The 101,257-nt window shown below is 45.4% G+C and overlaps 2 protein-coding genes and 2 non-coding genes across 10 annotated transcripts; all 4 read left to right on the top strand.

The window, feature by feature from the left end:
- Window positions 1-25,089: 25,089 nt before the first annotated feature.
- LOC120028572 (26S proteasome non-ATPase regulatory subunit 2-like) lies at window positions 25,090-35,269 on the top strand. Its single transcript, XM_038973767.1, has 20 exons — window positions 25,090-25,278; window positions 26,308-26,364; window positions 26,835-26,999; window positions 27,307-27,428; window positions 27,874-28,098; window positions 28,285-28,443; window positions 29,901-30,045; window positions 30,504-30,564; window positions 30,668-30,814; window positions 31,085-31,191; window positions 31,340-31,467; window positions 31,652-31,739; window positions 31,850-32,114; window positions 32,265-32,410; window positions 32,661-32,744; window positions 32,970-33,138; window positions 33,375-33,469; window positions 33,576-33,702; window positions 34,018-34,136; window positions 34,425-35,269. The coding sequence occupies exons 1-20, from the start codon at window positions 25,174-25,176 to the stop codon at window positions 34,605-34,607; spliced, it is 2,697 nt and encodes an 898-aa protein (XP_038829695.1). The 5' UTR covers window positions 25,090-25,173; the 3' UTR covers window positions 34,608-35,269.
- A 500-nt stretch (window positions 35,270-35,769) lies between these two features.
- On the top strand, window positions 35,770-101,046 carry LOC120028819 (eukaryotic translation initiation factor 4 gamma 1-like). 7 transcript variants are annotated; one of them, XM_038974060.1, is made up of 31 exons: window positions 35,770-35,788; window positions 41,869-41,948; window positions 42,060-42,165; window positions 42,291-42,374; window positions 49,479-49,655; window positions 50,322-50,421; window positions 66,129-66,268; window positions 78,569-78,685; window positions 78,877-78,949; window positions 79,210-80,109; window positions 81,782-81,870; window positions 82,116-82,302; window positions 82,826-82,959; window positions 85,879-86,013; window positions 86,133-86,540; window positions 86,746-86,892; window positions 87,038-87,271; window positions 87,390-87,494; window positions 89,423-89,728; window positions 90,092-90,215; window positions 90,298-90,430; window positions 92,159-92,406; window positions 92,483-92,601; window positions 92,832-93,004; window positions 93,181-93,306; window positions 93,402-93,483; window positions 93,648-93,746; window positions 94,637-94,780; window positions 98,800-98,881; window positions 99,204-99,344; window positions 99,612-101,046. In XM_038974060.1, the coding sequence occupies exons 3-31, from the start codon at window positions 42,103-42,105 to the stop codon at window positions 99,794-99,796; spliced, it is 5,055 nt and encodes a 1,684-aa protein (XP_038829988.1). In that variant the 5' UTR covers window positions 35,770-35,788; window positions 41,869-41,948; window positions 42,060-42,102; the 3' UTR covers window positions 99,797-101,046. The 7 variants fall into 7 exon arrangements, with proteins under 7 accessions (XP_038829988.1, XP_038829992.1, XP_038829990.1 ...); XM_038974062.1 differs by lacking the exon at window positions 35,770-35,788 and adding an exon at window positions 35,988-36,109 and having other exon boundaries at window positions 66,129-66,262; XM_038974063.1 differs by lacking the exon at window positions 35,770-35,788 and adding an exon at window positions 35,988-36,109 and having other exon boundaries at window positions 90,298-90,412.
- Window positions 81,494-81,619, top strand: LOC120029246. Its single transcript, XR_005473573.1, has one exon. It is a non-coding gene; the product is annotated as a small nucleolar RNA SNORA17 (small nucleolar RNA).
- LOC120029247 lies at window positions 86,591-86,644 on the top strand. The gene has a single exon (XR_005473574.1). It is a non-coding gene; the product is annotated as a small nucleolar RNA SNORD66 (small nucleolar RNA).
- Window positions 101,047-101,257: the final 211 nt, after the last annotated feature.

Here is a 101,257-nt window from a genome sequence, read left to right as displayed (position 1 = left end):
GTTATAAGTAGCCAACTCAAACTTCACCTCTCCCCCACTCGCTATGGAGACATTGGAAGACAGCTTGTATTGTAAGTCAATTGCCCCCTGTGGCCCCAGTATGGGTCCCACAGATAACTGTTGGCAGGACAAAAGAACCACCCGGTGCCTTTGTTCACCTGTGTGCTGCCCAAACACACACACACACACACACACACACACACACACACACACACACACACACACACACACACACACACACACACACACACACACACAGGAGGGGCCCTGCCCTGGCTCAGTTACACCCCCTCCGCCATAATATAAATACATGATTATTTAAGTGTTAGTGAATGTATGGAGAATTGAGTTACAGGAGATTAAATAAGAGTGAAGGTACATGTAATCAAGAGGCAGTGCGCTCAATAAGGGGAGGGGGGTATGAGGTTATGTAAGCAGGTGAGGGAGGCATCATGTCTTGCTCAAAAGGCTGCTGAAACTAGAAGCAGAGCAGATCCTGCAGACTGCACAGTCATGTATGCTGATAACAGATGCTCAACTGTAGGTTATATCTGCAGGAGATATTGGAGCCCTCGCTGTCCTTCCCTTTACTAGACCCGTACTGTATATTTACAGTAGATATTGGAGCCCTCTCTGTCCTTCCCTTTAATAGACCCCGGAGACATAGCCTTTGCTCCTCTGCCCAGGTGGAGACTTCAGGGGCCTTATTTATAACTTTTGCATAGATTTCACACTGAATTTCAGCATGCACCATTTCAGAAAAGTGCCAACATACAAATGTATAAACTTTGGAAAAACCATGCATACAGTTGAAGTCAGAAGTTTACATACACTTAGGTTGGAGTCATTACAACTCGTTTTTCAACCACTCCACAAATTTCTTGTCAACAAACTATAGTTTTGGCAAGTTGGTTAGGACATCTACTTCGTGCATGACACAAGTAATTTTAACTACTATAATTGTTTACAGACAGATTATTTCACTTATAATTCAGTGTATCACAATTCCAGTGGGTCAGAAGATTACGTACACTAAGTTGACTGTGCCTTTAAACAGCTTGGAAAATTCCAGAAAATTATGTCATGGCTTTAGAAGCTTCTGATAGGCTAATTGACATCATTGGAGTCAATTGGAGGTGTACCTGTGGATGTATTTCAAGGCCTACCTTCAAACTCACTGCTTCTTTGCTTGACGTCATGGGAAAATCAAAAGAAATCAGCCAAGACCTCAGAAAACAAAATTGGAGACCTCCACAAATCTGGTTAGTCCTTGGGAGCAATTTTCAAACACCTGAAGGTGCCACGTTCATCTGTACAAACAATAGTACACAAGTATAAACACCATGGGACCACACAGCCGTCATACCGCTCAGGAAGGAGACGCGCTCTGTCTCCTAGAGATGAACGTACTTTGGTGCGAAAAGTGCAAATCAATCCCAGAACAACAGCAAAGGACCTTGTGAAGATGCTGGAGGAAACAGGTACAAAAATATCTATATCCACAGTAAAACGAGTCCTATGTCGACATAACCTGAAAGGCCACTCAGCAAGGAAGAAGTCACTGCTCCAAAACCGCCATTAAAAAAGCCAGACTACGGTTTTCAACTGCACATGGGGACAAAGATCGTGCTTTTTGGAGAATTGTCCTCTGGTCTGATGAAACAAAAATAGAACTGTTTGGCCATAATGACCATCGTTATGTTTGGAGGAAAAGGGGGAAGCTTGCAAGCTGAAGAACACCATCCCAACGTGAAGCACGGGGGTGGCAGCATCATGTTGTGGGGGTGCTTTGCTGCAGGAGGGACTGGTGCACTTCACAAAATAGATTTTTGGGCGGGTGGGGCACAAGGGGTGGTCGGCGGAGCCGAGGAGTGAACCAGAGCCAGTCTGGGAGAAGAGGGAGAAATTGGAGGAGAGTGAACGGAGAGAGTCGGAGACCGTCAGTGAGTTGATGGAGGAATTGGAGGAGAGAGAAATGAGAGAGTTGTTGTGTTGGTGTATGATGCACGGCATTCACCCTAAGTAGCGTGTTATCTGTTTGATGCCACCTGAGTCAGCTCTCCGTACTCGTCCTGAGGAGCGTGCTAGCAGTCTGGTAAAAACTGTGCCGGCTCCACGCACCAGGCCTCCAGTGCGCCTCCACAGCCCAGTACGTCCTGTGCCCGCTCCCCACACTCGCCGTGCGGGGTGTGTCATTGTTCCGGTACAATTTGTGCCGGCTCTACGCACCAGGTCTCCAGTGCGCCTCCACAGTCCGGTACGTCCTGTGCCTGCTCCTCGCACTCGCCCGGAGGAGGGTGTCACCAGTCCGGTGCAACCTGTGCCGGCCCCACGCATCAAGTCTCCAGTGCGCCTCCCCAGTCCGGTACGTCCTGTGCCTGCTCCCCGCACTTGCCCTGAAGAGCATGTCACCAGTCCAGTGCCACCTGTACTGGCTCCACGCACTCGGCCTCCAGTGCGCATCCCCAGTCCAGAGCTTCCGGCGACGGTCCCCAGTCCAGAGCTTCCGGCGACGGTCCTTAGTCCAGAGCTTCCGTCGACGGTCCCTAGTCCAGAGCTTCCGGCGACGGTCCCTAGTCCAGAGCTTCCGGCGACGGTCCCTAGTCCAGAGCTTCCGGCGACGTTTCACAGTCCGGAACCTCCCGCGACGGTCCACAGTCCGGGACCTCCCGCGACGGTCCACAGTCCGGGACCTCCCGCGACGGTCCACAGTCCGGGACCTCCCGCGACGGTCCACAGTCCGGGACCTCCCGCGACGGTCCACAGTCCGGGACCTCCCGCGACGGTCCACAGTCCGGGACCTCCCGCGACGGTCCACAGTCCGGAACCTCCTGCGACGGTCCACAGTCCGGAACCTCCAGCGAGGGTCCACGGTCCGGAACCTCCTGCGATGGTCCACGGTCTGGAACCTCCAGCGACGGTCAATGGTCCGGAACCTCCAGCTCCATGGCCGGAGCCTTCCCCTGCGCCGATGCCCAGTCCAAGCATGGCGTCCAGTCCAGCTCCAAGGCCAGAGTCTTCTTTTGCGCCGGTGCCCAGTCCAGGCACGGCGTCCAGTCCTGCCCCATGGCAGGAGCCTTCCTCTGCGCCGGTGCCCAGTCCAGGCACGACATCCAGTCCCGCTCCAAGGCCAGAGCCTTCCTCTGCGCCGATGCCCAGTCCAGGCACGGCGGCCAACCCAGCTCCATGGCCGGGGCCCTCCTCTGCGCCAATGCCCAGTCCGGGCACGGCGTTCTACCCGGCTCCATGGCCGGACCCCTGGGCGGGGGCAAAGACCCGCACCGGAGCCGCCACCGCCACTAGTCACCCCCCTACCCTCCCCAGTTGGTTTCAGGTTTTGCGGCCGGAGTCCGCACCTTTGGGGGGGGTACTGTCACGCCCTGACCATAGAGAGCCTTTTTTATTCTCTATTTTGGTTAGGTCGGGGTGTGACTAGGGGGGGTGTTCTATTTCTAGGTTGTTTATGTCTATGTTGGCCTGGTATGGTTCCCAATCAGAGGTAGCTGTTTGTCGTTGTCTCTGATTGGGGATCATATTTAGGCAACCATTTCCCCACTGTGCTTTGTGGGATCTTGTTTTTGTGTTGTTGCTTGTGAGCACTCCAGAACGTCACGTTTCGTTTGTTCTTTATTGTTTTTGTGGGTTTCATTGAGTAAACATGTGGAATCATATCGCGCTGCGCTTTGGTCCGAGTATGCTTGTGACGAGTGCACTGACTATCTGGAAAAAAACTATTCAGAAATATTGGGAAATACACTTTATTTTGAAAGAATGTACTGTGAGATCCAAGTAAAATCAAATCACATTATCTGATTTATCTTACTTTCAGTGTTATTTTATTTTAGTTGTATTTGTCATGTACAAGGGGACAACATTACATTGATATAATCAATAGTCATTCAATTCTTATAGCACAATCACTATTATACAACTGTGGTAATATTGTTGTCATACACTACCGTTCAAAAGTTTGTGGTCAGTTAGAAATATCCTTGTTTTCCATGAAAACATACATAGGAAATAAAGTCAAGATGTTGACAAGGTTATAAATAATGATTTTTAATAAAAATAATAATTGTGTCTTTTAAACTTTGCTTTGGTCAAAGAATCCTCCATTTGCAGCAATTACAGCCTTGCAGACCTTTAGCATTCTAGTTGTCAATTTGTTGAGGTAATCTGAAGAAATTTCACCCCATGCTTCCTGAAGCACAAGTTGGATTGGCTTGATGGGCACTTCTTCTTTTTTATACTTTGTTTTTATTTTTATTTATTGAACACAAAGAAAGTACAAATAAAGGAAAATAAAGGAACAACAAAAAAGATCTGTCAGTTACAGTGCACGTCATACCTTCATCATATTAGTTACATTGACATCTTTGAATTAGACCTTTTTCAAGTACGAAACCCATTTTTCCCAGTATTCCTGACCTCTCTCCTCTTGTGTTCTTAAAGCAAAGGTCAAACCCTCCATGTGGTGTATTTATTTTACAATGCCTATCCATTGTGTCACTGTGGGAGGGTCTTTTTATAGCCATTTCCTAGTGATAGCCTTTTTACTGGCTGTTGATGGGCACTTCTTATGTACCATACGGTCAAGCTGCTCCCACAACAGCTCAATAGGGTTGAGATCCGGTGACTGTGCTGGCCACTCCATTATAGACAGAATACCAGCTGACTGCTTCTTCCCTAAATAGTTCTTGCATAGTTTGGAGCTGTGCTTTGGGTCATTGTCCTGTTGTAGGAGGAAATTGGCTCCAATTAAGCGCCGTCCACAGGGTATGGCATGGCGTTGCAAAATGGAGTGATAGCCTTCCTTCTTCAAGATCCCTTTACCCTGTACAAATCTCCCACTTTACCACTACCAAAGCACCCCCAGACCATCACATTGCCTCCACCATGCTTGACAAATAGCGTCAAGCACTCCTCCAGCATCTTTTTATTTTTTCTGCTTCTCACGAATGTTCTTCTTTGTGATCCGAACACCTCAAACTTAGATTAGTCTGTCCATGACACTTTTTTCCAATCTTCGTCTGTCCAGTGTTAACTTATGTGGCTTACACAATGGTATGTAACTTCTATAATGTCAGTTGAGTTGAATCAACAAATCACAGCACATATCAATAGGTACACTTCCTACTTTTCTCCCCACAATGGCCGCCAGTCCACCCATTATGCCATCATTGACTTGAATGGGGATGCCCGTTCTATTCATTCTATTTCTATGGACATGCAGTCAGGAGCAGAGGAGAAAATGTGCCTCTTAATTATATATACACTACCGTTCAAAAGTTTGGGGTCACTTAGAAATGTCCTTGTTTTTGAAAGAAAAGCAAATTTTTTGTCCATTAAAATAACATTCAATTGATCAGAAAAACTGTGTAGACATTGTTAATGTTGTAAATGACTATTGTAGCTGGAAACGGCTGATTTTTAATGGAATATCTACATAGGCCCATTAACAGCAACCATCACTCCTGTGTTCCAATGGCACGTTGTGTTAGCTAATCCAAGTTTATAATTTTAAAAGGCTAATTGATCATTAGAAAACCCTTTTGCAATTATGTTATGGCTTTAGAAGCTTCTGATAGGCTAATTGACATCATTTGAGTCAATTGGAGGTGTACCTGTGGATGTATTTCAAGGCCTACCTTCAAACTCAGCGCCTCTTTGCTTGACATCATGGGAAAATCAAAAGAAATCATTCAAGACCTCAGAAAAAAAATTGTAGACCCCCACAAGTCTGGTTCATCCTTGGGAGCAATTTCCAAACACCTGAAGGTACCACGTTCATCTGTACAAACAATAGTACGCAAGTATAAACACCATGGGACCACGCAGCCGTCGTAGAACGTCGTAAAAAATATAACTGTTTGGCCATAAAGACTATCGTTATGTTTGGAGGAAAAAGGGGGAGGCTTGCAAGCTGAAGAACACCATCCCAAAGTGAATCACGGAGGTGGGCAGCATCATGTTGTGGGGGTGCTTTGCTGCAGGAGGGACTGGTGTACTTCACAAAATAGATGGCATCATGAGGGAGGATAATTATGTGGATATATTGAAGCAACATCTCAAGACATCAGTCAGGAAGTTAAAGCTTGGTCGCAAATGGTCTTCCAAATGGACAATGACCCCAAGCATACTTCCAAAGTTGTGGCAAAATAGCTTAAGGACAACAAAGTCAAGGTATTGGAGTGGCCATCACAAAGCCCTGACCTCATTCCCATAGAAAATTTGTGGGCAGAACTGAAAAAGTGTGTGTGAGCAAGGAGGCCTACAAATCTGACTCAGTTACACCAGCTCTGTCAGGAGGAATGGGCCAAAATTCACCCAACTTAATGTGGGAAGCTTGTGGAAGGCTACCTGAAACGTTTGACCCAAGTTAAACAATTTAAAGGTAATGCTACCAAATACTAATTGAGTGTATGTAAACTTCTGACCCACTGGGAATGTGATGAAAAAAATAAAAGCTGAAATAAATCATTCTCTCTACTATTATTCTGACATTTCACATTCTTAAAATAAAGTGGTGATCCTAACTGACCTAAGACAGGGAATTGTTTACTAGGATTAAATGTCAGGAATTGTGAAAAACTGAGTTTAAATGTATTTGGCTAAGGTGTATGTAAACTCCCGACTTAAACTGTATACACACACACACAAACTCACATATATATATAGTTATTCTAACAGCTATTTTGGTGACCACGGTCATTTGGCTGGCCAATTATCATCATCCAAAAGCCCTAGTGTGAGGTACTGTTGTTCAAGTCACAGAGGGTTGTTGTTGTTTGTGTTGTCATGAGTCACCACCCACAACAGGCCCGGTACCAGCCTCGAGTTTAGAGGTCACATGTTGACTTTGGAGATGACCCGTGAAAGAGCGACTCAGACGCTGTCTTTCAGAGGTATCTGGTGGTTAGAAAACTGGACAGACGGCGACATGGCCTACATGTGTATATTTCTGTGGGTGCGCTTGTACAGTGTGGTCAGGGTGCTGCCCAGACAAATGCATGGTCTGTGTGTTAGTCTAACATCAGTAACCAGACTAATAAAGCAGTCTCAGCCCACCGTTCACCATATAAAATGACCATACAGTCACTATGACAACCAGGAACAAGCACATAGAGAACATGCAGTAATAAGAGACTGCCCATTAAGCCAAAGACCAATGTGACTAAGGACAGCACACACACATACATTTGATTAAAATCCTTTCACTGCCATGTCTACAAACACACCAAGAAATTCTACAACAGCGATAAAGATAAGAGTGAAAGAAAAATAAAGAGGTAAAATAAAGAGAACGAGAACATGACGTAAAATGGGAATGAAAGTGTAAAAGAATGTAAAAAACTGGGAAAGCAAATAAGAGTCATGAGGTGAGCTAGGAGGGAGATGGAAGGATAAGAGGGAGGGGAAAGGATAAGAGGGAGATGGAAGGATAAGAGGGGGGGAAAGGATAAGAGGGAGGGGGAAGGATAAGAGGGAGAGGGAAGGATAAGAGGGAGGGAGAAGGATAAGAGGGAGGGGGAAGGATAAGAGGGAAGGATAAGAGGGAGGGGGAAGGATAAGAGGGAGGGGGAAGGATAAGAGGGAGAGGGAAAAGGATAAGAGGGAGGGGGAAGGATAAGAGGGAGGGGAAAGGATAAGAGGGAGGGGAAAGGATAAGAGGGAGGGAAAGGATAAGAGGGAGATGGAAGGATAAGAGGGGGGGAAAGGATAAGAGGGAGGGGGAAGGATAAGAGGGAGAGGGAAGGATAAGAGGGGGGGGAAGGATAAGAGGGAGAGGGAAGGATAAGAGGGGGGGGGGTAAGAGGGAGAGGGAAGGATAAGAGGGAGGGGAAAGGATAAGAGGGAGGGAAAGGATAAGAGGGAGATGGAAGGATAAGAGGGGGGGAAAGGATAAGAGGGAGGGGGAAGGATAAGAGGGAGAGGGAAGGATAAGAGGGGGGGGAAGGATAAGAGGGAGAGGGAAGGATAAGAGGGGGGGGGTAAGAGGGAGAGGGAAGGATAAGAGGGAGGGGGAAGGATAAGAGGGAGAGGGAAGGATAAGAGGGAGGGAGAAGGATACGTTTGTATAAACAAACATACAGTGTCAATAACACAATAGAAAATCTGTATACAGTGTGTGCAAATTAAGTAAGGAGGTAAGGCAATAAATAGGCCATAGTGGCGAAGTAATTACAATTTAGCAATTAACACTGGAGTGATATATGTGCAGATGAGGATGTGCAAGTAGAGATACTGGGGTGCAAAAGAGCAGAAAAAACTAAAAACAAATATGGGGATAAGGTAGGTAGTAGGTTGGATGGGCTATTTACAGATGGGCTGTGTACAGCTGCAGCGATCGGTAAGCTGCTCTGACAGCTGATGCTTGAAGTTAGTGAGGGAGATAAGTCTCCAACTTCAGTGATTTTTGCAATTTGTTCCAGTCATTGGCAGCAGAGAACTGGAAGGAAAGGCGGCCAAAGCAGGTGTTGGCTTTGGAGATGACCAGTGAAATATACCTGCTGGAGTGCGTTGTCATGACTGTCCTGATCAAGTCAGGTTACAGGAGACCACAACCCTACAGATTATCTCTCAACCCCAACAGAGGAGGAGAGATCTAGGGGTCTGAAGATGTGGGGGTTTTATGACCCCTCACGCCCCTGGTAAATCTTAGGCCACACAACATTCCTGTGTTCCCTCAATATGGAGAACCACCCTCAGAACATTAAACATGCAATAAAGGGACTTTGGAACAATGGTTTCCGTCAGCCACAATGGTGGTCATGACGATAGATGGAATATGAAAATGTATGTCATTTTTGTTTTGTTATTAAAGGTTAATAGATGACGTTATTACAAAAACATTGTAACATTAAGAGTTTTCCTAGTATATGTTTGATGTTTATACATTGTACGTTGTGTGGAAAATGTCCAAATCAAAGAGAATGTTTTGGTAAAGATGAAATGTGAAGTTAGTTGTCTAAAATTGGATTTGAGTAAAATCTAGACCTTGCCCATAACTTGGTACGCCCAAAGAATTGCCCTAAAGGCGGTTACGCCCACTTCTGACCCGAGGGTATAAAACCTGTGAGTGAAGAATTAACATATCAGACTAAGTGACCCGAGCTGCAGCCAAGGCCAAAAAAGTAAACGAACCCAAAACGCAACACAAGTTTGAAAACAAAGAAATATTTTTCTACCCAAGCTACGGATGAGTAGCTGTGTCTAAGCGGGTGAATTCAAGCCGAACCACCTAGCCTCCACTCCCCATCGAATCGTGGTATCTACACTGCTTCATTCCTACGCTGTGAGCTCTGAGCTACAGAGCTGTCTGTCCTCAGAAGACCCCTTCCAGAGCAAGGGCAAGGGAACAGACCCGTAAGCCAAAAAGGACACTGACATCGTGAGGACAACTAGAGAGTTGTGCCGGAGAAGTGCGTCATTGAGCAGCTTGAACGGTCCACGCGGGGAATCCACGGAGACCTTCCACACGTAATTACATCATTATATTCTGACCCATAAGAGCGGCAGTTTGGGGCAAGGCTAGGGTTAGAATAAGCACAGCTGACAAATTCACCCAAATGTATATTTCTCTTTTTCTCTCTCTTTTAAATACCCATTTTGGGTGACACGCGCCATAGTGTGTTGGCCCGTTATACTAAGTTCTAATCAATAGCCTAGAATGTGTTTTTGTGTATGTGTATCTTTTATCATCATTTTAGCTTTCTAGTAAATAAATCATCAACTAAGATTGGTGTGGTACGAACTCATTGGTGAGACCCGGTTCCGTGCAGATTCCCGGATTATGCGACGTTCAGAACGAGACTGTAGAGGTAACTGATTAATTAGCGGCTGTTGTAAAATCGATATTCTTTGAGTTAATTTGGGAAATAGAAACTCAATAAAAATAATTTGCCCATGGTGCCCCAGGTTAATGAGTTAATAATTGCTTGATTCAGTTAATCACGCAATTAGAAACCTTTAATCATTCGATGAGCAACATTCGTCCCATTAACTAATACAACGTCACGACAGCGTGCTGGGGGGGGGGGGGGGTTGCTATGGTGACCAGTGAGCTAAGATATGGCGGAGCTTTACCTAGCAAAAACTTAGAGATGACCTGGAGCCAATGGGTTTGGCGGCGAATATGTAGCGAGGACCAGCCAACGAGAGCATACAGGTCGCAATGGTGTGTAGTATATGGGGCTTTGGTGACCAAACGGATGGCACTGTGATAGAGTAGAGTGTTGAGTGTTGGAGTAGAGTGTTGGGTAGAGTGTTGGAGGCTATTTTGTGAATGACGTCGCCGAAGTCAAGGATCGGCAGGATAGTCAGTTTTACAAGGGTATGTTTAGCAGCATGAGTGAAGGAGACTTTGTTGCGAAATAGGAAGCCGATTCTAGATTTCATTTTTGATTGGATATGCTTAATATGAGTCTGGAAGGAGAGTTTACAGTCTAGCCAGACACCTAGGTATTTATAGTTGTCCACATATTCTAAGTCAGAACTGTCCAGAATAGTGATCCTAGGCGGGCGGGTGCGGGCAGCGATCGGTTGAAGAGCATGCATTTAGTTTTACTAATGTTTAAGAGCAGTTGGAGGCCATGGAAGGAGTGTTGTATGGCATCGAAGCTCATCTGGAGGTTTGTTAACACAGTGTCCAAAGAAGGGCCAGATGTATCCAGAATGGTGTCGTCTGCGTAGAGGTGGATCAAAGATTCACCCGCAGCAAGAGTGACAAAATTGATATATACAGAGAAAAGAGTCGGCACGAGAATTGAACCCTGTGGCACCCCCATAGAGATTGCCAGAGGTCCGGACAACAGGCCCTCCGATTTGACACACCGAACTCTATCTGAGAAGTAGTTAGTAAACCAGGCGAGGCAGTCATTAGAGAAACCAAGGCTGTTGAGTCTAATAAGAATACGGTGATTGACAGAGTCGAAAGCCTTGGCCAGGTCGATGAAGACGGCTGCACAGTACTGTATTTATCGATGGTGGTTGGGATATCGTTTAGGACCTTGAGCATGGCTGAGGTACACCCCGTGACCAGCTCTGAAACCGGATTGCATAGCGGAGAAGGTACGGTGGGATTCGAGATGGTCGGTGATCTGTTTGTTCACTTGGCTTTCGAAGACTTTAGAAAGGCAGGGCAGGATGGATATAGGTCTGTAACAGTTTGGGTCTAGAGTGTCTCCCCCTTTGATGAGGGGGATGACTACGGCCGCTTTCCAATCTTAAAGGAATCTCAGACGATACGAAAGAGAGGTTGAACAGACTAGTTATAGGGGTTGCTACAATGGCGGCGGATAATTTTAGGAAGAGAGGGTCCAGATTGTCAAGTCCAGCTGATTTGTAGGGATCCAGATTCTGCAGCTCAGGACATCAGCTGTCTGGATTTGGGTGAAGGAGAAGCGGGGAGGGCTAGGGACAGTTGCTGCGGGGGGTGCAGAGCTGTTGGCCAGTGTTGGGGTAGCCAGGTGGAAAGAGTGGCCAGCCGTAGAGAAATGCTTATTGAAATTGTCGATTATCGTGGATTTATCGGTGGTGACATTGTTCCCTAGCCTCAGTGTAGTGGGCAGCTGAGAGGAGGTGCTCTTATTCTCCATGGACTTTACAGTGTCCCAAAACTTTGTGGAATTAGTGCTGCAGAATGCAAATTTCTGATTGAAAAAGCTAGCCTTTGCTTTCCTAACTGACTGTGTATATTGTTTCCTGACTTCCCTGAAAAGTTGCATATCACAGGGACTATTGGAAGCTAGTGCAGTGCACCACATGATGTTTTTGTGCTGGTCAGGGGCAGTCAAGTCTGGAGTGAACCAAGGGCTATATCTGTTCTTAGTTCTGAATTTTTTGAAAGGGGCGTGCTTATTGAAGATGGTGAGGAAGGCACTTTTGAAGAACAACCAGGCATCCTCTACTGACGGGATGAGGTCAATATCCTTCCAGGATACCCGGGCCAGGTTGATTAGAAAGGCCTGCTCGCAGAAGTGTTTTAGGGAGCGTTTGACAGTGATGAGGGGTGGTCGTTTGACCGCGGACCCATAACGGACGCAGGCAATGAGGCAGTGACCACTGAGATCCTGGTTGAAAACAGCAGAGGTGTATTTAGAGGGCAAGTTGGTCAGGATGATATCTATGAGGGTGCCCATGTTTACGGATTTGGGGTTGTACCTGGTAGGGTCCTTGATCATTTGTGTGAGATTGAGGGCATCTAGCTTAGATTGTAGGACGGCCGGGGTGTTAAGCATATCCCAGTTTAGGTCACCTAACAGCACAAGCTCTGAAGATAGATGGGTGGCAATCAACAGTGAGAGACTTATTTCTGGAGAGATGGATTTTTAAAAGTAGTAGCTCAAACTGTTTGGGCATAGACCTGGATAGTAGGACAGAACTCTGCAGGCTATCTCTACAGTAGATTGCAACTCCGCCCCTTTACCAGTTCTATCTTGACGGAAAATGTTGTAATTGGGGATGGAAATTTCTGAATTTTTGGTGGCCTTCCTAAGCCAGGATTCAGACACGGCTAGGACATCAGGGTTTGCGGAGTGTGCTAAAGCAGTGAATAAAGCAAACATAGGGAGGAGGCTTCTGACGTTAACATGCATGAACCCAAGGCTTTTCCGGTTACAGAAGTCAACAAATGAGAGTGCCTGGGGACACACAGGGCCTGGGATAACCTCTACATCGCCAGAGGAACAGAGGATGAGCAGGATAAGGGTAGGAAGGTATATTTAATTTGAAAATGCAAAAAGAGATTGAAATGTATACAGAAAAAAAAGAAAAAAGCTGAATATTTACACGGGACAATAACGGGACAAAAACAAACACGTCTTGCTGCTACGCCATCTTGGATTGAAAGGGAGAGGGAAGGATAAGAGGCAAGGATAAGACGGAAGGATAAGAGGGAGAGGGAAGGATAAGAGGGAAAGATAAGAGAGAGGTGGAGGGATAAGAGGGAGGGGAAGGATAAGAGGGAGGGGAAGGATAAGAGGGAGGGGGAAGGATTAGAGGGAAGAATAAGAGGGAGGGGAGGATAAGAGGGAGGGGGAAGGATAAGAGGGAGGGGGAAGGATAAGAGGGAAGGGGAAGGAAAAGGGGGAGGATAAGAAGGATGGGGACGGATAAGAGGGAAGGGGAAGGATAAGGGGGAGGATAAGAGGGAGGGGGAAGGATAAGAGGGAGAGGGAAGGATAAGAGGGAGAGGGGAGGAAAAGGGGGAGGATAAGAAAGATGGGGAAGGATAAGAGGGAAAGGGAAGGATAAGAGGGAGGGGGAAGGATAAGAGGGAGGGGGAAGGATAGTAAGGAGAGGGAAGGAAAGAAGGATAGGAGGGAGAGGGAAGGAAGGATAGGAGGGAGAGGGAAGGAAGGATAAGAGGGAAGGAAAGAAGGATAGGAGGGAGAGGGAAGAATAAGAGGGAAAGGGAAGGAAAAGGGGGAGGATAAGAAGGATGGGGACGGATAAGAGGGAAGGGGAAGGATAAGAGGGAGGGGGAAGGATAAGAGGGAGGGGGAAGGATAGGAGGGAGAGGGAAGGATAAGAGGGAAGGATAAGAGGGAAAGGGAAGGAAAAGGGGGAGGATAAGAAAGATGGGGAAGGATAAGAGGGAAAGGGAAGGATAAGAGGGAGGGGGACTGAATGAAGATATGGAGAGTTTGTACGCCTGGAGCACCAATGCCTTTCAGAGAGATTCTAAGAGACAGGAGAGGATGCTATGGCATTCCGACGGATTCTAGAGCGTGTCCGACATTCCGATATCTCAAGCTGCCAACGGAGACCTTGAAGGTCTAGAGAGGTGAGCTGAAACCAGACCCCATCTCAGACCAGCACCATCAACACACACTCTTAGGACAGGACAGCTAGGAGAGGAGTGACTGGATAATTTCCTGGCACTTGACCCCAATTTAATAACACAACTGTTTGTCCTCAGCCACACCACACACCTGTTCTGTGGTATTCCTTGTCATTCTCTACTATGTAGTGATTCTTCTTACTGGAACTCTTCTGTAATATACCAGTAGATGAGAATGACTGAGTAAGGGAGTGAATATGCTTGTGTGCTATATTGTGAGAGGTGGAGGGAGGGAGGAGCAGGGAAAAGAGGAGAGGTGTAGTACTTGAAGTCTTTGGTGATATTGTTGGGGTCTGATGCAACCCTGCAGGGTGTCAAAAGCCTTCTTTAGAAGGCACTCTGGGTTCTATAAAGACATGGTAACTGTTCCAACACAGAGCCAGTAAGGCATGTCATAACATATAATGAGTGGATTGTATATATAGAACAGCCTCCCAATGTTATACTTAAACAGTGTGTAGGAGTATTGTTCAAATAACCTGAACCTTATTTAGAATATCATAGTGTTCCGAGTTAAAAGAGTTTTCCAAGTGTCTCAGTCTCGGTACGGACACAGGCCAGCTCCATTAGTGGTTACCCCAATAATAACCTTATTATTTCAACCTTTATGACTTTGTAAAAAATGATCATCTTTACAGTGGAGAAAGTGGGCCTTGTTTAGACAAGCAAGTGAAAGCACTTAAGGGTAAAAAACACTCACTAAACCACAATGACCTGATGCTTGTTGGGAAATAGAAACTTGCGTGGACTGGGAGAAATATGACATCAGTGCAGTATTCCCAACTGAGCTTCTGTGTTTGTGTGTCTTGGTTTATCTTGAAATGTTCCCAGTCTCATCAAAAGAGATCACTGTGTTTTTATAGATGTCCATTTTCCAAGACACTGTTGCCTTGGTGACACCCTTGTAGTCTTCCTCAATAAACCAGTGAGACAATAGAAGAGAGAAAAGAAGAGAAAGCCAAAGACAACTACCTAGAGAGGACCCTTCACTCTTCCCCATCCACCCACATTCCTCTACCTGCCCTCCATGGTATACAACAATGGCCATTATCCTCAACGCTAATACACATAGTGACCAGTGGAGGCTGCTGAGGGGAGGACGGCTCATAATAATGGCTGGAATGGTATCAACCGTAGTTTCCAGCCATCATTATGAGTCGTCCTTCCCTCAGAAGCCTCCACTGATAGTGACAGACACATATTCAGTGCATGACAATTTCCAGTTCATTATTCCATAGCAAGGATCTGCCTGGGGTCTATATTCAGCAAGGTGAAACATTCCGAACACTGAGATCTCCTGAATACTCGCCGGGAGGTAAAGGGCAAGTCCAGGAAACTACGGGCCAATCCAGACTCAACCTTTTGTTATGACTCTCAGCTGTTTATTGAGTGATTTACTTACGTTAATTTTAGACAAATGTTAAAGTGGTTAAGGGACACCCTCCTCCAGGTATCCTGTAATGACCTGATACTCCCCCAGGCAGAGTGACACACTGGTCATGGAGAGAAAGAGCGATGGACAAGCCTGAGTACAGGTCAAATTAGAGCGAGAATATACAGATCACAGAGAGAAAGGAGGATTACTGTGTGTGTGTTATTATTACCTGAGAAGTTGACCGTGGTGTGGAGAGGCTCGCTGCTTGCCACAGCAGAATAAATCAGGTGGGAGTACTTGAGTCAGGACCGGGCTGCCTGCGTGCCTGGGTATGATCCCGCCGAATGCCACCCACTTGCTGTTGGTCAAGCCCCGTTGTTTGGTGATGACAGCGCGGAAGTGAGCCAGGTCAGCCAGAGCTTGTTGACTGCTGAGAAACCATATATTATCTGTGCTCATGTCACTGTAATTAATCAAGTCAGGAGGATGCCAGTCTGAGAGCCTCACTCAGCACCTGGTTGACTATTTATATACTCTGCATACAATGCCACGTCAATCAATCCCACTACTTTCTTTGAACTAGCCAGATACAAATAATAACAGATATCCATCAGTAAAATTATGTTCAGATTGAGAAAGCACAGGACACTTTGGACAGTGGGCTCACCTTTCAATGGAACACTGCTACCTAGCGGTTAATTTGATGTAGAACAGCCACCATAATATAGTGATGGAAGCGCAATATACATTCCTAGGTTAAATCTAAACATACATAAAACCAATCAATAAACTTACGCTGTGGGATAACTGTCGCCGTAGAAACGGTGGTCTATCATAAGACAGTGGGCGCCGAGCTTCTTGGTATAAGGAAGGCAGGTCGACCCAGGGTTCATGGCCATCCGTCCGGCATTGATTGGACCCTCTCCGCCCTCCGCCAATCACCACCGTATCCCCCAGCTCTGTAGTGCGTCTCACTTATGAGGAATTTCTGGCAATGTAATAAACGGTATGTTGTGTTATGCATGAACAAACACACTTGATCACACCTAGACAGTAGACTGAACATCTCACTGGTAACTGATTTCTCCATATACTGCAGTGCAAATAAGAATATAATGAAATGTCAGAACTTACTTGATTCCACACTCGACTGTCTGCACCGTTGAAGTGGTCCAGTTTTTGGGTAATCCATTGCTGCTGAAAGACAAGTTTGCCTTTCCCTCCTGGACATCATTAGAAGATGCAGATCTTTCTCTTTTTTTTCTGTTACCTTTAAAAAAAACGTCACCAAGGACACACAGACATGCAAAAGTTAAAACTATGAGAGCTTCAAAAGCCATGTTGACGGGCTGGGAAAACGAAGAGGAAATACCATAGAAACGTTTAAAGTACTCTTATGGAAACAGAAAGGCACGTGATATTTGTCAAATGGTATAGAATCAGCTTGATCCCCTCTGTCGAAGACGCTTGGACCTTCTTTTTTGATATTTTCAGTGGTATTGTTAACAAACATGCCCCCATAAAGAAAATGATCATTAAAAACAGGTGTCACGATCGTCATAATAAGCGGACCAAGGCGCAGCGTGAGAGACATACATCTTCCTTTTATTAGACGAAGACGTAACACGAAACACTCTTACAAAACTAACAAAACAATAAACGACCGTGAAGCTATAAACGAAAGTGTACACACAAGCTACTAACGTTCAACATAGACAATTACCCACAATACCTAAAGCCTATGGCTGCCTTAAATATGGCTCCCAATCAGAGACAACAATAAACAGCTGTCTCTGATTGAGAACCAAACCAGGCAACCATAGACTTTCCTAAACCTCTCTACTTAACCCAACCCCATACACTATACAAAACCCCCTAAACAATACACACACCCTAAACTAGACAAAACACATAAACATCCCATGTCACACCCTGACCTAACTAAACAAATAAAGAAAATCAATATAACAAAAGGCCAGAGTGTGACAGTACCCCCCCCCCCAAAGGTGCGGACTCCGACCGCAAAACCTGACACGGAAGGGGAGGGTCCGGGTGGGCCTTCCTATGGCGGCGGCTCGGGTGCGGGACGTGGACCCCCCTCCACCATAGTCACTACCCGCTTTGGTGGCGCCTCTGGAACGGCGAGTCCCGGACTGAATACCATCCCAGAGGGCGCCACTGGACGGAGGGGCAGCTCCGGACTGAGGGGCGGATCCTGGCTGGCTGGCTCTGGCGGATCCTGGCTGGCGGGCTCTGGCGGATCCTGGCTGGCTGACGGCTCTGGCTGGCTGACGGCTCTGGCTGGTCATGGCTGGCTGACGGCTCTGGCTGGTCATGGCTGGCTGACGGCTCTGGCTGGTCATGGCTGGCTGACGGCTCTGGCTGGTCATGGCTGGCGGACGGCTCTGGCTGGTCATGGCTGGCGGACGGCTCTGGCTGGTCATGGCTGGCGGACGGCTCTGGCTGGTCATGGCTGGCGGACGGCTCTGGCTGGTCATGGCTGGCGGACGGCTCTGGCTGGTCATGGCTGGCGGACGGCTCTGGCTGGTCATGGCTGGCGGACGGCTCTGGCTGGTCATGGCTGGCGGACGGCTCTGGCTGGTCATGGCTGGCGGACGGCTCTGGCTGGTCATGGCTGGCGGACGGCTCTGGCTGCTCCTGTCTGGCGGACGGCTCTGGCTGGTCATGGCTGGCGGACGGCTCTGGCTGGTCATGGCTGGCGGACGGCTCTGGCTGCTCCTGTCTGGCGGACGGCTCTGGCTGCTCCTGTCTGGCGGACGGCTCTGGCTGCTCCTGTCTGGCGGACGGCTCTGGCTGCTCCTGTCTGGCGGACGGCTCTGGCTGCTCCTGTCTGGCGGACGGCTCTGGCTGCTCCTGTCTGGCGGACGGCTCTGGCTGCTCCTGTCTGGCGGACGGCTCTGGCTGCTCCTGTCTGGCGGAAGGCTCTGGCTGCTCCTGTCTGGCGGAAGGCTCTGGCTGCTCCTGTCTGGCGGAAGGCTCTGGCTGCTCCTGTCTGGCGGAAGGCTCTGGCTGCTCCTGTCTGGCGGAAGGCTCTGGCTGCTCCTGTCTGGCGGAAGGCTCTGGCTGCTCCTGTCTGGCGGAAGGCTCTGGCTGCTCCTGTCTGGCGGAAGGCTCTGGCTGCTCCTGTCTGGCGGACGGCTCTGGCGGCTCCTGTCTGGCGGACGGCTCTGGCGGCTCCTGTCTGGCGGACGGCTCTGGCGGCTCCTGTCTGGCGGACGGCTCTGGCGGCTCCTGTCTGGCGGACGGCTCTGGCGGCTCCTGTCTGGCGGACGGCTCTGGCGGCTCCTGTCTGGCGGACGGCTCTGGCGGCTCATGACAGACGGGCGGCTTTGAAGGCTCGGGACAGACGGGCGGCTTTGAAGGCTCGGGACAGACGGGCAGCTCTGACGGCTCGGGACAGACGGGCAGCTCTGGGCAGACTGGCAGTGCAGGCGGCTCTGGGCAGACGGACAGTGCAGGCGGCGTTGGGCACACGGGCAGTTCAGACGGCGTTGGGCAGACGGGCAGTTCAGACGGCGTTGGGCAGACGGGCAGTTCAGACGGCGTTGGGCAGACGGGCAGTTCAGGCGCCGCTGGGCAGACGGGCAGTTCAGGCGCCGCTGGGCAGACGGCAGACTCTGGCCGGCTGAGGCGCACTGTAGGCCTGGTGCGTGGTGCCGGAACTGGAGGTACCGGGCTAAGGACACGCACCTTCAGGCTAGTGCGGGGAGCAGCAACAGGACGCACAGGACTCTGGAGGCGCACAGGAGGCTTGGTGCGTGGTGTAGGCACTGGTGGTAATGGGCTGGAGACACGCATCTCAAGGCTAGTGCGGGGAGCAGGAACAGTGCGTACAGGGCTCTGGAGACGCACATTAGGCCTAGTGCCGGAACTGGTGGTACCGGGCTGGGGACACGCATCTCAGGATGAGTGCAAGAAGCAGGAACAGGACACACCGGGTTGTGAAGGTGTACTGGAGACCTGGTGTGTATAGCCGGCATCAAATCTTCCGGAACTTTAACACAAGTTTCAGGCTGAGTACGAGGAACTGACACAGGTGGCATCGGACAGCTAACACGCTCCTCAGGAAGAATGCCATGCATACTCTGCCAAACCAATAGCTCTCTCTCTTCACTCTCCTCCAATTTCGTCAACAACTCCTCGAATGTCTCATAATCTCCCCTTCGTTCACTCTCCTCCAATCTGTCCAATAACTCCTCGACAATCTCAGACTCACCCCTCAACTTCGCCGACTGCTCCAAGTGCCCCCCCCCCCAAGAATTTTTTTGGGCTGTCTCTCGGGCTTCCTACCGTGTCGCCGTGCTGCCTCCATCTCTGCCTTGGGGCGGTGATATTCCCCTGGCTGTGCCCAGGGTCCTCTCCCGTCTAGGATTTCCTCCCACGTCCAGGAGTCTTGACATCGCTGCTGCTGCTTTTTACCACGCTGCTTGGTCCTGGTTTGGTGGGTAATTCTGTCACGATCGTCATAATAAGCGGACCAAGGCGCAGCGTGAGAGACATACATCTTCCTTTTATTAGACGAAGACGTAACACTCTTACAAAACTAACAAAACAATAAACGACCGTGAAGCTATAAACGAAAGTGTACACACAAGCTACTAACGTTCAACATAGACAATTACCCACAATACCTAAAGCCTATGGCTGCCTTAAATATGGCTCCCAATCAGAGACAACAATAAACAGCTGTCTCTGATTGAGAACCAAACTAGGCAACCATAGACTTTCCTAAACCTCTCTACTTAACCCAACCCCATACACTATACAAAACCCCCTAAACAATACACACACCCTAAACTAGACAAAACACATAAACATCCCATGTCACACCCTGACCTAACTAAACTAATAAAGAAAATCAATATAACAAAGGCCAGAGGGTGACAACAGGTTCAGCCCCTGGTTCGACCGTGATCTTGCAGAGTTACTCCACCTCAAGAATTGCATTTGGCGAAAGGCTCAGCACACGCATACTCAGGCTGACTGGCTCTCGTTCAGGAAAATGAAAAATAAGTGCACTCAGGCTATCTGGAAGGCCAAAGTTAGTTACTTTAAGGAGCAGTTCTCTCTCTGTGGGTCTAACCCCAAGAAGTTCTGGAAAATGTTTAAAGACCTGGAGAATAAACCCTCCTCACAGCTGCCCATGTCCCTTAAAGTTGATGATGTGGTTGTTACTGACAAGAAGCACATGGCTGAGCTCTTTAATCACCACTTCATTAAGTCAGGATTCCTATTTGAATCAGCCATGCCTCCTTGCCCGTCCAACATTTCCTCATCTCCCACCCCTTCTAATGCGACTATCCCCGATGCTTCTCCCTCTTTTTCCCCTGCCCCGCTACAGAGTTTCTCCCTGCAGGCAGTCACTGAGTCCGAGGTGCTAGAGGAGCTCCTGAAACTTGACCCCCAAAAAACATCTGGATCAGATGGTTTAGACCCTTTCTTCTTTAAGGTTGCTGCCCCTATCATCGCCAAGCCTATCTCTGACCTTTTTAACCTGTCTCTCTTTTCTGGGGAGGTTCCCATTGCTTGGAAGGCAGCCACGGATCGTCCTTTATTTAAAGGAGGCGATCAAGCTGATCCTAACTGTTATAGGCCTATTTCTATTTTTGCCCTGTTTATCAAAAGTGTTGGAAAAACTTGTCAATAATCAACTGATTGGCTTTCTTGATGTCTATAGTATTCCCTCCGGTATGCAATCTGATTTCTGCTCAGGTTATGGATGTGTCACTGCAACCTTAAAGGTCCTCATTGACGTCACCATTGCCCTTGATTTTAAGCAATGTTGTGCTGCTATTTTTATATACTTGGCCAAAGCTTTTGACACGGTAGACCATTCCATTCTTGTGGGCTGGCTAAGGAATATTGGTGTCTCTGAGGGGTCTTTGGCCTGGTTTGCTAACTCAAAGAGTGCAGTGTATAAAGTCAGAAAATCTGCTGTATCAGCCACTGCCTATCACCAATGGAGTACCCTCAATTTACAAATGACATCAAATCAAATTTTATTTGTCACATACACATGGTTGGCAGATGTTAATGCGAGTGTAGCGAAATGCTTGTGCTTCTAGTTCCGATCGGGCAGTAATATCTAACAAGGAATCTAACAATTTCACAACAACTACCTTACACACACACAAGTGTAAAGGAAGGAAGAAGAATATGTACATATACTGGATGAGCGATGGCTGTGCGGCATAGGCAAGATGCAGTAGATGGTATAGAGTACAGTATATACAGTTGAAGTTGGAAGTTTACATACACCTTAGCCAAATACTCGGGTGGGCATCTACCTCGGTGGCGGCTCAGGTGCGGGACGCAGACCCCGCTCCACCTCTGGCTCCACTTTGGTGGCGCCTCTGGTGCGGGGACCCTCGTCGCCGACCCCGGACTGGGGACCCTCGCCGCAAGCCCCGGACTGGGACCCTCGCCGCTGGCCCCGGACTAGGGACCCTTGCTGCAGGCCCCGGACTGGGGACCCTCACTGCAGGCCCCGGACTGGGGACCCTCGCTGCAGGCCCCGGACCATCACTGGAGGCTTCGTGCCATGGATCATCACTGGAGGCTTCGTGCCATGGATCATCACTGGAGGCTTCGTGCCATGGATCATCACTGGAGGCTTCGTGCCCTGGATCATCACTCGAGGCTTCGTGCCATGGATCATCACTGGAGGCTTCGTGCCATGGATCATCACTGGAGGCTTCGTGCCATGGATCATCACTGGAGGCTTCGTGCAATGGATCATCACTGTAATGAGGAGACGTATGGACAGCCTGGTGCGTGGAGCTGCCAGCTGTACCAGGCGGTGATACAGCCCAACAGGATGCTCTCAATTGTGCATCTGTAAAAGTGTTTTCGGGGTAAAGCCAAATTTATTCAGCCTCCTGAGGTTGAAGAGGCGCTGTTGCGCCTTCTTCACCATGCTGTCTGTGTGGGTGGACCATTTCAGTTTGTCTGTGATGTGTACGCCGAGGAACTTCAAACTTTCCACCTTCTCCACTACTGTCCCGTCGATGTGGATAGGGGGGGTGCTCCCTCTGCTCTTTCCTAAAGTCCACGATCATCTCCTTTGTTTTGTTGACGTTGAGTGTGAGGTTATTTTCCTGACACCACACTCCGAGGGCCCTCACCTCCTCCCTGTAGACTGTCTCGTCGTTGTTGGTAATCAAGCCTACCACTGTAGTGTCATTTGCAAACTTGATGATTGACTTGGAGGAGTGCATGGCCACGCAGTCATGGGTGAACAGGGAGTACAGGAAAGGGCTGAGAACGCACCCTTGTGGGGCCCCAGTGTTGAGGATCAGCAGGGTGGAGATGTTGTTTCCTACCCTCACCACCTGGGGGCGGCCCGTCAGAAAGTCAATGACCCAGTTGCACAGGGCGGGGTCGAGACCCAGGGTCTCGAGCTTAATGACGAGTTTGGAGGGTACTATGGTGTTAAATGCTGAGCTGTAATCGATGAACAGCATTCTTACATAGGTATTCCTCTTGTCCAGATGTTTTAGGGCAGTGTGCAGTGTGATTGCGATTGCATAGTCTGTGGACCTATTGGGGCGGTAAGCAAATTGGAGTGGGTCTAGGGTGTCAGGTAGGGTGGAGGTGATATAATCCTTGACTAGTCTCTCAAAGTACTTCATGATGACGGAAGTGAGTGCTACAGGGCGATAGTCGTTTAGCTCAGTTACCTTTGCTTTCTTGGGAACAGGCACAATGGTGGCCCTCTTGAAGCATGTGGGAACAGCAGACTGGGATAGGTATTGATTGAATATGTCCGTAAACACACCAGCCAGCTGGTCTGTGCATGCTCTGAGGACTCCGCTAGGGTTGCCATCTGGGCTGGCAGCCTCGCGAGAGTTAACACGTTTAATTGTTTTACTCATGTTGGCTGCGGTGAAGGAGAGCCCGCAGGTTTTGGCAGCGGGCCGTGTCAGTGGCACTGTATTGTCCTCAAAGCGAGCAAAGAAGTTGCTTAGTTTGTCTGGGAGCAAGAGCTCAGGCAGTAGGAAGTGCTCTCATTCATTTATATGCAGATGATGCAGTCTTATACTCAGCTGGTCCCTCCCCGGATTTTGTGTTAAATGCTCTACAACAAAGCTTTCAAAGCTTTCTTAGTGTCAAACAAGCTTTCTCTACCCTTAACCTTGTTCTGAACACCTCCAAAACAAAGGTCATGTGGTTTGGTAAGAATAATGCCCCTCTCCCCACAGGTGTGATTACTACCTCTGAGGGTTTAGAGCTTGAGGTAGTCACCTCATACAAGTACTTGGGAGTATGTGTAACAGTATAGCTTCTGTCCCTCTCCTCACCTCGGGCTTGAACCAGGGACCCTCTGCACACATCAACCACATTCACTCACAAAGCATCGTTACCCATCGCGCCACAAAAGCCACGGCCCTTGCAGAGCAAGGGGAACAACTACTTCTAGGTCTCAGAGCGAGTGACGTCACCGATTGAAACACTATTAGCGAGCACCACCGCTAACTAGCTAGCCATTTCACATCGGCCACACTCACCCCCCTTTTGACATCCTCCTTTTCCGCAGCAACCAGTGATCCGGGTCACGGCACCAATGTAACAATATAGCTTCCGTCCCTCTCCTCGCCCCAACCTGGGCTCGAACCAGGGACCCTCTGCACACATCAACCACAGTCACTCACGAAGCATCGTTACCCATCGCGCCACAAAAGATGTGGCCCTTGCAGAGCAAGGGGAACAACTACTTCTAGGTCTCAGAGCGAGTGACGTCACCGATTGAAACACTATTAGCGCGCACCACCGCTAACTAGCTAGCCATTTCACATCGGCCACATATGGCTAGACGGTACACTGTCCTTCTCTCAGCACATATCAAAGCTGCAGGCTAAGGTTAAATGTACACTTGGTTTCCTCTATCGTAATCGCTCCTCTTTCACCCCAGCTGCCAAACTAACCTTGATTCAGATGACCATCCTACCCATGCTAGATTACGGAGACATAATTTATAGATCAGCAGGTAAGGGTGCTCTCGAGCGGCTAGATGTTCTTTACCATTCGGCCATCAGGTTTGCCACCAATGCTCCTTATAGGACACACCACTGCACTCTATACTCCTCTTTAAACTGGTAATCTCTGTATACCCGTTGCAAGACCCACTGGTTGATGCTTATTTATAAAAACCCTTTTAGGCCTCACTCCCCCCTATCTGAGATATCTACTGCAGACCTCATCCTCCACATACAACACCCTTTCTGCCAGTCACATTCTGTTAAAGGTCCCCAAAGCACACACGTCCCTGGGTCACTCCTCTTTTCAGTTCACTGCAGCTAGCATGAGCTGCAACAAACACTCAAACTGGACAGTTTTATCTTAATCTCTTTATTCAAAGACTCAATCATGGACACTCTTACTGACAGTTGTGGCTGCGCTGCGTGGTGTATTGTTGTCTCTACCTTCTTGCCCTTTGTGCTGTTGTCTGTGCCCAATAATGTTTGTACCATGTTTTGTGCTGCTACCATGTTGTGTTGCTGCCTTGCCATCTTGCTGTCTTAGGTCTCTCTTTATGTAGTGTTGTCTCTCTTGTCGTGATGTCAGATGTGTGTTTTGTCCTATATTTATCTGTTATTTATTATTATTATTTTTAAATCCCAGCCCCCGTCCCCGCAGGAGATATTTTGCCTTTTGGTAGGCCGTCTTTGTAAATAAGAATGTGTTATTAACTGACTTGCCTAGTTAAATACATTTTAAAAATCACGCGAAAGCTTTTTCTTCTTCGTGTGTGTGTCAACATTGGATAGTCTAAGTGCTGCCATATATCGTTTTGGGGTTAGATTAGGGATCGATGCAATATTATTCCTGCATAGCAGGTGGCAGTAGAACACAACGGTTCTTGAAGAGAGGAAGCAGTGTACCCGGTCTCCGGTTGTTCAGTGTATCCGTAGCCGAATTCCGTAAAAGTGCAACCATGGAGGAGGCAAAAAATAAAGATAAAAAGCAGTCCGAAAAGACAGAGGAAAAGGAGACTAAGCCCACAGGGAAGGACAAGGATAAAAAAGATGAGCAAGAACTGGTGAGTTGGGACACTTCTCAACATCTTGAACAAGGGAAGCAGAGTAGCGTTTTTGCCTGAGTCACTCACTGCATGTTTGAACAGGCCGAAAGCGTTGTCATTCAAAAGAATAACGAACTGTTTGAGTCACCTTTAATGGAAAAGTATGACATGGCTGGCTAAGTACGAGATGCCAACAATTACGATTGTTATGTCCGACTGAAAGCGAGCTATAAAACTACCTAACGTTAGCATACCTAATGTTGACGTTAGCTTGCTAGCCTAGGGTAACAGTAGGAGCTGGCTGTGCTAGCTAACGTTAACTAACAATTACTAATGACAGGCCAGAAAGTAACTACCGAAATGTAAACAACAATTTTGCTAAGTATCTAGCTAGCCAAGTTACAATAATGTAACGTTAACTAGCATATTAATGTTAGTGTTGCAATGTAAACAACCATAATCCAAATAGCTAACGTTTGCTCTCTGTTCGCTAATGTTGTTAGCTAACTAGCAAACAGTTAGCTACCACAGTACATTCACAGATTAATTATACAAATCTTTGTTAGAGACTGTAACGTTAGCTAGCTATCTAGTAGTGACTTTGGAACTGTAGTTACCTGCCTGCGGTTCAGATTGTCTCGTTGAGACAGCGTAGCTAGATTTGACATTGTCAGTGATCTTTGATTGCGAGGTGGCTATAGTTTTTACGTGTTTGTTTGTTTAGTTAGCTAGCTAGCTATTTACATGGAGGGAGTTGTATAACTTATTAGCGAGTACATTAACAATAGCCCATTTTAAACACCATAACAATGGCAAGGTTACATACATAGTTATCATGGCAACCCTACCATCAGTCGACACTGGTATAGGACCGGTGTACGACAAAATGCTCCCAATATCTAGCTGTTAGCAAATTGCACAGCCTTTTATTGCAATAGTAACCCGTTTTTTTTACTGTTTACTGTGCAGGGTTCGGTTATTCAATTGCCCAACATCGCATATTGAATCTGTCATACTGTAATATCAGTTCCTCTTTTCTCTCTCCAGTCTGATGAGGACAAACAGCTGCAAGAAGAGCTGGAGATGATGGTGGAGAGACTTGGTGTGAGTACCACTACCACAAGAACTGCCGAGTACCACAATAACTACTAAACCTAAAGTCTGGTTTGCTTTAGACACTGGGACTATACTGCTCTACCAAGCAAAAAGGCAGTAACTAACTCATTTTCTACCAAATGAGCAATGTCATTTTTGCTACATTAAATACATGCTTAATCATGTGGACAAGTATCCTGCCTCTATTGTGTTTTGGAGAAAATGGGAACATGTTAGCAGTAACTGCATAAAGTTACTGTGAAAGCAAGGTAAATAAAAGCTATTTTTCTGCATTTTTGCTTGGTAGGGCAGTATAGCTTTTTCAATTGTTATGTATTATGCGGTACATAAGGTGTTAGTGGAAAGTCAGTCATTTACATACACTGCATGAACTTTGGTAGCTATGCATATGAAACAACTTTCTTTGTACTTATGCAATGTACACCCCCCTGCCCCCTTTCTCTTTCACCCACCCACAGGAGACAGACACGTCTTTGTACCGGCCTGCTCTAGAGGAGCTGCGCAGGCAGATCCGCTCCTCCACCACCTCCATGACCTCTGTGCCCAAGCCCCTGAAGTTCCTGCGGCCACATTACGGCAAGCTCAAAGAGATCTACGAGGGCATGGTGCCTGGCGAGAACAAGGTGGGAACACCGATGGCTATGTCCTTGCTAAATGGCTAACTGTTCACAGTGGGGAAACGGGATGGCAAGACGGTCTCATCCACTGTATTGCTTCTTTTCCCTGTCTGCTTTTTCTTTATAATCACTGTGCAAAAAATTTGGATGGATTTATTTTACAATGTTACTGGAGATACAGAAAAGAAAAACAAGGATAGATACCTAGTATATTGGACATTGTGGATGGAACTAGGGATTCATGTTCAGAAGGACTAATCATAACTGTAATTATGGATATGTCTAGCTAACTCATGTCTTTTTGTTTTTGCAGAGTTTCTGTGCAGACGTGGTGTCGGTCTTGGCCATGACAATGAGTGGGGAGCGGGAGTGTCTGAAGTACCGTCTGCTGGGCTCCCAGGAGGAGCTGGCGTCCTGGGGACATGAATACGTCAGGTAGGATACGGGATGCCATTTGAAACGGCTAACACATGGGTGAATCCTACCTTCTACTTAGAATTTTCACTTTGTCATGCATTGATACCAATGGAAGACTAAGTAGAAATTTGACTTATAATTTGCCTCATTCATTCCATGCCTGGCAGCAGTAGGCAGTTTCTGTGGTCTGACCTAGGGCTGTGACAATACCAGTATTTCTATTGTTTTTCCATGGCAAAAATTTAAAATACGACGCAGACCGATCTGCTGTGTGTAAAATATTGTGTGCTATAGCTTGGAAAATAAATACATGTGACTCTGGATGACAACATAAGGATGTTTGTTTCCAACATTTGGGCTGTTTTCCTGAAGACGTTCAATCTTTTATTTTCTTTCAGCGATACTTACGAGTATCGTCCCGGCCCTAGTCTTCTACCCTAAACTCTGGTGTGTCTGTGTGTAGGCACCTGGCGGGCGAGGTGGCCAAGGAGTGGCAGGAGGTTGAGGAGAGTGATAAGACGCAGCAGGAGACTCTGCTGAAGCTGGTGAAGGAGATTGTGCCCTACAACATGGCCCACAACGCTGAGCACGAGGCCTGTGACCTGCTGATGGAGGTCGAGAAGCTGGAGATGCTGGAGCTCTACATAGATGATAATGCATATGCCAAGGTCTGCCTCTACCTCACCAGGTGAGTGGACAACACACACCTTACCATGTGAGGCAAACATATATACCTTCACACACATGTTCAAACACATGACCACAGTCTGCCTCAACATACCAGTAGTGTGCCAACAGCAGCCTGAAGAGACAAAAGGATGTTCCCCTCATCAGTAATACCTAAACCCTCTGTCATCCTCTCTCTCTATGCCAGCTGTGTGAGCTACGTCCCTGAGCCAGAGAACTCTGCCCTGTTGAAGTGTTCCCTTAACATCTTCAGGAAGTTTAACCGTTACCCAGAGGCCCTGAGGCTGGCCCTGATGCTCAACGACGTGGAACTGGTGGAGAACATCTTCACCTCCTGCAAAGACATGTACGGACTGACACAACACACTCACTGCACTCACACACTTAATTATCTCACAGCAACACTTTCGCAAGAAGTGCTACCTACAGGTTACTGCCAAAATGAAAGAAACACTTGAGTAAATGAGGGATACAAAGTATACTGAACAAAAATATAAATTCAATACAATTTCATCATTTTTACTGAGTTCATTTAAGGAAGTCAGTCAGTCAATTGAAATAAATAAATTGGGCCCTAATCTATTTCACATGACTGGACAGGGGCGAAGCCATGGGTGGGCCTGGGAGGGCATAGGCCCAGCAAATCAGAATGAGTTCTCCACAAAAGGGCTTTATTACAGACAGAAATACTCCTCAGTTTCATCAGCTGTCGGAGTGGCTGGTCTCAGAAGCTGGTTGTGGAGGTCCTGGGCTGGCGTGGTTATACATGGTCTGCGGTTGTGAGGCCGGTTGGACGTACTGACAAATTCTCTAAAACAACGTTGGAGGTGGCTTATAGTAAAATGGTAAATTCTCTGGCAACAACTCTGGTGAACATTCCTGCAGTTAGCATGCCAATTGAACGTCTCTCAAAATTTGAGACATCTTGTGGCATTGTGTTGTGAGGACTGCACATTTTAATGTCCTTTTAGCACAAGCTGCACCTGTGTAATGATCATGCTGTTTAATCAGCTTCCTGATATGCCACACCTGTCAAGTGAATGGATTATCTTGGCAAAGGAGAAATGCTCACTAACAGGGAAATAAAGACAATTCTGTACAAAAGTTGAGAAATAAGCTTTTTGTGCACATGGAACATTTCTGGGATCTTTTATTTCAGCTCATGAAACATGGGACCAACACTTTACATGTTGCGTTTTATATTTTTGTTCAGTATATATTGAAAGCAGGTGCTTCCACACAGGTGTGGTTCCAAAGTTAATTAAGCAAATAAAACATCTCATCATACTTAGAGTTGCCTATTGTTTTGGCTACCATGGCTAGAAGAGAGCTGTGACTTTGATAGAGGGGTCTCAAAGGAGCATACGGTGTTTAAAGGGGTGTTTGTCTCAGTCACCAGATCTCAACCAATTGAACATTTTATTTGAGATTCTAGAGAAGCGCCTGAGATGGCGTTTTCCACCACCATCAACAAAACCCCAAATTCTGGATTTTGTTGTTGTTGAAGAATGGTGTCGCATCCCTTCTATAGAGTTCCAGACACTTGTTTGTAAAATCTAGGCCAAGGCGTATTGAAGCTGTTCTGGCAGCTCATGGTGGCCCAACTCCCAATTAGAAAACTTTATGTTGGTGTTTCCTTTATTTTAGCAGTTCCCTGTACAACCTATAGTGGTAAACCAGTATTTTCTTTCTAATCGTTATTCACATTTTCTACTGACAGTCATTGGGAATGCATTCAGCAGTGTTTTCCATAGTTAATGATGTGCATGAAGAGTTGATGGTTTAGTGGGTGTTTTCCTGTAGTGTGATCCAGAAGGAGATGGCCTTCATGCTGGGCCGACACGGCATGTTCTTGGAGCTCAACGAGGACGTGGAGGACTACGAGGACCTGACGGAGATCATGTCCAATGTCCAGCTCAACAGCAACTTCCTGGCCCTGGCCCGAGAGGTGAGGAGGGAAGATGGGTCAACTACTAGAGAGAGGGGAGGGGGTTGGAAGAGTGAGTGTTTAGAGCAGGACTGAGGAGTGGGTCACTGTTGAAGTCAGTGGATGGAGTGTGACTGACAGTGGGGGCTGAGTGTATGTTAGAGAAGAGGTTTTTAGAGTAGGGCTAAGGAGAGGGGAATATGACCTGTAGAGGTGAGTCAGAGGACCGTGCTCTATTTGATATTGTTGAGAGGGGGAAATGGAGGAGGCTTGAAGAAGGTACTAAGAGGAGAGTTAAAATGTGGGGTAGGGGTCAGGGTGGGAGAATAATGGTGCATAGAGTGAGAGAACAAATGAGGCTGGAGGAAAATGAATGGCTGGTATAGTGAATAAACCAATTAGTGAAAGACATTTAAGCCTGTTAGTGGCTATGACTCAGCACCAGGCAGCCAGTAACGTACTGTTCCCTTTCTTTACAGTTGGACATCATGGAACCCAAAGTCCCAGATGACATCTACAAAACCCACCTGGAGAACAACAGTGAGTTCAGCACCTTCACTACAGCAGCTCACTAATGTCCTGGTCATGTTCTATCACACTCCTCTATCCTCATCCTCCTTTTCATCACGCCATTGTCTGTCAGGGTTTGGAGGAAGTGGTTCCCAGGTGGACTCTGCTCGTATGAACCTGGCCTCCTCGTTTGTCAATGGCTTCGTCAACGCAGGGTTCGGACAGGACAAGCTGCTCACAGACGACGGCAACAAATGGCTGTACAAGAACAAAGACCATGGTGAGAGAACCCCCCCCCCCCCCCACACACACTCACACACAGCCTCACATCCTCGTCTTCAAATGGGCCTCGTGGTTCACATTTGTGGGGGTTTGACTGAAAATTGGTTCATGTTTGGTGGTTCGACAGTGAGTACCAGTCTCATGAATCTAGGATGCTTAGCAGTAACTTAATGTATCGCCTTCATTGCTAATCCTTCATTTCAAGCATAGTAACAAAAATAATATATTGCTGTTGTGTAAATGTTGCTAATTCTGTGTTTATCTCCAGGTATGCTGAGTGCTGCAGCCTCTCTGGGGATGATCCTGCTGTGGGATGTGGATGGTGGTCTGACACAGATAGACAAGTACCTCTACTCCTCAGAAGACTACATTAAGGTCAGCACACACACTCAGCCTCTTACCAAACACACTGCATTAAAAGCTCCTCACTACAACCTTCACAGCATCCAGAAAAGCCCTAAACATCCTATTCATGTAGATATGTCTCCCCCTCTCTTTCTCTTCTCTCTCTCTCTCCCTGTAGTCGGGCGCCCTCCTGGCTTGTGGCATAGTAAACTCTGGGGTGAGGAACGAGTGTGACCCGGCCCTGGCCCTGCTGTCAGACTACGTCCTCCACAACAGCAACATCATGCGGATAGGAGCCATCTTCGGGTAAGGAGAGAAGGAAATGCGTGTTTAGTCCCAAGTCAACCCCTAGCCCCTACTGCCTGACACCTCTTGTACATTAAAGATTTGTATTGAGGTTTGTTTAGTCCATTAGCACAGTGTAATCTCTGCCTGTGAAAAGTACTTGTTTAGGTGGGGTTTGACCCTGACCTTTCTCCTCTATCCCCAGCCTGGGCCTGGCATATGCTGGCTCGAACCGTGAGGACGTCCTCTCTCTGCTGCTGCCCGTCATGGTAGACTCCAAGTCCAGCATGGAGGTACTGTGTGTGTAGTTCCACAGTTTGTCAGGGTTTAAGTCTATTACACATCCACACTCATTAAACCCAGCTCACTGTCCCATGTTATGTGTCTTGTCACACACTCTCAGGTGGCAGGTGTGACGGCGCTGGCGTGCGGTATGATCGCGGTGGGCTCGTGCAACGGTGACGTCACCTCCACCATCGTCCAGTCCATCATGGAGAAGAGTGAGCTGGAGCTGAAAGACACATATGCCCGCTGGCTGCCCCTGGGCCTGGGCCTCAACCACCTGGGTAAAGGGGAGGCCATTGAGACCACCCTGGCAGCGCTGCAGGTGGTGCCTGAGCCCTTCCGCAGCTTCGCCAACACGCTGGTGGACGTCTGTGCCTATGCAGGTCAGTCTCATAGCTGCAGAGTTATCATTTTGTCTCCAATTCTCTTTGTTTTTTATTTGATTTACATATTTATTTATACAGGTGATCTCATTGAGATTTACAAGTGATGGCTTTCCTATATTTATCTCTCTCGGTTTCTCTCCATGCTAGGTTCTGGTAATGTACTGAAGGTGCAGCAGCTGCTCCACATCTGCAGTGAGCACTATGAAGCCAAAGAGAAGGAGGAGGAAAAAGACAAGAAGGATAAGAAGGACAAAGACAAGAAAGAGAGTGCAGCTGACATGGGCTCCCACCAGGTATGCCAGGCTTTTGTTAATAAAGGGGTGTCAGGTAGCCTAGTGTTTTAAGAGCGCTGGTTTGAATCCCCTAGCCAACTAGGTGAAAAATCTGGTGGCCTTGAGCAAGGCACTTAACCCTAATTGCTCCTGTAAGTCACTCTGGATAAGAGTGCCTGCTAAATGACGACAAATGTAAAATACAATCTAATGAGGGGTTTGAATTAAGATTTGATATTGAACTAATCTGCTCTCTGCTTCCCCCTCCCAGGGTGTGGCTGTCCTGGGTATTGCACTCATTGCTATGGGAGAAGAGATTGGCTCAGAGATGGCACTACGGGCATTTGGACACCTGGTCAGTATAACCTCTGTCCTATTCACTCCATTTGGCTTCAACACATTTTCAGGACATGTTGGGTTGATTTAGCCCCGGTCTCTTTGGCTCAATCCAACCATCCTACATCTAACTGGTGAATGCACCAATTTGTAAGTCGCTCTGGATAAGAGCGTCTGCTAAATGACTTAAATGTAAATGTAACTGTTTTTCTCCATCTCTCCATTGTCTTGCCTTCTCTCCTAGTTGCGGTATGGAGAGCCTACTCTAAGGCGTGCGGTACCTCTGGCCTTGGCCCTGATCTCCGTGTCGAATCCTCGCCTCAACATCCTGGACACACTCAGCAAGTTCTCCCACGATGCTGACCCAGAGGTCTCCCACAACTCCATCTTTGCCATGGGCATGGTGGGCAGCGGTGAGTGGGCCCCAATCAGTGTCTTCGTTATTATATTGAGACATTCAAAGTTATTTCGATTTGCCTCACTAAGTTATTACAATTATTCCTTGTCCTTGAATAAGAAAAATACTGTATAACTGTGAATTCACTGTGCCAGATGACATCAACGTAGGAGACCTTCTCCATTGACTGCGTCTCAAGCTGTGATTGGTTTCCATGACGACTCACGGCTCCATCGCTCTCTCTCTCTGCAGGAACAAACAATGCCCGCCTGGCTGCCATGCTGAGGCAGCTGGCTCAGTACCATGCCAAAGACCCCAACAACCTCTTTATGGTCCGACTTGCACAGGTGGGTAGCAAAAAGAGGTGCCGCTCTGGCACTCTAACCTACGTGTTAGAGGGGGAGAGTATGTGTCTCTGTGTCTCCTAACCCTTGCTCTGTGCCATGTCCACAGGGTCTGACTCACCTGGGTAAAGGGACATTGACACTGTGTCCGTACCACAGTGACAGGCAGCTAATGAGTCAGGTGGCTGTGGCAGGACTACTCACTGTCCTCGTCTCCTTCCTCGATGTCAAGAACAGTAAGCCCTTTTCCTCATTTACTCTTCACCACTCATTTTATTTGCTTCTTCCTCCCCTCTCTTTTTCCACATCTGTTTGTTTAGGATTGGGGTGAAGTCCATTTCTGTTGAGTAATTTTAGGAAGTGACCTGAATTTCAATGTATGGATGGAAAATTCCACTTAAAAAAAACAACAATTAGCAATTGTTCAACTCCTGAATGGCATTGGCCCTTGCCCAGCTAGTTCCACTATCTTCCTTTTATGTCGGGTAGTAAGTCTTCTAAATGCCTTGACCTAGGTCTAAATATTTGGCTGTTTCCTGTGTGTGCTGCAGTAATCCTGGGGAAGTCTCACTACGTTCTCTATGGACTGGTGGCTGCCATGCAGCCCCGTATGCTGGTCACATTCGATGAGGAGCTGAGGCCGCTGCCCGTGTCCGTCAGGGTGGGACAGGTAAGGACTGCTGCTCTTAATAAGATCCTGGAGGATTAACTTCATATTCAAAATACAATGCTAGTTGAGGATGTAGCCTAGATGGTGTGATGAAGGCCAGAACGTCAGCACGATGTGATGCTTTGCAAGTGAAATGTACTGGAGATTTTCATTTTAACAATGGTTGAACATCTCCAATGCGAAGTAACGTCTAGATGTGCAAGTGCTTTTCACTCTCAAGATGAAATGCTATAAGATGATGGCAGAGTGGATTCGACCTCATGGTTCATGTATGTAATTGGTCCATAGGCGGTGGACGTGGTTGGTCAGGCCGGGAAGCCCAAAGCCATCACAGGTTTCCAGACCCATACCACGCCGGTGCTCCTGGCCCATGGAGAGAGGGCAGAGCTGGCCACAGAGGAGTATCTCCCCGTCACCCCCATCCTGGAGGGCTTTGTCATCCTCCGCAAGAACCCCAACTACGATGCCTAGATTACCCCCTACTGTCCTCCCCTGGTACCCACCCTACTCTCCTTAGTGGTCCCTCATTGGTAGTAGGGGTAGCCCTCCCTGGCTCTTTTACACCTCATGTTTTAGTACTTTATTACATGTCTGAAAAGAGCCAGGAAGGCCTACCCCTCTTTCTTTCTCTTGTCAACAGCTTCTTTCCATCCTGTGAAAATTTGGTTGTGTTCTGGGTGGCCAAACTGACTGGAGCAGGGAGTGGAAACTGGGACCTCATTCACTGTTTAAATTAGTTTCCTCTTTGATCTAGGATCAGTTCCACATAAATGTATTACATCATCTCTTTCAGGCTCCACAATATAACTGATCTAGGGTCAGCAATCAGGAAGGAAGTGTTCAGCCTCTCCCGGTTTGTGATATTTTCCCCCACTAATTGGTCTTTTAGACCAATCACATCAGATATTTTTCAGATCTGATTTAGCAAAAAAAATATCAGAATTGGGCTGATGAACAACATAAGCTCAGTCTGCATCAATACTACAACCAGTTTCTTTCCCCACCCATGATATCCTCTTTTTGTAATTAGAGCATGGAAAATGTGTCTTCATTGTTCAGTTTTTTTTATTTTGTTAAAATACTGTAAAAAAGGTTAAAATAAAAGTTTCAGATCCACTTGGTGGAGTTGTCTATCACCAGGTCTGTTTGTCATATGAGGGACAAGTTTCTGAAAGATCAGTCATTTTTTATGACAGCCTGCAGATATGGATGGCTAATTATGAAACTGAGCAGGGGCAAGGAGGAACTGAGGTGACACTAGTCATGAACCCTCACTGCAGCAAAGGTATGAATACTTGCTGGATGTTGCAGACAATGGACACATTTTATTGAACATTTGAAATACACATGTAATGAAAGAATGCATATTAAACACATACATTTGACACATCATGATAAACTGTTCAAACTGCACAGTCAAGACTCTGGCTACGCCCATACAAGCAAAATCAACCCACCAGTTTGTTTTGTGTGTAAATGAATACGTTTAATATTAAACGAATACTGTACTGCACATTAGTTTGTGGTTCAACAGTTCGTTAACTAAAACGTGTAGCTAAAATCACACCGGCGTCCCTGTCACATGACTGATTAAACCGGAATTTGACTACCGGCTTCCGGGACCGTCCGACTGCGGACTGAAGGAGAGAAAGGTAAATGTTAGGGTTTTCAACTATATTCTTTGCTAGTTCAGAACTGTGAGAAACCAATTGACAATCAGCATTCATCCGCGCTTTTAAATGGACTTTAAGCCCAGTAGATCGATCTGGGGGATAGAGTTGTCGCTCCTTTTCCAGACTGATTTTTCCTCTGCTAGCCCGACCAACCCCCACCCCAAAAAGGGATAGGACACCCCCTTCCTAAGTGGTGATAAACGTTAGCTTACGAAATAGAATTGACGAAGGCAGAAGGTTTCGACATTTTGAATCACTTTATTAGCTAGCCAATATCCTTCAACATTGAGCAAATGTATGGTAAGAATTCTATATGCAGCCGTTGGCTGGCTTGGTATTGATTTGAGGTAGCAAACTAACTTCAGTTGGATTTGTTAACGTTATGAGAAACTGTCCTATGCTTTTCTCGGTTTGTGGGTTGCTTGTTTTTGGTAACAAATGTTATGTCATATGTTACTTTATTCTTGAGGAATGGACATTGAACCCAATCGTTAAAGAATTAACGTTATAGTTGACGTACCTGTAGTTAGCTGGTGCTGGTTAAGGTTGCAGCATTTTGTCGCCTTCCCAGTCCGCATGGCTGTGTTGTAACCAGTGTTATCTAGTTGTGTTGCTTTCTAGACAACTGGGAACTAGGAAAAAGAGGTCAAGTCATGACGCCAATACTCTTCAGGTCGGAAAGTCTTAGTCCTAGAAAGTGTCCGACTGGATGACTGTTCCAAATGGGTTTTCTCAGTTGGGACTCTTTTTTTTAGTTCCCAGTTGTTTTGAACGCGGCATATAGCCCACATTTGTGGCGTGTGTAATTTGACAGAGGGATGTGATATTGTGGGATCTCAGTTAACTGAGAATACATACTGCTTATGTATGGCCAGTGTGGTAGGATCCACATAGGCAAGTTCGTTCCTTGGATCCCATGCGTCATGTTCAGAGGATGACACAGCATGACGAGGATGCTACCCTGCGGTTGAAATGGCACTGATGCTGATCAGTTTACTGGTAGTAGTTGCCACAGACGTTAGTTTCCATCTTTTCATTCTTAATCTTTTCGGTATTTGGGAGACCGCTTGCTAGCTGAGGAACGCTCAATTTCGTTCACATATATCCGCCTCGATATAAGAGAACGGAGTGGAACGTTCATCACCAACTACTTGCTTGCTAGCCTGCATGTAATCATATGCACTTTAGGGTTTGCTGTAAGCGTTGACAATCAAACAAAGCAGAAAAACTGCAAATTAGAGAATCTAAATCCGTTAAGAGAATAGAGGAGAACAAGAAGCCGGCTGCTGCGTGTGCGTGCACTGTGCCACACTTACTACGCGCGCTAAAGCCTGAAAACCAACCACGTGGTAACTCAAGTTGGCTTGGGAAAGAGCTGGTTGCAACTAGCTAGTTAACACAGCCACAAAGTCAGAATTGGCTATATCGTAAAAAAAAATGTAAAACACATATTAGCTTTTTGGTCTTAATTTAAGGCTAGACATGAGGTTAGCACTGTGGTTAGGGTAAATTGTATAAATAGGTGGTGTTTATAACGCTGTGGTAACTAGTGACGATCGAAAAAGCTGTTTGAACAACATGGCGCCACACAGCGTAGCCGTCCTACACGCCTTTTCGTCTCACGTTATCGGAACTTGGCAGAACTGAGGGTTTGAAAGTTATCCACAATCCGTAGCCTACATGCATGTAGTTAGCAATATTACTGTGTCTATTATGTGACAGTCGTCAGGTCTGCTTTTTTTGTTGTCCTGTGAATTTGTAATTATGTATGTTGTGCGTGAATGAAAAATGACCGGTGTGTGGCTTGTACATTAATGCTAAGAGGATAATGTAGCGTAGGAAATAATTCATTTGGCATTCGCTCAAATGTCTGGTCTTGTTTGGCAAGGATGTCCGACAAGTTGTCTTTCTGTTGTAGTAACATCAGCATTAGAGAAGCGATTGCCGATATACGGCGTTTACGGACAAGTGAATTTGGCTGAGAACCTCGGCTCAAAATGGATGCCGATTCAGAGTAGCTCGTGAGCCTTGAGGCAGGCGAGCCATGATCCCAGATGTGCCCCATTATTAGTCCTCTACCAAATGCTTTTTTTGGTGAATAGCTTTGGCTTTCATGTTGAATTCGTCATTGTAAATAACACTAGTGGAATTGTGATGACCAGTAACCAATAACTGCTTTAGCCTGCCAAGTGTGCCACCATTGTAATTTAGTAATGTAACCATTATTTAACTAGGTAAATCAGTAAGAACAAATAATTATTTACAATGACAGCCAAACCCGGACGATGCTGGGCCAATTGTCAGGTGTGATACAGCCTGGATTTGGACTGTAGTGATGCGTCTTGCACTGAGATGCAGTGCCTTAGACCACTGTGCCACTTAGGGGTACACACCTGTCTGGTCCTGGGTGAAAAGGGTTAGGAAGTCCTGATGTAGAAAATGAGATCACTCACCTGTGATCTGAATGTTGTTGATAATCCAAATCCAATGTACAGAGAACACTGTCATTAAATTCTGCCCAACAGATGTAAAGTTGTTCTTTATCACAGCTCTCAGGGATGGGATCTGGCTGATGAGTAGTGATAGGAATGAGGTCATTGTAGCAAGAATTTTAGGACAAGACAGACCACAACAATCCAGAGCCAATTGGCCCCCGATGTCCCCCGTAAGGCTTGTTATATATTAAGCTATGGTTTACATAGAAAAATGATGCGAGTGATGTCTTGTTTCCTTCCTTTCCATCACAGACATACATTTCTTTGTGTGGCACTGCCATAGGCCTATTGACCTGGCTGATACTGTAAAACTCTAAAGCATGGTATCTCATAGCAACAGACGTTTCAAAGGTCCTGCAAGCTAGTGTGTTTGAATCGTTAAGCATGTGACATGTCAATGCCACTGTTTAGTAATTGCCTGCCTGAAGTACTCTTGGGGGTTGAGATTACATAACAAAACGTTTTGTGAACTTACCGTGATGCTACCGTTCACATAGACGCACAGCTAGAATTATCCACTACTAGTGCATAGTTACACACGCAAACAAACACTTTTTCAGCTTTGTTAAGGCGACCATCACTAGGTCATGGTGTCATGTTGGGCTTATGCATCGGTCTCTGTTCAGACCCCTTGACTGTTTCCACAGTTTGTTACGTTACAGCCTTATTCTAAAATGTATTAAATAAAAACAATTTCTCAACAATCTACACACAATACCCCATAAGGACAATGCGAAAACAGGTTTTTAGAAAAACAAATGTCTTATTTACATAAGTATTCAGACCCTTTGAGACATGAAATTGAGGTCAGGTGCATCCTGTTTCCATTGATCATCTTTGAGATGTTTTGATTGGAGTCCACCTGTGTCCAATCAATTGAATTTAACATCATTTGGAAAGGCACACACCTGTCTATATAAGGTTCTACAGCTGACAGTGCATGTCAGAGCAAATACCAATCCATGATGTCAAAGGAACTGTCCGTAGAGCGCGAGACAGGATTGTGTTGAGGTACAGATCTGTCGAAGGGTACCAAAACATTTCTGCACCATGTTGATTTTTGTCCCCCCCACACCAGACGCAATCAGGACATGCAGGTTGAAATATCAAAACCAACTCTGAACCAATTATATTAAGTTGGGGACAGGTTGAAAAGCATTAAACATGTATGGCAATTTAGGTAGCTAGCTAGCTTCCTATTGCTAGCTAATTTGTCCTGGGATATAAACATTGGGTTGATATTTTACCTGAAATGCACAAGGTCCTCTACGCCGACAATTAATCCACAGATAAAACGGTCAATTGAAATGGTTTCTCGTCATCTCTCCTGCTTCTTTTTCATCTAAGGACTTTATATGGCGGTTGGCAACCAACTTTACGGTGCATTACTACAACCAACTGCAGTGTGGACCTCAGTTCATCTTTCAGTCACCCACGTGGGTATACTGTATGCTCCTAAAAACCAATGAGGATATTTGAGAGGCAGTACTTGCAGCGCGTTGAGCATCATAAATAGAACCAAGTTCTAACTCGCGAGCAGTTGTCGCGCAATGATTGAATAACATGCATGTGTACATTTATTTTGCACCACTCGCGCACGTGAGTCCACCTGTGTTAAATTCAATTGATTGGACATGATTCAGGACAAGTCTCTGAATGTCCTTGAGTGGCCCAGCTGGAACCCGGACTTGAACCAGCTTGACCATCTCTGGAGATACCTGAAAATAGCTGTGCAGCAATGCTCCCCATCCAACCAAGACGAAGCTTAAGAGGATCTGCAGAAAATAATGGGAGAAATGCCCCAAATACAGGTGTGCGTATCTTGTAGCAACATACCGAAGAAGACTCAAGGCTGTAATTGCTGCCAAATGTGCTTCAACAAAGTACTGAGTAAAGGGTCTGAATACTTATGTAAATGTGATATTTCAGTTTTTTAATTTTTTAAAATAAATTATTAAAAAGGCCAAACCTGTTTTTTCTTTGTCATTATGGGGTATTGTGTATAGATTTTAAAAGATTTAACTGTTTAATCAATTTTAGAGGAGAAGGCTGTAACGTAACGAAGTGTGGAAAAAGTCAAGTGGTCTGAATACTTTCCGAAGGCACTGTATATGGTCATCACTGTTCGCTCATCAGGGAACTCAACTGTAGCCTCCATCCATCCCTTTCTGAGGGAACAGCTTTAGGTCTCTGCTATAGGGTGTGTCCCAGGGTCCCCTTTGGAAAACATGGGTCTCTCCCCACAGGGTGAAGCAGTCTTTCATTGGCTGTCTTGCTGTCAGGGTGAGCACAGGGAGACCCTCTAAAGGGGTCTATGCAACAGAAGCCAAGGTAGGTCTGTTTGCATCACTATGTAGTTCTATGTACATTTGTGCGGCTGAATTTTTGGAACTTGGTGTAAACAGACCTCCGTTTGCATAGACTGTGGAGAGCCCTTTGTGCGGAGTTCACACTCCGGGGCTATAATCTCCCTCTGTTTCTGACCATAATCAACCAGCACCTCCTTTTTAGAGACATTGCCATTTCCCTTCCAACTCCCCCACCGTTCTGAGGGTGTGGTAGCGTCAGTGGAAAATGTCTAAGTTTGCTGTTCCGACAGTCAATATATATTTTTTTAAAGGTGCTGGGTTTGTCTAGTGTGCTTTTCTTCTCCTCTGTCTAACAGTCAGTTTTTCTGTTTTGGCTTCTTTCACCTGACAGAAGTGTAATTTCCATTTAAAAAACATGGACTCGGCATGATTTGGGGCTTTTCCCCACTGCTCTTTGTGTGGCAGGGCAGTCTGCATTTACTGTTACTTTAGGAGTAAACAATGTTGGGTTTCACCCAGGGGCCATCGGGACCATAGTCATAGTAAGGATGGAGAGGATATTTTTTTTTTGACTGGGGCCTCCATTGGTATGGGGTCAATTTTGTTATGTTTGAGTCACTCAGATGACATAAGCCATGGCAAAATGTGTAGAATTGCTGGAAATCTGCTTTAAAACTGAAAATGTTCTCTCAAGCCCCATAGCGAGATGTGTAGAATTGCAGGAAATCTGCTTTATAAAAAAGGTGATATTTTGTGATTGCGGCCAACAGGAAGGCCTAAAATGTTCGGTCAGCGACCGCTCCATTGGCCACGCCCCCACCCCACCTGCCACCTAAGCCCTATTTTTTTTTTTTAACTCTAGTCTGCTGTACCTGTGCCAAAACGCTGGTATTTTTCATCCTGTTGCTTGTTCTCCTTTTTTAAATAGAGACAACATGTTTTCAACACTTTATTTATTTCCATGACTGATAAACTCATTTTCTCTTAATCTCTCGTCTCTGCAGCAGACGTACCTATGTAATAGGTATGTTTAGAACATCAACTTGCAATAAAATCGCAGTATCGAATCGCAATAGCGTACATATAGAATCGCAATTTTGTATTGGCACCTAAGTCATATCGCGAGGTCCTGGCAATTCCCAGCCCTAGAAAATATGCCCATCTCCTGGAGAATAGGATTGTATCCAATGGATTGGTACACAGGGGACTCATAACTGAGATGACAATCTTACCTTTCACCCTCTCTCTCTGATAGGTTGATCAGAGGACAGACGACCACCACGTTGGCACACCACATCCTTGCTCCCGTTCCTGGGACTAAACACGGTTCAAAGTGTGAGTGCTGATCAACAAAGCCTAAACACCATTCTCTTGGTCTCTCGCTCTCTTCTAGTTCATCACTGATTTTTCTCTTCACCTCCTCCACTCTGTTATTCCTCCTCTCAGATTTCTGTGCAGGTCCGAGTGCACCCATGCAGAACCACATGAAATGAATAAAGCACCACAGTCTTTAACGCGACCCCACCCTGCCCCCTCCCCCGGACTCCAGCTAGTAAGGGGAATCTACTATCTGTTTAGATTGAAGCTCCAATCTTGTCTTGTGGTTTGTCCAATCAGTAACCTTATTGTTGATCATGGTCTCTCCCCTCATTTCCTCTTTTTCTCTCACGTTCACAGCCCACCTTCCCTCCTGGACAGCGCCCCTCTGTTGTCTTTGCCACCCCACCTCCACAAATGAACCCAGCGCCACAGCCCCAACAGGTACACATGTTCGTCACCCCACAGCTTCACCTCTTGACATTACTTATTATTTCAGCTGTCAGATGCTTCTCTGTAGTGCAGTATCTTAATCCATTGGTAGGAATGTAGATTATGCTACATGCCAACTCTCACTCTTTCCTACAACTAAGCTCTCCTGTTGATTCCATCTCATACGGTTTTAGCGCCCAGTGTGTGTACGTTCCAACCTGTCAACGTTACTTCTGGAAGGCAAAATCATTATGTCAGATCTCAGATGAGACTTGTATTGTGTTCTGAATCCTCTTGTTAATCCCTGCTCCCTGCCTTCCTATCTGTGTGGTTATGGAGGAAGGTTGTATCCGCTGCTCTCCAGCTGGTGTCCTATGTGGTTTTAACCTCTGACCTGTGACCTGTCTTGCCCTCCTTTTCTAGTTCGCCCCCGTGCCCCGTGCTTTACACCAACAGGTACTAACAGTCTGATTTGGGTGGGCTGGGTTGGAATTATGGGCAGTGTGGAATTCTCTTCACTTGCATTTCCTGTCTTCATGAACTGTTTCTGAGCACTGAATGTTCTAAAACCTACTCATGTGTAATATGGGAGGCTAAGAGATTTAATCTGCTGTAGAATCCTATTCAGAAAGTATTCTGGGATGTCTTGTCTCTGAGGACCGCATTCATTGGGAACTTATCATGTTCACACACCAGGGTTTCCATTAGCTGGTAATGGCAGAAACAACAATAAATGAAATTTGGCTCTGGCCAGTTAGTTGTCCAGGAGAAGATTGTAATGCTTTTTTGCCTATTCATTGATGGAAATATATTTGACTGGACATGCTTTTCGGTTAGTTTCCAGAATTTAGATTGCGTTATTTGTGGATCTGTTGGGGCGGTATGCAAATTGGAATGGGTCTAGGGCAGTGGTTCCCAAACTTTTTATAGTCCCGTACCTCTTCAAACATTCCATCTCCAGCTGCGTACCCCTTCTAGCACCAGGGTCAGAACACTCTCAAATGTTGTTTTTTGCCATCATTGTAAGCCTGCCACACACACTATACAATACATTTATTAAACATAAGAGTGAGGGAGTTTGTCACAACCCGGCTCATGGGAAGTGACAAAGAGCTCTTATAGGACCAGGGCACATATAATAATCAATTACTTTGCTCTTTATTTAGCCATCTTACATATACAACCTTATTTGTTCATTGAAAATTGTGAATAGGGGAGGCAGATAGCCTAGTGGTTAGAGAGTTGGGCCAGTAACCTAAAGGATGCTCGATCGAATCCCCGAGCTGACAAGGTAAAAATCTGTCATTCTGCCCCTGAACAAGGCAGTTAACCCACTGTTCCTAGGCCGTCGTTGTAAAATAAGAATTTGTTCTTAATTGACTTGCCTAAAAAAATAGCTTACAACAGGTTAATGAGAAGGGTGTGCTTGAAAAGATGCACATAACTCTGCAATGTTGGGTTGTATTAGAGAGAGTCTCAGCCTTAAATAATTTTCCACACACAGTCTGTGCCTGTGTTTAGTTTTTATGCTAGTGAAGGCCGAGAACCCACTCTCACATAGGTACATGGTTGCAAAGTGCATCAGTGTCTTAACAGCGTGATTTGCCAAGGCAGAACACTCTGAGCGCAGCCCAATCCAGAAATCTGGCAGTGGCTTCTGATTTAAATTCAATTTTCATAGAACCGCTTGTTGCAATTTCGTTGAAGCTCTCTTGTTCAGATAGCGGTAAGTGTACTGGAGGCAGGGCATGAAAGGGATAACGAATCCAGTTTGTGTCGTCCGTTTCGGGAAAGTACCTGCGTAATTGCGCACCCAACTCACTCAGGTGCTTCGCTATGTCACATGTGACATTGTCCGTAAGCTTGAGTTCATTGGCACACAAAACAATCCTACAATGATGGAAAGACCTGTGTGTTGTCCTTGTTAATGCAGACAGAGAAGAGCTCCAACTTCTTAGCCTCAATTTTTGTCCCGCACATTGAATATAGTTGCGGAGAGTCCCTGTAATCCTAGATTCAGATCATTCAGGCGAGAGAAAAACATCACCCAGATAGGCCAGTCGTGTGAGAAACTTGTCATCATATGCAAGCTGTCAGACAAGTGAAAATTATAATCAGTAAAGAACTTTAAGCTCGTCTCTCAATTCAAAAAAGCATGCCAATACTTTGCTCCTTGATAACCAGCGCACTTCTGTATGTTGTAAAAGCGTTACGTGGTCGCTGCCCATATCATTGCATAGTGCAGAAAATAAACAAGAGTTCAGGGGCCTTGCTTTAACAAAGTTAACCATTTTCACTGTAGTGTCCAAAACGTCTTTCAAGCTGTCAGGCATTCCCTTGGCAGCAAGAGCCTCTCGGTGGATGCTGCAGTGTACCCAAGTGGCGTCGGGAGCAACTGCTTGCACACGCGTTACCACTCCACTATGTCTCCCTGTCATGGCTTTTGCGTCATCAGTACAGATACCAACACATCTTGACCACCACAAGTCTGTTTGATGTCACAAAGCTGTGCAGTACTTTAAAAATATCCTCTCCTGTTGTCCTGTTTTCCAGTGGTTTGCTGAAGAGGATGTCTTCCTTAATTAAGCCCCATAAACGTAACGGACATATACCAGGAGCTGTGCCAGGCCCGTCATGTCTGTTGACTCATCCAGCTGTAATGCATGGAATTCACTGGCTTGTATGTGAAGCAGTAATTGTTTCAAAACATCTCCTGCCATGTCACTGATGCGTTGTGACAGTGTTGTTTGATGAAGAAATTGTCTGTAGTTTTTTGGTCCTTTTCCCCCAGTATTGTTCCAGACATATCCGCTGCAGCAGGAAGAATGAAGTCCTCCACAATAGTATGGGGCTTGCCTGTCCTAGCCACTCGGTAGCTCACCATATAAGATGCTTCTAGCCACTTCTTATTTATGGTATCGGTTGCTTTTATACATGTCTTACTACTTGAAAGTCGTCTTAATTCTTGCTCCAAAAACTCCTGTGGCTTATTTTTCAAATGTCTGCGCAAGAGTGAAGGTTTCATCGAGTTGTGAGATTAGTACTTTTGTTGCTGAGGAAAGGCACTACTCCCAATATAAGTGAACCCCAAATCAATGTAGATCTCATCATATTTGCGTCTCTTCAATGGTCCAACGTCCCTGTCTGTTCGGTGCTTTCCCGGATGAGGGGGCAGTAGCTCTTCAGCTGCATCATATTCACAACTGTCAGTGTCCATGCTAGCTGGGCTAACAACAAATGTAGAAATATCTGATGCTAGCATTGGATGTGCTCGTGGAAGCAGAATAACCTGTCGTCGACAGGTGCAGGTGTAGTACCGCTGGTTGTAGCAGTACTACCAGTAGAGCTGGTATGTGTGTCTATGGACGCGGGACTTTTTGTTATCCATTTTCGAACAAACGGAATGAGCAGCAGCTACATGTGGCTGCAAACGGACCGTTAGTGGAATTCCCGCGAGAGAGTAACGGTGTATGTGATTGGTTGTTAATTATTTGACTAGGCTATCTGTATTTGACATTTGTTGTTTCGCTGAACCCTAGATGGTTTCATTTTATTTTTGGAAGTGAAACTAGGCTACTCGGGCTAGGGAGGGAAAAAAAACTCACCCAAATGTATGGAAAATTTGTTTGAAAATGTGAGGGGGGGGGTTGTTTTCACGATTATAGTTTTTTTCATGTGAATCACATTTTTATTTGGCGTTCCCCCTGACAGGGTACGCGTAACCCTGTTTGCGAATACCTGGTCTTGGGTATCCAGGAGGATGCATGTGGTGTGGGCAATGACCAGCCTTTCAAAGCACTTCATGGCTACCGGCGTGAGTGCTACGGGGCGGTAATCATTTAGGCAGGTTACCTTCGCTTAATTTGGCACAGGGACTATTGTAGTCTGCTTGAAACATGTAGGTATTACAGACTGTCAGGGAGAGGTTGAAAATGTCAGTGAAGACACGTGCCAGTTGGTCCTGTTTTTTAAAGGTCTTGCTCACATCGGCTACCGAGGGTGTTATCACACAGTCATCCAGAACAGCTGGTGCTCTTGTGGATGCTTCAGTGTTGCTTGTCTCGAAGCAAGCATAAAAGGAATTAAGGTGGTCTGGTAGGCTCGCGTCACTGGGCAGCTCGCATCTGGGTTTCCCTTTGTAGTCCGTGATAGTTTTCAAGAATGCCACATCCGACAAGCGGCGTAGCCGGTGTAGTAGGATTCAATCTTAATTCTGTGTTGACACTTTGCTTGTTTGATGGTTCGTCTGAGGGCGTAGCGGGATTTATTAAGCGGCAGCTTTAGCTTGATGCGTATGTTGCCTAAAATCCATGGCTTTTGGTTGGGATATGTACGTACGGTCACTGTGGGGACGATGTCGTCGATGCACTTATTGATGAAGCTGGTGACTGAGGTGGTGTACTCCTCAAGCCATTGGATGAATCCCAGAACATGTTCCAGCCTGTGCTAGAAAAACAGTCCTGTAGCATCCATGTCATCTGACCACTTCCGTATTGAGCGATTTAAATAAAGGTTAATTTTTATTTATTTTTTACTAGGCACGTCAGTTAAGAACACATTCTTATTTACAGTGACTGCCTAGGAACAGTGGTTTAACTGCCTTGTTCAGGGACAGAACGACAGATTTTTACTTTGTCTGCTCAGGGATTTGATCTAACAACCTTTCAGTTGCTGGCCCAACGCTCTAACCACTAGGCTACCTGCCGCCCCTGCTTTAGTTTTTGCTTGTAAGCAGGAATTCCTCTGGTTGCACATGTGACATGCTGGTAAAAATTTGGTAAAACTGATTTAAGTTTACCTGCATTAAAGTCCCCAACCACTAGGAGCGCCGCTTCTGGGTGAGCATTTTCTTGTTTGCTTATGGCCTTATAGAGTTGGTTGAGTGTGGTCATAGTGCCAGCATCGGTCTGTGGTGGTAAATAGATGGCTACGAATAATATAGATAAAAACTATCTTGGTAGATAGTGTGGTCTACAGCTTATCATAAGGTACTCTACCTCAGGCGAGCAATACCTCGAGACTTCTTTAAAATTAGACGTCACTCACCAGCTGTTATTGACAGAAAGACACACCCCCAACCCTCGTCATACCAGACATAGCTTCTCTGTTCTGCCGGTCCATTAAAAATCCCTCCAGCTCTATATTATCCATATAGTCGTTCAGCCACGGCTCGGTGAAACATAAGATATTACAGTTCTTAATGTCTCGTTGCTAGGGTAGTCGTAGGTCATCAATTTTATTTTCCAATGATTGCATGTTAGCAAGTAGAATTTATGGCAGTGGGAGTTCTCGCTCATCTACAGATTCTCAAAAGGCAGCTTGATCTGCATCCTCTTTCCCTATTTTGGAATGGGCCAAAATACCAGCAACAGTGTGTGAAAACCTTGTGAAGACTTACAGAAAACGTTTGACCTCTGTCATTGCCAACAAAGGGTGTATAACAAAGTATTGAGATAAACTTTTGTTATTGACCAAATACTTATTTTCCACCATAATTTGCTAATAAATTCATTAAAAATCCTACAATGTGATTTTCTGGATTTTTTTTCTTCTCATTTTGTCTGTCATAGTTGAAGTGTACCTATGATGAAAATTACAGGCCTCTCATCTTTTTAAGTGGGAGAACTTGCACAATTGGTGGCTGACTAAATACTTTTTTGCCCCACTGTAAAATGTCTGTGATCTTTTATTTCAGCTCATGAAACATGGGACCAACACTTTACATTTTGTTTATATTTTTGTTGGGTATATTGAGGCATGTCTTACCTTGCTTCAGAGTAGGGTATTAGAGATTTCAAACTTTCTAACGGATGTTTTCATCTGTCACGTGAAACTGCTTGCATGTGTAGTGCCCTTTTGACAACTGTTTTCCGACTAATTGCATTATGGAACGAACCTTCGCGTGTTGCCTACTGCCCTGTGCTTATAATGTGAAGAAATAAGTTTATCAACGTGTTTAAGCGATACATTCTGATCTGTTGCTTCAGACCCATTTATTTCTAATTCAGTAGCCTAGGCCTACTGGTTGTATGAATTTGTGATCTATCGCCCCACAACTGACCCGAGTCTGTTTTGAATAGGCTACTTATTTCGAGACAAGCTGACCAATAGAATAGGTTGCCTAAACTTTTCTTCTGTAGTAGATTGACATAGGCTTGTGATTTTGCTGTTCGTTACTTGTGGACAGTTATTCTGCCGTGTTCAAAGTGCACATCAGAATTCGATAAGAAGGACCGCACATCATTGCATTCTCGACTTGCATGTTCTGTTAACATGAATTACCGTAATCGAAATGAGATTTTTAATTTCATAAAAATTTTCCGGTCAAATGTACGGAGCCACATTTTCCTAACGGAAACTCCGTGCTCTATGTTAGCTTTGCACATGGACAGTTACTCACACACCTGCATCTTTAATGGACTAGGGATGTGTCCTGCATTTTTGCATGCTGCTTGTTAATTCACTGCTGGGTGGTGGGGGTAGGCTCTGCTTTCTGTCAACTTAACTGACTGCCGCTCTCACTCCCTTTCCTCCTCTCTCTTGCTTCCTTGTGTGTGTTCACGTGGTGTATGGTGGGGGGGTTCTCTGCTTTCTGTCAACTTAACTGACTGCCGCTCTCACTCCCTCTTGTTCCACCTCTCTCTCCCTCCCCTCTCACCCCCCCCCCTCTCTCGCTTGTGTGTGTGTTCACGTGGTGTCTGGGTGATGTGCTGCTGAAGGGAGGATTCAGGTCACTGCAGGTAACGCTTAGACTCCTGGAAAAGAGGTCTGTCTAGTTGTTCATGCCTGTGGTCCTTTCGCCATTCTTTTGGCTACCGTATTGCTTGAAGAGTCTCATCGCAATATAAATGAAGCAACACAGAACATTCTAGTAATATTATTTGTTTTTTTAGCAGTTTGGGTTCTGCCTTTATGAACAGGCTGTTAAAGTGCCAGAACAGCTCGTTGAAATTGTTTTAGTATTAACTGGCAAGGGGAAATATAATAGCCTTTTTTAAAGTTGGGTTGAATTTTATTGTTGAATGTTTTTACAAAAGAGGAGACTTAAGGACATGTGACACTTCCATAACTTGCTCCTCTCTTCTCTCCTACTGCCTCATCTTCTCCTCTCTCCAGGCGTACTACAGCCGTCCCAGTCTGCCCAGCAATGCCTCCCGGGTGCCCCCCGGCAACACGCCGAGGCCCGTGGCGCCCACACACGTCTACCAGCCGGGCCAACAGATGATGATGATCCCCTCACAGCAGATCCCCTTCCCCAACCAACAAGGCCCCGCCTACTTCATACCCGGACAGGTAAACACAGCACCACCCCTTCCTACAGGGTTCTCCATCTTTACTAGGGGCCACTCTCATTCTCTTTACTCAGACATTCACTATACCTTTTGGGACTGTTCCATTGGTTCCTTTCCGCCAGGCAAGCTCAATCAAGTGCCGCTATGGTATTTGGGAAGAAAATAAATGCTATTTGAGTGGCCTGCCTCCCTCTGGTGACCTGTGTCAGACAGATTCTGCTGAGTCTGGCCTCTGCTCTATGGAGCCAGTGTTGGGACAAAAGCCCCTTTCCCCTCCCCCTGGCCAGGTGATCAGCTGACCCTCCAGTTCCTTCCTGATTATGCAGTGATTAAAACACCACAGAGAGAGAGCAGGATGGGTGTTACTGTGTGTTTGAGGGAGAGGTGTATGTTAGACGTTAGGAGAGGTAGGCCTGCCACAGCTGGTTGGCCATCAAAACCACACTAAAGTGTGTGTGGGACAAAGAAAGGTAGAGGTGTGTCTGTGTGTTGAATGAGTTATATCAAGTACTAGTTAGTAGACTGTCTTAACACCTTTTCCATCCTACTCGTTGTTGTTCTGTAGTTGAGCTTTAGCTTGCCTTGAATCCTCTGGTCTTGGGGAACACTCTACAATGTACATTTAGGTCTTATATCTAAACCATTCTGACATGTCTCTCTCCCTCAGTACCGGTCAACGTACGTGGCCACCCCCCAGCAGTACCCGGTCCCGCCGGGCACCCCAGGCTTCTACCCAGGCACCAGCCCAGCTGAATATGGTACTTATGGTAAGAGGCTCTGTTTGGGGCCCCGCCTGCCGATACCCAACTTTACCCAACACCACAGGCCTCAGCTTAACACCGCTCTCTCCTGGACACACTGAAAACAGGGATGTCAATTCCTGATTCATTTAAATGTATTTTCGAACAGAATTTCCATTGACTGAATTGAAGAGAAATGGAATTCAACCCTGATACACAGGTCAAATTCCAAACCTGTTACTTATTTCGGCACAAATAAGTTATTCCCAACAGTGTGCTCTCTTCCAAATTCCCTAATTTCCCTGTTCAGTTTGTCCAGGACGAAGGCCTCTGGCCTGGTGATTCAGATTTTGACTGCCCTCTAGTGGTATGTGTTCACCTGTACAGGGGCTATAGAAAGCTCACTGGTTTTCCTGAAAACAAGCTTGGTGACCCTGCTCACAAGCCTGTGAGCTATGTAGGGTCTTAGTCTGTACAGTTCAGCAGTGACCTGGTCAGAGCAGTCCATTTATGGTGTCTACTTTAGAAAATGTTGACATGTATTGCTCCAACATGCTTAACAAGATGGCTGATTGTAAATAAGGTTTTGAGAGCTGGGGGAGTTGTGTGTGGATATAAACTCAGCAAAAAAAGAAAAGTCCCTTTTTCAGGACCCTGTCTTTCAAAGATAAATCGAATAAAATCTAAATAACTTCACGGATCTTCATTGTAAAGGGTTTAAACACTGTTTCCCATGCGTGTTCATTGAACCATAAACAATTAATGAACATGCACCTGTGGAACGGTCGTTAAGACACTAACAGCTTACAGACGGTAGGAAATTATGGTCACAGTTATGAAAACTTAGGACACTAAGGAGGCCTTTCTTCTGACTCTGGAAAAACACCAAATGAAAGATGCCCAGGGTCCCTGCTCATCTGCATGAACATGCCTTAGGCATGCTGCAAGGAGGCATGAGGACTGCAGATGTGGCCAGGGCAATAAATTGCAATGTCCGTACTGTGAGACGCCTAAGACAGCGCTACAGGGAGACAGGACGGACAGCTGATCGTCCTCGCAGTGGCAGACCACGTGTAACACCTGCACAGGATCGGTACATCCGAACATCACACCTGCGGGACAGGTACAGGATGGCAACAACAACTGCCTGAGTTACACCAGGAACGCACAATCCCTCCATCAGTGCTCAGGCTGTCCGCAATAGGCTGAGATAGGCTGGACTGAGGGCTTGTAGGCTTGTTTTAAGGCAGGTCCTCACCAGACATCACCGGCAACAACGTCGCCTATGGGCACAAACCCCCTGTCACTGGACCAGACAGGACTGGGAAAAAGTGCTCTTCACTGACAAGTCGCGGTTTTGTCTCACCAGTTGTGATGGTCGGATTCGCGTTTATCGTCAAAGGAATGAGCGTTACACCGAGGCCTGTACTCTGGAGCTGGATCGATTTGGAGGTGGAGAGTCCGTCATGGTCTGGGGCAGTGTGTCACAGCATCATTGGACTGAGCTTGTTGTCATTGCAGGCAATCTCAATGCTGTGCGTTACAGGGAAGACATCCTCCTCCCTCATGTGGTACCCTTCCTGCAGGCTCATCCTGACATGACCCTCCAGCATAACAATGCCACCAGCCATACTGCTCGTTCTGTGCGTGATTTCCTGCAATACATGAATATCAGTGTTCTGCCATGGCCAGTGAAGAGCCCGAATCTCAATACCATTGAGCACGTTTGGGACCTGTTGGATCGGAGGGTGAGGGCTAGGGCCATTCCCCCCAGATATGTCTAGGAACTTGCAGGTGCCTTGGTGGAAGAGTGGGGTAACATCTCACAGCAAGAACTGGCAAATCTGGTGCAGTCCATGAGGAGGAGATGCACTGTAGTACTTAATGCAGCTGGTGGCCACACCAGATACTGACTGTTACTTTTGATTTTGACCCCCACCTTTGTTCAGGGACACATTCCATTTCTGTTAGTCACACGTCTGTGGAACTTGTTCCGTTTGTCTCAGTTGTTGAATCTTGTTATGTTCATACAAATATTTACACATGTTAAGTTTGCTGAAAATAAACGCAGTTGACAGTGAGAGGACATTTCTTTTTTTGGTGAGTTTATCTGTGCTTATGTTTCTGTGTAAGAGAGGGGTGTGTGTGCTATTTATAGATCTGGTCAGATGTCATAGTAGATGACATATCATTTGGAGGAGTGAGCACTTTTCTTTTTTCACCTCGTGGTGCCAGTCTAATAGAATTAACTAGCTTGGAGGGTGAAGTAGGGTCACACACTCATACAAACACGCATTCAGAGGCCCATATTTGCATGCTCACACGTGCACACAATCCAATAGTCACGTGCTCTCTCTCAATGCCTCACAAAGCTACTGATGCTCATGCGCTCACATACTGTATTTGCACGTGGCAAACACACACTTTTACGGCACTAACATGCTGTCTCAATGACTCAGTTTGTCTGGTTTCTGGTTAGGAAAGGTTTTAATAGTGGGTCACAGTGGGTACGACATCTCTGATGCACTTGCTTATAAACTCGCTCACCGAGTCAGCGTAGACAATAACATTGATGATGTATGAGGCTATTCGGAACATATCCCAGTCCACGTGATCGAAGCAATCTTGAAGCGTGGAATCCGATTAGTCAGACCAGCGTTGGATAGACCTGAGCACGGGCGTTTCCTGTTTTAGTTTCTGTCTATTGGCTGCGAGCAACAAAATAGAGTCATGGTCAGATTTGCTGAATTGCAGGGCGGGGGCTTTGTATGCATCGCGGAAGTTACAGTAGTAATGATCCAGAATGCTACCATCTCGTGTCGTGCATTCGATATGCTGATAGAATTTAGGAAGTCTTGTTCTCATGTTAGCTTTGTTAAAATCCCCAGCTACAATAAATGCAGCCTCAGGATGTATGGTTTCCAGTTTACATGGAGTCCAGAAAAGTTCTTTCAGGGCTGACGAGGTATCTGCTTGGGGGGGGATGTACACGGCTGTGACTATAATCGAAGATAATGCGGTCGGTCATTTGATTGTAAGGAATTCTAGGTCAGGTGAATAAAAGGACTTGAGTTCCTGTATGTTGTTGTGATTACACCATGAGTCGTTAATCATAAGGCATACACTCCCGCCCTTCTTACCAGAGAGATGTTTGTTTCTGTCGGCGCGATGCGTGAAGAAACCGGGTGGCTGTACCGACTCTGACAACATATCCCGAGTGAGCCATGTTTCCGTGAAACAGAGAATGTTACGATCTCTGATGTCTCTCTGGAAGGCAACTCGTGCCCTAATTTCGTACACCTTGTTATCTAGAGATTGGACATTGGCGAGTAATATGCTCGGAAGCGGTGGGTGGTGTGCCCGCCTTCTGAGTCTGACCAGTAGGCTTCTCCGTCTGCCCCTCCTGCGACGACCACTTTGTTTTGGGTCGGCCTCTGGGATAAGATCCCATGTCCAGGGTGGAGGTCCGAACAAAGGATCTGCTTCGGGAAAGACGTATTCCTGGTCGTAATGTTGATAAGTTGACATCGCTTTTATTTCCAGTAGTTCTTCCCAGCTGTATGAAATAACTGTTGAGATTTTCTGGACTAACAATGTAAGGAATAATACATAGGAAACTATGCAGTTTTTAAAAAATGTTTTATGTTTTTTCTTATTATTGGTGAGATGGCGCCGCCAGACATGGTCGCCTCGCTTCAGGTCCTTAAGAAACTATGCAGTTTTTTTAAAGGACCTGAAGCGAGGTGACCATGTCTGTCGGTGCCATCTCACCAATAATAAGACTTGCTTCCTCCTTTTGACTGGTACTGTGTGTGTGTCTCACACACACTGCTTGTGGATAAACTTTGAGAGAAATGGGGAAGGACGGACTGAGAGAGGCCAAGTGAATGAGGAAGGAGAGTAGTAAAAAGAGGCTTTGAGCAGTTTTGAGGGCATAACACAGCTGTAGACTGAGAGGAGTAGGAATTCAGAGAAAGGGGGAAGACGATACCCTCTTCTACCCGGTGTTTTCCTCTCTCACACTCTCAGGCTGCCATTGAGATGGGGAACCGTGCATTTAGGATGAGCTCCCAGCATAGCTGAGGGTAACTATGTGCTGCTGTCTGGTTAGTCTCCTTTTAACCCCATTCTCTCCATCCCTCTACTCCCCCATCCTCTCCCTCCCTCTTGTCGTGACTCATATCTCAAGCTCTTATTTACTGGGATGGGACGCTTTCCAAGAAAGTCCTGTTCCCTTTGCTTTCTCTTTTCCTGCATGTTCCACCTCTCCATCCTTCTCTCCCTCTCTCCGTCTCAGTACTCGATGTGGGTTTTGACTATATTTAGTCAGTGCTTTTCTTGGTCAACAATGCAGACTCAGTAATGTGAGTTAGACTGAAATGTGTGCTGAGAGCTACTCACAGGCAGACAGTTCATTGAGGTTTTTTTTCTGGGAGAGAAGAGGGGATACCAGTTTCAGAGAGCAGGAGGAGACTGGTTCACTCTGTATCTGAGGCCCTTGGAAGGCCAGGTCTGGTAAGACAAATAAACTGTGGCGGAGTCATGGATTTCCGAATATGGAGTCTTTGAATTTGGGATCTCTCTGTGAATGTGGAAAAGACGGGAGTGGGCATGGTGATTGGTGCTCTAGGTTTAGAGTGGGGAAGGATTGGTGGTGATCATTGCTAGACAACCATTTTCAGGTCTTACCATAGATTGAAGTCAAAACTGTAACTCAGCCACTCTGGCCACTGTCTTCTTGGTAAGCAACTCCAGTGTAGATTTGGCCTTGTGTTTCAGGTTATTGTCCTGCTAAAAGGTGAATTTATCTCCCAGTGTCTGGTGGAAAGTAGACTGAACAAGGTGTTCCTCTAGGATTTTGCTGTGCTTAGGTCCATTCAGTTTTTTTATCCCGAAAAACTCCCCAGTCCTTAACAATTACAAGAATACCCATAACATGATGCAGCCACCACTATGCTTGAAAATATAGAGTGGTACTCGCGAATGTGTTGTATTGGATTTGCCCCAAACATAACACTATTCAGAACAAAAAGTGAATTGCTTTGCCACATTTCTTTCAGTATTACTTTAGTGCCTTGTTGCAAACAGGATGCATGTTTGGGAATGTTTGTATTCTGTACAGGCATCCTCCTTTCCACTCTGTCCATTAGGTTAGTAACCGTGAAAAGGCGACTCCGGGATGCTGGCCTTCTAGGCAGAGTTCCTCTGTCCAGTGTCTGTTCGTTTACCCATCTTAATCTTTTATTTTTATTGGCCAGTCTGAGATATGGCTTTTTCTTTGCAACTCTGCCTAGAAGGCCAGCATCCCGGAGTCGCCTCTTCACTGTTGACATTGAGACTGGCGTTTTACGGGTACTATTTAATGAAGCTGCTAGTTGAGGACTTGTGAGGCATCTGTTTCTCAAACTAGACACTCTAATGTACTTGTCCTTTTGCTCAGTTGTGCACCAGGGCCTCCCACTCTTTCTATTCTGGTTAGAGCCAGTTTGCGCTGTTCTGTGGCGGGAGTAGTACACAGCGTTGTACGAGATATTCAGTTTCTTGGCAATTTCTCGCATGGAATAGCCTTCATTTCTCAGACCAAGAAAAGACTGACGAGTTTCAGAAGAAAGGTCATTGTTTCTGGCCATTTTGAGGCTGAAATCGAACCCACAAATGCTGATTTTATTTTATTTTTTCCTTTTTTCCCCCACCTTTTATTCAACCAGGTAGGCCAGTTGAGAACAAGTTCTCATTTACAACTGCGACCTGGCCAAGATAAAGCAAAGCAGTGCGACACAAACAACAGCATTACACATTGATTGTATGTTTGTTAATCACATAACACAATAGAAAAATCTATATACAGTGTGTGCAAATGTAGTAAGCTTAGGGTGGTAAGGCAATAAATAGGCCATAGTGGTGAAATAATTACAATGTAGCAATTAAACACTGGAGTGATAGATGTGCAGAAGATGAATGTGCAAGTAGAGACACTAGGGTGCAAAGGAGCAAAAAATAATAACAATATGGGGATGAGGTAGTTGGGTGGGCTATTTAAGATGGGCTGTGTACAGGTGCAATGATCGGTAAGCTGTTCTGACAGCTGATGCTTAGGTTAGTGAGGGAGATATAAGGCTTCAGTGATTTTTTATTTTTTTATTTTTTTGCAATGCGTTCCAGTCATTGGCAGCAGAGAACTGGAAGGAAAGGCGGTCAAAGAAGATGTTGGCTTTGGGGGTGACCAGTGAAATATACCTGCTGGAGCACGTGCTACGGGTGAGTGCCCCTATGGTGACCAGTGAGCTGAGATAAGGCGGGGCTTTACCTAGCAAAGACTTGTAGATGACCTGGAGCCGGTGGGTTTGGCGACGAATATGAAGCGAGGACCAGTCAACGAGAGCATACAGGTCGCAGTAGTGGGTAGTATATGGGGCATTGGTGACAAAACGGATGGCACTGTGATAGATTGCATCCAATTTGTTGAGTAGAGTGTTGGAGGTTATTTTGTAAATGACATTGCCGAAGTCAAGGATCAGTAGGATAGTCAGTTTTACGAGGGTATGTTTGGCAGCATGAATGAAGGATGCTTTGTTGAGAAATAAGAAGACGATTCTAGATTTAATTTTGGATTGGAGATGCTTAATGTGAGTCTGGAAGGAGAGTTTACAGTCTAACCAGACACCTAGGAATATGTGAACAACTACAAATACCTAAGTCAGAACTGTCCAGAGTAGTGATGCTAGACGGGCGGGGGGGTGCAGGCAGCGATATGTTGAAGAGCATGCATTTAGTTTTACTTGCATTTAAGAGCAGTTGGAGGCCACGGAAGGAGAGTTGTATGGCATTGAAGCTCGTCTGGAGGTTCGTTAAGTGTCCAAAGAAGGGCCAGATGTATACAGAATGCTGTCGTCTGCGTAGAGGTGGATCAGAGAATCACCTGCAGCAAGAGCGACATTGTGGCGAAATCCTGCACGGAGCCTTCACCGTGCGCTGCCACTTTAAGAGTGCATCAGCAGTAAGGAAGGAAATTAAGACAGCTCTTTGGGGAGGAGCTCTTGGGTGGCGCAACATTTTGATTGTGTGTGCTATGCTGCAGAAGTGTTGTTTGTTTTCAGCGTGTGTAGATTATAAAGTATTTAACTCAATCATCGGTGTGACCGCTCTAGGTCGTGGTTGTTTTCATTTGGGACCGCGTCGGTTATGGATTGCATTGATTAGTAGCATTGTTGCGAAGCTTTGACATACAAACCATCTTCCGATGGTCAAGCGCAGTCAAGTCTGGAGTGAACCAAGGACTATATCTGTTCTTAGTTCTACTTTTTTGTTTATGCTGAGCTATAGTCAATGAACAGCATTCTTGCATAGGTATTTCTATTTTCCAGATGGGATAGGGCAGTGTGATGGCGATTTAATCGTCTGTGGACCTATTGTGGACCTATGTGCGGTAAGCAAATTAAAGTGGGTCTAGGGTGATGGGTAAGGTGGAGGTGATATGATCCTTGACTAGCCTCTCAAAGCACTTCATGATGACAGAAGTGAGTGCTATGGGGTGATAGTAATTTAGTTAAGTTTCCTTTGCCTTCTTGGGTACAGGAACGATGGTGGCCATCTTGAAGCGTGTGTGTGTATTTATTTATTTATTTATATATATATATATATATATATATATATATATATATATATATATATATATATATATATATATATATATATATATATATATATATATATATATATATATATATATATATATATATATATATATATATATATACATGCATACATACAGTTGGAGTCGGAAGCTTACATACACCTTAGCCAAATACATTTAAACTCCGTTTTTCACAATTCCTGCCATTTCATTCCAGTAAATATTCCCTGTCTTAGGTCAGTTAGGATCACCACTTTATTTTAAGAATGTGAATGTCAGAATAATAGTAGAGAGAATGATTTATTTCAGCTTTTATTTCTTTCATCACATTCCCAGTGGGTCAGAAGTTTACATACACTCAATTAGTATTTGGTAGCATTGCCTTTAAATTGTTTAACTTGGGTCAAACGTTTCAGGTAGCCTTCCACAAGCTTCACACAATAAGTAGTTTTGGCCCATTCCTCCTGACAGAGCTGGTGTAATTGAGTCAGATTTGTAGGCCTCCTTGCTCGCACATGCTTATTCAGTTCTGCCCACAAATTTTCTATAGGATTGAGGTCAGGGCTTTGTGATGGCCAATCCAATACCTTGACTTTGTTGTCCTTAAGCCATTTTGCCACAACTTTGGAAATATGCTTGGGGTCATTGTCCATTTGGAAGACCCATTTGCGACCAAGCTTTAACTTCCTGACTGATGTCTTGAGATTTTGCTTCAATATATTCACATAATTTTCCTACCTCATGATGCCATCTATTTTGTGAGGTGCACCAGACCCTCCTGCAGCAAAGCACCCCCACAACATGATTCTGCCATCCCCGTTCTTCACGGTTGGGATGGTGTTCTTCGGCTTGCAAGCTTCCTTCCCCCTTATCCTCCAAACATAATGATGGTCTATATGGCCAAACAGTTCTATTTTTGTTTCATCAGACCAGAGGACATTTCTCCAAAAAGTACGATCTTTGTCCCCATGTACAGTTGCAAATTGTAGTCTGGCTTTTTTATGGCGGTTTTGGAGCAGTGGCTTCTGCCTTGCTGAGTGGCCTTCCAGGTTGTGTCGATATAGGACTCGTTTTACTGTGGCTATAGATACCTTTGCACCTGTTTCCTCCAGCATCTTCGCAAGGTCCTTTGCTGCTGTTCTGGGATGCTTTGCACTTTTTGCAGCAAAGTACGTTCATCTCTAGGAGACAGAACGCGTCTCCTTCCTGAGCAGTATGATGGCTGCGTGGTCCCATGGTGTTTATACTTGCGTACTATTGTTTGTACAGATGAACGTGGTACCTTCAGGCGTTTGGAAATTGCTCCCAAGGATGAACCAGAATTTTGGAGGTCTACAATTTTTTTCTGAGGTCTTGGCTGATTTCTTTTGATTTTCCCATGATGTCAAGCAAAGAGGCACTGAGTTTGAAGGTAGGCCTTGAAATACATCCACAGATACACATCCAATTGACTCAAATGATGTCAATTAGCCTATCAGAAGCATCTAAAGCCATGACATTATTTTCTGTTTAAAGGCACAGGCAACTTAGTGTATGTAAACTTCTGACCCACTGGAATTGTGATACAGTGAAATAATCTGTGTGAACAATTGTTGGGAAAATTACTTGTGTCATGCACAAAGTACAGTCGTGGCCAAAAGTTTTGAGAATGACAAATATTCATTTTCATAAAGTCTGCTGCCTCAGTGTCTTTAGATATTTTTGTCAGATGGTACTATGGAATACTGAAGTATAATTACAAACATTTCGTAAGTGTCAAAGGCTTTGATTAACAATTACAAGAAGTTGATGCAAAGAGTAAATATTTGCCGTGCTGACCCTTCTTTTTCAAGACCTCTGCAATCCGCCCTGGCATGCTGTCAATTAACTTCTGGGCCACATCCTGACTGATGGCAGCCCATTCTTGCATAATCAATGCTTGGAGTTTGTTAGAATTTGTGGGGTTTTGTTTGTCCACCTACCTCTTGGGGATTGACCACAAGTTCTCAATGGGATTAGGGTCTGGGGAGTTTCCTGGCCATGCACCCAAAATATCAATGTTTTGTTTTCTGAGCCACTTCGTCACTTTTGCCTTATGGCAAGGTGCTCCATCATGCTGGAAAGGGCATTGTTCGTCACCAAACTGTTCCTGGATGGTTGGGAGAAGCTGCTCTCGGAGGATGTGTTGGTACCATTCTTTATTCATGGCTGTGTTCTTAGGCAAAATTGTGAGTGAGCCCACTCCCTTGGCTGAGAAGCAACCCCACACATGAATGGCCTCAGGATGCTTTACTGTTGGCATGACACATGACTGATGGTAGCGCTCACCTTGTCTTCTCCGGAGAAGCTTTTTTCCGGATGCCCAAAACAATCGGAGAGGGGATTCATCAGAGAAAATGACTTTACCCCAGTCCTCAGCAGTCCAATCCCTGTACCTTTTGCAGAATATCAGTCTGTCCATTATGTTTTTCCTGGAGAAAAGTGACTTTTTGCTGCCCTTCTTGACACCAGGCCATCCTCCAAAAGTCTTCGCCTCACTGTGCGTGCAGATGCACTCACACCTGCCTGCTGCCATTCCTGAGCAAGCTCTGTACTGGTGGTGCCCCGATCCCGCAGCTGAATCAACTTTAGGAGGTGGTCCTGACGCTTGCTGGACTTTCTTGGGCGCCCTGAAGCCTTCACAACAATTGATCCGCTCTCCTTGAAGTTCTTGATCCGATAAATGGTTGATTTAGGTGCAATCTTACTGGCAACAATATCCTTGCCTGTGAAGCCCTTTTTTGTGCAAAGCAATGATGACGGCACGTGTTTCCTTCCAGGTAACCACGGTTACAGAGGAAGAACAATGATTCCAAGCACCACCCTCCTTTTGAAGCTTCCAGTCTGTTATTCGAACTCAATCAGCATGACAGAGTGATCTCCAGCCTTGTCCTCGTCAACACTCACACCTGTGTTAACGAGAGAATCACTGACATGTCAGCTGGTCCTTTTGTGGCAGGGCTGAAATGCAGTGGAAATGTTTTTGGGGGATTCAACTCATTTGCATGGCAAAGAGGTACTTTGCAATTCATCTGATCACTCTCCATAACATTCTGGATATAACATTCTCTATATGCAAATTGCCATCATACAAACTGAGGCAGCGGACTTTGAAAATTAATATTTGTGTCATTCTCAAAACTTTTGGCCACGACTGTAGGTGTCCTAACCAACTTGCCAAAACTAGTTTGTTAACAAAAAGTGGTTGGAAAACGAGTTTTAATGACTCCAACCTAAGTGTATGTTAACTTCCGACTTCAACTGTGTGTGTGTATACACACACTGCATTCAGAAAGTATTCCACGTTTTGTTACACAGCCTTATTCTAATCTTAATTGAATTCGATGTTTTCCTCAATCTACAACATTACCCCAGAATTTTTTCCCAATGTATTACAAATAAAATATATCTTAATTACATAAGTATTCAGAACCTTTGCTATGAGACTCAATTGAGCTCGGGTGTGACCTGTTTCCTTTGATCATCCTTGATGTTTCTACAACATGATTGCAGTCCATCTGTGGTAAATTCAATTGCTTGGACATGATTTGGAAAAGCGCACAACTGTTTATAAATGGTCCCACAGTTGACAGTGCATGTCAGAGCAACAAGTCATGAGTTTGAAGGAATTGTCCGTAGAGCTCCGAGACAGGATTGTGTTGAGGCACAGATCTGGGGAAGGGTGCCAAACAACTTTTAAAGCATTGAAGGTCCCCAAGAACACAGTGGCCTCCATCATTATTAAATGGAAGACGTTTGGAACCACCAATACTCTTCCTAGAGCTGGTCGCCAGGCAATACTGAGCAATCGGGTTAGACGGGCCTTGGTCAGGGAGGTGACCAAGAGCCCGATGGTCACTGACAGAGCTCCAGATTTTCTCTGTGGAGATGGAAGAACCTTCCAGAAGGACAACCATCTCTGCAGCCTCCACCAATCAGGCCTTTATGGTAGAGTGGCCAGAAGGAAGCCACTCTTTAGTTAAAGGCACATGACAGCCCACTTGGAGTTTGCCAAAAAGGCACCTTAAGGACTCTCAGGCCATGAGAGACAAGATTCTCTGATCTGATGAAACCAACATTGAATTCTTTGGCCTGCATTGCGAGTGTCACGTCTGGAGGAAATCTGGCACCATCCCTTCTGTGAAGCGTGGTGGTGGCAGCGTCATGCTGTGGGGATGTTTTTCAGCGGCAGGGTCTGGGAGTCTAGTATGGATCGAGGGAAAGACTAACGGAGCAATGTACAAAGACATCATTGGTGAAAACCTGCTCCATAGTGCTCATGACCTCAGACTGAGGTGGAGGTTCACCTTCCAACAGGACAACGACCTCAAGCACACAGCCAAGACGATGCAGTTGTTGCATCGGGACAAGTCTCTGAATGTCCTTGAGTGGCCCAGCCGGAGGCCTGTACTTGAATCCGATTGAACATTCCTGGAGGAACCTGAAAATAGCTTAGCTGCGACTATCATCATCTAACCTGACAGAGCTTGAGAGGATCTGCAGAGAAGAATGGGAGAAACTCTCCAAACACGTGTGCCAAATTTGAAGCGTCGTACCCAAGAAGAATTGAGGCTGTAATCACTGCCAAAGGTGATTCAACAAAGTGCTGAGTAAAGTGTCGGAATACTTATGTAAATGTTATTTATGTTTTTGTAAATTTGCAAACATTTCTAAACCCTGTATTTTGTTATTATGGGGTATTGTGTAGATTTTTAAAATCCATTTTAGAACAAGGCTATCGTAACAGTGGAAAAAGTCAAGCAGTCTGAATAATTTTTCCTATTGCACTTCAGATGTGCTAGCCTATCTCTTTCAGGTAATACATTCAATGCAGTATTGGCCTTATTTATAGCTAATTAATGATGGGTTGTGCATAATACGTGTGTAACTTATAGCCTCTGTGTCTTGTGCAATACACAAGCACCTGTGCTCCCCTGGCCTCTCCTTAGCTGTTGGAGTCCCTTGCAGGAAAAGCTAGACCAGATTAGCTTGCTGGATATAATTGTTTTTGCATTTCTTATGGCAAGAGTATTCCAAGAGGGATGCAAGATCATTTTTTTCCTGAATGTTAAATACTGCAGCCAATAGCACTCACGGGTAGGTGGAAGGAAGATCAAACGCGTGATGGTGTTAGGCTAAAGCATTTATTTATTCAGACCATAACCATTCAATTCATTCGTGAAGAGAAGTGAAAGCCTTCTGCATCTAATTATAGTGCTATATTATTCAAGGATGACAATAGAATGATTAAGATGAGGACAACTTATTTCATTTAACTGTTGGAAGGAATGAAGCAACAATAGAAAGAGGTGGTGTAAATATTATGAAAGGTGTGTATATGTGTCATAGGTCCTATTATATTTTTAAATCAAATTCTCTAGCCTATACTAGTATCTTTGTAGGCCGTATGTGTAGCACCATAATCGCATGTTCTGTTTTGCTTAATCATGGTTTAATGATGCGTCTTTCCAGTCCATATAATACAGTACAGTTTACACACTCAAAGATTAGCCTACTGGTTAGTTTCATTTATTTACCCAAGAGAGCATATAGCTAGCTACGTCAATGGGCTTTTATATTTTTCTGTCATGATTAATGTGCCTATGTCATGTATTGGATAACTGCACAATCATTTGGGCTTTGTCTCATTAAATGTCTTTAATGTAGGGCTCATGAAATGTATTTTAATATATTGCTCATCAGGCTCAGGTAACATCAGGTTTGAGTTTCCATGCTAATCAAAGCCGTAATCAAATCCAAACGTGTATGCTTTATAATACTTTTAGAATGATATTTCCGGTTACCCGGAAGTACCGGGTTACCCGGGTGAAAAGGGATTTATTCTCGGGATGCAACATTTTGTAAAATACCGGTAAAATATTCAACCCATCGTCCATGCAACTTATTATGTGACTTGTTAAGCAAATGTTTATTTAGGCTTGCCATAACAAAGGGGTTGAATACCTATTGACTCAAGACATTTCAACTTTTTATTAATTTGTAAAAAATAAAGCATAAGTCCACATTATGGGGTGTGTGTAGGTCAGTGACGACAAAAAATCTATGATTTGTTATTATGGATGCGCTAGTCATTATCCGTGTTCGGGGGGTTATTTTTTTCCAGCTGTCAGGACACCACTCTAAACTACTCCACTGCCAGGATAAAATTCGAAATAACTTAATTGGCAAATTAATTTCAAGAAATGGGCATGTTGTAACTTGATCCTACTGCTACAATTGGTTAGAGCAAGGCTGTAACAATGCTCCCTTTTTATATCGCTCACATCACTTGTTGCTGTTTACTGCTAATATGAAAGATGGCTCAATGGCGATGACATTTGCTGCCAAGCCATACATGTGTGTAATATCTAGCAAGGAGAGCAAGAGTAGGAAAGAAGATGAAACGGCGATCCACGTTCTGTCTGACACATCTGACTGTAATTTGAGAAGCGAGAACTAGGGATGCACGATCTATCAGTAAGCTAATCGGAACCGGACGATATTAGCTTAAAATGCCGGCATCGGCCCAATGTCTAGTTTAGCGCCGATGTGCAAAACCAATGTCAAAGCTGACGTGCATACCTATATAATGTAGGTTGATGACGCCACGAAAATACAGCGCTACACGTGCAACACAGCATTCCTAACCTAGCCCACAATGTCAGCTGTGTGGATCTATTTCGAAGTTTCAAAGGAAGATAAAAAGGCCATATGCAACGTTTGTGCTGCTATTATTTCCAGAGGGGAGAAAGTGAAATAGTTCAATACCACAAACCTAATTACTCATTTGAAAGTGCATCACTCCAGACGTTCAGCGACTACTTAGAATAATAGCAGTAAAAACTAAGCTCACTTCAAATAACTAAACAAGTTCAAGTCGAACAGTCATTTGAAAGAGTAAGAACATTTCAGCGAGACAACTTGAAGGCAAAATCCATTAACGTCAAGATAATGGAATTCATTGCCCTTGACAATTTTATTTTATTTCACCTTTATTTAACCAGGTAGGCTAGTTGAGAACAAGTTCTGATTTACAACTGCGACCTGACAATCAACCGTTCTGTCGTGGATGATGGCTTTCACCATCTGGTCGAGCACGAGTAGGCGCTTTTTTTCAGATCTAGCCCTACCGGAGTTACACAGTATTGTTGAAACGCACATCCATGTGCGTCACTGCTATTAGCTTCACGACGGACATTTGGACCAACGATATCAGCCCCATAAGCATGAGCACAGTGGGTCGACAAGGATTTCGTACTGAGGAAAGCCATATTGTATGCTCAAGACTGCTGGTTCTCATACCGCTGCCATTTGAGAACATGCATTTGAGAAAGAATGTTTGAAACTTGGAAACATGAACACACTCCTTGCTCCATTCGAACAACTGACTGGAGAAAGAAGCTCATCACCTGCGTCTGCAGCAGACGTGATACCCTCTGTCATGGCATTGAAACGCCTGTTAAAAAAACTGCCAACACTGACCGTGAGGTTAACTTGCAAAAGTACTCTACTAGAGGCTGTGAACAAGCGATTCGGTGGCATTCACTCTGAGCCTCTTTACTGTGTCGCCACCATGCTCGATGCTTGGTACAAGGACAGCTACTTCGATGCAGACAAGAAACACGGTTTACCTGAAATGTGAGACAGCTGGATAGGATGGAAACGGACAGAGTGACAGTGCGCACCGAGGAAGAGGCCACAGACAGACAGAGCTGGAACTTCACTACTTGACATGTATGATGAAATCCTGGTTGAGAATGAAACGACTGAACAAATCAGCACAGCAAGTAAGTGAAAGAAATATAGGTTTTGATTGTTTTACTGGTGACGGGGACATACGTAAATGCCAATATTTCTCTGTAATAAAGCCCTATTGTGTGGAAAAGGTCACTCTGATTTGGCTGGGCCTGGCTCCCAAGAATTTAGGGCCTAATGAAATTATTTGAATTGACTGATTTCCTTATAGGAACGGTATCTCAGCGATATTTCCGAAATTGTTGCATGTTGAGTTTTTTATATTTTTGTTCAGTATACTTGCATGCTAGTTTAAGTGTTTGGGACGACGTCTCTCTTTTGTCCACAGCAGGGGCATACTACCCAGCCCAACAGCAGTACACGCCCTCTGTGCCGGCTGCTCCGGTTATCATGAACCCTCCCCCCCAGCAGCAGCAACTACCTCCACAGCAACAGATCCAGCCCAAAAGGGAGCGCAAACAGGTACAGGTAAACTCATCGTCCCACTTATACTGTTGTACACCATATCTCTACACACAGGTAAACTCATCACCCCACCTCTACAATACTGTTTTTTTTTTACTGCTTTCATATTGTTTTATTGAACAGATAGGAGGAGTACCAGGTCAGTGAGTTGGATTGGAACCCATGCCCACTCTGGTAGTCAGTGAGTTGGATTGGAACCCATGCCCACTCTGGTATGCCGTGGTCAGTGGCACTAACTGCAGGACCTCAGGCCAGGCCATGTTACACCTCTACTTAGGTAGACAATCAGGTATCCTCATCCTAGAATGGACAGGTAACAGAACTGGAAACCCCAAGAGACATTAAGGGCCTGATGTTATACAGTCAAACTTCCCCATCAACCAGAGCAGCGTTTAAATACCAGTGATTCTCCCTAAAGGAAGGGAAGGACTGTGCTAATAAAGGGTGTCAATATTTTTTTTAAACAAGCATAGTTTCAGTCAGTAAGGTGTGTTCAACACGAATGCCTTTTCCCCATCATCCACTGTGAAGGTTAACAGTGCAGTTTTGGTCTACAGCTACTGTGTCTTCCTGTCTGTCTGGCTGACCTACGCTCTTAAAGGTGGATGTGACAGGACTTGGGCTTGTGTGATGATGATAAACACTGTGATGTGGGTAGTGTTGCAATTGTCCAGGGAAGATTCTAGATGGGCCTATTCCTCGTGATTTATGTTCAGTCAGTGATTTGAATTAGATAACTCTGGACCTTCACTTGATGAACTGTAACACTAAACTGATGTGACTCGAACATGTTCTTTAGGGCTGTAGTACTGATGTGCCTCTTCTCTGGCTGTTGGTGCAGGTGTCCTCAGTTGGTCTGGATTCATCTGGTCTGTCTATTAGTGATGGGGGGAACAATAGTTACAAAATGTATTATTTATCTAGGGAAGTCGGTTTAGGAAAAAAATCGTATTTACAATGATGGACGGCGCTGGGCCAATTGTGCGCCTCCCTATGGGACTCCCGATCACGGCCGGTTGTGATACACCCTGGGATCGAACCCGGGTCTGTAGTGACGCCTCTAGCACTGCGATGCAGTGCCTTAGACCGCTGCACCACTCAAGGAACCCCATATCACAATATTGTTTTGGATGATATTATATTGATACTTTGACTCAAAGTAACTATTTGTAAAATAAATGTGTGTACCTGTGCCAACACTACTGTATTTTTCATCCTATAGCTTGTTCTTCGTCTTATTTTTAAATAGTGAGCTAGCTATGAGTGATCACCTTTTTTTATTTTTTATATCTTGTCTCTACAGCAGGCACCCTGATGTTACAAAACATTAGGAACAACTTAATATTTATTTGCACCCCGTTTTTCCCTCATAACCGCCTCAATTTGTCGGGGCATGTCGAAAGTGTTACACAGGGATGCCGACTCCAATGCTTCCCACAGTTGTCAAGTTTGATTGGATGTCCTTTGGGTGGTGGGCCATTCTTGATACACGTGTGGAAAAAACCCAGCAGCATTGCAGTTCTTGACACACACAAACCGGTGCCCCTGGCACCTACTATCATACCCAGTTCAAAGACACTTAAATATTTTCAAATCCAATTTTATTGGTCACATATACACATGGTTAGCATATGTTAATGTGAGTGTAGCGAAATGCTTGTGCTTCTAGTTCCGACAGTGCAGTAATATCTAACAAGTAATCTAATGAACTTCCCAACTACCTAATACACACATCTAAAGGGGTGAATGAGAATATATAAATATATGGATGAGCGATGGCCGAGTGGCATAGGCAAGGTGCAATAGATGGTGTAAAATACAGTATTTACATATGATGAGTAATGTAAGATATGTAAACATTATTAAAGCGGCATTGTTTAAAGTGATTAGTGATCCATTTATTAAATTGGCCAGTGATTGGGTCTCAATATAGGCAGCAGCCTCTCTGAGTTAGTGATTGCTGTTTAGCAGTCTGATGGCCTTGATAAGCTGTTCTTCAGTCTCTTGGTCCCAGCTTTGATCCACCTGTACTGACCTTGCCTTCTGGATGGTAGCGGTGTGAACAGGCAGTGGCTCGGGTGGTTGTTGTCCTTGATGATCTTTTTGGCCTTCCTGTGCCTTCGGTGTCATGGAGGGCAGGTATTTTGCCCCCAGTAATGTGTTGTGCAGCTGGCACCACCCTCTGGAGAGACTTGCGGTTGAAGGCGGTGCAGTTGCCGTACCAGGCTGTGATACAGCCCGACAGAATGCTCTCGGTTGTGCATCTGTAAAAGTTTGTCAGGGTTTTGGGTGACAAGCCAAATTTCTTCAGCCTCCTGAGGTTGAAGAGGCGCTATTGCGCCGCCTTCACCATTCTGTGTGGGTGGACCATTTCAGTTTGTGATGTGTATGCTGAGGAACTTGACGCTTTCCACCTTCTCCACTGCTGTCCCTTCGATGTGGATAGGGGGGGGTTCTCCCTCTGCTGTTTCCTGGAGTCCACTATCATCTCATTTTGTTGACGTTGAGTGAGAGGTTGTTTTCCTGACACCACACTCCGAGTGCCCTCACCACCTCCTTGTAGGTTGTCTCACTGTTGTTGGTAATCAAGCCCACTACAGTTGTCGTCTGCAAACTTGATGATTGAGTTGTAGGCGTGCATGGCCACGCAGTCGTTGGTGAACAGGGAGTACAGGAGGGGGCTGAGCACGCACCCTTGTGGGGCCCCAGTGTTGAGGGTCAGCGAAGTGGAGATGTTTCCTACCTTCACCACCTGGGGACAGCCCGTCAAAGTCCAGGAACCAATTGCACAGGGTGGGGTTGAGACCCAGGCTCTCCAGCTTGATGATGAGCTTGGAGGGTACTATGGTGTTGAATGCTGAGCTGTAGTCAATGAACAGCATTCTTACTAGTGATGCACCGATATGACATTTTTGACTGATTCCGCTATTGTCATCGGCAAAAAAAACGATGCCGATATTTATAAGTTTTGCATCCTTCTTCAGCATTCTAGTACAGTTAAATAGTTAACACACACACACATGGACGCAGAGGTCTAAGGCACTGCATTGCATCTCAGTGCAAGAGGTGTCACTACAGTCCCTGGATCGAATCCAGGCTGTATCACATCCGGCCGTGATTGGGAGTCCCATAGTGCGGCGCACAATTGGCCCAGCGTCGTAAATAAGAATTTGTTCTTAACTGACTTGCCTAGTTAAATAAAGGTTACACACACACCACACTGACCAAAAAGTTATTTTGTTGGCATTTACGTATGTCTCCATTACCAGTAAAACTTAATCAAAACCTATTTCTTTCACTTACTTGCTGTGCTGTTTCATCGTTCATTTGTTCATTCGTTTCATTCTCAACCAGGATTTCTATGGAACGCTGTTTGTGTCTTTGCGTGTCAAAAAAGATAAACGTCAATAATAACACTATTTGACGTGTCAAATAACACATCTGTTTCAGTAGCTATAGTGAGCTAGCTAACTATAGCTAGGTGTCATTCAAAATAACCCTAATTTATAAGACAGTTCTTATTTGATTAATGGTGGTCGGACCCTTCTATGTGAAGCTAGCCTCTAAGGATTAGCCACAATAGTGAACTTTGCGGTTAGCCTTCAAAATAAAAGTATGGCGTAATTCTAGTATTTGTATTAATTTGCATTTCTGTCAATGACACACTTTTTTATTTTGAAGGCAAACTGTAAATTCCACTATTGTGGCTAATTTTTATTGTGGCTAGCTTCCCAACACAACCCAGTATGGTTGAGCCTCACTAGCCAGATGAAGCTAGCTGGCAGTTTATAACGTTAGCTTTGGGCAACAGAGTTAAGTTGCTGACTAGCTATTTATTTTCATGAACTGAAGTACAATTTCAATAGGCGAACAACAAGTGGCAATCTAGCTAATAGTTACTCACAAGGATTCCTAAATCATTGCTAAGAATAATGAAAATGACTGCAGGTTCTACTGGTCATCATTTTCAGGTTGGTTGTATTAGTGCTAGCTAGGTACCAAGCTAAAGCTAGCTACCCCAGAAGTTGCGGTCGAACAAATGATGCTTTATTACCAACGCGGTATTGTAAACACATCGTTCGTGGCCAGTGTTTGCTTGTTTGCAGACTTTTTTTGTACAGCTTTGACAGTGATACTGTATCTTTTTTTTTTGACACGCAAAGACCCAAACGGTGTTCCGTAGTATGTATGTCGTGAAGCTAATAGCAGTGACGCTATTACTGTGTAACTCCGGTATGGCAACATTTGAAAAATATCTCACTTGGTAGTGTGTACTGGTGCTCGACCAGTCGGCGAAAGCCAACATCACCCACGACAGAGAACGGTTGATTGTCAAGGGCAATGAATTCCATTATCTTGGCTTTAATCGATTTCGACTTTGCGTTGTCTCACTGAAATATTGTTACTCTTTCAAATGACTGTTTGACTTGTTGACTGCTCGATCCACACAGCAGACATTGTGGGCTAGTTTAGGAATGCTGTGTTGCACGTATTGCGCAACATTTTACGTGGTGGCATTACGTTATATAGGTATGCACGTCAGCATTGACCGAAAACATCGGTTTTGCACATCGTGGCGTTAAACTAGACATCGGACGATGTTGGCATTTTTAGCTAATATCGTCCGATTCTGATATAATCACCGATTTTATATTGTGCATCCCTAATTCTTACATAGGTATTCCTCTTGTCCAGATGGGATAGGGCGGTGTGCAGTGTGATGGCGATTGCATTGTCTGTGGATCTGTTGGGGCGGTTAGCAAACTGAAGTGGGTCTAGGGTGACCGGTAAGGTGGAGGTGATATGATCCTTGACTAGTCTCTCAAAGCACTTCATGATGACAGAAGTGAGTGCTATGGGGCGGTAGTCATTTAGTTAAGTTATCTTTGCCTTCTTGGGTACAGGAACAATGTTGGCCATCTTGAATCATGTGCGGACAGCAGTTTGGGATAGGGAGCGATTTGAATATGTCTGTGACCACACCAGCCAGCTGGTCTGCGCATGCTCTGGACGTGACGAGGGATGCTGTCTGGGCCAGCAGCCTTGCGAAGGTTAACACCTTTAAATGTCTTACTCACGTCTGCCACGGAGAGGGGGGGGGGGGGGGGGTGACGGTGGCACTGTATTATCCTCAAAACAGGCAAAGAAGGTCTTTAGTTTGTCTGGAAGCGTGACATCGGTGTCTGTGACATGGGTGGTTTTCTTTTTGTAGTCTGTGATTTCCTGTAGAACCTGCCACATACATCTCGTGTCTGAGCCGTTGAATTGCAACTCCACTTTGTCCCTGTACCGGTATTTCGCTTGATTGCCTTGCGGGGGGAATAACAACACTGTTTATATTCAGCCATATTCCCAGATCTCTTTCCATGGTTAAATGCGGAGGTTAGCACTTTAAGTTTTGTGCGAATGCCGCCATCCATCCACGGTTTCTGGTTAGGGTTGGTTTTAATAGTCACAGTGGGTACAACATCTCCAATGCACTTCTTTATAAACTCACTCACCGAGTCAACGTATAGATGTTATCTGAGGCTGACCGGAACATATCCCAGTCCGCGTGATAAAAACAATCTTGAAGCGTGGATTCCGATTGGTCAGTCCAGCGTTGAATGGTTCTTGTCACTGGTACATCCTCTTTGAGTTTCTGCCTATAAGACGGTAGGAGCAAGACGGCGTCATGGTCAGATTTGCCGAAGGGAGGGCGGGCTTTGTATGCATCGTCGAAGTTAGAGTAGCAGTGATCGAGTGTTATACCCGTGCGTAGTGCAATCAATATGCTGATAGAATTTAGGTAGCCTTGTTCTCAAATTTGCTTTGTTTAACTTCTTATGGCTGCAGGGTCGGTATTGAGTAGCTTGGATGAAAGGTGCACAGAGGTGCCCAGAGTAAACGGCCTGCTCCTCAGTCATAGTTGCTAATATATGCATATTATTATTAGTATTGGATAGAAAACACTCTGAAGTTTCTAAAACTGTTTGAATTGTGTATGTGAGTATAACAGAACTCATATGATAGAGATTTGGTAGAACTGATTTAAGTTTCCCTGCATTAAAGTCTCCGGCCACTAGGAGCACCGCCTCTGGGTGAGTGGTTTTCTGTTAGCTTATTTCCTTAAAGCTGACTGAGTGCGGTCTTAGTGCCAGCATCTGTTTGTGGTGGTAAATAAACAGCCACGAAAAGTATAGCTGAGAACTCTCTAGGCAAGTAGTGTGGCCTGCAATTTATCACAATATACTCTACTTCAGGCGAGCAAAATCTAGAGACTTCCTTAGATTTCCTGCACCAACTGTTGTTTACAAATATGCACAGACCGCCCCCCCCCTGTTCTATCCTGCCGGTGCAGGGTATATCCCGCTAGCTGAATATCCATGTCGTCATTCAGCCACGATTCCGTGAAACATGGGATATTACAGTTTTTGACTCGAAGCGAGGCGACCATCTCTATCGGCACCGTCTTTTGTCCTGCCCATTAACCCTCTGAATGGCACACATACACAATCCATGTCTCAATTGTATCGAGGCTTATGAAAATCTTTCTTTAACCTGTTGAGGACAGAGGGCGCTGTTTTCACTTTGGGGGAAAATTGTGCCCAATTTAAACGGCCTCGTACTCAATTCTTGCTCGTACAATATGCATATTATTATTACTATTGGATAGAAAACACTCTATAGTTTCTAAAACCGTTTGAATTATATCTGTGAGTAAAACAGAACTCCTTTTGCAGCAAACTTCCTGACAGGAAGTGGAAAATCTGAAATCGATGTACTCTTCTAGGGGCTGCCTATTAAAGTCCTTGTTATTTATTAGTTTAGATGCACTTCATACGTCTTCCACTAGATGTCGACAAGGAGTGAGAGAAGAAATGGAGTGTGTAACTTGATCTGGACTCGAATCATAGCTCTTGGCATGACGTGTCACCAGTTTCCTGTTTTCTGGAGAGCGCGAGGAGGGACCTGGATTTGCCTTCTGATAAGCTGCCGTTATGGACGACTAATATCTCCGGCTTTGATTTTATTTGATACATGTGACAATATCATCGTAAAGTATGTTTTTTCAATATAGTTTAATCAGATTATTGAAATTTTTTCGGGAGTTTTGCCGTGTTCCGTTCTCTTCCGTTTGTTGACATGGAGAGATTCGCGCCACTTGGCAAGTGTGCTTGCTAAATCGAGAGGGAAGAAGGCCGTTCTAAATCCAAACAACGATTGTTCCTGACAAAGGACCCCTTGTACAACATTCTGATGATAGATCAGCAAAAGTAGGACCCATTTTATGATGCTATTTCATATATCTGTCGAACATGTTGTGCTAGTCGTTTGCGCCCAGCTTCTGGGTACTCTCTCGCTATAACATAAGCTGGATGTCGTAATGAAGTTATTTTTAGAATTCTAACACGGCGATTGCATTAAGAACTAGTGTATCTATCATTTCCTATACAACATGTATTTTTTAGTTATGTTTATGAATAGTCATTTGGTCAGAATATGTGTGTTAGAAAAAGTGTCAGAAAAATATCCGGACGTTGTGGGGAAAAGATGCTACCTTAGCACAATGTATAACCACTGATTTCAGCTCTAAATATGCACATTTTCGAACAAAACATAAGTGTATGTATAACCTGATGTTATAGGACTGTCATCTGATAAACCTTATCAAGGTTAGTCAAAAATTATATATCTTTTGCTGGTTTGTCACGATCGCTAACTTTTACTACTGGGGAATGGCTTGTGTTTCTGGCTATTGTGGTAAGCTAATATAACGCTATATTGTGTTTTCGCTGTAAAACACTTAAGAAATCGGAAATATTGTCTGGAATCACAAGATGCCTGTCTTTCATTTGCTGTACACCCATGTATTTTTCAGAAATGTTTTATGATGAGTATTTAGGTATTTGACGTTGGTGTCTGTAATTATTATGGCTGCTTTCGGTGCAATTTCTGATTGTAGCTGCAATGTAAACTATGATTTATACCTGAAATATGCACATTTTTCGAACAAAACATAGATTTATTGAATAACATGTTATAAGACTGTCATCTGATGAAGTTGTTTCTTGGTTAGTTTGGTTGGTTCTTGGTTAGTTAGGTTGGCTTTGTGCATGCTACCTGTGCTGTGAAAAATGTCTGTCCTTTTTTGTATTTGGTGGTGAGCTAACATAAATATACGTGCTGTTTTCGCTGTAAAACATTTTAAAAATCGGACATGTTGGCTGGATTCACAAGATGTGTACCTTTCATTTGCTGTATTGGACTTGTTAATGTGTGAAAGTTAAATATTTCAAAAAAATATATTTTGAATTTCGCGCTCTGCCTTTTCAGTGGAATGTGGGAGGAGTTCCGCTAGCGGAACGCCAGAGCAGTACAGGTTAACCTGTCTCCTCCCCTTCATCTACACTAATGGAAATCGATTTAACAGGTGACATCAATAAGAGATCATAGCTTTCACCTGGTCGCTGGATTCATTGTATGAGCAGGTGTTCCTGGTGTTTTCTACACATTGTGTAGTGAGCAATATGTTTGAAACATGAAATCGTAGTATTGAATATATATATATATATATATATATATATATATATATATATATACACATGTGTATGTACACACACATAGTCGTGGCCAAAAGTTTTGAGAATGACACAAATATTAATTTTCATAAAGTCTGCTGCCTCAGTGTCTTTAGATATTTTTGTCAGATGTTACTATGGAATTCTGAAGTATAACTACAAGCATTTCATAAGTGTCAAAGGCTTTGATTGACAATTACATGAAGTTGATGCAGAGAGTCAATATTTGCCGTGCTGACCCTTCTTTTTCAAGACCTCTGCAATCCGCCCTCGCATGCTGTCAATTAACTTCTGGGCCACATCCTGACTGATGGCAGCCCAGTCTTGCATAATCAATGCTTGGAGTTTGTCAGAATTTGTGGGGTTTTGTTTGTCCACCTGTCTCTTGAGGATTGACCACACGTTCTCAATGGGATTAAGGTTTGGGGAGTTTCCTGGCCATGGGCCCAAAATATAGATGTTTTGTTCGCCGAGCCACTTAGTTATCACTTTTGCCTTTTGGCAAGGTACTCCATCATGCTATTAAAGGCATTGTTCGTCACCAAACTGTTCCTGGATGGTTGGGAGAAGTTGCTCTCGGAGGATGTGTTGGTACCATTCTTTATTCATGGCTGTGTTCTTAGGCAAAATTGTGAGTGAGCCCACTCCCTTGGCTGAGAACTAACCCCACACATGAATGGTCTCAGGATGCTTTACTTTTGGCATGACACAGGACTGATGGTAGCGCTCAACTCTCCGGACATGCTTTTTTCCGGATGCCCCAAACAATTGGAAAGGGGATTCATCAGAGAAAATGACTTTACCCCAGTCCTCAACAGTCCAATCCCTGTACCTTTTGCAGAATATCAGTCTGTCCCTGATGTTTTCCTAGAGAGAAGTGGCTTCTTTGCTGCCCTTCTTGACACCAGGCCATCCTCCAAAATTCTTCGCCTCACTGTGCGTGCAGATGCACTCACACCTGCCTGCTGCCATTCCTGAGCAAGCTCTGTACTGGTGGTGCCCCGATCCCGCAGCTGAATCAACTTTAGGAGACGGTCCTGGCGCTTGCTGGACTTTCTTGGGCGCCCTGAAGCCTTCTTCACAACAATTGAACCGCTCTCCTTGAAGTTCCTGATGATCCGATAAATGGTTGATTTAGGTGCAATCTTACTGGCAGCAATATCCTTGCCTGTGAAGCCCTTTTTGTGCAAAGCAATGATGACGGCACGTGTTTCCTTGCAGGTAACCATGGTTTACAGAGGAAGAACAATGATTCCAAGCACCACCCTCCTTTTGAAGCTTCTAGTCTGTTATTCGAACTCAATCAGCATGACAGAGTAATCTCCAGCCTTGTCATAGTCAACACTCACACCTGTGTTAACGAGAGAATCACTGACATGATGTCAGCTGGTCCTTTTGTGGCAGGGCTGAAATGCAGTGGATAGGTTTTTGGGGGGTTCAGTTCATTTGAATGGCAAAGAAAGACATTGATCAGATGAATTGCAATTAATTGCAATCTTCATAACATTCTGGGATATATGCAAATTGCCGTCATACAAACTGAGGCAGCAGGCTTTGTGGAAATTTATATTTGTGTCATTCTCAACTTTTGGCCACGACTGTATATATAATCGTGAGAATCGCAATTCGTATTGTATCGGTACCTAAGTATTGTCATAATATTGTATTGTGAGGTCCCTGGCAATTCCTAGTCCTACTGTCTATGGTGGACTTGGCTGGGCTGGTTTCTTAGTACCTCAATGGCAGACTACTGATCAAGTTTGCCTTTTGTTCTACTGCACTCTGTTGGACTGAACTGATTAGTCCCTGTGCTGATCTGACTAAAGTGGACCTGGCTGATCAGGTTTGACTGTGCTCTATGGTAGACTGATCTAGTCTGCAGCGCGTCTGTTTTCTACGATGTGCTAGGTTTATCCAATTGAGTATCTGTGTTCAGTATGGTGGACTCGTCTCCAGTGTATCTGTGCTCTGTATGGTACGGTGGGCCTGGCTGCTTTATCACTGGCTGTGGGAGCATGCAGCTGGCTGTGGTTGCTGTGGCGGACTTTGGCCGGCAAAGCTGTCCTGTCCCACGCTGCTCAAGGTCCTTCAGAGACTCTCCCAGTCCCACTAGGAGGTAGACGGGGGACTGGAGAGGAAGCGCTGCAGAGACACGCCCCGCAGTGAGTCATGCTTCAGCCAGTCTGTCTGAGTCACGCTGTGTCTTTCTATATGGTTTCAAAAATGCCTGCCGGTATTCTGGCAGAAGAGTATGAAGTGTGAAGCTGTTTTTCAGCCGCGCTAAGCAGACTACTTAGTCGTAGCTGTCTTGTAATTGTATCCATTTTTTTATTTTGTTAACAACTGCCTTCAAGCAGTGCATTGGCCTGTATTTTTTTCCCTCCCCTGCTCTCTCTCTGGTCTCTGGGTAGAGGAAGGGGGAGTTAAAGGACATGTCAGCACATAGCTCAGCTCCACGTGGCTTCCATTCTCCTCCCCCTCTGAGCCGGAAGCACAATGGCTGACCTATCTCCTCCCCTTCTCTCTCTCGCTGGCTTTGCTGCTGCTTCTGTGGCATTACCCGTCTCCCCTCTTCCATCCACTGCCCCTCCCTCTCCCCCAGGAAGAGGCTGAAATATTTAGGAGTGTGCACAGAATGACAGAAAAGCAGCTGAGATAGGAAACATTTATTTTGTATTTATACATTTTTTGGCACTACCCTGATCTTATTGGCTGAGTTTTATATTTTTTTATATATAAATATTTTTTTCTGGAATCCCTCTCCCCCCCTCTCTTTGGCCCCCTTTGACTCTGTAGTTCGGTGGGCGGGGGCGCTTGCATTCCAGTGCTGCAGCTCCACAAGGCCAGTCACTCTGGCTTCTCTCGCTCGTTCTGTACGTGTGTGTGCGAGCTGGGAACGAGGCTCTGCCCTGTTGGCTCTGCTCACTGAGTTGTTGAGGGAGTAGGCTACGTGCGTGTTCCCAGGCCGAAAGCTCAACTCCGGCCCCAGGATGAGAGAGGCCTGCTAAGGACTCTGGAGCCTGTCCGTGTGCCAGGTAAATGACTCTACCAGCGGGGGAATGTGCTGGCTCACGCCTGTTGCTAACAACTCTAAGTGTGTGACAGAGAGAGAGGAGAGTTTGTGATAGAAAACATGTGGCTCTGTGTAAGGGCACGCCTTGTGAGTAATCCGTTTTTCAGATGTTTGAAGGAGTACTGTACGATGTGCTTTTAAGTAACATCAAATTTGTCTAGTTTTCTTGGTGTAGTTTGAGTGATCATATGGCGAGAGCAAAGAAAATGCATTGAAAATTTTGTTCACTTGGCTGAAGTTGAGTTTGTCAAATGTTGTTGGGTAAGAATTGACTAAAACAAGGCAGCAGTCCATGTAGAAATGTGTTTGTCAGGCTGCATAACTGTTGTGGGGCTGCTGTTTCTTGTGTCAGTATGGGAGAAATGTAGCTCTGCTGAATGACAAGACGCTGCTAGGCCACAGCCCTACTGTACAACACAAGATTTTTGGAAACAGGGCCTAGCATCATAGAAAGCAGTTAGTTGTGACAGCTCTTATCTTTAGCTTTCTCCTCCCCCTCTGTCTCCTTTATTCTCGCTCTTTCTTTTTTGCTCTCCCTCTCCTTTAGAAAGTGAATGAACCTAGAGCAAATAACAAGTTTTTTTTTAAGGCTTTCACGCATTCTCTCGCTCCTTTTTTCTATATTGTTATTCTTGTATCCCTCACTGTTGTCTTGTGTCCTCTCTACAGATCATAATACGAGACCCTAACCAGGGTGGTAAAGACATCACTGAGGAGATTATGTCAGGGGGCACTCGCAGTGGCACCACCCCCACACCCCCACAGATGAGCGACGACTCTTCAGAGGTGAGCTACCGTACCCTCGTCACCAACCATCATCCCTTTACACACCTTTAGCTACTATACAGTCACGTATCTGTCCAATATGAAAACAAAATGTCTGCCCATCCATTGTTTCTAACCTGTCAAAAGGCTGTCATATGGTTGTGTTCACTCGCGTTCCCTAATGTTTGGGTGTTGTTCTGTCCCTCCTTTAGTCATCTGGATCAGAGGGCCCAGCCGTTGCCCAGGCCAACGGTGAAAACGTGACACCTGTCGTGGTCAGACCAGGTGAGTTGGCTGAGGGGTCAGGTGATCTTGAAGGATGTAGCTGGCCGTCTCTCATTGGTTCACATCCTGTATATAGAAGTCATTTTTTGTGAATTTGAATAAATCACACAGACAAAATGCTCCGTTGGAAAGGTCCCATGCATTTTGACCATCTAATAACGGATTGATAATAAGTGGGTAATTATCAAATGACAAGGGTAAATTTTAACATTAGTATTGTACTATCGACCACATCCTCAAGCATCTCTTTTCCTCGTCAGATGACAGAGGGAAACCTGCAGCCACACTCATCACTGGCCCCCCAGCCCTGTCTAAAACCTCTGAACTGGTCAAGACTGCCCCTGCCCCTACAGAGGTCAAACTCCCAGACACGGACTGTAAATCTCCTTCCTTACCCCAGGACCTACCCACACCCCCGCGGGTAACTACCACCCTCCACACTACTGCCCCTGGTACCCCCCCACCCTCAACTAGTCCCATTGCAGACATGATGGATGCACCAGCCCCGGCCGCTGCTCCAGCCCTATCTGCCCCTAAAGTGCCTGCTTACCCTGCACCCCTGCCTGAACCCCGCCCCACTCCTGCAGCCGAGGAGCAGCCCTCAGCCGCCAAGGAGACGTGGGAGGAGGTGAAGAAGAAGAAAGAGGAGATTAAAGAGGTGACGGAGGCTAGAGCAGTGACTACATCATCTAAACCTGAGCCTTCCCTTGCTCCAGTGACCAACCCTAGCAGCAGCACTAACGGTGTGTCTGCCACCCAGCCACTCCCAGAGGAGGAGCCAGCAGCCCTGTCCATCACCATGCCCTCTCCCCAGGCAGCAAAACCCCCGCTGGAGTCTCCCATCGCCCAGCCAGAGGAGCTCCGGCTGCCCAACGGCCTGCCGCTCCCTAGCCCCCAGGACCCTGAGAAGGTTTCTGCAGAGTCGTCTGAGTGTGACCTCAGCCCCATCGCTGAGCCTGAGGTGACCCCATTACAGAGGGAGGCACCCGCGTCTGTCGCCGCCATGGTCACGCGCGACCCCGTTGTCCAGGCGACCGTTGCCCCCGTGGTCCTAGCTGAGACTGCTAGTACTACAGAGGTAACCCCTCACCAAATGGAAGACGAGATGGACTCTCCACCATCACAGCGCACCACCCCACCCGGGGCGAATTCTATGCAAGGTCAGTATCAGTCTGACTCTCACTGTTTCTCCCTTTCTTTTTCTCTATCTAGATCAGGTATTCCCAAACTGGGGCAATGCCGTCAGGGGGACACCAAATAAAAATGTGATTACAATTTATTTATTTATTTCACATTTTCAAACAGTCCATTTATATTTTCCAACGGGGCTATACATTTGGGTTTGGTTTTTTCTCTCGTTTCACTGCAAAAAATAAAATTAAACCATCTAGTGTTAAGCAAAATATCATGTCAAATACAGGTAGCCTAGTCAAATAATTAACATCCAATCACATTAACCGTTACTCTCTCGTGGGAATTCCACTAACGGTCTGTATGTAGCCAAACGTAGCTGCTGCTCATGTTGGTATCTGTCCTGATGGTGCAAAAGCCATGACAGGGAGACATAGTGGAGTGGTAACGCCCGTGCAAGCAGTTGCTCCCAGCGCCACTTGGGTACACTGCAGCATCCACCGAGAGGCTCTTGCTGCCAAGGGAATGCCTGACAGCTTGATAGATGTTTTGGACACTACAGTGACAATGTCAAATGTGATATAGTGAAGCACCTGAGTGAGTTGGGTGCGCAATTACGCAGGTACTTTCATGAAATGGATGACACAAACAACTGGATTTGTTTTCCCTTTCATGCCCTGCATCCAGTCCACTGAACAAGAGAGCCTCATCGAAATTCTCTGAAAATGTAATTTAATCAGAAGCCACTGCCAGATTTCTGAGTATCCTGCCTTGGCAAATTGTGCTGTTAAGACACTGATGCCCTTTGCAACCACGTACCTATGTGAGAGTGGATTCTCGGCCCTCACTAGCATGAAAACTAAATACAGGCACAAACTGTGTGTGGAAAATTATTTAAGCCTGAGACTCCAATTACAACCCAACATTGCAGAGTTATGTGCATCCTTTCAAGCACACCCTTCACCCTTTCAAATACCCGTCATTATCCTGTGGTGAGTTATTCACAATTTTCGATGAACAAATAAGGTTTTATATGTAAGATGGTTAAATAAAGAGCAAAATTATTGATTATTATTATTTGTGCCCTGGTTCTATAAGAGCTCTTTGTCACTTCCCATGAGCCGGGTTGTGACAAAAACTCAGTCATTCTTATGTTTATTAAATGTATCGTATAGTGTGTGTGTGGCAGGTTTATTTACAATGATGGCAAAAAACACAATTTGAGAGTGTGCTGACCCTGGTACCTGAGGGGGTACGCAGCTGGAGGTTGAATGTTTGAAGGGGTAGGGGCATTTAAAAAGTTTGGGAACCACTGATCTAGATCCATCTGTCTGTCATTCAACCACATTGTCTCTCTTACTTCCTAACCCTACCCCTTGGCACTTTGTGAAGATAAGACATTGGCTAGGAGGATCTGCCCCTTGAGGCGTTGCAGTCTGACTGTCTGTCGAGCATGTGTCATGAGGGGCAGAGTGACAGGGTTATGTCTACGCCGAGGACACAGAATAGTGGGTACTTGGAATGATAATAGCGCCAACAGAAAGCCATAAAAATAAAGCTTTGGATAGGTGTCAATGTGGTAACCGCTCCACCTTGATTTCTGAGTTTGAGTGCTAGGGTTTGGGTGCTAGTGTTGGATTGGTATTGAGTGTCAGTCCATAGAGGTTTAGTCTGACTGTGTTGGTGGTGTTCTGCTTGTAGCTGCTGTTTCTGTGCCTAAGAAGAAGAGGAAGATGAAGCATCTGAACAGGAAGGAGGCTGTTGGAGACCTCCTGGATGCCTTTAAGGAGGTCCGTTCACACAAACTACCTACTCCATTCATATCAAATACACCACCCACGCCATGTCATATCAAAGTTTTAAGAATGCCTTGTTTTATAGACTCATACTCTTTCCTCTACCCCCCCTCTCTTTTCCCCTCGGTCTCTCCTCCCATCTGTCTCCCCCCTGTCTGTCTCGCCCGCTCTCTCTCCTCCTCTGCCGCTCGCTCTCGCGCTCGCTCTCGCACCCCCTTCTCTTCTCTCCCCCTCTCCAGGAGCAGGTAGTGCAGAGCCCGCCAGAGCAGGCCACACCCACTTCTGCCTCTGACACCGAGGAGCCCCGCCCAGCCGCCACCCCTGCCGTCGCAGAGGTGGATGAGACGTGGGAGGAGAAGGAGGACAAACTGGATGCAGAGAACATTGAACCCAAGCCCGGGGATCTGAAGTACCAGTACAAAGAGGGTGGGTTTTGAACCTTGGCCCTAAGCAGAGGGTGGGTTCTGAACCTTGGCCCTAAGAAGAGAGTGGGTTCTGACCCTTGGCCCTAAGAAGAGAGTGGGTTCTGACCCTTGGCCCTAAGAAGAGAGTGGGTTCTGACCCTTGGCCCTAAGAAGAGAGTGGGTTCTGAACCTTGGCCCTAAGAAGAGAGTGGGTTCTGAACCTAGGCCCTAAGAGGCTGTGTAACATTTATATACTTAGAAACGTTATTCTCTACACCTGATCTCACAGGGTCTACCTTTACTGTCAGTCAAGAGGATGCAAAGTTTCACTTTTTTGGAAATGCTTTGTCAGAGCATGGGTCCTAAAGTCCCATTTGACATCAATGTATGTTGTTTTTTTTTTAAAGTGAAACATTAGTGAAACTGAGCGATACTCAGTTCGGATGCCAGACTAAATACCCCAACTCTACCAACCTAAACTATACTGATGAAAACTCACATATAATGTGATTCCTCTATAATTCCTTGTTCCTCCTCTCCTCCAGAACTATGTAGGCCTATAGACCCAGAGGAGAAGAAGAGGTATGACAGGGACTTCCTGCTGGGCTTCCAGTTCATCAGTGCTGCCATGTCCAAGCCTGAGGGCCTGCCTCAGATCAGTGATGTGGTGCTGGACAAGGTACAGTACAACTCTGTCCCCTGCTGGACTGGAGTAACCACTGCACACTCCATTCGATAATTGTATTTATTTTTTCTTCAGATGGACCACTTTATTCACCAGTTATTTATTTTGTCTTTCTTTGTATCCATCATTCTCGCTCTCTCTTCCTGGTACTACTTCTCAATCTCTACTCCTGGTACTACTTCTCCCTCTTTCTTCCTGGTACTACTTCTCTCTCTTTCTTCCTGGTACTACTTCTCGCTCTCTCTTCCTGGTACTACTTCTCTCTCTCTACTCCTGGTACTACTTCTCTCTCTCTACTCCTGGTACTACTTCTCTCTCTCTACTCCTGGTACTACTTCTCTCTCTCTACTCCTGGTACTACTTCTCTCTCTCTACTCCTGGTACTACTTCTCGCTCTCTTTTCCTGGTACTACTTCTCCCTCTCTACTCCTGGTACTACTTCTCCCTCTTTCTTCCTGGTACTACTTCTCCCTCTTTCTTCCTGGTACTACTTCTCTCTCTCTCTACTCCTGGTACTACTTCTCCCTCTTTCTTCCTGGTACTACTTCTCTCTCTCTACTCCTGGTACTACTTCTCTCTCTCTCTACTCCTGGTACTACTTCTCCCTCTTTCTTCCTGGTACTACTTCTCTCTCTCTACTCCTGGTACTACTTCTCCCTCTTTCTTCCTGGTACTACTTCTCTCTCTCTACTCCTGGTACTACTTCTCCCTCTTTCTTCCTGGTACTACTTCTCTCTCTCTACTCCTGGTACTACTTCTCCCTCTTTCTTCCTGGTACTACTTCTCTCTCTACTCCTGGTACTACTTCTCCCTCTTTCTTCCTGGTACTACTTCTCTCTCTCTACTCCTGGTACTACTTCTCCCTCTTTCTTCCTGGTACTACTTCTCCCTCTTTCTTCCTGGTACTACTTCTCTCTCTCTCTACTCCTGGTACTACTTCTCTCTCTCTCTACTCCTGGTACTACTTCTCTCTCTCTCTACTCCTGGTACTACTTCTCTCTCTCTCTACTCCTGGTACTACTTCTCTCTCTCTCTACTCCTGGTACTACTTCTCTCTCTACTCCTGGTAATACTTCTCCCTCTTTCTTCCTGGTACTACTTCTCTCTCTCTCTACTCCTGGTACTACTTCTCTCTCTCTCTACTCCTGGTACTACTTCTCCCTCTTTCTTCCTGGTACTACTTCTCAATCTCTACTCCTGGTACTACTTCTCCCTCTTTCTTCCTGGTACTACTTCTCCCTCTTTCTTCCTGGTACTACTTCTCTCTCTTTCTTCCTGGTACTACTTCTCGCTCTCTCTTCCTGGTACTACTTCTCTCTCTCTACTCCTGGTACTACTTCTCTCTCTCTACTCCTGGTACTACTTCTCTCTCTCTACTCCTGGTACTACTTCTCTCTCTCTACTCCTGGTACTACTTCTCTCTCTCTACTCCTGGTACTACTTCTCTCTCTCTACTCCTGGTACTACTTCTCTCTCTCTACTCCTGGTACTACTTCTCTCTCTCTACTCCTGGTACTACTTCTCCCTCTCTACTCCTGGTACTACTTCTCCCTCTCTACTCCTGGTACTACTTCTCCCTCTTTCTTCCTGGTACTACTTCTCTCTCTCTCTACTCCTGGTACAACTTCTCTCTCTCTCTACTCCTGGTACAACTTCTCCCTCTTTCTTCCTGGTACTACTTCTCCCTCTTTCTTCCTGGTACTACTTCTCTCTCTCTACTCCTGGTACTACTTCTCTCTCTCTACTCCTGGTACTACTTCTCCCTCTTTCTTCCTGGTACTACTTCTCTCTCTCTCTACTCCTGGTACTACTTCTCTCTCTCTACTCCTGGTACTACTTCTCTCTCTCTCTACTCCTGGTACTACTTCTCTCTCTCTCTACTCCTGATACTACTTCTCCCTCTTTCTTCCTGGTACTACTTCTCTCTCTCTACTCCTGGTACTACTTCTCTCTCTCTCTACTCCTGGTACTACTTCTCTCTCTCTACTCCTGGTACTACTTCTCCCTCTTTCTTCCTGGTACTACTTCTCTCTCTCTACTCCTGGTACTACTTCTCCCTCTTTCTTCCTGGTACTACTTCTCTCTCTCTACTCCTGGTACTACTTCTCCCTCTTTCTTCCTGGTACTACTTCTCTCTCTACTCCTGGTACTACTTCTCTCTCTCTCTACTCCTGGTACTACTTCTCTCTCTCTCTACTCCTGGTACTACTTCTCTCTCTCTCTACTCCTGGTACTACTTCTCTCTCTCTCTACTCCTGGTACTACTTCTCTCTCTCTCTACTCCTGGTACTACTTCTCTCTCTCTCTCTACTCCTGGTACTACTTCTCTCTCTCTCTCTACTCCTGGTACTACTTCTCTCTCTCTCTCTACTCCTGGTACTACTTCTCTCTCTCTCTCTACTCCTGGTACTACTTCTCTCTCTACTCCTGGTACTACTTCTCCCTCTTTCTTCCTGGTACTACTTCTCTCTCTCTCTACTCCTGGTACTACTTATCTCTCTCTCTACTCCTGGTACTACTTATCTCTCTCTCTTCCTGGTACTACTTCTCCCTCTTTCTTCCTGGTACTACTTCTCTCTCTCTACTCCTGGTACTACTTCTCCCTCTTTCTTCCTGGTACTACTTCTCTCTCTCTCTACTCCTGGTACTACTTCTCTCTCTCTCTACTCCTGGTACTACTTCTCTCTCTCTCTACTCCTGGTACTACTTCTCTCTCTCTCTACTCCTGGTACTACTTCTCTCTCTCTCTACTCCTGGTACTACTTCTCTCTCTCTCTACTCCTGGTACTACTTCTCTCTCTCTCTACTCCTGGTACTACTTATCTCTCTCTCTACTCCTGGTACTACTTCTCCCTCTCTCTTCCTGGTACTACTTCTCCCTCTCTCTTCCTGGTACTACTTCTTTCTCTCTAGGCGAATAAGGCCCCTCTCCGCCAGTTGGACCCCAGCCGTTTGCCGGGGATGAACATGGGCACTGACTTCACGCCCTCATTTGCCAACCTGGGCAGACCTGGAATGGGGGGGGGGGGTGGACACAGAGGAGGACCAGTGAGTTAGCATGGGAAACTAGCTCTCAATCTTCTCAGACTACACTCTGATTCTGAAATTCAGGGACGATATTAAAACAATGTGGACTGCATTTCTTTTCCTTCCCTCCTCTCCTCCAGCCCTCTGGTATGGGTGGTGGAGGACCGCGTCGCTCCCAGCAGGGCCAGCGTAAGGAGCCCAGGAGGATCATCAACATCTCTTCGTCTCTGACGGACGACGTGAAGCTCAACAAGGCTGAGGATGCCTGGAAGCCCGCTGTCAAGAAGGCTGCCAGTGGGCAAGCTGCTCCTGAGGAGGAGAGCGACGACCCAGAACAGGCCAAGACCCAGGAGCTGTTTAAGAGGGTCCGTAGTATCCTGAACAAGCTGACCCCTCAGATGTTCCAACAGCTGATGAAGCAGGTCAAGGAGCTGACCATCGATACGGAGGAGAGGCTGAAGGGAGTGATAGATCTGATCTTTGAGAAAGCCATTTCTGAACCCAACTTCTCTGTGGCCTACGCCAACATGTGCCGCTGCCTTATGGGGGTGAGTGACTCTGAAGGGTGTGTATGTGTACGGCTAGTGTGCTGGTCTTGTTCCGGTGATGACCTCCGTTCTGTGCCATGTGTCTGGGCCGCTGACTTGTGGAGTGGTGCCACTACACTCATCACGTTAACTCTCATGCTTTGTGACGTCTGCAAAGCTCTCCAACCGTGGCCTAAATGCTTGTTTTTTCTGTTCCTCTCGTCAGCTCAAAGTCCCCACTACAGACAAGCCGGAAGTCACTGTGAATTTCCGCAAGCTGCTTCTGAACCGCTGTCAGAAGGAGTTTGAGAAGGACAAGGACGATGATGTCATCTTTGAGAAAAAGCAAAAAGAGCTGGACGCTGCAGCCGTGGTACGAGCTGGGCTCTGAGTGATCAATTCAAATGTCTCTCACACTTTTTGAATTGGTTTTGGTTTCTGTGGGAGTTAGCTGACAATCTATCTGCTATTCCTCCCTCTGCTTCCTCTCCCTCTGTTACATCACTTCCTGTCTGAAGGAGGAGAAGGATCGCCTGAAGGCGGAGTTGGAGGAGGCCAAAAACATGGCACGGCGGCGGTCGCTAGGCAACATAAAGTTCATCGGTGAGCTGTTCAAGCTCAAGATGCTGACGGAGGCCATCATGCACGACTGCATCGTCAAGCTGCTGAAGAACCATGATGAGGAGTCACTAGAGTGCCTCTGTAGACTCTTGTCAACTATAGGGAAGGACCTGGACTTTGAAAAGGCGAAGGTAACACTGAACCAGTGTTACACACACACACACCCCTGCATCCTTTAGAACACTTACATCAAATGATTTCTAAGAAACATAGATTTACACACTAACCTGCCTGTCTTTCCTTCTGTAGCCTCGTATGGACCAGTACTTTGTCCAGATGGACAAGATCATCAAGGAGAAGAAGACATCGTCCAGAATCCGCTTCATGCTGCAGGACGTACTGGACCTCAGGAGGGTAATACCTCGTCACACACATCACCCACCAGTGTCTGGGGAATGCTTCAGCCCCCTCACCTAAATCGTTTGGTCATCTATATCTAAACTGACTGACCCTTGTCCTGTGGTTGGTATGTATCCAAGCTTATCAGTAAATACTATGGGTCAAACTACCATAGACAGAATAGTCTCCCCTAACCCCACATCACCTCTGAACTTATCCATGACCCCAAATCACCTCGGACCTCTAGTCTCACTTACTTTACAAGCCCTCTCTATGCATGCATGCGTGTCAGTCTGCATCCCCGCAGCCAATCCCATCTCTCCAATCTACTGTAACCCCTCCCTCCTCTCCATGTCATTCACCACCTAGATGTTTACCACCCTTCTAAATGGATATGTGTCCCTTGATGTTCACATAAACTACTTATCCATACCTAGTAGGCTTGGGCAGTATCCAGATTGTCCTACCTTCATACCGACATTGTGCCATACCGGAATATTCGTTAATACCTGCACTGAACACCAGGAGGGCTATTTTCAATCCCAAGGTTAGCAACGCTAACAAGTACATGTGAAATCTAACGAACGCATGCAAACCATTTATACAGTCTCTGGCACACTTTGCAGGAAAGACATCCCACTCAGTTATACAAGTAACTCAAAAATGCTACACAGTTTGCTGATCGCGCAAAACAAATATTAGCTCTTGATCCAGGAATGGATTCTCTACTGTTAACAAGAGGAGCTTGATTGCAAGAAGCTAACCACTTAGCTAGATAACTTGGCACTAAGTTAGCAAACCAAATGCACAACTGCAGAGAATTTAGCACATTTTAGACAGTTAACTTAATAGTTATAAGATATCTAGCTGGCAAACATTTAGTTGTGAATTCCCTACTGCAACTAGTTCACCTGGCGTGGGCTGCAGTTACTCCCAGGACTACATGTAAGCTTAATACTGATCTCCTCATTACATTATGATCTTCTAAATTGCACTGCAGGCATTTACTTAAAAAGTAGCTACAAATATTCAAATTAATTAAAGAACTTAAAATAAATAGTTTCAGTGGTATTGACAGTATTAGGAAAAACCATCCTGTGGATATTTCCTAATACCCTGGTGTGAGTGTATATACGCTATACAGTCCAAACATAATGCCTAGGACTCATTCACTAGGCTTTGGGGTTCACAAACTCACATGTCTGTCTTCGTTTGAAAACGACTAGTTACTAAGGACATACAGGTATGTTAATAACGATCTGTAGCCTAGGCCTCTAAGGTCTAGATGTGCATGTATTTGTACCGTGCTATTAGCTGTGTGTGTCTGAGGTTTCCCATAATGCAGTTTACTGGAAAACATCAATGCTGGACTGTTCTACTTTAACTAGTTTAGTCTCCAGGGACCTGTCTGGAGAAATGCCTGCAGAGCATCAATGTGTTTGTCTGTTAGTCTGTGACTTGCAGTATGTTGAGAGCAGTGCTGTGATGTCCTCCCACTGTCTGATCCCTGAACAACAGGCCATGTAGGTCTGTGTGTTGGAACCCATGTTCAGACAGGGTTCCAACATGTTCACCACAAAATGAGTTATAGGATCTTTATGGTTCCAGTCCCAGTAATTGTCTTACCAAAGCTGTTACCAAAGCAGCAGTTGGTATGTTTCATAAGAGCTGACCAGCTGCACTTAGTCAGCACACTGGCCCCTGTTTTCCCAGTAAACGGCACTCTAGTTTGTTTCCTTTCTCTGGAAAAGCTGACAGCGGTGTCAAGGTAGGGCAAGACATCTCTCTTTCTATAGCCTAGTTGTCAAGTGACCCATTGATCTCTTAATATATTGACTAAGGGACTTATGCCTCAAAGAGATATGGAGTGTCAAGAGTACGCCAGACTTTTTCAACTCCAATCCTCAGTTAAAGTATATTACTGTACTGACTCCCCCTCCCAGAATACGTGGGTCCCCAGGAGAGGAGAGCAGGGCCCCAAGACCATAGACCAGATCCACAAGGAGGCAGAGCTGGAGGAGCACAGGGAGGTTCTCAAGGTGCAGCAGCAACTCCTCAACCAGAACACCCGAGGAGGAGGTGGAGGACGTGGTGGTGGTGGTGGAGGAGGAAGAGATCAGGGGAACCGCGGGGGTCAACACCCCCAGGCGGGCCAGAGGAGTCAGCCCCAGGACGAGGGCTGGAACACAGTTCCCATCTCCACCAAGAGCAGGCCCATCGACACCAGCCGACTCAGCAAGATCACTAAGGTCAGTGATACATCATGCTGTGGATTCTCAGCCACATCGTGGACCCATACTCAGTTAGGACTGAAACACTCCAACACCCTCCACTTGCAGTCTAGCACCCACCTCCTTAACCTTCAACCCCATTGTAAAGTTCTATCATCCCAACTGAAACCCCAAACCCACTCCCTATGTAGTCTGGCACACACCTCTTAACCTTTAACCTTCATTTAGAGTTATGGCCCTACCATTCCTGACTCCTCAACTTCTTACTTAGGTCTGAGGTTTCAGGTTACATTTCTCAGATCTCAAGATGTTTTGCCTCCAACAATTCTGCTAGTTTCTTTCCTCAACAGTAACGTTTCTAACCTCTCCTTCTTTCTGCAGCCTGGGGCTTTGGACTTCAACAACCAGCTGCTGGCGCCCCAGCTCGGGGGTAAGGGCATGTGGGGCAGTTGGGGCAAGGGCAGCAGTGGAGGCACCACCGGAGCCAAACCCGCCGGGGAAGCCAGTAAGTCCTCTTACCAATACACCCACCACTGTGAAATATCTACTCTTAGACTATTTAAAACAAACTGTGTGTGTGTTCATAGCCCCAGAGTCAGGAGGCCGCCCAGCCACCAGCACCCTTAACAGGTTCTCAGCCCTGCAGCCACAGCAGCCCTCCTCAGGTCCCTCACAGGACTCGGACAGAAGAGTTCCTCTAAGGTCAGCACCACTGAGCCGGTACATCAGACTACACCTGTCCTTTATATATCTCTTTCTATCTGTGTCAGAGTTACTGGTTTGAATTTATACATATATGTATGTATAGATACATACATATATGTATATATATATACATACATACATACGTATATATGTATGTACTTATATATGTATATACACACATACATATGTATGTATAGATGTGTGTATGTACATATATTGTATATACACACACTTATGTATATATACGTATGTGTATATATAATATGTATGTATATGTATATATACATATGTATGTGTGTATATATAATATGTATGTATATGTATATATACATATGTATGTGTATATATACATATGTATGTATGTGTGTGTGTATATATATACATATGTATGTGTATATATATACATATGTATGTATGTATGTGTATATATATACACATACATACATGTGTGTATGTATGTGTATTAGAGGTCGAGCGATTAATCGGAATGGCCGATTTAATTAGGGCCGATTTCAAGTTTTCATAACAATCGGAAATCGGTCATTTTGGACGCCGATATTTAACGGTGGGTTAACTGCCTTGTTCAGGGGCAGAACGACAGATTTTTACCTTGTCAGTGACACAACGACAAGGTTCCAGTTTAACAAAGTTTACTATACTATATGAACACACTACAAGGTAGCCATTACACTCAAGGCCAGGTCCATCAACGACTAGACTTCCTGCGCATGCGCACTCTTGACTGAGTGATAGCCCCGTAATAACAGAAATATAGGGATACTTAAAACATGAACTTAACAGTCAGCTCAGGGATTCAATATTGCAACCTTATGGTTAACTAGTCCAACGCTCTAACCACCTGCCTCACGAGGAGCCCGCCTGTTACGCGAATGCAGTAAGAAGCCAAGGTAAGTTGCTAGCTAGCTTTAAACGTATCTTATAAAAAACAATCAATCAATCATAATCACTAGTTATAACTACACATGATTGATGATATTACTAGTTTATCTAGCGTGTCCTGCGTTGGATATAATCGATGCGCATTCGCGAAAAAGGACTGTTGTTGCTCCAACGTGTACCTAACCATAAACATCAATGCCGTTCTTAAAATCAATACACAGAAGTATATATTTTTAAACCTGCATATTTAGCTAAAATAAATCCAGGTTAGCAGGCAATATTAACCAGGTGAAATTGTGTCACTTCTCTTGCGTTCATTGCACGCAGAGTCAGAGTATATGCAACAGTTTGGGCCGCCTGGCTCATTGCGAACTCATTTGCCAGAATTTTACGTAATTATGTCATAACATTGAAGGTTGTGTAATGTAACAGGAATATTTAGACTGATGGATGCCAACCGTTAGATAAAATACGGAACGGTTCCGTATTTCACTGAAAGAATAAATGTTTTGTTTTCGAGATAGTTTCCGGATTCGACCATATTAATGACCTAAGGCTCGTATTTCTGTGTGTTATTATGTTATAATTAAGTCTATCATTTGATAGAGCAGTCTGACTGAGCGATGGTGGGCACCAGCAGGCTCGTAAGCATTCATTCAAACAGCACTTTCGTGCGTTTTGCCAGCAGCTCTGCTGTTTATGAATTCAAGCCTATCAACTCCCGAGATTAGGCTGGTGTAACCGATGTGAAATGGCTAGCACAGGGCAGAATGTTTATGATTGGTTCATATGTATCAAGGTCTTCTTTTGACTCTTTGCGTCTACCCCCCTATACACAAACAGGAACAGCTCGAGCCGGGACCGTGGCAGCGACAGATTCGAGCGTCATGACCGTGGCAGCAACGACCGCTTCGACAGGCGGGACGACCGGGACAGGAACCGGCACCCGGTCACCAAGCGGAGCTTTAGCAGGGAGACGGAGGAGCACAGCAGAGAGAGGGAGCACCGCGGCCCTTCTGATCCCATACGCCGCGTAGCCAGCATGACCGACGACCGGGGCAGCAGAGACCGAGCTAGGAGCAAAGAGAATGGTATGAAAAACTTTCTCAGGCAGACATTTTGAGAGTAACTTCTGTATGTGACATTCTCTCTCTGTTTGGGCCACAGTGAAGAGGGAAGCTGCTGCAACACCTCCTACCCAGACCAAACCTTCCTTGACGGAAGAAGAGCTGGAGAAGAAGGCCACAGCTATCATAGAGGAGTACCTACACATCAATGACATGAAGGTACATCACACTTATACCCATGCAGATCATTGGTGAGACCTACATATCAACGTCACACAGTTGAATGATACATACTGTAGCTAGTTGGCCACATGGTGTTATTGAACATGGCTTTCCATGTAAATGATATACAACAAACTGTTTTACCTGTTTTTACTGAAACACGGCCCTACTTTAGAGGAGTAAAACTAACCTTTTTAATCCTGTTTGTTTCCCCTCCGGCGCTGTAGGAGGCGCTGCAGTGTGTAGTGGAGATGAACAGCACCCAGCTGCTCTTTGTGTTTGTACGGAGCGGTCTGGAGTCTACTCTGGAGCGCAGCCCCATCGCCAGAGAACGCACAGGCCTGCTGCTGCACCAGCTGTACAAGGCAGGCACCCTGCCCACAGAGCAGTACTACAGAGGGTCAGTCACCTCAGAGTTTTCTACCTGTGGAACAGCACTACATACCAATGACTTGTGGAACATTGAAATTGTGAAAAGGGTGGAAGTGGACCACTAGTATATTTACTTTTTGTCTTTTCAAGATAAAGTCTATCTGACAAATCTGAGGGATTGATTTGGAGTGTGTGTGTCAACAGGCTTCAGGAGATACTGGAGGTGGCGGAGGACATGGCCATAGACATCCCCCACATCTGGCTCTACCTGGCTGAGCTCATCACCCCTATGCTCCACGAAGGAGGCATCCCCATGGGACCGCTCTTCAAGTCAGTCCCAGGCTTCATTCTAGGCCTCTACTAATAATAACTCTATTCAATCAGTCAGTATCCTCTATATTAAGAATTGACCTATCACTCTGCAGGGAGATATCCAAGCCCCTGGTTCCTCAGGGGACGGCTGGAGTTCTGCTGGTCCAGATCCTCACCCTACTCTGCAGAGGAATGGTACGTTCTCTCACTACCCAACCTGTAAAGGAGATGGTGCTTTATGTTTTCATAACTATCCATCCATGCATCTAGATGACCTTTGATGTTTGAATCCACTGCAAATGTCATGTTTGTGGATCCAAAGTGTTTTAAATGGAACCACTTGTATCTGTCTACCTCAGAGCCGTAAAAAGGCAGGCACCATGTGGAGGGAGGCGGGGCTTAGCTGGAAAGACTTTCTGCCTGAGGACGAGGACGTCAACAAGTTTGTGACAGAAAAGGTAAGCGGTCAGAGATCATGACCCTGTAGGGATTGAAAGGAGATGCCCCATTTAGTATTGACCTTAAACTGCACTGAGAGACAAATATGAAATAATAGTCCATTATTAAAGGTAGACTCAGAAAAATGACTTCGCTCTCACATAGTCACAGTAACTGTGCATGTGCATTTGTTCGCTTCACGCTCTTACAGCCAGGGGACCAAAACAGCTGGGAATTACAGCCAGGGGACCAAAACAGCTGGGAATTACAGCCAGGGGACCAAAACAGATGGGAATTACAGCCAGGGGACCAAAACAGCTGGGAATTACAGCCAGGGGACCAAAACAGCTGGGAATTACAGCCAGGGGACCAAAACAGCTGGGAATTACAGCCAGGGGACCAAAACAGCTGGGAATTACAGCCAGGGGATCAAAACAGCTGGGAATTACAGCCAGGGGATCAAAACAGCTGGGAATTACAGCCAGGGGACCAAAACAGCTGGGAAGTTGAGCCTCACGCTTTAACACTTAGTTGTTGCGAAAAATTGGCCCACTGTCCTGTTTATTTTCTGCATCTACATCATATGGCTGAGTCTACCTTTTAGATCAATCAAATGTGTTCGTCTTACTTGCATCCACAGTTTCCCAAAGTGCTTTGAGGGCTTTCCAGACAGGAAGCGGCAGCAGAGTTGCCCATTCATTTTCAATGGAGCTAGGCAGGCAACGTTATTCTAGGCGTGGTGATCTGCGGTGCTTGTGCACGTGAAAGCCGATCAGCAGAGGTGGAGAAAATAGGAATCTGCTCTATTTTGGCTAACTTTGCTCCGCCCCATCCGCCTCCTGTCTGGAAAGCCCTTAACAGTAATGATGGGAAGTCTCACTCTCTTGCTGTGTGTTCCCTCTGAATGCAGAATGTGGAGTTCACCCTTGGAGGAGAAGGTGATGAGACAGAGAAGAGCAGTAAGAAGGAGCTGAGCTCAGAGGAGCTGAACAAACAGCTGGACAGACTCATACAGGACAGGGCTGACAACCAGAGGATCTACGATTGGGTCGAGGTATGATGTGAGTGGGAGAGTGTCCCATCACCCAATTAATATTTCGGTTTGCTATTGGTTCCTTGTGCAGTAGTTTAACCAATAGACTCTTATATTTAGTCCCTGCTGTATATTCCACTGCTCAACCCCACTGATATGTGTTGTGACTGTTAAGTTCATGTTTTAAGTATCCCTATATTTCTGTTATTACGGGGCTATCACTCAGTCAAGAGTGCGCATGCGCTGGAAGGCTGTTCGTTGTTGGACCTAGCCTGGAGTGTAATGGCTACCTTGTAGTGTGTTCATATAGTTGAGTAAACTTTGTTAAACTGGAACCTTGTCGTTGTGTCATTTCGAGTTAACATTGGTAGCAGACGATGGCTTCTAACTACAACGTGCCACCTCGCTTCGACGAGAAGAGGTCGTACGAAAGTTGGAAAAATGAACTGGGAATCTGGACACGCGTTACTAATCTGGACGCGAAAAAGCAAGCACTTGCGGTGGTATTATCGCTCGAGGGAAGAGCGAGAGATACAGCACTGGAGATATCCGTTGAGGATTTGAACAAGGATGACGGTATGGGAACTTTGATCACAGCACTGGATTCTGTATTTCTTAAAGAAGAGAAAGACCGTGCCTACGAGGCATATTCAAACTTTGACAGTGTTACGAGAGATATTTCGGTTGCAATGGCGGACTACATCATTGATTTCGAACAGAGGTACAATAGAATGCGCAAGTACGACATGGTTCTCCCAGATGCAGTGTTAGGGTTCAAGTTGCTAGACACTGCTTGTCTAGATGGTAGGGAGAAACAGTTGGCGTTGACTGCTTGTACTGTGCTGACTTTTGCATCTATGAAGTCGGCACTAAAAAGAATATTTGGTGAAAAGACGTCTGTCGCGCCAATAACAGATGGAATGCAAGTGAGTGACGCAGCATATTACACCGAGCAGCACAGAAAAGGCGCCAAAAAGTCACGTTCTCAAGATAACCAGAAGAGGGCGCCATTTCCCGGCACAAATCCACTGGACACATATGGAAGGAGATCGAAATGTGCTATTTGTCAAAGCACTTACCATTGGGTTAAAGACTGTCCTCATAAAAATGAACAAGTTAAACTAACAGAGGAAAATGTAAACACAGAGATAGAGCAGTGTAACATTACACTGTTTTCAAATGAATCTGCTTCTGATACTGAGATTTTTATAGTTGAATCCTTAGGATCTGCTGTGATTGATACTGCATGTACACGGACAGTGTGTGGTGCAAAATGGCTTGATAGCTATGTCAGTGAACTAAATATGAAGGAAGTACAAAATATGATTGACACACCAAGCAACAGAGCTTTCAAATTTGGAGACGGGAGAATTGTCCATTCTACCAAGAGAGTTAAGATACCAGCAAAAATTGGTCAGACTAAGTGTCACATTGAAACAGAGGTGGTCCCTACAGATATCCCCTTACTATTAAGCAAAGCTTCCCTCAAGAAGGCAGAGGCTGTACTAGACATAAAAAATGACAAGGCAGTGATGTTTAAACAACCAGTGACTCTTGAACTTACTACCTCAGGCCACTATTGTGTAAACATTTTAGACAAAGACATCACACAGTGTCCATGCAAAAATGAGATTCTGACTGACACAGAGCACATGAAGATTCTGACAGTCACAGAGAACATGAGCACTAAAGAAAAACACAAAGTATTGTTAAAGCTTTACAAACAGTTTGGACATGATACAGTTAACAGACTTCAAAAGTTACTCAGCAGTTCAGGGAATAATGATGATGAGAAGTACGAGTCTGGAGACAAAGTGTACTACAAACGAGTTGACTGTCAAGAGTGGAAAGGACCGGGAGTAGTCATTGGTCAAGATGGTGTGGTGATATTTGTGAGGCACGGAGGCATGATTGTCAGGGTGCATCACTCAAGATTGCGGAAAGTAAATGATCAACAAGATAGAGGGGCTGTTGCTGAGAATCAGTCTCCTAATGAAAATGACAAAAAGGACACAGTAACAGACACAAACCTACCAGATGTCGCATCCAATGATATGGACACCGAAACTGACATAGGAAATGGAGCAGAGACCTTCAACCATGCCACAGGTAATACTGTTGAGCGTTCAAATGAGGAAAACATTCAACAGCCACATGTGTTAAGAGAACATGGTTGTTCCAATCTGAAAACTGGACAACCTGTTAAATACACGGACAGAGAAAGTGGTATTCCACATACAGCAACCGTCATTGGACGAGCAGGAAAAGCAAAACACCAGAACTGGTACAACTTGCAGTACTCTGAACCAGCTACACTTTCTGGTACAACAGGGTCAGCTGACCTGCCACTTGTAGATAATATCAGAATTGAACCAATGGAAAATCGAGAAAAACAGAATGACATTCAAAATGATGATGTACTTGAAACAAAGGACGTGTCATTTGACTCAGCTAAGCTAGATGAGCTCAGTAATTGGAGGAAAAATGGAGTGTTTGAGGAAGTCAAAGACATTGGCCAAAAGTGCGTCTCAACAAGGTGGGTGTGTACCCTTAAAGAATCCTTAACTGGAATAGTGCCCAAAGCACGTCTAGTGGCTAGAGTTTTTGAGGAGCTGGCTGCTAAAGAACTCCCAAAAGACTCACCGACATGGGCCTCAGAGTCACTCAGATTGCTGATGTCAGTGATCTGCCAGAAAAAATGGAAACTTAATTCCATAGACATCAAATCTGGATTTTTGCAGGGAACAGAGCTGTCAAGGGACATTCACATCCGACCTCCGCCCGAAGCTAAAAGTGAAGGAACACTGTGGAAACTAAAAAAGTGTGTGTATGGACTGGCAGATGGATCACTCTACTGGTACAACAAAGTCAAGGCAACAATGCTGAATACAGGTGGAAAAATGTCACAAGTGGATCCTGCAGTCTTCTATTGGCTTGATCAAGACTGCAATGTGACTGGAGTACTTGCCTGTCATGTTGATGACTTTATCTGGGGTGGCTCACAGACCTTTGCTTCAACTGTGATTCCACACCTCAAAGCTGTTTTCTAGGTTGGCCGTGAGGAGCATGATCATTTTTGTTATGTTGGCATAGAGTTTATTACAGTTGATGGAAAAATACTGATGCAACAGGAGAGCTATATCAAGAATCTTCAACCTATCCACATGGATTCTTCAAGAGCCGTACAAAGGAATTCCCCTCTGTGGAATTGAAGCTGGTCAATTGAGGTCAAAGATGGGACAAATTTTATGGGCTGCGAGACAGAGTAGACCTGGTTTGATGGTTGCAACTTGGCATCTAACACAAAACACGCCACTGTACAAACCATTCATGAGGCAAACAAAGTTGTTCGTAAACTGGAATCACAACAAGTGACGTTAAAGTTTCAGCATGTTGGAAAAGATGACTCTTTGAAACTAGTTGTCTTCAGTGATGCTTCGCTAGGTTATCACTGGTGGGACAAAACGGCACTTCCTACCTGTAGTTTGTGTCACTGACAACTACTCATTAGTTGATGCTGTGAAGTCAACCAAGTCTGTCACAGAGAAAAGACTTTGAGATTAGCAGCATCAAGGAACTTATTCAAGCACAGAGAATCCAGCGGATTCTGTGGTCGACCACAAAGGAACAGCTTGCTGACTGTCTGACTAAAAAGGGAGCATCCGGTCTTGTGCTCCTACAGGCTCTCGCTCCTACAGGCTCTCAGTAATGGAAAGTGGCAGCCTGTAACACAACCCATTTGTAATGGGGATCTTGAATAATACTTGGACCTTTAATTATGTTGTTGATGTTTTATTTGTCTTTAAAGAAAAGGGGGAGATTGTTAAGTTCATGTTTTAAGTATCCCTATATTTCTGTTATTACGGGGCTATCACTCAGTCAAGAGTGCGCATGCGCTGGAAGGCTGTTCGTTGTTGGACCTAGCCTGGAGTGTAATGGCTACCTTGTAGTGTGTTCATATAGTTGAGTAAACTTTGTTAAACTGGAACCTTGTCGTTGTGTCATTTCGAGTTAACAGTGACTGTGCCTTCCCTCTTTAGGCTAACCTGGACGAGACACAGATATCCTCCAACGTGTTTGTCAGAGCAGTCATGACAGCCATCTGCCAGTCGGCCATCCTGTGTGAGTTTCCCTATCTTTATTGCTACCACCTCTCAATCCAACACTGTATCAGGACAACCCTCCACTCGAATACCCTTTTCACAGAACTTAGCAGGGCCGTACCGTTGCTGGAAAGGACAATGTAGAAAGAATATATCCAACCCAGCACATTATGGTTCAGATCACTCCAAACGCATCACTGTGATGTTGTGGCCGGTGACACTTTGTCTTTTGAAAGTCCAATATCTTGAAAACATGGCTGCTGACATGCAAATCATAGTGGACTAATATTATTATTTTTTAAATAGCAGATAGTTTTTGACCCCTCCATCTCTGCCCCCAGGTGAGAACCCTTACAAGTTGGATGCAAAGGTGATCACCCGGAGGGCCAAGCTGCTCCACAAGTACCTGAAGGATGAGCAGAAGGAGCTGCAGGCTCTCTACGCCTTGCAGGCCCTCATGGTGGAGATGGAGCAGCCTGCCAGTGAGTGAGATACAGAATGACTTCAGTCACGCTCCTCTCTGTTTCCCTATGTGTCACATCTCTTTGGCAGTTTTTTACATGAAGACTCTCAGATTTGTCCTGTGTTTGTCTCCCAATGTTAGCCTTTATCTTTTTTTCCACAGGGGTTATTTGACCGTGGGGTGTGGTTGACCAATTTGTCTCTTAGATGAGTTATTTGTGTGTACATTGTGTATTGAAATCCTGTCTCTTACATTGTTGACATGCTCTCTTCCTCTTTCCTTGTAGACCTGCTGCGGATGTTCTTTGACACGCTGTACGACGAAGATGTGATCAAAGAGGACGCCTTCTACAAGTGGGAGTCCAGCAAGGACCCCGCTGAGATGCAGGGCAAGGGTGTGGCACTGAAGTCAGTCACTGCCTTCTTTACCTGGCTCCGTGAGGCCGAGGACGAGGAGTCTGACAACAGCTAGGACCTGCTCACCGGTGCCCCCTGAACTCTGGGAGGATTTGGAGGAAAGACAACATGCTGTTGATAATGATTCAGGAGCATGGAGCTGATAGAATCAATAAAATCCTTCTGCATTAAAAAATAAAATAAAAGCGAGGGAAAGAATCAGCTGGGAGATTCTACTACATATCGAAACATGCAAACCTTTTATTTTCTTTCTTTTGCGCTGCCGAATGTCTTTGAACTAAATTGAGAAACTAATTGCGAGAGAATGATAAGCTTTACAACAAGCGGTAGGGATGGCTGTTTCCTTCAGTGTTTTTTGAGGTTTTAGCCCTTGTTTTAAAGGCGTCACGTTGCCGTAGCAACACTTCATGATGTTTAGCAAAACAAAATCCCCAACAGATGACGAACTTATAAAGGCTGCTCATATATATTTTTGATTACATCATATATTGTGTTGAATGAGGCATGATGGCCATGTCATATGTATGATTCTATATGACTCTGTCAGCGATTAGCTCTTTTTTTTTGATTGGAGTGTTTCTTTTATATAAAAGAAAAAGATGTATAAAGAAAAGTGGACATGCTGGAGCTCACTGTCTTTGGACATTTCAGTCGTCAGTCTTTGTGAGACTCCTTTGAACTTCATGTCTATGGACTCTGGAAGGCCTGGGATTGGTGGCGAGGGACTGGGGGGGATTGGTGGTGGGGGGCATTGGACAAGGACCTTTTGCTGCTGGGGGTCACAATGCTTCCTTATGGCCATGCCTGCCGACCCCCCCCCCTTGTCCTTTTACTTTTCTCCTAGACTGGGGGGTTTGGAAAGGGAGAACGGCCTTGCAAGGATAGGGATTTTTTTAAAGAGAAAATCATAATTTAAAACTTGAAAGGTATATATAGAAATCAACTTTAAAAAATAATTTCAAAAAGAGAATGTTCACAGTACGTATCCTAAGGCCTTTTCTGCTTCCGTTTAGTGGAAATGCATTTCAGGAGTTTTGGTTTTTATTTTTCAAAAAAAGAAGTGCTATTGTCAAGCCATGTATTATTTTTTTCAGAAACAGTGGCAGTTCTATGTATTTATATTTTTCTCTCAGTTAGCAGAAGGTGCTTGTAATTATCCACCTGAACTCATTGATTGCAATTTAATTGAATATTTTGTAAATATGTTTTTGATTTACTTTATGAAGTATTTAATGAAGAAAATGAATGCATCCTTTTCATATCTGAAACTGGAAAAGATAATAAAGAACATTGCAAGTAAGAACACTGGGGGGGATATATTTTGTTGTATCCAGAGAAGGGAAGATTTCAAACTGTTTTGCCCCACCATGTCCTCACTTGGTTGCCCCATACAAAGAAACTGAAAGCCTTTATTGCACTTAATTGTCTTGTGGAATGAGTAAGCCGACTGGGCATCGGCTGAGACTTACACAATCATAATACGAGGAGCTCCACCACTGAGATTGTATTTGTGTTT

The sequence above is a fragment of the Salvelinus namaycush genome, chromosome 34 (assembly GCF_016432855.1).
Source record: "Salvelinus namaycush isolate Seneca chromosome 34, SaNama_1.0, whole genome shotgun sequence".
Classification (NCBI taxonomy): domain Eukaryota; kingdom Metazoa; phylum Chordata; class Actinopteri; order Salmoniformes; family Salmonidae; genus Salvelinus; species Salvelinus namaycush.
Note: the sequence above shows the minus strand (reverse complement) of the source record. Positions and strands in the feature narration are given on the sequence as shown.

Bases quoted from the DNA above. Each gene is read 5' to 3' on its own strand.
- LOC120028572 (XM_038973767.1), top strand. From the start codon at position 25,174: ATGGAGGAGGCAAAAAATAAAGATAAAAAGCAGTCCGAAAAGACAGAG. The intron at 25,279-26,307 runs GTGAGTTGGGAC...TTCTCTCTCCAG, and splicing joins AAAAAGATGAGCAAGAACTG to TCTGATGAGGACAAACAGCT. The intron at 27,429-27,873 runs GTAGGATACGGG...GTCTGTGTGTAG, and splicing joins TGGGGACATGAATACGTCAG to GCACCTGGCGGGCGAGGTGG.
- LOC120028819 (XM_038974060.1), top strand. From the start codon at position 42,103: ATGAATAAAGCACCACAGTCTTTAACGCGACCCCACCCTGCCCCCTCC. The intron at 87,272-87,389 runs GTAACACTGAAC...TTCCTTCTGTAG, and splicing joins TGGACTTTGAAAAGGCGAAG to CCTCGTATGGACCAGTACTT. The intron at 93,484-93,647 runs GTACGTTCTCTC...TGTCTACCTCAG, and splicing joins CCCTACTCTGCAGAGGAATG to AGCCGTAAAAAGGCAGGCAC.